The sequence below is a fragment of the Clytia hemisphaerica genome, unplaced genomic scaffold (assembly GCF_902728285.1).
Source record: "Clytia hemisphaerica strain Z4C2 unplaced genomic scaffold, Clytia hemisphaerica genome assembly, whole genome shotgun sequence".
Classification (NCBI taxonomy): domain Eukaryota; kingdom Metazoa; phylum Cnidaria; class Hydrozoa; order Leptothecata; family Clytiidae; genus Clytia; species Clytia hemisphaerica.
Window position 1 is genome coordinate 9014 of NW_027104571.1, and position 109994 is coordinate 119007.

A 109994-nucleotide genomic window follows, 5' to 3' on the forward strand; every position below is an offset into this window, starting at 1 on the left:
GGCTTTTCATTTGTCCACTAACAAAAAAGGATGTGAATCGAAAATTTCGATTGTCGAACCGATCGAATATAATCGAAACCAATCGAAGTGATTGACCGAATCAATCGAATACAATCGAACCAAATCAATCTTAAAATGATGTAAATCTTCGATTGACTTCGATCGTTTTGATCGATCACTTCGATTGGCTTCGATCGATTCGATCAATCACTTCGATTGGTTTCGATTATATTCGATCGGTTCGACAATCGAAATTTTCGATTGACATCCCCTGGTAGTGTGACTAACTGTTATGCTGATGATTGTTACAAAGAAACATGGAAAGGGATCTGACATGAAGGATAATAGACCTTTTTTCAAAGAGGCCACCCTGTTGAATAATTATGTAGTCCAGCAGAAAACAATGCATAATTATTACAATATGCATGATACAGTAATTATGCATGGCTCTATCATTGTTTTCATGGCTGGACTACATAATTATTCAACAGGACGTCCTCTTTGAAAAAATGTCTACTCTAAGTTTATTGTTTCGTTTACAAGTTTCTTTTACAAGTCCATCCAAGACACCAGTCACCACTCAGTTAGGGAAACCATCCAGGATCCTGCCATTCTATAAGCCAGCAAAAACTAAATGACACTTGTAAACTTAAGTTTCTTACCATTTTCCATCGAAAACAACCAAAAACATTCCTACTTCCCAAAGCCGGAGACCGAAACAAATTATCATCCAAGATTATGGCGCCCTTTTGGATCTATTGTTAAGGCCATCTAAAATGGTGGAAAGAGTTGCGGAAAGACAAAGGCGCTCGCTGCGTCGAGGGTGGTAACGCCAAAACGCCCAATATGATCTTCCAACAGAAGGCGAGTTAGTTGCCGCGCGAGTTACGTCATGCACTACACCGCAGCGCATAACGAAGCGTGTTTAAATGAATATCATTAATTATAAGAATATCTTATGTGCTTACTTTCAGTAAACTTTGAGTGCTTCATTAAAGATGAAGAAGGTAAGAAGATAAAAAACGCGCTGGATAATTTTCATTGTAACAGTTTGGTCAATCATTGCTGAAAGTTTGAAAAAGTTTTTCCGACGCAAAAGAAAATGTCAGCCAATTAAAAGCACAGTGTGCTTATACTTACTATGTTGGCTACATCTTCTAGGCTAAAAAAGTGCGAAAAGACACAAACGCCATTTTTTAATGAGTGACGTTATGATTTTTTTGATTGCGGCCACGTACAGGAACTTGCCAAATGTTCCTAACTGCCACTGCGCACTGGCACTGCAAAATCAAAGAATTAAAGAAACAAACATTCTTTGAACATTTCTTCTAATAGACCTTTTTTTAAAGAAGCAGCCATGTTGAATAATTATGTAGTCCAGCATAAAAACAATGATATAGCCATGCATAATTTTTAAAATATACATGATACAGTAATTATGTATGGCTGTATCATTGTTTCTATGCTGGACATAATCAGTCAGGCACATCCTGGCAAATGAACGGGGTATTTTTCACTTGCGACCATTGGCAAATGAACGGGGTCGAAAACAAAAGTGACGAAATAGCGCCGAATACCCAGTTTAATTGAACCGGGTTGGAAATATTTTGCTTCATTTCAAAGAACTGCATAGATGAAATTTTTTTCCATGGGTCAATTTTGTCTTCGAAGATTGAAGAAACTTTTAATGAAAAAATAAAGTTCCCAATTTTCTTCCTTTTTTCCTTTTTTCAGTTTGAAGTTCATTTTTATTCATTTTCACGCTTTTAGCCTGAGACGTCCTATCTCATTTACACTGGGTGACGAATACCCCATGCAAATGCTCGCTCACCCCGTTCATTTGCCAGGATGTGCCTGACTGATAATTATTCAACATGGCTGCCTCTTTAAAAGAAGGTCTATCTGGTAGAGTTTTACATGATTGTACCTGTTTGTCACCATGCAGCAACACGGTTTTTGGTTCAAGAGCAAACAGCAAAGCATTGTCAAGTTGGACATGGTAAATAAAGATGGAAAAAAGAAGTGCTGCACGCACTGCAAAAAAAAGTAGACTAGAAAATGACAACCTCATAGGGAATTGGAAGAAATCAAACATAGAATTGTTATATACTGTCCATTGGTTAAGAAATCAACTAAAATATGAGACATAAAGCAAATTCTTACAAAAAGTAGAGCAACATGAAGATCATGAGTCGATTGGTCTGGGTCTTTGCACTTTTTGACGAAGATTTTGGAACTTGCGCTCGATGCTCTAAAATTTCAGATTTGCCGAGGTAATTTTACGGACCTTGTGGAAGCAGCCACTTTAAAACAAATTCAGGACCTGAAACTTTTTGGAGTTATTACTTATGAAAATAAAATCTATTGTGTAAAATATTGAATAAAACATTCTAAACAAGTTGGAAATAATTTATATCGACTTTTCACACCATTTCACTCCCTTAAACATCAAAGTTCCTTTTTTCGATTCGTCCTGGAAATAAATTTCGGAATCGTGATTCTTCAAAATGCACTAAACATGTCTTTTAGTGTTGACAAGAACTTATAGATTTTTCCAAACTAAAGTCATTAAATATTCAATAAATTTAAGGTTAAACTTAAAGATGGTTCAAGAAAAAACATTTTTTCTGTTGTCTGTTTTGCTTGCTTGAGGCGAAGATCCTGAAGATCGAACTCTCGCAACTTTTGTCTCGGAACTTTTAAACTATTTTTTGCTGACCTGGCATTATTTTTTCCTCATTTGCTAGAAACTTCGGATTGTAGAACTCAAAATTTTAATAGACACGTACTTAGATCGAATCACGGTAGTTGACTTCAAGGCTAGGACAAACGAACCGTCGCTTAACTTAGAAGCGTTTTGTTAAATAAAGGTACGTACTGGATTTATTACACACTCAAATCGCTCAACGCGTCTTTCTTCTCTCTCACTATCACTCTCATAAAAGTTTGTTTCACTTTCCAGACAGAGACTTAAAGAATTCACCCTGTGTTAACAGAAGATGCCAGTCGATACTAAGTTATACGATATTTTGGGTGTTTCACCAACTGCAAGTTCCAATGAAATTAAAAAGGTAATGATTATATATTGAGTCTTCATGTTTCCAGATTATTTTTTTGCACAGCAGAGTAGACAGTCTGGGAAATCCTCTCAACTGCACGCTTATGTTCCAAGGGCGTAAGCGCGCAATTGCATGGTTATAATTTACGCCCGCTCCCGCCCCGGTTGAAATTGCTTAGGGCAGTCAGGCACATCCTGGCAAATGAACGGGGTGAGCATTTGCAGTGAGGCTGGAACTTCGATTTTGAGGATTACGATTTTACCAGTTTTTTAGCGATTTTTGCCTCGCTAGCCCAAATCTCGCAACCTCTTTACCTTAAGGAAGATCGAAATTAGAGTTTTTCAGCGTTCCGAAAAAAACGCATAGCAGAAATTTTTTCATCTTCACAGAATCGATTCTCAACAACAAAATACATCTTTTGGTCTTTGGGTTTGTTTCTGACGTTTTTTCTTCAAAGAATATCGATCACTTTCCTTTTCCCCTTGAGCGTGCGAGAAAAAAATGATTAGCTCGTTTTCGTGCGGGCGAATATAGATGAGGCGGCAATCTTGCACTGAGGGTGCTACTTAGTTTCCGCCCTATTTTGCGCCCACGATAGAATGGTCCAAACACGGGGTAGTCCAAATGATAAACTATGTCGTTTTGTAAGTATTTATTTTCTGAGAGATACAAATAGTATATTTGAATATTATTAACTTATTTATTAAAGTATTTTTGAGCGCAAATTTAAATATACGGTTGAATAAAAAACGAATGATAACAGTTCTGTTTATTCCTCAAACCCCCGGGAAAATTTTTTTTGCTGACTTAGCTATTTTACAAATCTCGGAAAAGAACTCCCATAGGAATTCCGATACCTAATCCGATTGGTTAATTTCGGAACGGCTTCAAGAAAGTCATAATGGCAGATAATTTTAAAAGTTTCTGAGGGAATGTGTGTAATTTATCGATGTTGATGGCTTGTTGATTCTTTAAAGAAAAAAGATAACAGGTATAGCTTTTTCTAATCCTGGAATATCGAGGTTCCAGCTACACTGATTTGCATGGGGTATTCGTCACCCAGTGTAAATGAGATAGGACGTCTCAGGCTAAAAGCGTGAAAATGAATAAAAATGAACTTCAAACTGAAAAAGGGAAAAAAGGAAGAAAACTGGGAACTTTATTTTTTCATTAAAAGTTTCTTCAATCTTCGAAGACCAAATTGACCCATGGAAAAAAAATTTCATCTATCCAGACAATCTCAATCGAACGGAATCGACGATCGAACCAATCGAATCAAACGCAATCGACCGATTGAAATTCGATTGTCGAACGCAATCGAATCTCAATCGAACGTCAAAATTCTGGGTAATATTCGATTGGTTCGATTGTTGTTCGACTGGTTCGATCGTCGATTCCGTTCGATTGAGATCGTCTGGCTTTATTCTTGCAGCTTCCCAACATCCAAGCTCTCAAACATCACAAGCCGAATGAAATTACTTTCGATTTCCCGTAGAAATTATGCGATGAACAATCCGGGGGTCAATGAATCGACGATCGAAAGCAATCGAACGCAATCAAACATCAATCGAACGCAATCGAACATCAATCGAACGCAATCGAACATCAATCGAACGCAATCGAATATCAATCGAATCTGAAAATTATGGTAATATTCGATTGAGATTCGATTGCGTTCGACAATCGAATTTCAATCGGTCGATTGCGTTCGATTTGGTTCGACTGGTTCGATCGTCGATTCCGAAGGCATGGTTTAACTGGCAATCCATTTTTACGGAATCTTCTTCTACGATAAATTTTGAGTAAAACTGCCCTAGGCTTTTGAAATTCAACAGAGCTTTCGGAAGGAATTGCGTGTCAGAATAATAAAGGGTGCAAATGCACGCTTACCGCTTACCGCCTGTTTCGGAACAATTTTGATAAGCGTGTAATTACACGCTAAAAAATTCTGCCATTTTGATAACCGGGCGATTTGCACTAAATCTGTACCGTGTCCCGTCGGAAATCATGAAAAATAAAGTTCATTTTTTAAACACAACTCTACTTTTCTATGACAGTCTATAGCCTATATTTCATGGAAATGTACCTTGACACCACCTTTTAAGGCCTAATAATAAAGATATCCCCTAGATATCCCCTCATGGAGCTGTTAGAGCGTATGAAAATGGTAAATTTGTGGTAAAAAAAATCAAAACTAACTTGCACTGAAGAGAGTATCACATATTATAAGGGTTGTAACAGGTGATATTTAACAGGTGATATTTAAATATCACTAAACTTAGGTGAAATCCTTTTTTTGTTGCATTCTTTTGATTGGCATGTAGATATCGAAAATGATTTCGGACGGACAAAATTTGCAAAACTAAAGGCTAGAATACATCAGAAAAATGTATTGAGGAAGTAAGGAAGCTGTAGAACAGCCTGAAATTGTTCGTATAAAGGCCTTCCTCAAATTAGAATAGATCTTAAAAATCTGTATCACCTTTTTCATCTTTTTTCAGGGTGATTTGCACTAAATTTTTCCTGTCCCGTCCGAAATCATTTTCAATAAAAATCTGTTTTATTTCAAGTTTTGCTAAACTTTTTCTTTCTACATATTATCAGTTAGTATACAAGTAAATATACTACTATTCCAAATAGAAAATACTTGAGAATCTTCCACTCTTTTTGTTCCAGTAGTGGTTTTAATACAATTACTATTTTTACAGGAAAATTGTCACGTCCGAAATCAATTCCTATTTTCAAGGTTAAAATAAAGGTATAAAAACTTACTTCAATTGGCCTGTTTGAACATTTTTCTTACCACTAGGTCTTGCTAATAACTTCCTGAATGTTAAACATTCATTTTATTACAAATTGAAACATATTTGAAAAGTTATGATTTCGGACGGGACAAATGATTTCGGATGGGACATTTTTTCTAGTACCCCTCAGTGTAGCTGGAACCTCGATATTCCAGGATTAGAAAAAGCTATACCTGTTATCTTTTTTCTTTAAAGAATCAACAAGCCATCAACATCGATAAATTACACACATTTTCCTCAGAAACTTTTAAAATTATCTGCCATTATGACTTTCTTGAAGCCGTTCCGAAATTAACCAATCGGGTTAGGTATCGGAATTCCTATGGGAGTTCTTTCCGAGATTTGTAAAATAGCTAAGTCGGCAAAAAAACTTTTCCCGGGGGATTGAGGAATAAACAGAACTGTTATCTTTTGATTTTTATTTAAACATATATTTAAATTTGCGCTAAAAAATACTTCAATAAATAAGTTAATAATATTTAATATACTATTTGTATCTCTCAGGAAATAAACACTACAGAACAACATAGTTTATCATTTGAAATGCAATTGCGCGCTTACGGCCTCGGAACATAAGCGTGCAATTGAGAGGATTTCCCAGACTGAATGTCTTTAAGAACAAATTTCTAAAAGGCTTTTGTTGTTCTGTAAATATTTCTTTTTGGCTTAAGAAGTTCCATCTTTTATTGTTCTAATGATTATAATATTTCTTTATAAGATGTTTTGTTGTCTATTTAATCTTTGTGTAAACTTGCATATGTTTTGCATATTTTCCAACTAAATCCAACCACGGCTTTTTCGTTCTTCTATTTTTGCATATAATTCAAGATGGCGGATGGAAAGGTGAAAAGGTCTATTAGAAAAATGGAACTCTAAGACATTTTTAAAAATTGTGAGTGTTTGATTAAGTTTGATCAATTGCTGCTGATTGATCAGTTCGATAACCCAATTTTGTTCGACAAGTTTGTGCTGCTTCACCAGCGTCACACTCGTTTGCTCGGTATTAATGGAAAATGCAAAATCGACTTTAACAGATTCTTTTTTAAATGACCTTAAAAGATTTGACTACGTATCTTTTTATTCCATGAAGCAATTACTTTCGAATAAAAAATATATTGACAATGAATGGGTAAGCTTTCTTGAAATCTAAACATGAATAGCATAGCTTTTACAAAAAAATACCATTAACTGCTCTAAGTTGGGACGATCGGTTGAAACATGGGACTGTTGATATCTGGCCTGTATTTTCACTTACTGTTAAATCTCTTTGACAACAAATTTGTTTTGATAACTCCACCAAGTTTATCAATCATACTTTCTGTCATAACATGTCATGATAACTTTCACTGATAGTGTGCCCTTTTTAACTTTTTTGCTTTCATTCAAAATGACCGGAAGCCAATTGGAGAATTAGAGAACGCCCGCCGCTTAACCGCCTATCGCTCGATAGGAATAACAAATAATGAGTGTGTAACCGCGCGAGTGACATCAAACGCTCCATCATATTGCCACTAATTTGGTCTTCTTCGTTCCAGACATTCGCGTGTGTTCCACTACGGATTTTTTTCATATTTCGATTTAAAAGCCTACTCGGTGCGAAAAGTTGAAAAGATACGTCTATCTTTTGTAGACTTCCAAATGTCTGTAATCTCTTTGATTTCAGCATCTCTTAAAGGTTCTTTCCTATAAGAGATGCGCATCAACATGTCGAGGCTGCTATCATCGAGTGTACATCTCTTTTTAGTCATAATCTGGCCCATTTTAGAGAAACCACGCTCAACAACAGCTTCCGTGTGTGGAATTAGTATGTAAATGGCTAACAGACGTCTAACGTTTGGAAAGCCAATACATACTGCATCATCACCCAAACATCCTCCACCGAAATTGGATCTGCTATCTTCTTTTGGATGTTTTCTATTTCTGCCTGGATTTTCTTTTGAGATTTTTTTGTTGCATATCGGTTGGTCTGAATGATTAGAAGTCTACTGTTCAAGGACCTCTCTTTGGCTTTGGCCTGAATTCTAACTTCCTTTTTCTGGGTGTCGATGTAAGCTTTGTATGAGTTGAACTCAACCATTAAAGCTTCAAACGGGCAAAATAATAGCCTCTCGCATCGAACCGTTCTGCCGTTGTACTCATCTGTGGCATCATTTCCATAAAAATCGTGCAATACTTTTAGCTCCTTTTCCCCATAGCTACTGAATGATTCATCTTCAATCTCCGGTAAACTGGTAAGATCGAGCTTTAGAAAAGCTTTTAGAATTGGAAGATCAGAAAGATCAAAAGCACTCGATATCTCAGCAACCAAAGCTTCAATGAATGGTTTGATCACCTTCTCATGAAACTCATTCATACAAATCGTCTGGTCGATCTTTGCTTGTTTCCTTGTTCCACCTGACACAGTGCTCCTCATTTCCATTGACTGGAGCTTTCCAATGATGGTGCCAGACTCGTGGAAACTTTTGAAGTGTTTTGAATGGTAGTTGGATTTCATCAAATTTAGAACATCAACAGTTGATTTAACCGATCTTGAAATTGCTCCAAAGTCCTTCTTGTCACTTTGAAGTAGCAGGCAGAGGGAGTTGGTTACCGACAAAACATCCTCAAGAAAGGTAATCTCAAGGACTGTCCTTTCTTTGAGCAGTGATGCTCGGTAACCAATCCACTCGGCGTTTTTGTTAGTAGACACAATGTCATCTAAAGCCTCCACTATTTGCGTGTACCTTTCCCTACATCTTTTGCAGGCTGCTCCGTGAGAAAGCTATCTTGTTGTAGCAGCTTTAACCAGCATTAAAGCTTTCACGCCATAAGCCTTTTGAATTTCGGCAAGCTTTGCCCTATTCAACGAGCTATAATGGAAGGTCTTCCAGAATCCCAATAGCAATGTATCTATCTCTGTCAACCACGGGAATTTCGCCACAAGATGCTTGAAACAAAGTGCCAGTCTGAACGATAAAAAATAGTTATTGCCGACCCAAAAAAATATCAGCGTTTTGATTGGTCGAGGGCATCGAGATATTTGCGATATTTCATATTTCTTTAGTCTGGAAATATGACCGCGTTGACTTTTGGGGGACTGGGTAAGCGGCGGGAGAAAAATCAAAACAAAACAGCCGAAAAGAACTGACTTTCGGAGAAACTGACTTGGGAATCAAAAGGGGGAAACGCAACAAAAATATGTTCAGATTAATTTTTACTATGGAGTTCTTCCATAAAAGACACTAAAATCAAATCTGATGAACTAAGAATTTATTATAAAACTACTTGACACCACCCAAATATTTTCAACTTTTGGCAAACTTGGTCCGTGTGATAACCAAACAATTTTTTATCAATGCATACAAAAAAACTTGAGATTCTTGAATGTTTGCCAATAAAATTTCTCATAACATAACAAGGAAAGTGTAATGTCTTGTATTTAACCAAATGACGAGTGATTTTTATAAAAGTTCTCTCCTAATTCTCGTTCTCGACAACAACGTAGTCTACGTCCTTGACTTTTCAACTCAACAATCATTATACATCTTCCTTCTAAAATTCGAAACATTTAGAGCTTGACGATAATCAAGAAAGTATCCAAATTGTTTTGCTGTTGAAAAAATGTTGTTCTTTAACCATTTTTACAAGCATACATTTCCATCATGGGACTCCTTTCCTCTGCTATTCTTTCCCATGGCCATGTCACCGAAACAAAAACATAAAAAAAGACTGAATGTTATCAATCTGATTAATCCATTGATGGAGGGTTTCTTCTCTATCGAAACCATACTGTACATCATCTGCATTTTGAATTATCAATCTAGAAACTTTCAAATACATCTCTAAAAAATCTGCAACTCTTCAAAACAAAACTTCTGTATCGAAAATGATCGAAAAATGTTTCTCTATTTTGTTTTTGTGTGAATATTTTTAGCGGGAAGTTATCGAATGCTATTTTGTTCGAATCTAACGTTCGAATTAGATTTTCGAATGAAAACATTCGAAAGTAACATTCCGAAATTCTTACTTTCGAATACGTACTAGTTATCGCATGACTTCTCGTGCAATACTCGATATTTTACTCGTTCCGAGATTTTACCGAGATTTTTCCTCGCCTAAAGGCTCGGAAAAATATTACGGAAAAATCTCGGAACTCGTAAAATATTTCTCGTATTGCACTCGAAGTCATGCGATAACTAGTACGTATTCGAAAGTAAGAATTTCGGAAATTTGTTCATCCCTCATTTCAATGCTCTTGATAAAAAGTATTTAAAGCAGGGACCCCTGTCTCAATTTCTAATAGAAGTGCTAAAAGTAGAGACCCCTGTCTCAATTTCTAATAGAAGTATTAAAAAGAGAGACCCCTGTCTCAATTAGAGAACCCTGTCTCAATTTCTAATTTCTAATAGAAGTATTAAAAGTAGAGACCCCTGTCTCAATTTCTAATGGAAGTGTTAAGGTAGAGACCCCTGTCTCAATTAGAGACCCCTATCTCAATTTTTCTAATGCGTAATGGAAGTGCTAAGGTAGAGACCCCTGTCTCAATTTCTAATAGAAGAATTAAAAAAAAGACCCCTGTCTCAATTTCTAACAGAAGTGTTAAAGGTAGAGACCCCTGTCTCAATTTTTTTTCTCTTTTTTTCGTAGCTCGGTATAACATATTGGTCAAAGATAATTCATTGAAAAATTTATTTTAAAAAAGGAAATGTATAAGGAAAACCCTTACCGATGACATCTGCAGTTTACATAGATTGAAAAGGGCGCGTCGTTACGGTATCTTCGTTGAACACCTGATTTTTCTCCACTCATCGAATTAGTTCCATCAAAGCAGACAAAACGGGTTTTCTTGATATCTACATCATTCTCCTCAAGGATCACTTTCATTTTGTTTATCAAGACTTCTGATTTTGTGGATGGAACAGATACCAGGGACATAAAATCAAGGTTGAACTTTTTGGAGTTCTCGTCAAAGTACGATAAGAAGACTCCTATCATTTCTTTCCGTGTGACGGACGTTGCTTCATCGGCAAACAGAACAATGTCGGCTGCAGCAACCACACGTTTTAAAGTAGTCTTTTTTAAATAAGCGTCCAAAGATACTAAGAGAGAGTCACAGCTGTCTGACGAATCATAGGTGGCATTTTGAGCAGCAGACGCAAGATACTGTTTTGTCACTGCCTCTTCGATCTCTTCAGCCATAAATTTGACCATTTTGGGATAAAGTTCTTTTACTGGCAAATTGTTCCTCGCCAAAAAATGAATTATTTTAATGAGATTGGTGATGTAAAGCTCATTTGTATTTTCTTTTTCTTTGAGCGTTTGCTTATCTGCTTTTCCAATAGCTTCCTCGATTCTAGTACTGCTTTTCATGACTACAGCGTCAATGTGTGGCTTGGATTTCTCGTGGCGTTGAAACCTTCGTTTAGGGTTGTCTTTCAACATGACGGCATTGTGTGACCATGCGCCCCGACCTCTTCCTAATGAGCAAGGTTGATCTCCGTAAAAAACTTCGCATACTTTACAAAGGTAGCCATATTTCTCAAGGTTGTAATATACCCATGGGTATTGTCGGACATATTTACCCTCGTCGTATAATCTGTTGTCTTGTTTGACCATCTCAGGTGTGGTAATCGGACCTGTATTTGTTTTATCTGCTTGGAAGTCAATCACAAGTTCATCCTCGTCCTCTGAGTCCATTTCATCGTCAAAGGTTGCTGATAATGTTGGGATTTCCTCTGATGCTAAAGGTACATGCGGCGTTACAAATTTGTGCATTGTTACAGATTCGTTTGTTGCGGGTTCATTTGTTGTCTCAGGTGTAGATGAATCGTTGTCTGTTGTTATCTGTTGGGGAGTCCTAAAAAAGTAAAGATCAAACCCCGAGTTAACGAAATTCCATTTGAGAAATCCAGTCTACAGTACAACATTTCTGTTTTTCGTTTGGTTTTGGAAGTTAAAAAGACCTATCCTATGAAAAACATCCTCAAGAAATAATTTAATTTGGCCAGAGGGGGGCCAGAGTCTAGTTTTAGCTTTTTGGAACAATAATGTAATAATGTTCACTTCCTTCACAATGGTAAAACTCTAAGATTAGGGAAAACAATATACAGTATCTGACTTAAAATTACCTTGTCTTGGTGAAAAATGTTTGGATTGAATTACATCCTTTCGCTGCTTCTTGTGTTTTCTTATCTCTGTTAATTTTGCCTCGTTCTTCTGTAGGCATTTTGAAGTCGTTGATAACTGTTGATAACTGTTGTGAACAGTTCAACGTTCTTCTTTTTATGACTCTCGTGGACACCCATGAACATTTCAAAAAGGAGCAAAAAACATTACGCTCTCCCTCGCAGAAATAAGAAAACTTGCAAAATAAACAAAGCGAATTTTAACATTGTCGAATTAACAGGTGTTAGTATTGACTTGAAGCTTATTTGCGTCATGTTTTTCTCTCATTTCATTTAAGCTGGCGTCAATTGTCTTTATTTACTCTCTTTGTTTACTGCTCTGTTCGATCAAAAAATGAAGTCTTTTGTGAAGAGAAGAGAAAAGAATAAAAAGATCACGCTTTTTGCTTTGGGGGAATAACCTTTTTGGGCCTACCCCGGTGGGGTGGAGGTCCTATAAATTCACCTCTGTCCGTCCGTCCGTCCGTTCGTTCGTTACCAGCTTTTCTCGAGATTGAATCATAGGAATCATTTGATTTTTGGTACAAAGGTGCAAAACGGTGGTGGCCAAAATGTGACGAAGCCCGATTTTCGAAAAAAAAAATTTGGGGGCAAATTTGGGCCAAAAAACGGCTAAAAAATGGGTTTTTTGGACTTTGTGAAAAATTGGATCATTAAATTTTTTTGATTTTTTGCATGAAAGTAGGGTACCATCATAGGTAAAAGATGGCTCAAGCACATTTTTGCAAAAAAATTTATTTGGCTTAAAAAACGCATGTTTATCTATAAGAATCACTATTAATAAGCATACATCAATGTTCTTAGTCAAATTACTCAATTTCTTTATGAGATAGAAGTTTTTTTTGCTCACGAGGGCTTACTTTTGAAGATTATGAGTGTTTAGACATGAAATTTTGGTTGCTTGGCGTGTTTTTATAGAAAAACTGGCCAAGTTCAATATTTTTTTATAAGCACATTATCAATTACTTAGGTATTAGCTTTTCTCGAGATTGGCTCTTTCATTCTTTAAGACTTTTTGCAAAAAGATGCATAACTATAAACCCTCGAATGTGACGGAGCCCAATTTTCGAAAAAAAATGTTTTTGGGCAAATTTGGGCCAAAAAACGGCTAAAAAAAGGGTTTTTTGGACTTTGTGAAATATTGGATCGTTGTTTTTTTCTGATTTTTTGTATGAAAGTAGGTAAAAGATTGGTCAAGCAGATTTTTGTAAAAACATTTTCAGCTCAAAAAACGCATCTTTATTCATAAGAATCACTATTAATAAGCATACTTCGATGTTCTTAGCCAAATTACTCAATTTTCTAATGAGATAGATGTCTTTTTATGCTCACGAAGTCTTGATTATGAAAGAATATTTCAAGAGCATGAAATTTTGGTTTCTAAACGTTTTTTTTTATAAGAAACAAACGACTAATTTTAATAAATCGTCACTATTTGTGTTCTGAATGATTGTTTAACGTTCATGCTCACGTAGATATCAATTATATATGTGTTAAATGCATAACCAGGTAGGTCCATAAAGTATCACTTGTTTTTCTTTAGTTGATCGTAGGTTGTTCTCTTTTAAAAAAGCAAGTGAACAGGGAAGTCCCCTTCCATTAGATGAATTATTAGATAAAAGACCATTGAAAGGGGAGTTTAGAAAGTGTATTTTGTGTCTCACTCGCAAAGATGTTCAACAAGGGCAGAACAAGAAGGCCATAAGGGCATGAGATTGAAAAGGGCACTATGATTGTTAAAAAGGGCATTTTTTCTTTTGACCCCCCAATCTTTTGCATAAATTGACTTTTCTAACTTTTTTAAGAATAACATTTTTTCTGAAGGGCACTTTTCGAAGGAAGCGTCCTGATATCCGGACGCTTTTTTTCTCTAAAAAATGGCCTNGTCATGGAGTTTAGTTTCTCAGACGCAAAATTTCACAAAAAAGTTTGCTGGAAAGTGTTGTAAATATTTAGCAATACTGTAGAACTAAATGTGACCAATTTCAAGGTTGACAATTTGGTATATTATCACATGAATACTAATGTAACAGCTGTTGTGCACTGGAATCTAAATCTGTAAAGAGGAGATCCATTTTTAAGTAACTTTTTATTTTGTGAATGGTATAATATGGTGCTTTAAAATATGATGACAAGGAAGTTTTTCATATGAAACAATGTGTACAACATCTTTCGATATCTCCCAAATTCATATTGCCATATTTCCATATTCGTCCCTAGTAGACAGTCTCAAGATATTTTGGCACTTCTTACTCAGATGAGTCTTAGAAGAATATCAACTTGTAAATCTAAGATTTTATTTCCTAAATGAAGGTAAAAACCAATATTAGTTGAATAAAATACATTTATTTTTGTGTTAAAATGCGGTTATCATTTGTATGCAATTTTTTAACAAGTTTTTAGACTTATATCATCTCTGAACATGTCTATGAAATAATGACAATTTTTAGCAGGAATATGGTTATATTTTGTTTTGCATCGGATATTGCTTAATATAAAGGCTTTAATAAATCTAAGTTACTAAGTTGGGGCTTTAGGATAATCTGTGGGGTTCGACTGCGACTACAATCTATGCTCTGAGCTATTGGAGGAAATATTTAACCACATCTTTGTGGCTCTTGTTTTATATTATGTTGGATTTCTTTATATGTATGATGTGGTTTTTGTGCTTTTTAATTTTTTCCTTGAGTGTTTTTTTTTTCATTCCACTTTTTGATGATTTTAGATATAAAGAAAAATGCAAAAATCATTTGAATCGTTCTTTACGTCTAAATCAAAGTCTTCTTCGGAATGTTCTGGGTCTTCTCCTAAGAAGCGACGTGTAGATAATCCAAATAATGAGAATCAACGTGTATATAGTGAAAACCCTGTAAATATTGTAAATAAATCGAATAATAAAGAAAATGTAGACACTCGTGTTGTCAAGCCTGTCGTCCAGCAATACCAGCCTGATGAAAGTTATCCTCTCCCAAAAACTACCTTTAATACCCAGGAGTGTAGTTGTCAACCAACCTGGTTTAAAACCTATTCTTGGCTGCATTATGACATTGAAAAGGATTGTCTTTTGTTTCTACTGTCTCAGTCATGAATCTAAGTTGACCGCTGAAAATAATCGGGATCCTGCGTACATATCTAGAGGGTTCAGAAATTGGAAGAAGGCCCCTGTATGCTTCAAAATACACGAGCAAAGTAAATGTCATACAGCTGCTTTAACTTATGAAACCACAGTACCTAAATGTGGCGATGCATATGAAATGCATGATAATGAAATTGCTAAGAGAAGGGAAAGAGAAAGACTATATCTAAAAATTGTAATGGAATCCATTCAGTATTTGACTCGATAGGGATTAGCACTTAGAGGAAATGATGACGGAAACGATAATTTAACACAGCTGTTGTACTTGAGAAGTATAGATCACCCATGGATCAGAGCGCGCTTAGCTGCAGAAAACAAACCAAACCCCGGTGTTAAGGAATATACACACCACGACTACCAGGAGGAGATCACAGGTATTATGGGAAACCAACTACTGAGGCGAAAATTATATGATATTAATAACAGTAAAATGTTTTCTCTTATGGCTGATGAATATACCGATGTTGCAAATAAGCAGCAGCTTTCAATTTGTACCAGATGGGTTGATGACAATCTGAATGCATGCGAAGACTTCCTGGGATTTTACGAAGTTCCAAATATTAAAAGTAATACGTTGGTTTCATGCATTAAAGATGCTTTAATTAGGTTCAACCTACCCATCGATTATCTTCGCGGGCAAACATACGATGGTGCAAGCAACATGATGGGAAAAAGAAGTGGTGTTGCGCAGCAAATTAAATCCTTGCAACCGAAAGCTATCGAAACACATTGCCATGGACATTCACTTAGTTTGTCAGTAAAGGACACTACAAGAGAGTCGCGACTCCTGAGCGATGTAATGACATATGCGGGTGAAATTGTTACCCTGGTAAAATATTCCCCAAAGCGAGAAAACATGCTGGGAGAGATAAAAGAGAGCATTGAATTTGAGAACGACTACGAAGATCACGATCTTGTCGAATCGTTGACAAAGCTTTGCGTCACACGATGAAACAGAAGAGGAACTGCATTCAAACGAATCTTGCGAACTATCAGCCGCTAGCTGATCTTTGGGAAGAAAGTTTAGAGGGGAGCTTGGATAGTGACACCCGCAAAAGGATAATTGGATGCCGAGGTCAGATGACAAAGTTCCGGTTTTATTATGGTCTGAATCTGGGACAAACCATTTACTCGATAACAGACAACTTATCAAAAACTTTGCAAAAAGAAGGAATGTCGGCTACAGAGAGTAAGAAGAATGCCAATCTTACTGTTGAGACCTTCGAAAAAATGCGAAGTGAGTCAGCCGCATATCTTTTTTTTGAGAGTGTAAAAAAGAAGGCATCAAAATTCAATTTCATTAATGATCCTGTCCTTCCTCGGCATAGAAATAATCCAAATTATAAACGTTTAACTGACTTTTTTTGTTGTTGAGCGAACATCAAGCGGTGCGGCTCCATTTTATGCATCTTCACCTATCGAGCATTATCGAAGGTTGTACTTCGGAATCCTTGATACAATGATAAATGCTATCAAGGATCGGTTTAATCAGCCAAGCTTCCTTATATTTGAAAGTCTCGAAAGTATGCTTTTGGAAGCGATAAAAGCGAGTGAAAGCAGTGTAAATTCACATATCAAGATGTACGAAGATGAATTTGATTTCGACATGATTGGCATTGAAGCAAATGTGTTTAGAGCGATTTTAGGGCATGAAGAGGTTAATTGTTTTAAAGATTTGTATAAAGTCCTCAAAAGTTGTTCTTCTGCAAACCGAGAACTCATGCCAAATATCGTCTATGTCGTCAAGCTTCTTCTTGTAAATCCTGCTACTTCGTGCACACCTGAAAGATCTTTTTCTAAAGCACGCAGGATGAAGACTTGGCTACGTTCAACAATGAAGCCAAAACGGTTTAACAATCTTTCTTTGCTCCACATCCATAAAAATCTAACGGATAAACTTGATTTAAATGAAGTTGGTAGAGAGTTTGTGTCGACTCGAGTGAATCGCTTTAATTACTTTGGACAATTTTAATCTTTGATTACTGTATGCTTACTGCCTGCCTGTTAAAAGCACACTTTAAATCTAATTTTACTTAAGAATTTTGAACATGTAAAAGTCCGCTTTATTTACTTATAGGTTTCATTTTGTTATTATATAGTAATATATTCTTTGGCGATTATCAGTATAAAAAGACACCTAACTTCTTTGATTTTTCATTCCAATAACTTCATAAAAATTAAATTTAGGCCAATTCTAAGCCAATGTAGAGTACCATAATTTCAAAAATTTTCCGGCCCGTCGGCCCCATCCGGTGGGGCCTCCTTAGTCACTATATCATTTAGCCCCCTCACTTTTAAAACCGATTCGCCGGCCCTGACATGATAAACGAAGGCAGAGTTTCCTGGGGTAGTTGGTTGTGTCGTTCTTTCTTGTTCGTTTGATTCACTTCTTGCAAAAAAAAAACATAAAACATACCATCCATTTCATCTTTATTAACCTTCGTATTCATTTCATTTTTCATTGACTTGGCTAAATCTAGAGGAAAACAAATGGTGTTATTGAATGACCACAAATTCAGTGTCAAGAGGTAAAAAAGTTAACAAGATTCAGCTCCTACATTACAAAGAATTCAAAAGAGGCAGGAAATAAATATGTTATCTCATCTTCGTCGTCATTTTTATCAGCTTTTGCAGAAGATAATTGTTCACATTCTCCAAAATATAAAACAAGTAAACGAAATAAAACATACCATCCATTTCAACTCTATCAGCTTTCATATTCATTGACTTGGCTAAATCTAGAGTAAAACAAATAGTGATATTTATCGGAAAATGTCTATTCAGACAGAAAGATAGTGAAAATATATTACAAAAAGCTTCTTATATATTACAGAGGATGTGGAAAACTATAATATATATAATCAATATTTTTCAAAAGGATCAATTTCATTTAGAACGTCAACTTGGCGATGCCTCCTACTTTTTATTAGACAATCATCAGGTAGATACCATTTTCTCCGAAATATAAAACAAGTAAAGAAACAAACATACCATCCATTTCATCTTTATCAGCTTTCGTATTCAGTCCACTATTCATTGACTTGGCTAAATCTAGAGTAAAACAAATGGTGTTATTCAAGGACCACAAAATTCAGTGTCAAGAGGTTAAAAAGGTTAACAAGATTCAGCTCCTAAAATGTCAAAAATTCAAAACAGTTAAGAAAGTAAATGTGATTTCGACAAAGTTAAAGCCAATGCAACTCACCTTCGACGTCAGTTTTCTCAGCTTTTGCCGAAGATAATTGTTTCAAATAAGTTTTGATCCATTGATTATGTTGTTCGATATTTTTGATAGCATTCGAATTATCGCTCGCTTCATTTCGCAACAAATCTACTTCTTGATCCAAATTGGTGACCATTCGAGAAATAACCAACACATGTTTATCCAATGGACAACTTTCCAAATCATAAAACATTTGCATATTCTTATATTTCAATCCCAGTAAAATGTTCTCCATTCGAGATCTCAGTTGTTTAAAAGCTTGTAAATTTGGTACTGCATTGACTGAACCATGTATTAATTCATTTCTTAAATTTCTGATCAAAAACAAGAAAGCTCCAATGGATTGATCGTTGGGTTGAAGAGATTTGATTTTCCATCCTCCAGCAGGTTGCAATCCAACCACTGACCTCAATACAGCAATCAGTAAGGTGATATCCCAATCTTCTGGGTTGGTTAATCCATTTTGTGGACACAATATTTCCCATTGTTCTTTCTTCAACACTTTGTTCAACTCGTGTTTCTTGTTTTGTTTGCATTGCACGAAAATTTGATGAAGTTGTTTTGGACAAGTTGGAAGTCCAGTATAAGAAGTGTCATTATGCACGTTGCGAAGTACATCAATGAGCGCTTCTTTGATACAATACTCCAAAGCGAGGTTGATGCGAACCCAATACTCGCTTTGGAGGATGTACAATGGTGTACTCATCTCATTCTCTTCATTTATTTCTTTTTATTTTCTTAATCTTTTTTTTTTGCTGAAAAGTATAAAAAGCATAACAAATGAAAACGTGTAAACATTCTAACATAAGTTGTCCCAAATGTTTGATTGGAAAACTACACTGATATGAAAGAAACAATAATCATAAGAAGTGTAAACCGTAATCCGTACCATAATAGCCCTGCAATACAATTAGCGATATTTTTAATCGTGATGAGATTTAGAAATGAAATCATTCAAATCTCAAAGGTAGCTTAGTTGTGGAAAGAAGAATGAATAAGACTTTGTAGTCGTTGGGAAAACTTTTGACTAAATATACTAATGACTATGCATAGCTTTCAATTTTAAAAACTATTTAAAGTAATCAAAAACCTTTATTTTCCTTATTATGAAAATATTATTTCAAAAACAGTTAAAATCTAAAGCTAGTTCGGGAAATATATCTAACTAGCGGTTCTAGGCCGTCGTCACAAACGACTTGTCACTTATTCATTACATCAAAGAAATTACATAAAACAATATATTAAAAACATTTAAGTTAAAAACATGACCCTGTTATGCTAGTTTCCATCACAAAAGATTTAAATCAAAAAAGCTTCAAAAATCTTTGAAAATCGTTTGAAATATTCGTCGTAGAAATCCAAAATAAAGTCTTACTGTAGTCTAATTTCAAAAGATGGCCTTCCATAGCGCTTCTGAAATTTATTAAGATACTGCAAATTTAGAAAGATGATGGATTACTCAAATTTCAATCTGGAGGAATCAGTTGTTAGTCAGTTGTTAAAATCTATAAAAGTCATGGACACGAATCAGGGGGCAACAATTACCAATAGAATCTGTTTAGGTTAGAAATGTTGATGCAAATCAACATCATCCCCGGAAAAAATATACGGCAGGTTAAAATCGCTAGCGAAAATCAAAACGCTGCAGAAGAAGGCTTCAGACACGAAAGGCTGTTATTATACTATCTAACATAGGAGAAGAAAAAGTAGTTAAACCAAACCCAGAAACTAACAGTTAACTAGATGGCCATTATCAGTAAAGCCATAGGTTAATGAACTAGTATTCAATCTTACAATATTCATTATTCGAGAATTTTGGGGAACATACGTATAAATCCCTATACCTATTGATCAAAATAACCTTTGACTTAAGCTAGTCCAATTAATTTTAAACGTTCTTCAAAGAGATGATTTAGATTTTTTTTAATTTGCACACACTTAACAACGAATCAACCACTTATCAACCAGTTCTTTCGATTTATTTTTCTCCAGTTCTCGGCGGAGCTTACCATATTCTTTCACCAAAAACAAAAGAATTTGGACGTGCTCCGCGCCGTTATCTTTTAGCAGTGATTCTACCGCCTCAAAATCATAATTTGGAAATTTAAAGTATATAACTGTTCTTGAAATGTTCTTATTTTTGATCGCCTCATTGTTCTAAAAAGATTATTCTTATTAAAAAAATAAAATCAGGGTGATGCTGGGCCACTTCAGCTAGGAAACAAAGAAAATCGTAAATCTTAAAATAATATGCTAAATTTTTATTCCCAATCTAAAATAAATCAATAATAAAATCCCAATCAACCGATTTTGTTCAAAATACCCATAATTCTATTTCATAACAATCCTCTAATTTAACACAGAAATTCAACACGTAAAGAAATTTGGACGGATGTGCAGAGAATTTAGGTCAACTGTCAGAAAATTGGGATGTTTTGGTCCGGAAAAATGGAATTAGGGGAAAATTCGTTTGGAATTTCCACCAAAAAGTCAAAATTCAGGAATTTTTGAGAAAAGAACTAATTTCAAAGGAAATTTTCAGTGGCAGAATTTCGGTCTTGATCTTGACGGTTTGACGGAAATTGGACACAAATTTGACCGAATGGTGGAATCAGGTCCCCACTGAAACCATCCCTTAGAATATTTTCATAATTAAAAAGAAATTTTGATTTTACAGGCCTAGTCAATGCAACAATTACATTGCTGGCATTTGAAAAACTAATCAGTTTAGCCAAAAGTTGGAGTAATACCCAAAGATGCAATTCTAATCATAATTCCATATAATAAGATTTCAAAGATAAATCATATCCAATTGTACTTGAAATAATTCATTTACAATTTTTTTCATTTGCAAACATCGTTCAACCATTTCTCTCGATTTATTATTTTCGAGTTGTCGATGCAGTTTCGCATATTCCTTTACCAAAAACAAAATATTTAACAAATCCTCATCTTCCACAATAGTGAGGAGATTTTCTACTGCCTCAAAGTCGTGCTTTCGAAATTTCAGGTATGAACTGATTCTAATGATGGATCCATTATTATTGCGTTTATTAAGGTTATCAAGTAACACTTCTGCGTCGTTGAACTTTCCTAATTTGATCAAAATCAAGGCTTCCGAAATGTAAACATCTGCATTAGTAAAGACAATGTCTCGTTTAAGTTCATCGCATACAAGTAATGCTTCGTTGTAATTTCCTTTCTTGTAAAGTAAAAAGCAATTCTTTTTTGTGAAGTTAAACTGAGACGATCGAGAAAATTGTTTTCTGTGTAAATGTTCTTTCCAATTCTTCATGGTTTGTTCAGCCAAATGAAAGCAACCGTTCTCGATGTATAAAGAACATTTTGCATAATAATACATCAGAAAGTTAACGTCACTGAGATTATTTGTGTCAACTGAATTCAACAAAACTTCAACATCCCTTACGGTGAGAAAACTCGCCAATCTTAATTTAACATCATCAAATCCTTTCTTCTTGACTAGTTCATTAAATAAATTTTGAACTATATCTTCGCCTAACGACACTCTTCCATGTATATTATATGCCTCAGCTTGCTCTAGCTTCCAACGGTAAACGAATACAGAATGTTCTTCAAGCTCTGAGGAAAACTCTTCTTCAAAAGCAAAAATCTCATTCAAATTAAGTAAACCTAATTGACTTGACGCGTATATGAAACGACGATGAACAACCAACAGCATATCAAAAGTTTTCACATCTTGACATAACCTATATTGTTTTAAAACAACTTTTAAAAATAGTTCAGAAATTCGGTATAAGTTTTCCATCTCCATTCTGCCTGCGGCGATAGTTAACACCCGGGAAACATTAAAGTTGATAGTTTTGAATCCACCACTCATGATCAAACGAAAAACATGAATGTACCATAAATCCTCATAGTCATCATTTGCAAACAAATCTTTAATAGAAACCTCGATTTTCAAAAGAACATCTTCAAGCAGTGTCAACGGACATTCATCCTCAACAAATTGTTTTTGTTCGATACGATATCGGATAACTTTTTGCACAAGACTGTGAATTTCTAAACATTCGTTTCGCTCGTTGACCAATGAATATTGACAAAGCAGATTGATGATTTCATTTAATTCAAACTCGTCAACTTTATCAAAATAACTGAAAGTCTTTTTATTGATTTTTCGATTGTCAATTAAAGCCATCATTCCCAAGATCAAAAGAGCATTATTTGATTCGACCCGAATCTTCGCAAAAGCCATATCCCAAACTGTCAACAATGTTTTGTCATATTCAGTAAAGGAATTGATTTTCATTCCCAAAACACTTTTTCTGCATGCTTCAAATTGTTCGATGTATTTGTGTAGAGGAACTTTGTGTTTTTTGATGTAACAAATGGCTTGCTGAAGGGCTAAAGGTAATGATTGTAAACGATTCGCTAAAATGGAGATTTCTTGATGGTTGGCTGTAGTAAGTTCATTCTGTAAGAAACCAATGGATTCTTGATCTTGGAAACATGGAACAGCAATTTGAATCAAACCATAATCTTCCCAATCCCTCAATTGAGATGTCAACAATAAGCTGATTTTTTCTTTCACATTTCGAATCAATGAAGTGACGTCTTTTGTGACCTCAGTGACGTCATCCAAAACAACCAGCGATCCTTTGGAGCCTTCACAAAACTTAGAGAGGAAAATGAAAGTCAGAGTTTCCATCGAAGGTTCATCAGGTATTAGTTGTTTACAACCAAATGCACACAAAATCTCGTTCAAAGATCTCTTGAGGATGACAGCAGAAATCCAAAATATCTTCTGATATTCATCTTTGTGCATTTGAAGAAACTTTGCAGCAGTTTGTGTTTTCCCCACACCTCCCATTTCACTCAAAGCAATTGCTTGATTTTTTTGAAGTTTCAAATGAATGGATTCAATCAAACTTTCTCGTCCAAAGAAGATGGAAACAGGCTCTGGCAAATTCCAATGTGTCTTTGTTGTAACTAGAAGGAATACAAAAGAAGGTAAACAAATTAAAGATAAAGTTTCTTTGAATAAATTCAGGCAGAGATGGGTAGTTAAAATAAAAATCATAGCTAAAGCTTTACCCTTTACGGATTTTGATTCCATTGATAGCTGGTCAACTTTGTTGCTCAATTCTGTTTAAAAAAATGATACTCGTCAAAAAAGGCCTTTTTATTCAGCAATATTCCTTTAAAAGAATAAAAAAAATAATAAAGCATGGATAGAAAAAATAAAAATCATAGCTAAAGCTTTACCCTTTACAGATTTTGATTCCATTGATAGCTGGTCAACTTTGTTGCTCAATTCTGTTAAAAAAATGATACTGGTCAGAAAAGGCCTTTTTATTCAGCAACATTCCTTTAAAAGAATAAAAATAACTTTCGTACGTGTAGATTGCAGAGGAAATTTTTAAAGGTCTCGGAACACTTGAAACATTTTTCATCGACTAGATACATTTGAAATCTGATAACACCAAAGTTTTATTTTGATGAAAAAGGTTGCTAGCGGACCACCTCAAAAAAGGAGAAACAAGCTACATGCTGAATGGACCTACCTGTTGTTTGATGTAATGAGACAATTGAAAAATGACGACAAAAGTATGAAAATGCAGAATAATACAAGAACAACTTGAGAAATTCAAGAAATCCGGCGATTCTCGGCTGTTCTGACGATTTTTAAAAGTTCCTGTACCAATATCAGTTTCATTGAAAAATCGTGGACATTCTTAAAAATAATGTGTGAAAAAACAAAGACATAAGACAAAAATTGTTCTCAAGAAATCGAACGCAGTCATGTTTTGAGCATTGCAAATACGCATCTTTTTGCAAAAAATCAGAAAAAAAACAAGGATGAAAATTCGAGAAAATGTCAAAAAACCCCTTTTTCCGGCATATTTCCGGCATTTTCGGCCGGAAAAAAATGGTTTTTGAAAATCACGCTCCGGTCACATTTTAGGTATTGTCATTTTGCATCAGTGTGCAAAATTTCATAAAAAATATAAAGTACAACTCGAGAAATTCATTCGAGAAATACTGTCTTTCCGGCGAAAATAGGTTGTTCCAGCGATTTTTAAATAGTTCCGGCTTCCAAAATCAAATTCATTAAAAATTGAAACATGCTTGATAATGGGCATTGCTAATAATTATGTTTTTGAATGAAAAAACAACCAATTATAAGGAAAAAGTCCAATGAAAATCCTGAAAAACAGCGATTTCTGGCATATTTCCGAAAAAAATTTAACAAAAAAATCGGACTCGGCCCAGTTTTTCTGGCATATTTCCGGCATTTTCGGCCGGAAAAAATTTGATTTCGAAAATCGGGCTCACTTTTGGGCATTGCCACTTTGCATCATTGTGCCAAAAATCAGAAAAAACTAATGAGCCAATCCTGAGAACGACCGAACGAACACACGACCGAACGAACGAATGGACATTTAATTTATAGGACCTCCGAGGTAGGTCCAAAAAACATTTGACAAACACAACAAATTTTTCTGGTATAACTTTACCATCAATTTGGCATTTGTCAGCCTTCAACGTCAATTTCGAATCCATCACTGGGGACAATTCTAGATAAAAAATGATGAAAATCAACGTGTCAGTTTTTTTTGAGCGACTTCAAAGTTTTTATAAAGATCACTTTCATTTCGCCGGGGCCCCTGTACAAAAGATTTCTTATAAATTACAGAGGAAGTCGAAAAACTATAAGATAGATAACAAGAATAAATCAATACTTATCATATCATAAGGGTCAAATTCATTTAGTACGTCAACTTGGCAATGCCTCCTAATCTTAGAAAATCATCAGATAGGTTTTAAAAGAGTGTATACCAATTTCTCCTAAAAATAAAACACGTGAAGAAGGAAAACATACCATCAATTTTCATATTCATTGACTTGGCTAGATCTAAAGTAAAATAAATAGTGATATTTATCAGAAAATGCCTATTCAGACGGAAAAATTCCTTAGTAAAAATAGTGAAAATATATTACAAAAAACTTCTTATATATTACAGAGGAAGTCGAAAAACTATGAGGTAGATAACAAGAAGAAATCAATATTTTTCAGAAGGATCAATTTTGTTTCTCTGCACAATTAAGAGTGCTCAATACATAAGTAGAGCTTGATACATATGTATTACAAGGATAAATATTTATTACAAGGATCAATATTTATTACAAGGGTCAATTTCATTTAGTGCGTCAACTTGGCGATCCCTCCTACTTTTTATTAGATATTAATCATCAGATAGGCTTTTGAAGGTAGTTACCATTTCCTCCAAAATATAAAACAAGTGTAGAAAGAAAACATACCTTCAATTTCATCTTTATCGGCTTTCGTATTCAGTCTACTATTCATTGACTTGGCTAAATCTAAAGTAAAACAAATGGTGTTATTCAAGGACCACAAAATTCAGTATCAAGAGGTTAAAAAGGTTAACAAGATTCAGCTCCTAAAATGTCAAAAATTCAAAAGAGGTAAGAAAGTAAATGTGATTTCGACAAAGTTAAAGCCAATGCAACTCACCTTCGACGTCAGTTTTGTCAGCTTTTGCCGAAGATAATTGCTTCAAATAAGTTTTGGTCCATTGATTAGTTTGTTCGATATTTTTGATAGCATTCGAATTATCGCTGGCTTCATTTCGCAACAAATCCACTTCTTGATCCAAATTGGTGACCATTCGAGAAATAACCAACACATGTTTATCCAATGGACAACTTTCCAAATCATAAAACTTTTGCATATTCTTATCTTATTTCTATTTCAATCCCAGTAAAATGTTCTCCCATTCGAGATCTCAGTTGTTTAAAAACTTGTAAATCTTGGTACTGCAACTGATTGAACCATGCATTAATTCATTTCTTAAATTTCTGATCAAAAACAAGAAAGCTCCAATAGATTGATCGTTGGGTTGAAGAGATTTGATTTTCCATCCTCCAGCAGGTTGCAATCCAACCACGGACCTCAATACAGCAATCAGTAAGGTGATATCCCAATCTTCTGGGTTGGTTAATCCATTTTGTGGACACAACATTTCCCATTGTTCTTTCTTCAACACTTTGTTCAACTCGTGTTTCTTGTTTTGTTTGCATTGCACGAATTTTTGATAAAGTTGTTTTGGACAAGTTGGAAGTCCAGTATAAGAAGTGTCATTGTGCACGTTGTGAAGTACATCAATAAGCGCTTCTTTGATACAATACTCCAAAGCGAGGTTGATGCGAACCCAATACTCGCTTTGGAGGATGTACAATGGTGTACTCATCTCATTCTTTCATTTATTTAGTTCTATTTTCTTAATCTTTTGTTTTTACTGAAAAATATAAAAAGCATAACAAATGTAAGTCTAAAAAAACAGAGATCGTCATTAGGTTCAAAAACATTTCAAAAGGCTAACTCAGGGGGCTATAAACTTCAAAGATTCTAAAGGAAAATTTCAAAACTATGGTCATCTTGGGAAACATTTAATAAAATAGGTTTAGTAAAATGGTTATCATAGACAGTGGAATAAAATACTACTAATGTATATACTACATTATTCGGAATAAGGAAATTTATTAAAGTTTCAAAAACACTTTGTCTTAACACTATGTTAACTTTTATGACGGTTCTTAACAGGTACAAAACATTATCAATCGATATGCTTTCCCCGGGACGGAGGGTGGAGTACTAGGTCTACAGGATGACGGAGGTGCCACCAGGCTTTCGATTCTTGGACCCTCCTAAAAGAGAGAAAATTAGAAAATGTTCTGAATTTTACAACCTTATTGGGACTAATTTGACCAAATTTTGATGTTTTAGGGGTAAAATTTTTCGACCCTTAATGGGACTGAGATTTAATTTTCTGATTTTTCAAACCATAACGGGGACTGCCAGGTTCCAAAAAGGCACCCTTAAGGGCGGTAAATACCACATCACATACCGTACCTCCACTTGCCCCCCCCCCACCGAGATGCTTTTCGTTTTGATCTTTTTTATCATAATTTAGAAATTTAAGGCATATGATTGTTCTTGAAATGTTCTTATTTTCGATCTCCTCATCGGGACCTCATTGTTCTTACACAACTATTCTTATTAAAAGAAGAAAATCATAGCGATGCTGGGCCACCTCAGCTAAGAAACAAAGAAAATCGTGAATTTAAATCTTATCTCAAAATAATATGCAAAATTTTTATTTCCAATCTAAAATAAATCAATGATAAAATTACTCCCGAACAACCGACTTTGTTCAAAATATCCTTGGAATGTTGCCATCCAAAAATTTTGCCTACCCATAATTCTATTTCAAAACATTTAATCCTCTAATTCAACACTAAAATTCAAGACGTTTAGAATTATAGAAGGATGTCCAGAATCTAGGTCCACGGTCTAAGACGGAAAATTGGGTTGTTTTGGTCCCAAAAATGAAATTAACCTTTTGAACCCGAATGTCGTACATGTAGGTCCTTGAGATGTTCCGAATGCCGTACATATACGCAATTTGATAGGCATGTCTTTCTCGCGCAATATCTTTAATTGGCTTGCTTTCTGATCGTTGAAAAAGAAAGAAAAAGAAAGTAGAGAGTCTAAGCTTTCCGTGAAGGTATAATGATGTAATGTTATGATCACGGTGTGAGTCAGCACCTTTCAAATAAAAACACTGATTCAAGATGGCAGACGGAAAAACACTGATTTTGGATAAAAGTGAACAATGTTTGAAAAGCCCTTGTGACCAGTAGAATTGTTTTTGGATGCTAATTTTTGGTATATGGCTTCATGAGTAAGTATATATTGATAAAATAGTAAAGAAAGATGTAATAATTAACTTTCCCCCACTTTTTTTGCATAGAAAGTGAAAAATCCCAAAAAAGTGACATTGTCGAAAAATGAGGAAGAAAGCATTGGTGTATGTAAAGCTACCATTTAAGTTAGGATACTTTAATTGAACTTGTACCCAACCTAAAAGCTGCAAAACTTAATTAGCTTTTCAGGGATAGTTTACTTTTTGCCAAAAGATTTCTAGTTCTTGAGTTATGGCACTTTTCCCAAACCCCGCGTTTTCTCAAAAATAGTTGCGCACAGACAGCGTGAAAATATAAAAAACAGCGTGCTGGAAAGGTTAAACAAAAATCGCTTGGAATTTCGGAATTTGCACCAAAAAGTCAAAATTCTAGAATTTTAAAGAAAAAAATCAATTTCATATTTGTCAGCTTTCAGCGTCAATTTCGAATCCATCACTGTGGACAATTCTAGATAAAAAATGCGATCAACGTGTCAGCTTTTTTGAATGAGGTCAAAGTTTTTATAAAGATCACTTTCACTTCAAAAGGGTGTTGTAGAGTGATGAAGCCTCATAACTTCCCGTACATAATAAACGAAGGCAGAGCTTCCTGGGTTAGTTGCCGGTGTCATTATGAAATATATATGATTATCACGTCATAAGTGGGGATGCCATGGTGCTGAAAAATTCAAGACCTTTAGAAATTTAGACGGATGTGCAGAATTGAGGTCATTTGTCGGAAAATTGCGATGTTTTGGTCCGAAAAAATGGAATTTGGTGAAAATTCGTTCGGAAGTTGGAACCAAAAGAAAAAGTCAAAATTCAGGAATTTTCGAAAAATAATTAAGTTCAAAGGGAATTTTCAGTGGCGGAATTTCGGTCTGGATCTTGACGGTGTGACAGAAATTGGACAAAAATTTGACTGAATGGCGGAAGTACCCCGGGGGGGTACTACCCTTGTCGACCGACGGGGGTGCTCCGCTCCGAAAAATGGACCCTACGTGGGACTCGAAATTTGCGAAAAAAGTGACCCTGAATGGGACTGAAATTCCAAAATTTTCTACTTTTTCCCCAAATTTTCCAAAAATAGGCACCCTACGAGGGACTGATTTTTTATATTTTGGTGTTTTTGCGACCCTACCTGGGACTCGTGGAGGTTGAAAAAGATACCCTGACCAGCGGAGCATCCCCGTAACCCATTTTGCCCTAGTACCCCCCCCCCCCCGGGGGAAGTACCCACTGAAATCAACCCCTCAATTATTTTCATAATTTAAAAAAAATAGACTACTTCTGATTTTACAGGCCAAGTCAATGCAAAAATTACATTGCTGGCACTTGAAAAACTTATCAGTATAGCCTGCACTTAAAAGTCGGAGTAATTCCCAAAGATCCAATTATAATCATAATTCCATATAATAGGATTTCAAAGATCAATCGAATCCAATTGTACTTGAAATAATTCATTTACAATTTTTTTCATTTGCAAACATTGTTCAACCAATCCTCTCGATTTATTATTTTCTAGTTGTCGATGCAGTTTCGAATATTCCTTTACCAAAAACAAAAGATTCGACAAACGCTCATCTTCCACATTTGCGAGGAGCTTTACTACTGCTTCAAAGTCGTGCTTTCGAAATTTCAGGTATGAGCTGATTCTAATGATAAATGCATTATTGCGTTGATTCAAGTCATCAAGTAACACCTCTGCCTCGTTGAACTTTCCTAATTTGATCAAAATCAAGGCTTCCCAAACGAGAACATCTGCATCAGTAAAAACAATGCCTCGTTTAAGTTCATCGCAAACTAGTAGTGCTTCGTTGTAATCTCCTTTCTTGTAAAGAAAAAAGCAATTCATTTGTGTGAAGTTAAAGTGAAACATTCGAGGAAATTGTTTTCTGTGTATGTGTTCTTTCCAATTCTTAATGACTTGTTCAGCCAAATCAAAGCAACCGTTCATGATGTATAAAGAACATTTTGCATTATAATAAACCAAAAGGTCCGTGTCACTGAGATTATTTGTGTCAACGGAATTCAACAATACTTCAACATCCTTTACGGTGAGAAAACTCGCCAATCTTAATTTAATATAATCAAATCCTTTCTTCTTGACTAGTTCATTGAATAAATTTTGAACGATATCTTTGCATAACGACACTCTTCCATGTATATTATATGCCTCAGCTTGCTGTAGCTGCCACCAGTAAACTTCTACATGATTTTCATCAAGCTCTGAGGAAAACTCTTCTTCAAAAGCAAAAATCTCATTCAAATTAAGTAAACCTAATTGACTTGAGGCGTATATGAAACAACGATGAACACACAACAGGTTGTGAAAAGTTTCCACATCTCGAAACAACCGATATTGTTTTAACAAAACTTTTGAAAGAAGTTCAGCAAGTAGGTATAAGTTTTCCATCTCCATTCTGCCTACGGCGATATCTAATACAAGGGAAACATCAAAGTTGATAGTTTTGAGTGCACCACTCATGATCAAACGAAAAACATGAATGTACCATAAATCCTCGTAGTCACCATTTGCAAACAAATCTTTAATAAAAACCTCGATTTTCAAAAGAAGACTTTCAAGCAGTATCAACGGACATTCATCCTCAACAAATTGTTTTTGTTCAATACGATATCGGATAACTTTTTGCACAAGACTGTGAATTTCTAAACATTCGTTCCGCTCACCGACCAATGAATATTGACAAAGCAGATTGATTATTTCATTTAATTCAAATTCGTCAACTTTATCAAAATAGCTGAATGTCTTTTTATTGATTTTTCGATTGTCCATGAAAGCCATCATTCCCAAGATCAAAAGAGCATTCTTTGATTCGACCCGAATTTTCTCAAAAGCCATATCCCAAACTGTCAACAATGTTTTGTCATATTCAGTAAAATAATTGATTTTCATTCCCAAAACACTTTTTCTGCATGCTTCAAATTGTTCGATGTATTTGTGTAGAGGAACTTTATGTTTTTTGATGTAACAAATGGCTTGGTGAAGGGCTAAAGGTAATGACTGTAAACGATTCGCTAAAATGGAGATTTCTTGATGGTTGGCTGTAGTAAGTTCATTCTGTAAGAAGCCAATGGATTCTTGTTCATGGAAACATGGAACAGCAATTTGAATTAAACCATAATCTTCCCAATCCTTCAATTGAGATGTCAACAATAAGCTGATTTTTTCTTTTTTTATATTTCGAATGAATAAAGTGACATCTTTTGTAACATCAGTGACGTCATCCAATACAACCAGCGATCTTTTGGAGCCTTCACAAATCTTAGAGAGGAAAATGAAAGTCAGAGTTTCCATCGAAGGTTCATCAGGTATTAGTTGTTTCCAGCCAAATGCACATAAAATCTCGTTCAAAGATTTCTTGAGGCTGACAGCAGAAATCCAAAATATCTTCTGATATTCATCTTTATGCATTTGAAGGAACTTTGCAGCAGTTTGTGTTTTCCCAACACCTCCCATTTCACTCAAAGCAATTGCTTGATTTTGTTGAAGTTTCAAGTGAATAGATTCAATCAAATATTCTCGTCCAAAGAATATGGAAACAGGCTCTGGCAAATTCCAATGTGTCTTTGTTGTATCTAGAAGGAATACAAAACAAGGATAACAAATAACAAAAAAGTACAGACCTACCTGGTTATGCATTTAACACATTTATAATTGATATCTACATGACATGACCATTAAACAATCATTCAGAACACAAATAGTGACGATCTATTAAAATTAGTCGTTTGTTTCTTATAAAAAAACGTTTAAAAACCAAAATTTCATGCTGTTGAAATACTTTTTGATATTCAAGACTTCCTGAGCAAAAAAACATCTCATCAAAAAATATTGAGTAATTTGACTAAGAACATTGATGTATGCTTATTAAGTGTGATTCTTAAAGATAAACATGCGTTTTTTGACCCAACAAATTTTTTTTGCAAAAATCTGCTAGAGCCATCTTTTACCTATGATGGTACCCTAATTCATGCAAAAAATCTGAAAAAATTAATGATCAAATTTTTCACAAAGTCCAGAAAACCCGTTTTTTAGCAGCTTTTTGGCCCAAATTTGCCCATTAAATTTTTTTTTCGAAAATCGCGCTTTGTCACATTTAGCCACTACCAGGAACACAGGTTAATTTATAGGACCTCCACCCCACCGGGGTAGGTCCAATAAAGTTTCTTTGAATAAATTCAGGCTTGAGCATGGGTAGAGAAAATAAAAATCATAACTAACGCTTTACCCTTTACAGATTTCGATTCCATTGATAGCTGGTCAACTTTGTTGCTCAATTCTGTTAAAAAAATGATACTCGTCAGAAAAGGCCTTTTTATTCAGCAACATTTCTTTAAAAGAATAAAAAACAAACTTTGTATAGACAAAACAGACGCAAATTTCTCGGAACACATAAAAAGATAATTACTGTGTTATAAAAATCTACTCTCCTACACAAAATTTGCGCCCTGAAACATTTTTCATCGAATGGGCCCCATCTGAAAAATACAACAATATATAATACCATCAATTCGGAATTTGTCAGCTTTCAACGTCAATTTCGAATCCATCGCTGTGGACAATTCTAGATAAAAAAAGAAGAATGAAAATCAACATGTCAGCTTTTTTGAGCGGCGTCAAAGTTTTTATAAAGATCATTTTCACTTTAAAACACGGATGTTAACGCAGGCGCTCAAAACGAAAATCAATTTGCGCATGCGTCAAAAATCGAATGTTGTTTTTGACATTTTTTGAGCCGGCCAGAGGTCAAGAATTTGTTTACATGGTGTGGCTTGACGCTCTTTAACTTTAGATATGCTCTGTTTAGAGTATTCACTCCGGGCAAATTTTAAAGACAAATGACCAAGGATTCATTTCATATACAACTATCTGGATCTTCGAAGAATTGAGGAAGAGACAACAGCCAGCAAACCTTGGAAGTTTTGTTTTGAAAAATCAGCTGTTTTTGGAGCTCAAGTACCTAAAATCTAGAATTTTCTAAATATTTTGATGGACTATACATTAAAGAATATTCTTTTGGCTTTCCAACCATATATAATTTGTAACACTAACATTTTTTTTCAGGCGATGAATCAAGCATACTTTCCGGGTCAAAGGAACCATTTTTGCTAGACAAACAAAGTGAAGACATGACTATCCTTGCATGATTAAGGTATGATTTTACAGTCTAACTTATTCTTTTATCAATTACAATTACTAAAGTTGATGATAAATAGGGTTTTGATAAAAAATACTGTGCATAAATATTAAATTATTGGGGCCACCGCCCAGGCCAGAGAGACAAAACAAAGCCGTGCAGTGCTTTCTCCTCAACAAAACTGTTACATCACTGACACAGGCATGACAGTTGCCCTATAAAATTCATGTATAAGGTAAAGAATGTATAAATGAGATTTCTTTTTAATTTCTCTCAAATTTGAAAAATTGCTGCTATGCTGGATGGTGGGTAATAGTTCAGAGAGGTCTGGTGGGCTGGGATTTTTACACGGGGAGCTCAAATGTCGTACATATTTCGCTGGTCTGGTGTTTATGATAAAATGGTCCAAACTCACTACATGGTCGACGACCTTAAGAGCTGTTCATATGGAGTTGGGCTGGCTGGCTGGCCCAGCTAGGTGAGATGGGAATGGGATGGTTTTCCTGACACCACGTGATCTACTTTTAGCCATTTGATTCATCAAAAACTTTGACGTGACGTTCCAAGATCAATCCCACCTCACCTGCTGGCGGCCGACCCAGCCAGCCTCCATATAAACAGCCCCTTGTGTGGGAAGATGTGTTTTTCTGGTCTAAGAAGGTCTTAGAAGGTTTACAGAACAGCTGTAATTTTTCCAAAATAAATTCAGTCAGGACCTCCTTTCACTTTATCGATATTAGGCGAACAACAGTGTGCGCTAAATTATTTTAGTTTCACTTTCGATTTCAAGGAAAGGTCTTAGCAACAGGGCGCGCGTACATAGCAACGGGGCTGGGTAGAAAAATCTAAACATAGAATTCAAAAAAATATCGATCATCGTATAGAGCACTAAAAAATACCCCCTTTCTATGCAGTTCTATGTTTATTTTGTTCTACCTTGGATTATATCTGAAAATATCTTCAAATAACCTTTGTCCGCTATCAGCCCGTGCGGTAATCTTTGCCCGTTCCAATTCTTAGATAATGAATAAGAGAGGGGCGCTTAGCTAAGCCGTGCTCGCGGGCGATAAATTTATGCTTACTTCTCTTGCATATTTTAGTGGTATTTATCCAATGAAAGGGATGTTGACAAAATATGCTTGGCATTGATTATAACATCATTAAATATGTCAATGTCAATTCAACGCCCGTTAAAGAAAATAGGATAACAAAGAAAGTTTCTTTGAATAAAGTAAAGCTTTACCCTTTACAGTTTTTGATTCCATTGATAGCTGGTCAACTTTGTTGCTCAATTCTGTTAAAAAAATTATATACATCAGGTTTTCAAGCATGGATAGTAAAAACAAGAATCAGAGCTAAAGCTTTACCCTTTACAGATTTTGATTCCATTGATAGCTGGTCAACTTTGTTGCTCAACTCTGTTAAAAAAATCATATTTATCTGAAAAGGCCTTTTTATTCAGCCACATTTCTTTAAAAGAATAAACATAGAAACTTTGTGAAGACTACTCATAGGTAAAGGTCTCGGAACATATAAAAAGATAATTACTGTGTTATAAAAATCTACTCTCCTACACAAATTTTTCCACATCTCAAAATATGAGAAATAAAAAAGATTGAAAAATACAACAAGATATATTACCATCAATTTGGAATTTGTCAGCTTTCAACGTCAATTTCGAATCCATCACTGTGGACAATTCTAGATGAAAAAAGAAGAATGAAAATCAACATGTCAGCTTTTTTGAGAGGCGTCAAACTTTTTATAAAGGTCACTTTCACTTCGAAAGGGTGTTGTTGAGTGATGAAGCCTCATAACTTCTCGTACATAATAAACGAAGGTAGAGTTTCCTGGGGGTAGTTGGTTGTGTCGACTTTTCTTGTTCGTTTGATTCAATTTTTGCAAAAAACACAAAGAAAACATACCATCCACTTCATCTTTATCAGCTTTCGTATTCATTCTGTTTTCCATTGACTTGGCTAAATCTAGAGTAAAACAAATGGTGAAATTCAATAACCACAAAATTCAGTGTCAAGAAGTAAAAAAGGTTAACAAGATTCAGCTCCAACATTACAACGAATTCAAAAGAAGCGAGAGAGTACTCTTAGGTTCCAAATAAACGGGCCCTCCCCCACTTGTTAATTTTTCGAAAATTTTCCAACCCCCCCGGACCTTATTAGGAACCCCCGTTTATTAATCTCTAAGAATATTTTCGGCTGTCAAAGAGAAGGCCCTTTATTTTGCTCTAAATAGCCTAATTATAGCCTATTTTTACCTTATTTTTGGGTTTCAGAAGTACAATTTCCAACCCCCCCCCGGCAATTAGGTCCCCCTGTTTATTAAAATCTAGAAAATTTTCCGACCCCCCCCCCCGTTTATTTGGAACCTAAGAGTAAATGTGTTTTCGACGACATTAAAACCATTGCAACTCACCTTCGACGTCAGCTTTGTCAGCTTTTGCCGAAGATAATTGTTTCAAATAAGTTTTGATCCATTGATTAGTTTGTTCGATATTTTTGATAGCATTCGAATTATCGCTCGCTTCATTTCGCAACAAATCCACTTCTTGATCCAATTTGGTGACCATTCGAGAAATAACCAACACATGTTTATCCAATGGACAACTTTCCAAATCATAAAACTTTTGCATCTTCTTCTTATATTTCAATCCCAGTAAAATGTTCTCCATTCGAGATCTCAGTTGTTTAAAAACTTGTAAATTTGGTACTGCACTGATTGAACCATGCATTAATTCATTTCTTAAATTTCTGATCAAAAACAAGAAAGCTCCAATAGATTGATCGTTGGGTTGAAGAGATTTGATTTTCCATCCTCCAGCAGGTTGCAATCCAACCACTGACCTCAATACAGCAATCAGTAAAGTGATATCCCAATCTTCTGGGTTGGTCAATCCATTTTGTGGACATAATATCTCCCATTGTTCTTTCTTCAACACTTTGTTCAACTCGTGTTTCTTGTTTTGTTTGCATTGCACGAATTTTTGATGAAGTTGTTTTGGACAAGTTGGAAGTCCAGTATAAGAAGTGTCATTGTGCACGTTGTGAAGTACATCAATGAGCGCTTCTTTGATACAATACTCCAAAGCAAGGTTGATGCGAACCCAATACTCGCTTTTGAGGATGTACAATGGTGTACTCATCTCATTCTCTTCTTTTATTTCTTTTTATTTTCTTAATCTTTTGTTTTTGCTGAAAAATATAAAAAGCATAACAAATGTAAGTCTGAAAAAACAGAGGTCGTCTTTCAGTTCAAAAAACATTTTACAAGGCTAACTCAGGGGCTAACTTCAAAGGTTCTAAAGGAAAATTATGACATTTCAGTTTCAAAACTATGGTCATTTTGGAAAACATTTAATAAAATAGGTTTAGTAAAAAGGTTATCATAGACAGTGGAATAAAATTTCTAATGTATATACTGCATTATTCAGAATTAAGAGATTTCATTAAAGTTTCAAAAACACTTTGTCTTAACACTACGTTCACTTTTATGACGGTTCTTAACAGGTACAAAACATTATCAATCGATATGCTTTCCCCGGGACGGAGGGAGGGGTACTAGGTCTACAGGATGAGGGGGGGATGCCGCCAGGCTTTCGATCCTAAAACCCTCCTGTGAATTTTAAGACCCTTATTTGGACTAATTTGACCAATTTCGATGTTTTAGGGGTAAATTTTTCGACCCTTGATGGGACTGAGATTTAATTTTCTGATTTTTCAAACCATTACAGGGACTGCCAGGTTACAAAAAGGCATCCACAAGGGCGGTAAATACCACATCACATACCGTACCTCCACTTGCCCTCCCCACGAGATGCTTTTCGTTTTGATCTTTTTTATCATAATTTTGAAATTTAAGGCATATAACTGTTCTTAAAATGTTCTTATTTTCGATCGCCTCATTGGGACCGCATTGTTCTTACAAAACTATTCTTATTAAAAGAAGAAAATCAGAGCGATGCTGGGCCACCACAGCTAAGAAACAAAGAAAATCCTGAATTTTAAATCTTATTTAAAAAAAATATGCAAAATTTTTATTTCCAATCTAAATAAATTAATGATAAAATTGCTCTCAAACAACCGACTTTCTTCAAAATATCCTTAGAATGTTGCCATCCAAAAATTTTGCCTACCTTTAATTCTATTCATAACATTTAATCCTTTAGTTTGTTCAAGACGTTTAGAAATTCAGACAGATGTGCAGAAGTTAGGTCCACTGTCGGAGACGAGAAATTGGGCTGTTTTGGTCCGAAAAAATGGAGATTGGGGAAAAATCGTTCCAAAATTCGTAATTTGCTCCAAAAAGTCTAAAATCCTGAATTTTTGAGAAAAGAATCAATTTCAAAGGAAATTTACGGTGGCAGAATTTCGGTCTTGATCTTGACGAAGTGACGGAAATTGAACAAAAAATTGACCGAATGGCGGAATCAGGTGCCCCCTGAAACCAACCCCTCAAATATTTTCATAATCAAAAAGAAATACACTATCTCTGATTTTACAGGCCAAGTCAATGCAAAAATTACAATGTAGTCACTTAAAAAACTTGTCAGTTTAACCAAAGCATTTGGAGTAGTTTCCAAAGATTTTAATCATAATTCGATGAAATTGTATTTCAAATACCAATCGAATCCAATTGTACTTGAAAGAAATTATTTACAATTTTTTTCATTTGCAAACATCGTTCAATTAATTCTCTCGATTTATTATTTTCTAGTTGTCGATGCAGTTTCGCATATTCCTTTACCAAAAACAAAAGATTTGACAAATCCTCATCTTCCACATTTGTGAGGAGATTTTCTACTGCCTCAAAGTCGTGCTTTTGAAATTTCAGGTATGAACTGATTCTAATGATGGATCCATTATTATTACATTTATTAAGGTCATCAAGTAACACTTCTGCGTCGTTGAACTTTCCTAATTTGATCAAAATCAAGGCTTCCGAAATGAAAACATCTGCATCAGTAAAAAGAATCTCTCGTTTAAGTCCATCGCATGTAAGTAATGCTTCTTTGTAACTTCCTTTCTTGTAAAGTAAAAAGCAATTCTTTTGTGCGAAATTAAAGTGCCATAATCGAGAAAAAGGTTCTCTGTGTAAGTGTTCTTTCCAATTCTTCATGACTTGTTCAGCCAAATCAAAGCAACCCTTCTTGATGTATAAAGAACATTTTGCATTATAATACATCAGAAAGTCCGTGTCACTGAGATTATTTGTGTCAACGGAATTCAACAAAGCTTCAACATCACTTACAGTGAAAAATCTCGCCAATCTTAATTTAAGATCATCAAATCCTTTCTTCTTGACCAGCTCATTGAATAAATTTTGAACGACATCACTGAATAACGACACTCTACCATGTATATTATATAACTCAGCTTGCTTTAGCTTCCACTGGTAAACTTCTACAGAATGTTCTTCAAGCTCTGACGAAAACTCTTTTTCAAAAGAAAAAATCTCATTCACATTAAGTAAACCTAATTGACTTGACGCATATATGAAATGACGATGACAACACAACAGCATATCAAAAGTTTTCACATCTCGAGACAACCTATATTGTTTTAACACAACTTTAACAAAAAGTTCAGCAAGTAGGTATAAGTTTTCCATCTTCATTCTGCCTGTGGCTATATCTAACACCAGGTAAGCGTCAAAGTTGATAGCATTGAGTGCACCACTCATGATCAAACGAAAAACATGAATGTACCATAAATCCTCATAGTCGCAATTTATAACCAAATCTTTAATAGAAACATCGATTTTCAAAAGAACACCTTCAAGCAGTGTCAACGGACATTCGTCCTCAACAAATTGTTTCTGTTCAATACGATATCGGATAACTTTTTGCACAAGACTGTGAATTTCTAAACAATCATTTCGCTCGTTGACCAATGAATATTGACCAAGCAGTGAGATGATTTCATTTAATTCAAATTCGTCAACTTTATCAAAATAGCTGAATGTCTTTTTATTGATTTTTCGATTGTCCATGAAAGCCATCATTCCCAAGATCAAAAGAGCATTATTTGATTCGACCCGAATCTTCGCAAAAGCCATATCCCAAACTGTCAACAATGTTTTGTCATATTCAGTAAAGGAATTAATTTTCATTCCTAAAACACTTTCTCTGCATGCTTCAAATTGTTCGATGTATTTGTGTAGAGGAACTTTATGTTTTTTGATGTAACAAATGGCTTGGTGAAGGGCTAAAGGTAATGATTGTAAACGATTCGCTAAAATGGAGATTTCTTGATGGCTGGCTGTAGTAAGTTCATTCTGTAAGAAGCCAATGGATTCTTGTTCATGGAAACATGGAACAGCAATTTGAATCAAACCATAATCTTCCCAATCCCTCAATTGAGATGTCAACAATAAGCTGATTTTTTCTTTCACATTTCGAATGAATAAAGTGACATCTTTTGTAACATCAGTGACGTCATCCAATACAACCAGCGATCCTTTGGAGCCTTCACAAATCTTAGAGAGGAAAATGAAAGTCAGAGTTTCCATCGAAGGTTCATCAGCTATTAGTTGTTTACAACGAAATGCACACAAAATCTCTTTCAAAGATCTCTTGAGGCTGACAGCAGAAATCCAAAATATCTTCTGATATTCATCTTTGTGTATTTGAACGAACTTTGCAGCAGTTTGTGTTTTCCCCACACCTCCCATTTCACTTAAAGCAATTGCTTGATTTTGTTGAAGTTTTAAGTGAATGGATTCAATCAAACTTTCTCGTCCAAAGAAGATGGAAACAGGCTCTGGCAAATTCCAATGCGTCTTTGTTGTGTCTAGAAGGAATACAAAAGAAGGTAACAAATATCAAATAAAGTTTCTTTGAATAAACTCAGGTTTAACCCTATTCATACTAGGCTTTTAGGGGCAGTCCAAAACTAGGGGGGGGGGCTTTTCCTGTACCACCCCTAACGTTTGATCTAGTGGGTCTTTTTAGATGAAATTTGGCACACGAGATTCTTGTCACATAAGGCAACTTTTGACAAAAATCTTTATGATGACGTCACTCATCATGCAAAAAGTGAGCAAAAACCGAAAGTTTACTTTGTTCTTATATATATAACGATTGTATTCTAACAAAGGCAAAAATAAATTTATATTGGAACAGTGTCAATTTTTGTGTGTAAATCTTTAGGTGTCGAAATTTTGAAGCTAAATAAAAGTTTAACGAAAATTTCATGGCAATAGGTCTATTATTTCAGGAGCTATTACCATTAATTTGATCTCCGAACAGAAGCAAGCATCCCACGTGGTACGAATAGGGTTAAGCATGGATAAAGAAAATATCACAACTAAAGCTTTACCATTTACAGATTTTGATTCCATTGAAAGCTGGTCAACTTTGTTGCTCAATTCTGTTAAAAAAATGATATTTATCAGAAAAGGCCTTTTTATTCAGCAACATTCCTTTAAAAAAATAAAAAACAAGCTTTGTGAAGACTAATCAAAGGTAAAGGTCTCGGAACACATGAAACATTTTTCATCAAATGGGTCCCATCTCAAAAGATGAGAAATAGAACAGAGTGAAAAATACAGCAAGGTTCCTGGGGTAGTTGCCGGTGTCGACCTTACTTGTTCGTTTGACTCGCTCTATTGAAATAATTTAAACAAAATAAAACAAGACATACTATCAATTTCATCTTTATTAGCCTTCGTATTCAGTCTACTATCCATTGAATTGGCTAAATCTAGAGTAAAACAAATAGTGTTATTCAATAACCACAAAATTCAGTGTCAAGAGGTAAAAAGTTAACAAGATTCAGCTCCTAAATTATCAAAAATTCAAAAGAGGTAAGAAAGTAAACGTGCTTTCGACAAAATCGAAAACCAATGCAACTCACCTTCGACGTCAGTTTTGTCAGCTTTTGCCGAAGATAATTGTTTCAAATAACTTTTGATCCATTGATTAGTCTGTTTTCGATATTTTTTTTGATAGCATTCGAATTATCGCTCGCTTCATTTCGCAACAAATCCACTTCTTGATCCAAATTGGTGACCATTCGAGAAATAACCAACACATGTTTATCCAATGAACAACTTTCCAAATCATAAAACACTTGCATATTCTTATATTTTAATCCCAGTAAAATGTTCTCCATTCGAGATCTCAGTTGTTTGAAAGCTTGTAAATTTGGTACTGCATTGATTGAACCATGCATTAATTCATTTCTTAGATTTCTGATCAAAAACAAGAAAGCTCCAATGGATTTATCGTTGGGTTGAAGAGATTTGATTTTCCATCCTCCAGCAGGTTGCAATCCAACCACGGACCTCAATACAGCAATCAGTAAGGTAATATCCCAATCTTCTGGGTTGGATGATCCATTTTGTGGACACAATATTTCCCATTGTTCTTTCTTCAACACTTTGTTCAACTCGTGTTTCTTGTTTTGTTTGTATTGCACGAATATTTGATGAAGTTGTTTTCGACAAGTTGGAAGTCCAGTATAAGAAGTGTCATTGTGCACGTTGTGAAGTACATCAATGAGCACTTCTTTGATACAATACTCCAAAGCGAGGTTGATGCGAACCCAATACTCGCTTTGGAGGATGTACAATGGTGTACTCGTCTCATTCTCTTCATTTATTTCTTTTTATTTTCTTAATCTTTTGTTTTTGCTGAAAAATATAAAAAGCATAACAAATGTAAGTCTGAAAAAACAGAGATCGTCTTTCGGTTCATAAAACATTTTAAAAGGCTAACTCAGGGGCTAACTTCAAAGGTTCCAAAGGAAAATTATGACATTTCAGTTTCGAAACTATGGTCATTTTGGGAAAAATTTGATAACATAGGTTTAGTAAAAAGGTTATCATAGACAGTGGAATAAAATGCTATTAATGTATATACTGCATTATTCAGAATAAAGAGATTTCATTATAAAGTTTAAAAGACGCTTTGTCTTAACACTATGTTCACTTTCATGACGTTTCGAATCGATATGCTTACCCCAGGACGGGGTNGCAGACGGAAAAACACTGATTTGGATAAAAGTGAACAATGTTTGAAAACCCTTGTGACCAGTAGAATTGTTTTTGGATGCTAATTTTTGTATATGGCTTCATGAGTAAGTAATATATTGATAAAATAGTAAAGAACGATGTAATAATTAACTTTCCCCCACTTTTTTTGCATAGAAAGTGAAAAAATCCCAAAAAAGTGACATTGTCGAAAAATGAGGAAGAACGCTGGTGTATGTAAAGCTACCATTTAAGTTAGGATACTTTAATTGAACTTGTACCCAACCTAAAAGCTGCAAAACTTAATTAGCTTTTCAGGGATAGTTTACTTTTTGCCAAAAGATTTCTAGTTCTTGAGTTATGGCACTTTTCCAAACCCCGCGTTTTTCTCCAAAAATAGTTGCGCACAGACAGCGTGAAAATATAAAAAACAGCGTGCTGGAAAGGTTAAACACAAAAATCGCTTGGAATTTCGGAATTTGCACCAAAAGTCAAATTCTAGAATTTTAAAGAAAAAAATCAATTTCATATTTGTCAGCTTTCAGCGTCAATTTCGAATCCATCACTGTGGACAATTCTAGATAAAAAATGCGATCAACGTGTCAGCTTTTTTGAATGAGGTCAAAGTTTTTATAAAGATCACTTTCACTTCAAAAGGGTGTTGTAGAGTGATGAAGCCTCATAACTTCCCGTACATAATAAACGAAGGCAGAGCTTCCTGGGTTAGTTGCCGGTGTCATTATGAAATATATATGATTATCACGTCATAAGTGGGGATGCCATGGTGCTGAAAAATTCAAGACCTTTAGAAATTTAGACGGATGTGCAGAATTGAGGTCATTTGTCGGAAAATTGCGATGTTTTGGTCCGAAAAAATGGAATTTGGTGAAAATTCGTTCGGAAGTTGGAACCAAAAGGAAAAAGTCAAAATTCAGGAATTTTCGAAAAATAATTAAGTTCAAAGGGAATTTTCAGTGGCGGAATTTCGGTCTGGATCTTGACGGTGTGACAGAAATTGGACAAAAATTTGACTGAATGGCGGAAGTACCCCCGGGGGGGTACTACCCTTGTCGAACCGACGGGGGTGCTCCGCTCCGAAAAATGGACCCTACGTGGGGACTCGAAATTTGCGAAAAAAGTGGACCCTGAATGGGACTGAAATTCCAAAATTTTCTACTTTTTCCCCCAAATTTTCCAAAAATAGGGCACCCTAGAGAGGACTGATTTTTTTATTTTTGGTGTTTTTTTGCGACCCTACCTGGGACTCGTGGAGGTTGAAAAAGATACCCTGACCAGCGGAGCATCCCCGTAAACCCATTTTGCCCTAGTACCCCCCCCCCCCCGGGGGAAGTACCCACTGAAATCAACCCCTCAATTATTTTCATAATTTAAAAAAAATAGACTACTTCTGATTTTACAGGCCAAGTCAATGCAAAAATTACATTGCTGGCACTTGAAAAACTTATCAGTATAGCCTGCACTTAAAAGTCGGAGTAATTCCCAAAGATCCAATTATAATCATAATTCCATATAATAGGATTTCAAAGATCAATCGAATCCAATTGTACTTGAATAAATAATTCATTTACAATTTTTTTCATTTGCAACATTGTTCAACCAATCCTCTCGATTTATTATTTTCTAGTTGTCGATGCAGTTTTCGAATATTCCTTTACCAAAACAAAAGATTCGACAAACGCTCATCTTCCACATTTGCGAGGAGCTTTACTACTGCTTCAAAGTCGTGCTTTCGAAAATTTCAGGTATGAGCTGATTCTAATGATAAATGCATTATTGCGTTGATTCAAGTCATCAAGTAACACCTCTGCCTCGTTGAACTTTCCTAATTTGATCAAAATCAAGGCTTCCCAAACGAGAACATCTGCATCAGTAAAACAATGCCTCGTTTAAGTTCATCGCAAACTAGTAGTGCTTCGTTGTAATCTCCTTTCTTGTAAAGAAAAAAAGCAATTCATTTGTGTGAAGTTAAAGTGAAACATTCGAGGAAATTGTTTTCTGTGTATGTGTTCTTTCCAATTCTTAATGACTTGTTCAGCCAATCAAAGCAACCGTTCATGATGTATAAAGAACATTTTGCATTATAATAAACCAAAAGGTCCGTGTCACTGAGATTATTTGTGTCAACGGAATTCAACAATACTTCAACATCCTTTACGGTGAGAAAACTCGCCAATCTTAATTTAATATAATCAAATCCTTTCTTCTTGACTAGTTCATTGAATAAATTTTGAACGATATCTTTGCATAACGACACTCTTCCATGTATATTATATGCCTCAGCTTGCTGTAGCTGCCACCAGTAAACTTCTACATGATTTTCATCAAGCTCTGAGGAAAACTCTTCTTCAAAAGCAAAAATCTCATTCAAATTAAGTAAACCTAATTGACTTGAGGCGTATATGAAACAACGATGAACACACACACAGGTTGTGAAAAGTTTCCACATCTCGAAACAACCGATATTGTTTTAACAAAACTTTTGAAAGAAGTTCAGCAAGTAGGTATAAGTTTTCCATCTCCATTCTGCCTACGGCGATATCTAATACAAGGGAAACATCAAAGTTGATAGTTTTGAGTGCACCACTCATGATCAAACGAAAAACATGAATGTACCATAAATCCTCGTAGTCACCATTTGCAAACAAATCTTTAATAGAAACCTCGATTTTCAAAAGAAGACTTTCAAGCAGTATCAACGGACATTCATCCTCAACAAATTGTTTTTGTTCAATACGATATCGGATAACTTTTTGCACAAGACTGTGAATTTCTAAACATTCGTTCCGCTCACCGACCAATGAATATTGACAAAGCAGATTGATTATTTCATTTAATTCAAATTCGTCAACTTTATCAAAATAGCTGAATGTCTTTTTATTGATTTTTCGATTGTCCATGAAAGCCATCATTCCCAAGATCAAAAGAGCATTCTTTGATTCGACCCGAATTTTCTCAAAAGCCATATCCCAAACTGTCAACAATGTTTTGTCATATTCAGTAAAATAATTGATTTTCATTCCCAAAACACTTTTTCTGCATGCTTCAAATTGTTCGATGTATTTGTGTAGAGGAACTTTATGTTTTTTGATGTAACAAATGGCTTGGTGAAGGGCTAAAGGTAATGACTGTAAACAATTCGCTAAAATGGAGATTTCTTGATGGTTGGCTGTAGTAAGTTCATTCTGTAAGAAGCCAATGGATTCTTGTTCATGGAAACATGGAACAGCAATTTGAATTAAACCATAATCTTCCCAATCCTTCAATTGAGATGTCAACAATAAGCTGATTTTTTCTTTTATATTTCGAATGAATAAAGTGACATCTTTTGTAACATCAGTGACGTCATCCAATACAACCAGCGATCTTTTGGAGCCTTCACAAATCTTAGAGAGGAAAATGAAAGTCAGAGTTTCCATCGAAGGTTCATCAGGTATTAGTTGTTTCCAGCCAAATGCACATAAAATCTCGTTCAAAGATTTCTTGAGGCTGACAGCAGAAATCCAAAATATCTTCTGATATTCATCTTTATGCATTTGAAGGAACTTTGCAGCAGTTTGTGTTTTCCCAACACCTCCCATTTCACTCAAAGCAATTGCTTGATTTTGTTGAAGTTTCAAGTGAATAGATTCAATCAAATATTCTCGTCCAAAGAATATGGAAACAGGCTCTGGCAAATTCCAATGTGTCTTTGTTGTATCTAGAAGGAATACAAAACAAGGATAACAAATAACAAAAAAGTACAGACCTACCTGGTTATGCATTTAACACATTTATAATTGATATCTACATGACATGACCATTAAACAATCATTCAGAACACAAATAGTGACGATCTATTAAAATTAGTCGTTTGTTTCTTATAAAAAAACGTTTAAAAACCAAAATTTCATGCTGTTGAAATACTTTTTGATATTCAAGACTTCCTGAGCAAAAAAACATCTCATCAAAAAATATTGAGTAATTTGACTAAGAACATTGATGTATGCTTATTAAGTGTGATTCTTAAAGATAAACATGCGTTTTTTGACCCAACAAATTTTTTTTGCAAAAATCTGCTAGAGCCATCTTTTACCTATGATGGTACCCTAATTCATGCAAAAAATCTGAAAAAATTAATGATCAAATTTTTCACAAAGTCCAGAAAACCCGTTTTTTAGCAGCTTTTTGGCCCAAATTTGCCCATTAAATTTTTTTTTCGAAAATCGCGCTTTGTCACATTTAGCCACTACCAGGAACACAGGTTAATTTATAGGACCTCCACCCCACCGGGGTAGGTCCAATAAAGTTTCTTTGAATAAATTCAGGCTTGAGCATGGGTAGAGAAAATAAAAATCATAACTAACGCTTTACCCTTTACAGATTTCGATTCCATTGATAGCTGGTCAACTTTGTTGCTCAATTCTGTTAAAAAAATGATACTCGTCAGAAAAGGCCTTTTTATTCAGCAACATTTCTTAAAAGAATAAAAAACAAACTTTGTATAGACAAAACAGACGCAAATTTCTCGGAACACATAAAAAGATAATTACTGTGTTATAAAAATCTACTCTCCTACACAAAATTTGCGCCCTGAAACATTTTTCATCGAATGGGCCCCATCTGAAAAATACAACAATATATAATACCATCAATTCGGAATTTGTCAGCTTTCAACGTCAATTTCGAATCCATCGCTGTGGACAATTCTAGATAAAAAAAGAAGAATGAAAATCAACATGTCAGCTTTTTTGAGCGGCGTCAAAGTTTTTATAAAGATCATTTTCACTTTAAAACACGGATGTTAACGCAGGCGCTCAAAACGAAAATCAATTTGCGCATGCGTCAAAAATCGAATGTTGTTTTTGACATTTTTTGAGCCGGCCAGAGGTCAAGAATTTGTTTACATGGTGTGGCTTGACGCTCTTTAACTTTAGATATGCTCTGTTTAGAGTATTCACTCCGGGCAAATTTTAAAGACAAATGACCAAGGATTCATTTCATATACAACTATCTGGATCTTCGAAGAATTGAGGAAGAGGAAGAGACACAGCCAGCAAACCTTGGAAGTTTTGTTTTGAAAAATCAGCTGTTTTTGGAGCTCAAGTACCTAAAATCTAGAATTTTCTAAATATTTTGATGGACTATACATTAAAGAATATTCTTTTGGCTTTCCAACCATATATAATTTGTAACACTAACATTTTTTTTCAGGCGATGAATCAAGCATACTTTCCGGGTCAAAGGAACCATTTTTGCTAGACAAACAAAGTGAAGACATGACTATCCTTGCATGATTAAGGTATGATTTTACAGTCTAACTTATTCTTTTATCAATTACAATTACTAAAGTTGATGATAAATAGGTTTTGATAAAAAATACTGTGCATAAATATTAAATTATTGGGGCCACCGCCCAGGCCAGAGAGACAAAACAAAGCCGTGCAGTGCTTTCTCCTCAACAAAACTGTTACATCACTGACACAGGCATGACAGTTGCCCTATAAAATTCATGTATAAGGTAAAGAATGTATAAATGAGATTTCTTTTTAATTTCTCTCAAATTTGAAAAATTGCTGCTATGCTGGATGGTGGGTAATAGTTCAGAGAGGTCTGGTGGGCTGGGATTTTTACACGGGGAGCTCAAATGTCGTACATATTTCGCTGGTCTGGTGTTTATGATAAAATGGTCCAAACTCACTACATGGTCGACGACCTTAAGAGCTGTTCATATGGAGTTGGGCTGGCTGGCTGGACCAGCTAGGTGAGATGGGAATGGGATGGTTTTTCTGACATCACGTGATCTACTTTTAGCCATTTGATTCATCAAAAACTTTGACGTGACGTTCCAAGATCAATCCCACCTCACCTGCTGGCGGCTGACCCAGCCAGCCTCCATATAAACAGCCCCTTGTGTGGGAAGATGTGTTTTTCTGGTCTAAGAAGGTCTAAGAAGGTCTTAGAAGGTTTACAGAACAGCTGTAATTTTTCCAAAATAAATTCAGTCAGGACCTCCTTTCACTTTATCGATATTACGCGCACCGCAGTGTGCGCTAAATTATTTTAGTTTCACTTTCGATTTCAAGCAAAGGTCTTAGCAACAGGGCGCGCGTACATAGCAACGGGGCTGGGTAGAAAAATCTAAGCATAGAATTCGAAAAAAAATACCAATCATCGTATAGAGCACTAAAAAATACCCCCGTTCTATGTTTAGTTTGTTCTACCTTGGATTATAACTGAAAATATCTTCAAATAACCTTTGTCCACTATCAGCCCGTGCGGTAATCTTTGCCCGTTCCAATTCTTAGATAATGAATAAGAGAGGTGCGCTTAGCTAAGCCGTGCTCGCGGGCGATAAATTTATGCTTACTTCTCTTGCATATTTTAGTGGTATTTATCCAATGAAAGGGATGTTGACAAAATATGCACGGCATTGATTATGACATCATTAAATATGTAAAAATATGTTCAATCGGGCAAGAAACTTAATGATAAAAATTAACAGAAGCATTTTTTATTTTTGTTAAAAATTTATTACAAGACGTTTCGATGCTCTCCGAGCATCATCCTCAGTTAAAATGAAATTCGTTTCAAAAAATTTGATTAAAAGGTTAAAAAATCTGGTCAATTAAAAAGTCATTAAAATAAATACAAAGGTGCTAAATGATCGATAAAATATTAATTGTTTCTATTTAAAAAGTAACAAAGGAACTGATTTCTCTTGAACATTGAGTTTGGGATGTTTTTGTTTAATAAATAATGCCTCAGAGAGTTTTCTTTTAAAATTGTTTCTATAGCCCGAGCCAATAATTTTCATATTTTGCATGCTTATGCGTGAATGACCGGTTTGTTTGGAGTGACGTAACAAATGTGAGTTGCAGTCCTTTTCAGCATGCTCGTTTGTTCTAATAAGATCTTCTTTCGGTTTCTCCAATGTAATTGGCGTCACAATCGGGACATTGGCCCTCATATACAATGTTATGTTTGTGTTGATTTTGAATTCTATCTTTGATAGAAAAATTAGAACTGAGTCGTGTACCTTTGAAAGTTACGCGAGTTTCTGTGTTAGGTAAACAGTTCTTTAAATAGTTTTTCATTTTCTTGGTAACGAGTTCACCCTTTTCTCCTTGGTAAGGTAAACAAATCTGCAATTTCTTTGTCGAATTTTCGTCAATATCTAAATCCGGCTGTTGGTCGTCATTTACTGTAATGTGTGTTTTCTTTCTTTCTGTTTCGATTGTTTGGTACAGAAGCCATTTTGGATATCCATTAATATCGATGAAAACTTTACGTAAGTGGTCAAGTTCCATCTCTAAAAGGTAGTCTTTACTAGATATTGTAAAGGCACGTTTAACTAGTCCCGTAAGTGTGCCTTTCTTCCAGACAGTTGGGGCAAATGATTCCCAATGTAGGTAGATATCTGTGTTCGTTTCCTTTCTGTAAACGGCCGTATCAAATCCTTTTGAAGTGCGAATGATTAAGACATCTAGGAAAGCTAACATAAAATTTCTTTCCTCTTCATAAGTGAATTCAATGTTTTTATGGAATTTATTCAGCTTTTTCAAAATTTGCTCAAGTTTACCTTCTTTTACGAGACATACGGTATCGTCGACATAGCGGTACCAGAATTTCATTATCTTTCGCATTTTGGGTACAGACGAACGTTCTAGCTCAACCATGAAGATGTTGGCAAGTACTGGACCCAGTGGTGATCCCATTGCAACTCCGTCAGTTTGTGAGAAGAACATATTATCAAAGGTGAATTGGACTGATTTGGTACATAAATACAGCAGTTCTTTCATTTCTTTTCTTGGAATGGTAGTTTTGATCTCTTTTTTGTTGTAAATACGATTCAATATGATGTTTATGGTGGTTTCGAGAGGTACATTTGTAAATAAGCTTTTAACGTCAAACGATATAAGTTTATAGCCTTTTGGAACTTTCTCATTCTTTATTAATTCGATAAAATGTTTCGTGCTTTCGATAGTGTACTCAGATTTAGTAAGTGGTAGTAATAACTTTGACAAGTATTTGGCTGTTTCGTATGTAGCGGTGCCTAAGTTAGAAACAATTGGTCCAAACAAACCGGTCATTCACGCATAAGCATGCAAAATATGAAAATTATTGGCTCGGGCTATAGAAACAATTTTAAAAGAAAACTCTCTGAGGCATTATTTATTAAACAAAAACATCCCAAACTCAATGTTCAAGAGAAATCAGTTCCTTTGTTACTTTTTAAATAGAAACAATTAATATTTTATCGATCATTTAGCACCTTTGTATTTATTTTAATGACTTTTTAATTGACCAGATTTTTTAACCTTTTAATCAAATTTTTTGAAACGAATTTCATTTTAACTGAGGATGATGCTCGGAGAGCATCGAAACGTCTTGTAATAAATTTTTAACAAAAATAAAAAATGCTTCTGTTAATTTTTATCATCATTAAATATGTTAATGTCGATTCAACGCCCGTTTAAAGAAAATAGGATAACAAAGAAAGTTTCTTTGAATAAATTCAGGTTTAAGCATGGGTAAAGAAAATAAAAATCATAGCTAAAGCTTTACCCTTTATAGATTTTGATTCCTTTGATAGTTGGTCAACTTTGTTGCTCAAGTCTGTTAAAAAAATTATACTCGTCAGAAGAAGCCTTTTTATTCAGCAACATTCCTTTAAAAGAATAAAACAAACTTTGTGCAGACTAATTATAGGTAAAGGTAAAGATCTTGGAACACTTGAAACACTTTTCATCGAATGGACTCCATCTCAAAAGATGAGAAATGGAAAAGATTGAAAAATACAACAAGATAATCACCATCAATTTGGCACATATCAGCTTTCAACGTCAATTTCGAATCCATCACTTTGGACAATTCTAAAAAAATAATGAAAATCAACGTGTCAGCTTTTTTGAGCGACGTCAAAGTTGTTATAAAGATCATTTTCACTTCAAAAGGGTGTAGAGTGATGAAGCCTCCTAACTTCCAGTACATGCAGGGCCGGCGAAACCGGGGGGCTAGTTTACTTTTTTGCAAAAAAAAAAAAAAAAGAGAGAGAAAGAAAAAGAGAGGGTGAGAGAAAAAAAAGAAAAAAAGAAAAAGAAGAAACGTGGTAACTTTATTATTTACAAAGACTCTTATCCTATTCTATGAAAAGAAGACAGATAGTGCGCATGATATTCGAGAAAAAAATAAGGAATAATTTCATTTTGTTGACCTTTTTGTGTTTGTCTTTCATATTTTTCTATTTTCTACTTTTTGCTATGTTGAGTGCAAAATTGTTTTTGGTGAATGAAAATGTGTCAGTTATTGTCGTTATAGTTGTGTTAGTATGATTGAAATCAGTGGATGTTTAGTGGTGTTTTTTTATATCTTGTTGGATTTCTTTATATGTATGATGTGGTTTTTGTGCTTTTAATTTTTTCCTTGAGTGTTTTTTTTTTCATTCCATTTTTTGATGATTTTAGATATAAAGAAAAATGCAAAAATCAATTGAATCGTTCTTTACGTCTAAATCAAAGTCTTCTTCGGAAAGTTCTGGGTCTTCTTCTAAGAAGCGACGTGTAGATAATCCAAATAATGAGAATCAACGTGTATATAGTGAAAACCCTGTAAATATTGTAAATAAATCGAATAATAAAGAAAATGTAGACACTCGTGTTGTCAAGCCTGTCAACTACCTTTAATACCCAGGAGCGTAGTTGTCAACCAACCTGGTTTAAAACCTATTCTTGGCTGCATTATGACATTGAAAGGATTGTGTCTTTTGTTTCTACTGTCTCAGTCATGAATCTAAGTTGACCGCTGAAAATAATCTGGATCCTGCGTACATATCTAGAGGGTTCAGAAATTGGAAGAAGGCCCCGGAATGCTTCAAAATACACGAGCAAAGTAAATGTCATACAGCTGCTTTAACTTATGAAACCACAGTACCTAAATGTGGCGATGCAAGAGAAATGCATGATAATGAAATTGCTAAGAGAAGGGAAAGAGAAAGACTATATCTAAAAATTGTAATGGAATCCATTCAGTATTTGACTCGACAGAGATTAGCACTTAGAGGAAATGATGATGGAAACGATAATTTAACCCAGCTGTTGTACTTGAGAAGTATAGATCACCCATGGATCAAAGAGCGATTAGCTGCAGAAAAGAAACCAAACCCCGGTGTTAAGGAATATACACACCACGACTATCAGGAGGAGATCACAGGTATTATGGGAAACCAACTACTGAGGCGAAAATTATATGATATTAATAACAGTAAAATGTTTTCTCTTATGGCTGATGAATATACCGATGTTGCAAATAAGCAGCAGCTTTCAATTTGTACCAGATGGGTTGATGACAATCTGAATGCATGCGAAGACTTCCTGGGATTTTACGAAGTTCCAAATATTAAAAGTAATACGTTGGTTTCGTGCATTAAAGATGCTTTAATTAGGTTCAACCTACCCATCGATTATCTTCGCGGGCAAACATACGATGGTGCAAGCAACATGATGGGAAAAAGAAGTGGTGTTGCGCAGCAAATTAAATCCTTGCAACCGAAAGCTATCGAAACACATTGCCATGGACATTTACTTAGTTTGTCAGTAAAGGACACTACAAGAGAGTCGCGACTCCTGAGCGATGTAATGACATATGCGGGTGAAATTGTTACCCTGGTAAAATATTCCCCAAAGCGAGAAAACATGCTGGGAGAGATAAAAGAGAGCATTGAATTTGAGAACGACTACGAAGATCACGATCTTGTCGAATCGTTGACAAAGCTTTGCGTCACACGATGAACAGTAAGAGGAACTGCATTCAAACGAATCTTGCGAAACTATCAGCCGCTAGCTGATCTTTGGGAAGAAAGTTTAGAGGGGAGCTTGGATAGTGACACCCGCAAAAGGATAATTGGATGCCGAGGTCAGATGACAAAGTTCCGGTTTTATTATGGTCTGAATCTGGGACAAACCATTTACTCGATAACAGACAACTTATCAAAAACTTTGCAAAAAGAAGGAATGTCGGCTACAGAGAGTAAGAAGAATGCCAATCTTACTGTTGAGACCTTCGAAAAAATGCGAAGTGAGTCAGCCGCATATCTTTTTTTTTGAGAGTGTAAAAAAGAAGGTTGTTGTTGAGCGCACATCAAGCGGTGCGGCTCCATTTTATGCATCTTCACCTATCGAGCATTATCGAAGGTTGTACTTCGAAATCCTTGATACAATGATAAATGCTATCAAGGAACGGTTTAATCAGCCAAGCTTCCTTATATTTGAGAGTCTCGAAAGTATGCTTTTGGAAGCGATAAAAGCGAGGGAAAGCAGTGTAAATTCACATATCAAGATGTACGAAGATGAAGTTGATTTCGACATGATTGGCATTGAAGCAAATGTGTTTAGAGCGATTTTAGGGCATGAAGAGGTTAATTGTTTTAAAGATTTGTATAAAGTCCTCAAAAGTTGTTCTTCTGCAAACCGAGAACTCATGCCAAATATCGTCTATGTCGTCAAGCTTCTTCTTGTAAATCCTGCTACTTCGTGCACACCTGAAGTGTGATTTCCGATATATTTTGAAAAAATAATCCGGAAATCGAATATCTTATACGGTTCCGGACGAAAGTACCGGCATGCGAATTCTTGAGCATGCGCTATAAAAGGGAGAGATTAGTAGACGTGTCATCTCATTGCAACGCAAAGGTCGTGTACTTAAACCGTAGTTAATTATTTGACGTATTTCTTTTTTCATTTACGCGTTCTTACCACGTAAAATGACGGACAACAGCTGACCGACTGAGAAGACACAGAAGCAGAACCGAGAAAATCGATACGGGTACGAGGAGGAGATTCACCGGCAGATTTATTTATTTATTTAACGACCCAAGGTTTTTGTCCTGCCAAAAGATCGGTCAGATTGGCGAACGAAGGCCGACCCCTATAGCTCGAGGGAGGTAGGTTTTCGTCCAAGGGAGGAGCTCGTTAGTTCAGGGAGTTCCTTAGGTTTATTTATAATTATACAAAGATAAGGAAGATCAAGACACATAGACAACGGTCACCATAAAACGAAGAAAATTGAGATATATTGAGAAATGATTTAAGACGGACTTAATTTAGAGACATACATACACATACTTGATCGGAGAGATGAGACAAATGTTTGTTCGTCATATAATTGATCTTGTTTATAGATAATATATAATAAATTTCTTGTGATTATGTAATTCGTTTAACTTTATTCATATTATCTATTTATATTACGTATAATTATCTATTACAGGCCTTGCGTTACAAAGATAATCCAATTGTCTCCGATAAAATTGTATTTGTTTATTGTTTTGGATATTGTGTACTGATAAGGAGGAAAAGTTAAGATAGATCTTTTTCTACAGCACGCAGGATGAAGACTTGGCTACGTTCAACAATGAAGCCAAAACGGTTTAACAATCTTTCTTTGCTCCACATCCATAAAAATCTAACGGATAAACTTGATTTAAATGAAGTTGGTAGAGAGTTTGTGTCAACTCGAGAGCATCGCTTTAATTACTTTGGACAATTTTAATCTTTGATTACTGTATGCTTACTGCTGCCTGTTAAAAGCACACTTTAAATCTAACTTTACTTAAGAATTTTGAACATGTAAAAGTCCGCTTTTTTTACTTATAGGTTTCATTTTGTTATTATATAATAACCATATATTCTTTGGCGATTATCAGTATAAAAAGACACCTAACTTCTTTGATTTTTCATTCCAATAACTTCATAAAAATTAAATTTAGGCCAATTCTAAGCCAATGTAGAGTACCATAATTTCAAAAATTTTCCGGCCCGTCGGCCCCAACCATGGTGGGGCCTCCTTAGTCACTATATCATTTAGCCCCCTCACTTTTAAAACCGATTCGCCGGCCCTGACATGATAAACGACGGCAGCGTTTCCTGGGGTAGTTGGTTGTGTCGTTCTTTCTTGTTAAGGATGGATTGGCTGTAGGGCTACCAAAGACACTGGACGATTATTGTCTGTGTTGTTGGGAACCCTAGAGCAATCTCACACCCTCTCATTTAATGATCTATTACAAAATACATCAATTGAAACATCTTTATCAGAAACAACTTGGTCTAACAGTGTCTTGGAAGGTCGACCACGTTTACGATTTGTGTCATCGTTAAACATTAATTGTTTCAACGACCGTTCGTTAGGCATTCTTATTACATGTGCCACATAGCTCGCTTGTTGACTTTTGATAAAGTCAGTGACGTCACGAGTTCCACAAAGTGCATGCAAATTCTCATTCGTGATGACTAGTCGATAGTCATTGTTTTCTCTGTCAATTTGTTTAAACCCATTGCATATCATTCTTCTCAAGAATGTTCTGTATGTGATGTCTAGTCTGTTTAGTTGATTCGTAGTTAGACACCAATTTTGACAGGCGTAGGTAAGACGGCTACGCACAAAACAGTTCAGAAATGAAATGCGTGTTCTCAAGTTGATATGGAAATTTTGCAAAAGGTTTGATAGTTCTGCAAATTTTTGACAAGCGAGTTGGATTCGTTGATTTATTTCACTGTCTCCTGTACTAGGCTCGCAGCAATTAATGTAAGCTCCAAGGTATCGAAATATGGAGACATTTTTGAGGTCGACACCTCTCAGGGTTGCAATCGATGTTGGAATTTCGTCAACATTCAGTATCATTGTTTCTGTTTTGGAGTTATTTATTGCAAGTCCAAAACAGGTGAAGATTTCGTCTAAGAGTTGGATGCTTTTTTGAAGACCTTCAAGTGATAGAAGGTACAGCACTAAATCATCGGCATATCCTGACCATGGAATTTCTGACGTCCCCCAAGATCGTTGGTTCCTGTCTCTCATTTCAGCCCTTTGTTTTCGAGAAATGGCTCTCGTGTTCAAACGATATTTATGGTTGAAGAATTTAATTTCTTCAATCTGTCGACTATTTTCAAGAAAAACCCTCATTACGAAATCAATGTACAAGTTGAAAAGGTTAGGGCTTTCTGGTCCTCCTTGACGAACACCGCTTGTTGTTTCAAACGTTGCTTCCTCAAAATTTAAAGAAGTGTTTTCATACAGTTTCTCAAGGATGTCAATCAGGAGTGAGCTTTGATCATCTTTGAAACGAAGTTTAATTGAATCAAACATCCATTTGCGCGGGATGTGATCGAAAGCTGCCGAGAGGTCGACAAACACAAGGTAGAGTGGCTGTAGTTTTCGATTGGAGATCTGTTGTATACGTTTGATGTTGTAAATCCCATCTGTTGTTCCCCGGTTCTGTCTGAATCCGTTTTGCTCGTCTGTCAATTGTGCCTCGTACCAAGGCTGGAGTCTACTCAAAATAATGTTCACGATCAATTTACATATAGTTGAACCTATGCTCAAGCCTCTATACTTTGAGGGGTCTTTCTTTGACCCTTTTCCTTTCCACAATGTTTTCAATCGGGAATTTCCCCAGGCAGTAGGAATGTCGAAGTTTTCCCATACGTTTGTAGTCATTTGATGAATAGCATCGAGAAGGATTGGACATTCACATTTCTTTAATAATTCTGAATCAATGTCATTGTTTGCTTTCTTGTTTCTAAGTTTATGTAAGTGTTCAGTAATTTCATCAATAGTGGGAGGTTCATTGTTAATAGTGATCGTCGATGAAATTTTACGAAGTGATTCAACAAAATCTGGTACGTTATCAAGTTCATTGGGTCTCATGTTATCATTATTTGGATTGAAATGGAGTTTGAAATGTTTTAACAGTTTTTCAGGAGGACATGAAGAGTTGCTACTCGAGGTATTTAAAGTCGTAGTTTGTCTTTTAGCAGTGGTGAATAATTTGTCAAGTTCTCTTGTTGCAGCAAGTACGTCAAGTTTCTCAGCTTCGGCTTTGAAGTGTTCATTTCTGAGTTGCCTGGATCGTTTTCGAATTTGTTTACGAAGTTTTTGCAAATCTTTTGGATTAGCATTCTTTTTGAAGAGTTCATCTTTTTTACAATAAAGTTCTCTTAATTTTTCATCATTTTGCCATGGTTGGTGAAGTTTTTGTTCAACAGTTTCAGGTAATGTCTCTGCTGCAGCAGTTTCGATATTTTTAATAATCAAATCGTTAATATCATTGTTTTCAAGATTGTTTATCTGAATGTTATCCCAGGAATTAGAGAATTTCGAAATCAGGTTTTCACACATATCGTCGTTTTCTAGTAGTTTATAGTTGAGCTTTTTGCGAATAGTCTTTGGTTTCCTTTTTCTCGCACGAGATGATTTGTTTCCTGGGGTGTTCATATTCGAAATAACCAATCGATGATCGCTGTCGAAATCAAACGAATTATACACTCTACAGTTTGTAGTGTACTGGCGTAACCAAGAGCAACTAAGTATAAAATCGTAAACTTTCTTTGTTGTACCATCTGGGGAATGCCATGTGATTCGCCGGCAGCGTTTATGGTTGAACCATGTGTTTAATGCTGATAAATTCTGAGTTCTTATCAAATTGTGAAACCGTTCACCATTATCATTCACAGTCAAGTTATCAATGACACTATTTTCCCTGAGGGAAGAATTATACCATGAAGCTGAGGTTGTAGCATTAAAGTCGCCAAGACAAATAACTTTGAATTTTGGTGGTGTATTCAAGAATTGTTTATGAAGAGTTCTGTAAAATAAGTCTTTTGAACTGTCACTACTTTCCTCCGTAGGTGCATAGCAAGTTATAACTTTGAGTAGACATCCGTAAACCTTGGCTTGAAACACAATGATCCGAGCGTTAACATATTCAACTTGAACGAGTTCAACATTAGGGTCTATTTTGATGATAAATCCAACTCCATGTTGTCTTTTGAGAGAGTGACCAGACCAATGAATTTCGTATTTGGTATTGTCGCATTTGATAGTTGCAGATCCTTGATTTAAACGTCTAACCTCTTGAAGCGCACATATTTCGAGATTCGCTTTGTGGACCTCCTTCACGACACGTTCGAGTTTTTGGTCGTCTTTGCAAGTTCGTACATTGATTGTTCCAATCTTCCATTTGTAAAATGTCTGTTTCATGAGAAGGGTGTTTGATGTTCAACCGTATATTTAAGGGCGTGACCGGTCAGTTCCTCGTCCCGAGACAAATAAAAGTAATCACATCATCATCGCCTCAGTGTTGTTGTTCTTCTTGGGCGTGGTGGACCTCTCTTAGTTGTGTAGGATTACCACCACACCCTTTTTGTTAGTTAGTGAATCTTGTTCACTAATTCTTATTCACTAATTCTTAAATGGAGTGAATTTTTTTATCTGTTTTATCATTGACTTGGCTAAATCTAGAGGAAAACAAATGGTGTTATTCAATGACCAAAAAATCTGTGTCAAGAAGTAAAAAAGTTAACAAGATTCAGCTCCTACATTACAAAGAATTCAAAAGAGGCAGGAAATAAATATGTTATCTCATCTTCGTCGTCATTTTTATCAGCTTTTGCAGAAGATAATTGTTCACATTCTCCAAAATATAAAACAAGTAAACGAAATAAAACATACCATCCATTTCAACTCTATCAGCTTTCATATTCATTGACGTGGATAAATCTAGAGTAAAACAAATAGTGATATTTATCAGAAAATGTCTATTCAGACAGAAAGATAGTGAAAATATATTACAAAAAGCTTCTTATATATTACAGAGGATGTCGAAAAACTATAACATAGATAACAAGAAGAAATCAATATTTTTCAAAAGGAGCAATTTTGTTTAGAACGTCAACTTGTCGATGCCTCCTACTTTTTATTAGACAATCATCAGGTAGATACCATTTTCTCCGAAATATAAAACAAGTAAAGAAACAAACATACCATCCATTTCATCTTTATCAGCTTTCGTATTCAGTCCACTATTCATTGACTTGGCTAAATCTAGAGTAAAACAAATGGTGTTATTCAAGGACCGCAAAATTCAGTGTCAAGAGGTTAAAAAGGTTAACAAGATTCAGCTCCTAAAATGTCAAAAATTCAAAACAGTTAAGAAAGTAAATGTGATTTCGACAAAGTTAAAGCCAATGCAACTCACCTTCGACGTCAGTTTTCTCAGCTTTTGCCGAAGATAATTGTTTCAAATAAGTTTTGATCCATTGATTATGTTGGTCGATATTTTTGATAGCATTCGAATTATCGCTTGCTTCATTTCGCAACAAATCTACTTCTTGATCCAAATTGGTGACCATTCGAGAAATAACCAACACATGTTTATCCAATGGACAACTTTCCAAATCATAAAACATTTGCATATTCTTATATTTCAATCCCAGTAAAATGTTCTCCATTCGAGATCTCAGTTGTTTGAAAGCTTGTAAATTTGGTACTGCATTGACTGAACCATGCATTAATTCATTTCTTAAATTTCTGATCAAAAACAAGAAAGCTCCAATAGATTGATCGTTGGGTTGAAGAAATTTGATTTTCCATCCTCCAGCAGGTTGCAATCCAACCACTGACCTCAATACAGCAATCAGTAAGGTGATATCCCAATCTTCTGGGTTGGATGATCCATTTTGTGGACACAATATTTCCCATTGTTCTTTCTTCAACACTTTGTTCAACTCGTGTTTCTTGTTTTGTTTGCATTTCACGAATATTTGATGAAGTTGTTTTGGACAAGTTGGAAGTCCAGTATAAGAAGTGTCATTGTGCACGTTGTGAAGTACATCAATGAGCACTTCTTTGATGCAATACTCCAAAGCGAGGTTGATGCGAACCCAATACTCGCTTTGGAGGATGTACAATGGTGTACTCATCTCATTCTCTTCATTTATTTCTTCTTATTTTCTTAATCTTTTGTTTTTGCTGAAAAATATAATAAGTATAACAAATGTATGTTTGAAAAAAACAGGGGGGAGCTAACTCAGGGGTCTAACTTCAAAGGTTCTAAAGAAAAATTATGACATTTCAGTTTCAAAACTATGGTCATTTTGGGAAACATTTAATAAAATAGGTTTAGTAAAATGATTATAGAAAGTGGAATAAAATAGTACTAATGTATATACTGCATTATTCGGAATAAAGAGATTTCATTAAAGTTTCAAAAACGCTTTATCTTAACACTATGTTCACTTTTATGACGTTTCGAAGATTCCTTTAACAGGAGCAAAACATCATCAATCGATATATGCTTTCCCCCAGGACGAGGGGTACTAGCACAGGAAAAAATTTTCGATTTCCAAGGTTGGAAATTTCAAGTTTTCTTAGTTGGAAAAAAGATAAAATCAAATGGAAAATCCAACCTGAAAATGTGGGACATTCTCCAAGGTTGGAAATTTTGCATTTTCCATGGTTTGGAATTTTCGTAAATCCAGGTTGAAAAAAGCCAAAATCCAAATTTAACAAGGTTGGAATTTTCGTAAATCCAGGTTGAAAAAAGCCAAAATCCAAATTTAATAAGGTTGGAATTTTTTAAAATTCAGTTGGAAAAAAGCCAAAATCCAAGCTAAACAAGGTTGGAAATTTCGAAAATTCAGGTTGAAAAAAGCCAAAATCCAAAAAAGTGATGGTAGAGATGTGGAAAAGAGATCTTAAACAAGGTTTTTGTTTTTGTGAACAGTCACTCGCTAGCCTAGGCTCGATGGCTCCCGGTCAATCTCTCATTATTGTTCGCACAGATACGTGGTTGATCTTAGATCACTCACATAGCTCAGCAGGGCACTATTTGAAACTATGACACAAGTACCCTATGTGCTTCACTGTGCGAACTCACTGCGATTGACCGCTCCGAAGAGACGCCTCACCTGACGGAAACTTACAGCTTGACTGCTCACATTATAGCCTAATATCTAGGTTAGCTATACATCAAAACAGTTTTGAGCGAAAAATCGCTTGTGGTTTTCCCAAGGACATGCGCAGAAAATGGTTAGAAAAACGTAATTTCCACATGGATTTTTAACGTTTTCCAAACTGTTTGGAAAAACACAAATTTCCAACCCAAAAAGTCTAGTTTTTCAACCTGAGGTATCAAATTTACAAAAATATGTATTTTCACATCGATTTTTGACCTTTTTTTTCAATTCCCAAACTGTTTGGAAAATAAAAATTTCCCACCCAAAAAGTCATGTTTTCCAACCAGCCTTGGAAAAATGTCATTTCTACATGGGTTTTTTTCACTTGATTTTTCAAGGGCATTGGCTTATTCTACAAAACCTATGGGTAATTTACGTTTTCCAAATCAGCTTAAGGTAATCGCTCAAATTTCCAACCTTCAATTATAAAACCAAAATTTCCAACCCAAAAATATTGAATTTCCAACCTTGGAAATCGACAATTTTTTCCTGTGTAGGTCTACAGGATGAAGGGGGGTACCGCCAGGCTTTCGATCCTCGGACACTCCTAAAAGGGAGAAAATGAATTTTACAACCCTTATTTAGACTAATTTGACCAAATTTCGATGTTTTAGGGGTAAAATATTTCGACACTTAATGGGACAGAGATCCAATTTTCTGACTTTTCAAACCATTACAGGGACTGCCAGGTTCCAAAAAGCCACCCTTAAGGGCGGTACATACCATATCACATACCGTACCTTCACTTGTCTAAGTATCCCCCCGAGATGCTTTTCGTTATCTTTTTTATCATAATTTTGAGATTTAAGGTATATAACTGAAATATTCTTATTTTTGATCGCCTCACCTTATTGTTCTAAAAAAATCACTTTTATTAAAAGAAGAAAATCAGGGTGATGCTGGACCGTTTTAGCTAGCAAACAAAGGAAATCGTGAATTTTAAATCTTATTTTAAAAAAATATGCAAAATTTTTATTTCTAATCTAAAAGAAATCAATAATAAAATTGCTCCCAAACAACCAACTTTCTTCAAAATATCCTTAGAATGTTGCAATCTAAAAATTTCGCCTACCTATAATTTTATTTCATAACATAGTAGGGGGAAATTTGTTCGTTTTTTTTGAGGTCGCTCGAATTTTTTAGTCAAAGCACTTGTTATACATTTTTGGAAAGCCAAGGGGTAGGGGAATCAAAATAACTTGGGTGCCAATTTTTTTTCGGACACTTTGGTGTGATTTTCGGACAAATACGACGGTTCCAGGCAAAAATCATAGAGTGAAATATTAATAAAAATTTTAGCTTGAGAAAACGGAGACCTGTTGTATATTTTTGGAAAGCTCTCAAAAAATTAAGATTAGTGATATATTGCGAGTATAGGCGATTTCAGTACCTAACTCGAGATATTGAGCTTCCGAAAGCGCAAAAACTGGACAAAACAGCTGTTTTGGCTGAAAAACAGTGAAAAACACTGTTTTTAAGGATTAATATCTCGAATTATGTAAAGAAATCACCTATACTCGCAATATATCACTAATCTTAATTTTCTGAGAGCTTTCCAAAAATATACAACAGGTCTCCGTTTTCTCAAGCTAAAATTTTCATTAATTTTTCACCCTATGATTTTTGCCTGAGACCGTCGTATTTGTCCGAAAATCACACCAAAGTGTCCGAAAAAAAATTGGCACCCAAGTTATTTTGATTCCCCTACCCCTTAGCTTTCCAAAAATGTATAACAAGTGCTTTGACTAAAAAAATCGAGCGATTTTACAAATTTCCCCCTACTAACATGTAATCCTCTAATTTAACAATAAAATTCAAGACGATTAGAAATCTAGACGGATGTGCAGAATTTAGGTCCACTTTCGGAGACGAGAAATTGAGCTGTTTTGGTCCGAAAAAATGGACCTTGGCGAAAAATCGTCCCGAAATGACCGAATGGCGGAATCAGGTGCCCCCTGAAACCACCCCCTCAAATATTTTCATAATTAAAAAGAAATACACTACTTCTGATTTTACAGACCAAGTCAATGCAAAAATTACATTACAGTCACTTAAAAAAACTTATCAGTTTAGCCAAAGCACAAAGATTGGAGTAGTTCCCAAAGATCCGATTCTAATCATAATTCGATGAAATTGCATTTCAAAGATGAATCGAATCCAAATGTACTTGAAATAAATCAGTTACAAATTTTTTCATTTGCAAACATCGTTCAACCAATTCATTTGATTTATTATTTTCGAATTGTCCATGCAGTTTCTCATATCCCTTTACCCAAAACAAAAGTTTTGACTGGCGCTCACCTTCCTTTTCGGCGAGAAGATTTTCTACTGCTTCAAAGTCATGCTTTCGAAATTTCAGGTATGAGCTGATTTCAATGATAATCTTGTTGTGTTGGTCAAAGGCATCAAGTAAAATTTCTGCGTCGTTGAACTTTCTTAATTTGATCAAAATCAATGCTTCGAATGCTAAAATATCTGCATCAGTAAAAAAATCACGTTTAAGTTCATCGCAAGCTAGCAATGCTTCGTTGTAATTTCCTTTCTTGTAAAGTAAATAGCAATTCTTTTTTGTGAAGTTAAAGTGCAACATTCGAGAAAATTGTTTTCTGTGTAAATGTTCTTTCCAATTCTTCATAACTTGTTCAGCCAAGTCAAAGCAACCGTTCTTGATGTATAAAGAACATTTTGTATCATAATACACCAGAAAGTTCATGTCACTGACATTATTTGTGTCAACGGAGTTCAACAAAACTTCAACATCCCTTACATTGAGATGCCTTGCCAATATTAATTTAATATTATCAAATCCTTTCTTTATGACCAGTTCATTGAATAAATTTCGAACGATATCTTCGTATAACGACATTTGTCCATGTATATTATATGCCTGAGCTTGCTGTAGCTTCCACTGGTAAACTTCTTCACAATGTTCTTCAAGCTCTGAGGAAAACTCTTTTTCAAAAGCAATAATCTCATTCATATTAAATAAACCTATTAGAATTGACGCGTCCATGAAACGACGATAAACAAGCAATAAACCGTGAAAAGTTTCCACATCTCGAGACAACCTATATTGTTCTAACAAATCTTTTGAAAGAAGTTCAGCAAGTAGGTATAAGTTTTCCAACTCCATTCTGCCTGTCGCGATATTTAACACCTGGTTAACATCAAAGTTGATAGTTTTTAGTGCACCACTCATGATCAAACGAAAAACATGAATGTACCATAAATCCTCGTAGTCACCATTTGCAACCAAATCTTCAAGAGAAGACTCGATTTTCAAAAGAACAACTTCAAGCAGTGTCAACGGACATTCACCCTCAACAAATTGTTTTTGTTCAATACGATATCGGATAACTTTTTGCACAAGACTGTGAATCTCTAAACATTCGTTCCGTTCGTTGACCAATGAGTATTGACAAAGCAGATTGATGATTTCATTTAATTCAAATTCGTCAACTTTATCAAAATAACTGAAAGTCTTTTTGTTGATTTTTCGATTGTCCATGAAAGCCATCATTCCCAAGATCAAAAGAGCATTCTTTGATTCGACCCGAATCTTCGCAAAAGCCAAATCCCAAACTGTCAACAATGTTTTGTCATATTCAGTAAAGGAATTGATTTTCATTCCCAAAACGCTTACTCTGCATGCTTCAAATTGTTCGATGTATTTGTGTAGAGGAACTTTATGTTTTTTGATGTAACAAATGGCTTGGTGAAGGGCTAAAGGTAATGATTGTAAACGATTCGCTAAAATGGAGATTTCATGTTGGCTGGCTGAAGAAAGTTCATTCTGTAAGAAGCCAATGGATTCTTGTTCTTGGAAACATGGAACAGCAATTTGAATCAAACCATAATCTTCCCAATCTTTCAATTGGGATGTCAACAATAAGCTGATTTTTTCTTTCACATTTCGAATGAATGAGGTGACGTCTTTTGTGACCTCAGTGACGTCATCCAATACAACCAGCGATCCTTTGGAACCTTCACAAATCTTAGAGAGGAAAATGAAAATCAGAGTTTCCATCGAAGGTTCATCAAGAATTAGTTGTTTACAACCAAATGCACACAAAATCTCGCTCAAAGATTTCTTGAGGCTGACAGCAGAAATCCAAAATATCTTCCAATATTCATCTTTGTGCATTTGAACGAACTATGCAGCAGTTTGTGTTTTCCCCACACCTCCCATTTCACTCAAAGCAACCGCTTGATTTTGCTGAAGTTTCAAGTGAAAAGATTCAATCAAACTTTCTCGTCCAAAGAAGATGGAAACAGGCTCTGGCAAATTCCAATGTGTCTTTGTTGTATCTAGAAGGAATACAAAACAAGGATAACAAATAACAAAAACGGACCTACCTGGTTATGCATTTAACACATTTATAATTGATATCTACATAATGTGACCATTAAACAATCATTCAGAACACAAACAGTGGCAATCTATTAAAATTAGTCGTTTGTTTCTTATAAAAAAAAACGATTAGAAACCAAAATTGGGCTTTTCCAGAAAAAAACCGTACACCCCCTGTTGAGGAGCTCCAACCTTTTGTGAATTACCGCCTTGGAATTTCAGGCAATTTTAGGGTCATATCCCACTGGAATAGCAAATTTTTAAAGATTTTCATTCATTACCCCCATGGAATTCCACTTATTTATGACGGAATTTTGTCTACTGCTATGGAATTTCAAACCATACCACCTTGGAATGGAAATGGACTCCTCAACAGGGGGTGCACGGTTTTTTTCTGGAAAAGCCCATTTCGTGCTGTTGAAATATTCTTTCATATTCAAGACTTCGTGAGCAAAAAAACATCTATCTCATAAAAAAATTGAGTAATTTGACTAAGAACATTGATGTATGCTTATTAATAGTGATTCTTAAAGATAAACATGCGTTTTTTTGAGCCAAAAAATTTTTTTTGCGAAAATCTGCTAGAGCCATCTTTTACCTATGATGGTACCCTACTTTCATGCGAAAAATCAGAAAAAATTAATGTTCAAATTTTTCACAAAGTCCAAAAAACCCGTTTTTTAGCCGTTTTTTGGCCCAAATTTGCCTACAAAATTTTTTTTCGAAAATCGCGCTTTGTCACATTTTAGCCACCACCATTTTGCACCTTTGAACCAAAACTCAATAGATTCCTATGATTCAATCCTGAGAAAAGTTGGTAACAGACGAACGGACGAACACAGGTTAATTTATAGGACCTCCACTCCACCGGGGTAGGTCCAATAAAGTTTCTTTGAATAAATTCAGGCTTGAGCATGGGTAGAGAAAATAAAAATCATAACTAACGCTTTACCCTTTACAGATTTTGATTCCATTGATAGCTGGTCAACTTTGTTGCTCAATTCTGTTAAAATAATTGATATTTATCAGAAAAAGCCTTTTTATTCAGCAACATTCGATTAAAAGAATAAAAATAATAATAAGGCATGGATAGCAAAAAAAAAATCATAGCTCAAGTTTTACCCTTTACAGATTTTGATTCAATTGATAGCTGGTCAACTTTGTTGCTCAATTCTGTTAAAAAAAATGATACTCGTCAGAAAAGGCCTTTTTATTCTGGAACTTCCTTTAAAAGAATAAAAACCAAAATTCGTGTAGATTACAGAGGAAATTAAAGATCTCGGAACATTTGAAACATTTTTCATCGACTAGATACATTTGAAATCTGAATTATGCCAAAGTTGTATTTTGATGAAAAAAGTTGCTAGCGGACCACCTCAAAAAAGGAGAAAAAAACATTCGACAAAACACAACAAACTTTTCTGGTATAACTTTACCATCAAATTGGCATTTGTCAGCCTTTAACGTCAATTTCGAATCCATCACTGTGGACAATTCTAGATAAAAAATAATGAAAATCAACATGTCAGCTTTTTTGATTGACGTCAAAGTTTTTATAAAGATCAGTTCTACTTCAGAAGGGTGTGGAGTGATGAAGCCTCCTAATTTCTCTTACACAACCATCCAAGGCAAAGCTTCTTGGGATTTGATCACTTTTTATTCTTTTTTGAAAAAGTATTAACCAAAAAAAAAAACATACCATCCATTTTATCTTTGTCAGCTTTCATATTCATTGACTTGGCTAAATCTAGAGTAAAACAAATAGTGATATTCAATGACAACAGATTCAGTGTCAACAGGTAAAAAGTTAACAAGATTCATCTCTTAGGATGTCATAAATTCAAAAGAGGTAAGAAAGTAAATGTGCTTTCGATGACATTGAAAACCAATGTATCTCACCTTCGACGTCAGTTTTGTCAGCTTTTGCCGAAGATAATTGTTTCAAATAAGTTTTGATCCATTGATTAGTTTGTTCGATATTTTTGATAGCATTCGAATTATCGCTCGCTTCATTTCGCAACAAATCCACTTCTTGGTCCAAATTGGTGACCATTCGAGAAATAACCAACACATGTTTATCCAATGGACAACTTTCCAAATCATAAAACATTTGCATATCCTTATATTTCAATCCCAGTAAAATGTTCTCCATTCGAGCTCTCAGTTGTTTGAAAGCTTGTAAATCTGGTACTGCATTGATTGAACCATGCATTAATTCATTTCTTAAATTTCTGATCAAAAACAAGAAAGCTCCAATAGATTGATCGTTGGGTTGAAGAGATTTGATTTTCCATCCTCCAGCAGGTTGCAATCCAACCACTGACCTCAATACAGCAATCAATAAGGTGATATCCCAATCTTCTGGGTTGGATGATCCATTTTGTGGACACAATATTTCCCATTATTCTTTCTTCAACACTTTGTCCAACTCGTGTTTCTTGTTTTGTTTGCATTGCACGAATATTTGATGAAGTTGTTTTGGACAAGTTGGAAGTCCAGTATAAGAAGTGTCATTGTGCGCGTTGTGAAGTACATCAATGAGCGCTCCTTTGATGCAATACTCCAAAGCAAGGTTGATGCGAACCCAATACTCGCTTTGGAGGATGTACAATGGTGTACTCATCTCATTCTCTTCATTTATTTAGTTCTATTTTCTTAATCTTTTATTTTTGCTGAAAAATATAAAAAGCATAACAAATGTAAGTCTGAAAAAACAGAGATCGTCTTTCGGTTCAAAAAACATTTTAAAAGGCTAACTCAGGGGGCTATAAACTTCAAAGATTCTAAAGGAAAATTATGACATTTAAGCTTCAAAACTATGGTCATTTTGGGAAACATTTAATAAAATAGGTTTAGTAAAATGGTTATCATAGACAGTGGAATAAAATACTACTAATGTATATACTACATTATTCGGAATAAAAAAATTATTAGAGTTTCAAAAACACTTTGTCTTAACACTATGTTCAGGTACCTTAACAGGTACAAAATATTATCAATCGATATGCTTTCCCCGGGACGGAGGTTGGAGTACTAAGTCTACAGGATGACGGGGGTGCCACCAGGCTTTCGATTCTCGGACCCTCCTAAAAGAGAGAAAATTAGAAAATGTTGTGCATTTTACGACCCTTATTGGGACTAATTTGACCAAATTTTGATGTTTTAGGGGTATAATTTTTCGACCCTTAATGGGACTGAGATTTAATTTTTCTGATTTTTCAAACCATTACAGGGACTGCCAGGTTCCAAAAAGGCATCCTTAAGGGCGGTAAATACCACATCACATACTGTACCTCGACTACCGTACCCCCCCCCCCCGAGATGGTTTTCGTTCTGATTTTTTATCATAATTTTGAAATTTAAGGCATATAACTGTTCTTGAAATGTTCTTATTTTCGATCGCCTCATTGGGGACCTCATTGTTCTTACAAAATTATTCTTATTAAAAGAAGAAAATCCGGGTGATGCTGGGCCACCAGATAAAAACTAAGAAAATCGTGAATTTAAACCTTGTTTTAAAAAATATACAAAATTTTTATTTGCAATCTAAAATATATTAATGATAAAATTGCTCCCAAACAACCGACTTTGTTCAAAATATCCTTGGAATGTTGCCATCCAAAAATTTCGCCTACCCATAATTTTATTCATAACATTTAATTCTCAAGTTTAACACTAAAATTCAAGACGATTAGAAATTTAGACGGATGTGCAAAATTTAGGTCCACTGTCGGAGACGAGAAATTGAGCTGTTTTGGTCCGAAAAAATGGAATTTGGCAAATAATCGTTCGAAATTTCGGAATTTACACCAAAAAGTCAAAATTCTGGAATTTTGGAGAAAAGAATCAATTTCATTGGAAATTTTCGGTGGTGGAATTTCAGACTTGAACTTGACGGTGTGACAGAAATTGGACAAAATTTAGACCGAATGGCGGAATCGGGTACCCCCTGAAAACACCCCTTAGAATATTTTCATAATTAAAATAAAAACACTTCCATTTCTGCTTTTCCAGGCCAAGTCAATACAACAATTACATTGCAGTCAGTTAAAAATTTTAGCCAAAAGTTGGAGTAATTCCCAAACATGCGATTCTAATCACAATTTGATAAAATTGCATTTCAAAAACGAATCGAATTTAAATCTTCTTCAAAGAACTTAGTTATACTTTTCTTCATTTGCAGACATTGTTCAACCAATTCTTTCGATTTATTATTTTTGAGTTGTCGATGCAGTTTCGCATATTCCTTTACCGAAAACAAAAGATTTGACTGACGCTCATCTTCCCCATCGATTAGGAAATTTTCTACTGCTTCAAAGTCATGCTTTCGAAATTTCAGGTATGAACTGATTTCAATGGTAATCTTATTGTGTTGGTCAAGGTCATCAAGTAACACTTCTGCATCGTTGAACTTTCCTAATTTGATCAAAATCAATGCTTCCCAAATGAAAACATTTGCACCAGTAAAAACAATGTCTGGTTTAAGAACATCGCATGCAAGAAGCGCTTCGTTGTAATTTCCTTTCTTGTAAAGTAAAAAGCAATTCCTTTTTGTCAAGTTAAAGTGCCATATTCGAGAAAATGTTTGTCTTTGTATATGTTCTTTCCAATCGTTCATGGTTTGTTCAGCTAAATCAAAGCAACCATTCTGGATGTATAAAGAACATTTTGCATCATAATACATCAAAAATTCCTCGTCACTGAGATTATTTGTGTCAACGGAAATCAACAAAACTTCAACATCCCTTGCAGTGAGATGTCTCGCCAATTTTAATTTAATATTATCAAATCCTTTCTTCTTGACAAGTTCATTAAATAAATTTCGAACGATATCATTGAATAACGACACTCGTCCATGTACATTATATACCTCAGCTTGCTGTAGCTTCCACTGGTAAACTTCTTCAAAATGTTCTTCAAGCTCTGAGGAAAACTCTTCTTCAAAAGCAAAAATCTCATTCAAATTAAGCAAACCTAAATTAATTGACGCGTTTATGAAACGATGATGAACAAGCAACAACGTGTGAAAAGTTTCCACATCTCGAAACAACCTATATTGTTTAAACAAAACTTTTAAAAGAAGTTCAGAAATTTGGTAAAAGTTTTCCATCTCCATTCTGCCTATGGCGATATTTAACACAAGGGAAACATCAAAGTTGATAGTTTTGAGTGCACCACTCATGATCAAACGAAAAACATGGATGTACCATAAATCTTCACAGTCAGCATTTAATCCCAAAACCGCAACAGAAGACTTGATTTTCAAAAGAACACCTTCAAGAAGTGTCAACGGACATTCGTCCTTAACAAATTGTTTTTGTTCAATACGATATCGGATAACTTTTTGCACAAGACTGTGAATTTCTAAATATTCGTTCCGCTCGTTGACCAATGAATATTGACAAAGCAGATTGATGATTTCACTTAATTCAAATTCGTCAACTTTATCAAAATAGCTGAATGTCTTTTTATTGATTTTTCGATTGTCCATGAAAGCCATCATTCCCAAGATCAAAAGAGCATTCTTTGATTCGACCCGAATTTTCTCAAAAGCCAAATCCCAAACTGTCAACAATGTTTTGTCATATTCAGTAAAAGAATTGATTTTCATTCCCAAAACAATTTCTCTGCAAACTTCGAATTGTTCGATGTATTTGTGTAGAGGAACTTTATGTTTCTTGATGTAACAAATGGCTTGGTGAAGGGCTAAAGGTAATGATTGTAAACGACTCGCTAAAAAGGAGATGTCATGTTGGCTGGCTGAAGAAAGTTCATTCTGTAAGAAGCCCATGGATTCTTGTTCTTGGAAACATGGAACAGCAATTTGAATCAAATCATAATCTTCCCAATCCCTCAATTGAGATGTCAACAATAAGCTGATTTTTTCTTTCACATTTCGAATGAATGAAGTGACGTCTTTTGTGACCTCAGTGACGTCATCCAATACAACTAGCGATCCTTGGGAGCCTTCACAAATCTTAGAGAGGAAAATGAAAGCAAGAGTTTCCATCGAAGGTTCATCAGGTATTAGTTGTTTACAACCAAATGCACACAAAATCTCGTTCAGAGATCTCTTGAGGCTGACAGCAGAAATCCAAAATATCTTCTGATATTCATCCTTGTGTATTTGAACGAACTTTGCAGCGGTTTGTGTTTTCCCCACACCTCCCATTTCACTCAAAGCAACTGCTTGATTTTGTTGAAGTTTCAAGTGAATGGATTTAATCAAACTTTCTCGTCCAAAGAAGATGGAAACAGGCTCTGGCAAGTTCCAATGTGTCTTTGTTAGGTCTGGAAGGAATACAAATAAATATTTTTTAAGGTTCAAAAGTGCAACAAGTGACACTTTATATACCTGATATTCTCGAAATAGTGAAGGAAACCCGCTTTACGCCGGTTTTTGGCTGTTCCAGCAATTTTTAAGGAGTTCCTTCCGGGATTAAAGATGATTTCTTAGGAAACCAAACGATGCTAAGCTTTGGGCATCTCGACGATAAAGAAATTATCAAGTAAGTAAGACACATTGATAGCAGTATTAATACGCATCTATGTACAAAAAATAGAAAAAACTAATAATAAATTCTCCAGAAAATTCTGAAAAACTTTTTTCCGTGACACTTCAGGATCTGGCAACTGGGAGAATTTTCTTTTTCGAAAGTCGGGCTCCACCACATTTTGGGAATTACCATTTCAAATCATTGTGCGAAAAATCACAAAAATCTAATGAGCTAATCCCGAGAAAAGCTTATAACAGACGGACGGACTAACATAACAAGGTTAATTTATAGGACCTCCCTAAAGTTATGTCCAACAAAGAAAAGAAGGTCATTTTTTTGAATAGATTGATTGAATTTGTAAAGTTTTACCGGTATTGTTCATCGGTGCGAGTTTTAAGTTTAAGAATGGATATTAAAAATGAGAATCATAACTAAAACTTTACCCTTTACAGATTTTGATTCCACTGATAGCTGGTCAACTTTGTTGCTCAATTCTATTAAAAAGATGATACTCGTCAGAAAAGGCCTTTTTATTCAGCAACATTCCTTTTACATAATAAAAATAATAATAAGCGTGGATAGAGAAAATAAAAATCATAGCTAAAGCTTTACCCTTTACAGATTTTGATTCCATTGATAGCTGGTCAACTTTGTTGCTCAATTCTATTAAAAAGAACAAGATACTTATTTCAATAATAGACAAGACGATTTGGTATAGTGTTTGATTATTCATCGATGAAATAATCAAATTAAACAACCAAGAAGTACTAGGGTTGAAGAATGTCAAAAGTATGTAAAACCGGAGGTGCGAAAACCGGCCCTAACAGAGAATAAAGTTACCATTAGAGAGACAAGGCGAAAAAGTGACTCTTAAAACCCTAATTTTTCGCATTGTTTCGATTTTTTTGAAAAGTAATTTTTTAGCATTTAGACCATAACTTTTTATCTAGTTGACTAAATTTAACAAATGACCCCTCAAAATTTAAGTTTATCGTTCCTTTTTCCAATGCAAAAGAATTGATGCTTTCAAAGTTCATACAACTCGAGAAAATTCACTTCAAAGAGGGGGACTTTTTTCCGGGACACCCGGTAGAAATATCATTGAAACGTGGAGTTACACATTTTGAGAATTTCGAGCAGGTTGATCAATATTTATTGACTTCCATTTCTTATAAACCAGACTCGCACAATCGATACATTTTCCAATCGATAATTTAACGGTGATTGAGCCTATTCTAAAATCTTGAATATTAATATTGATCGAAATATGAATTGAACTTGCAACCGTTTAACAATCGATCTGTAGATCATCTTAGAGCCAATCGTTGAATAATCGATCAATTGAATGTAATAGACGTTTTGCTAGTTAGGATACCATTTAAACCTAGTTATGATTGGCGACAAAAACATTACGTAATGACTCCTCACAATAGCCTTTTAGTAAACTGTTAGATCAACTTTGATTTTTATATATTGATTTTTCTATACCAGTGCCAGAAAGTATATACACAATCTCTAGGCTATTTGATATTTTTAGACTTTGTAACCTATTGTTTGCATGTGTACTTTCAGGCTTATCGCGCGGACACTTAGTTTCAAGAAACACTGTAAGATAAAAATTAAACACATGGAAATTGAACTACTATCAGGCTATCGTGTGGAGTCATTACCTAATGTTTTCACCACTGATTAGAATTGGAGCTAAAATGGTATCCTATCTAGGCTTCCTAAATCTCATAATCAAATTATCAATTACCAATAAATTATTTGAAGCAATGGATATCCTGTCCATTGATGTGTCATTGAAAAAATGAATCGATTGTTGAGTGTTTTTATAGTTAATTGTTATATAGTCGAACGTGAGCAACGCACTGGGCTCAACTTTAGTGCCTTCAAACTATTCATAGGTCCAGTTGCAGAACCCCAGATATTCACCCAAGGAACAAGTGTGCAAAATTTCAGCCAAATCGAAAAATTTTTGAAGTCTCCAGGCTGCCCCCAAAGTCTTCGCCTCGTTTTGGTGAAAAACTCGCCCCCAGGCCCGAAAAATCAAAATTTTTGAAAAATGAAAGAAATACCCTCAGATATTCACCCAAGGAACAAGTGTGTAATATTTCAGCCAAATCGAACAATTTTTGAAGTCTCCAGGCTGCCCCAAAGTTTTAGCCTCGTTCTGGCGAAAAACTTGTCCCCAGGCCCCAAAAATCAAAGTTTTTGAAAAAAATAAAAGAAATACCCTCAGATATTCACCCAAGGAACAAATGTGCAAAATTTCAGCTTAATCGAACATTTTTGAAGTCTCCAGGCTGCCCCAAAGTTTTGGGGCAGACGGACAGACAGACACACAGACAGACATTCTCAGATTCTAGCTCAACTGAAGTTAAGAATAGGTAGATACCACACAGCGACAATCCAACATGCCACGTCACGCCTAACAAAAGGTCCATAGAACTTCTATCTATCTATATTGACGGCCACTAGTGACACCCCACCCCAGCACTTGCAGACTGGAATCATTAAACAAAACGCTACATTTAATCTTAGCGAGCTAGTCCATATTTCAGAATCTTTTGAAACAAAACAAAACATACCATCCATTTCATCTTTGTCAGCTTTCATATTCATTGACGTGGCTAAATCTAGAGTAAAACAAATAGTGATATTTATCGGAAAATGCCTATTCAGACAGAAAGATAGTGAAAATATATCACACAAAGCTTCTTATAATACAAAAATATCGAAAAACTATAACATAAATAACAAGAAGAAATCAATATTTTTCAAAAGGAGCAATTTTGTTTAGAACGTCAACTTGGCGATGCCTCCTACTTTTTATTAGACAATCATCAGGTAGATACCATTTTCTCCGAAATATAAAACAAGTGAAGAAACAAACATACCATCCATTTCATCTTTATCAGCTTTCGTATTCAGTCCACTATTCATTGACTTGGCTAAATCTAGAGTAAAACAAATGGTGTTACTCAATGACCACAAAAATTCAGTGTCAAGAGGTTAAAAAGGTTAACAAGATTCAGCTCTTACAATACAAAGACTTCAAAAGAGGTAAGAAAGTAAATGTGCTTTCGACAAAATTGAAAACCAATGTATCTCACCTTCGACGTCAGTTTTGTCAGCTTTTGCCGAAGATAATTGTTTCAAATAAGTTTTCATCCATTGATTATGTTGTTCGATATTTTTGATAGCATTCGAATTATCGCTCGCTTCATTTCGCAACAAATCCACTTCTTGATCCAAATTGGTGACCATTTGAGAAATAACCAACACATGTTTATCCAATGAACAACTTTCCAAATCATAAAACATTTGCATATTGTTATATTTCAATCCCAGTAAAATGTTCTCCATTCGAGATCTCAGTTGTTTGAAAGCTTGTAAATTTGGTACTGCACTGATTGAACCATGCATTAATTCATTTCTTAAATTTCTGATCAAAAACAAGAAGGCTCCAATAGATTGATCGTTGGGTTGAAGAGATTTGATTTTCCATCCTCCAGCAGGTTGCAATCCAACCACTGATCTCAATACAGCAATCAGTAAGGTGATATCCCAATCTTCTGGGTTGGTTAATCCATTTTGTGGACACAATATCTCCCATTGTTCTTTCTTCAACACTTTGTTCAACTCGTGTTTCTTGTTTTGTTTGCATTGCACGAATATTTGATGTAGTTGTTTTGGACAAGTTGGAAGTCCAGTATAAGAAGTGTCATTGTGCACGTTGTGAAGTACACCAATGAGCACTTCTTTGATGCAATACTCCAAAGCGAGGTTGATTCGAATCCAATACTCGCTTTGGAGGATGTACAATGGTGTACTCATCTCATTCTCTTCATTTATTTATTTTTATTTTCTTAATCTTTTGTTTTTGCTGGAAAATATAAAAAGTATAACAAATGTAAACGTGTAAACATTATAACATTATAAGTTGTCCCAAACAGTAAAGAACACCTTCAAATTAGCCTATCAAAGGCTGATTAGCCTATCATAGGCTATTTAGACTATTTTGTATAGGCTAATTAGCCGAAAATCGATAAAAACCACGATTTCTGACGAAATATAAATAGTCGCGTCTATTTTTCACCATTACTTCATTGTCCAAAGCCATTCCCTAAGGAATACATGGTTTGTCATTGTCAGAGAAATGCTCATAACAAATTTTGACTTTGGGTCAATTTTGGTTTAGGAAATATTCCACTTTTATAGACCTACCTGGTTATGCATTTAACACATTTATAATTGATATCTACGTGACGTGACCAATAAACAATCATTCAGAACACAAATAGTGACGATCTATTAAAATTAGTCGTTTGTTTCTTATAAAATGAAACGTTTAGAAACCAAAATTTCATGCTATTGAAATATTCTTTCATATTCAAGACTTCGTGAGCAAAAAAAACATCTATCTCATAAAAAAATTGAGTAATTTGATTAAGAACATTGATGTATGCTTATTATATTAATAGTGATTCTTAAAGATAAACATGCGTTTTTTGAGCCAACAAAACCTTTTTTCAAAAATATGCTAGAGCCATTATTTACCTATGATGGTACCCTACTTTCATGCAAAAAACCTATGATGGTACCCTACTTTCATGCAAAAAATCAGAAGAAATTAATGATCCAATTTTTCACAAAGTCCAAAAAACACGTTTTTAAGCAGTTTTTTGGCCCAAAATCGGGCCCCGTCACATTTTGGCCACTACCATTTTGCACCTTTGTACCAAAACTCAAAAGATTCCTATGATTCAATCCTGAGAAAATTTGGTAACAGACGAACGGATGAACACACGTTAATTTATAGAAAAATAACATAAGTTGTCCCAAACAGTAAAGAACACCTTCAAATTAGCCTATCAAAGGCTGATTAGCCTATCATAGGCTATTTAGACTATTTTGTATAGGCTAATTAGCCGAAAATCGATAAAAACCTCGATTTCTGACGAAATATAAATAGTCGCGTCTATTTTTCACCATTCCCTAAGGAATACATGGTTTGTCATTGTCAGAGAAATGCTCATAACAAATTTTGACTTTGGGTCAATTTTGGTTTAGGAAATATTCCACTTTTTGGCGCAGGGTAAAAAAATAGGGCTTTTTGTCAATTCAGCAGAACTTCATTATCAGAAAATTAGCCTATAATCGGTTAGTTAGCCGATGGATAATAAATTTATTCATATTACTGTTTCCAAAATTGAATGTTATATCAGTTTAAGTGAAAAAGATTCTTTTGGCTTTGGGCAATGAAGTAATGGTGAGAAATAGACGCGACTATTTATATTTCGTCAGAAATTGAGATAACTGCTTATGCTTAAATATACCGTTTTAGGGGCAAAATAAGGGTTAAAAACGAAAAATTTTCTTCGTCGCCCAACCATGGTGGACGACATTTTTAATTTTTTTTGGCCCCCTCACTTTTTTTACACGCCGGGGGCCATGGTTTTACGGGCCAAGTCAATGCAAAAATTACATTGCAACCAATTGAAAAACTCATCAGTTTAGCGAAAAGTTTGAGTAATTCCCAAAGATCCGATTCTAATCATAAATCGATAAAATTGTATTTTAAATACCAATCGAATCCAATTCTACTTGAAAGATATTATTTACAAATGTTTTCATTTGCAAACATTGTTCAACCAATTCTCTCGATTTATTATTTTCGAGTTGTCGATGCAGTTTCGCATATTCCTTTACCAAAAACAAAAGATTTGACCGGCGCTCATCTTCCTTTTCGGCGAGGAGATTCTTTACTGCCTCAAAGTCATGCTTTCGAAATTTCAGGTATGAGCTGATTTCAATAATAATCTTATTGTGATGGTCAAAGGTGTCAAGTAAAATTTCTGCGTCGTTGAACTTTCTTAATTTGATCAAAATCAATGCTTCGAATACTAAAATATCTGCATCAGTAAAAAAATCACATTTAAGTTCATCGCAAGCTAGCAATGCTTCGTTGTAATGTCCTTTCTTGTAAAGTAAATAGCAATTCTTTTTTGTGAAATTAAAGTGCAACATTCGAGAAAATTGTTTTCTGTGTAAATGTTCTTTCCAATTCTTCATGACTTGTTCAGCCAAATCAAAGCAACCGTTCTTGATGTATAAATCACATTTTGCATTATAATGAACCAAAAAGTCCAAGTCACAGAGATTATTTGTGTCAACGGTATTCAACAAAACTTCAACATCCCTTACGGTGAGAAAACTCGCCAATCCTAATTTAATATCATCAAATCCTTTCTTCTTGACCAGTTCATTGAATAATTTTTGAACGATATCATTGCATTGCACTCGTCCATGTATATTATATGCCTCAGCTTGCTGTAACTTCCACCAGTAAACTTCTTCAGAATGCTCTTCAAGCTCTGAGGAAAACTCTTCTTCAAAAGCAATAATTTCATTCACATTAAGTAAACCTAATCTAATTGACGCGTCTATGAAACGATAATGAACACGCAATAACATGTGAAAAGTTTCCACATCTCGAGACCACCTATATTGTTTTAACAAATCTTTTGATAGAAATTCAGAAATTTGGTACAACTTTTCCATCTCTATTTTGCCTACGGCGATAGTAAACACCTGGGTAACATCAAAGTTGATAGTTTTGAGTGCACCACTCATGATCAAATGAAAAACATGAATGTACCATAAATCCTCCTGGTCAGCATTTATAACCAAATCTTCAACGGAGCCCTCAATTTTCAAAAGCACACCTTCAAGCAGTGTCAACGGACTTTCATCTTCAACAAACTGTTTTTTTTCAATGCGATATCGGATAACTTTTTGCACAAGACTGTGAATTTCTAAACAATCTTTCCACTCGTTGACCAATGAATATTGACCAAGCAGTGAGATTATTTCATTTAATTCAAATTCGTCAACTTTATCAAAATAGCTGAATGTCTTTTTATTGATTTTTCGATTGTCCATGAAAGCCATCATTCCCAAGATCAGAAGAGCATTCTTTGATTCGACCCGAATCTTCGCAAAAGCCAAATCCCAAACTGTCAACAATGTTTTGTCATATTCAGTAAAAGAATTAAATTTCATTCCCTTCATTCCCAAAACACTTTCACTGCATTTTTCAAATTCTTTAATGTATTTGTGTAGAGGAACTTTATGTTTTCTGATGTAACAAATGGCTTGGTGAAGGGCTAAAGGTAATGATTGTAAACGATTCGCTAAAATGGAGATTTCTTGATGGCTGGCTGTAGTAAGCTCATTCTGTAAGAAACCAATGGATTCTTGTTCTTGGAAACATGGAACAGCAATTTGAATCAAACCATAACCTTCCCAATCTTTCAATTGAGATGTCAACAATAAGCTGATTTTTTCTTTCACATTTCGAATGAATGAAGTGACGTCTTTTGTGACCTCAGTGACGTCATCCAATACAACCAGCGATCCTTTGGAGCCTTCGCAAATCTTAGAGAGGAAAATGAAAGCAAGACTTTCCATCGAAGGTTCATCAGGAATTAGTTGTTTCCAACCAAATGCACACAAAATCTCGCTCAAAGATCTCTTGAGGCTGACAGCAGAAATCCAAAATATCTTCTGATATTCATCCTTATTTTTGTGTATTTGAACGAACTTTGCAGCGATTTGTGTTTTCCCCACACCTCCCATTTCACTCAATGCAACTGCTTGATTTTGTTTCAAGTGAATGGATTTAATCAAACTTTCTCGTCCAAAGAAGATGGAAACAGGCTCTGGCAAGTTCCAATGTGTCTTTGTTAGGTCTGGAAGGAATACAAATAAATATTTCTTAAGGTTCAAAAGAGCAACAAGTGACACTTTATATAACTGATATTCTCGAAATAGTGAAGGTAACCCGCTTTAAGCCGGTTTTTGGCTGTTCCAGCAATTCTTAAGGAGTTCCTTCCGGAATTAAATATGACTTCTTAGGAAACCAAACGATGCTAAGCTTTGGGCATCTCGATGATAAAGAAATTATCAAGTAAGTAAGACACATTGATAGCAGTATTAATACGCATCTATGTACAAAAAATAGAAAAAACTAATAATAAATTCTCCAGAAAATTCTGAAAAACTTTTTTCCGTGACACTTCAGGATCTGGCAACTGGGAGAATTTTCTTTTTCGAAATTCGGGCTCCGTCACATTTTGGGAATTACCATTTCAAATCATTGTGCGAAAAAATAATCAGAAAAATCTAATGAGCAAGTCCCGAGAAAAGCTTATAACAGACGGACGGACTAACATAACAAGGTTAATTTATAGGATCTCCCTAAAGTTATATCCAACAAAGAAGGTCATTTCTTTTTGAATGGATTGATTGAATTTGTAAAGGTTTACCGGTATTGTTCATCGGTGCGAGTTTTAAGTTAAAGAATGGATAGTAAAAATGAGAATCATAGCTAAAGCTTTACCCTTTACAGATTTTGATTCCACTGATAGCTGGTGAACTTTGTTGCTCAATTCTATTAAAAAGAATGATACTCGTCAGAAAAGGCCTTTTTATTCAGCAACATTCCTTTTACATAATAAAAATAATAATAAGCGTGGATAGAGAAAATAAAAATCATAGCTAAAGCTTTACCCTTTACAGATTTTGATTCCATTGATAGCTGGTCAACTTTGTTGCTCAATTCTATTAAAAAGAACAAGATACTTATTTCAATAATAAACAAGACGATTTGGTATAGTGTTTGATTATTCATCGATGAAATAATCAAATTAAACAACCAGGAAGTACTAGGGTTGAAGAATGTCAAAAGTATGTAAAACCGGAGCTGCGAAAACCGGCCCCAACAGAGAATAAAGTTGCCCTTAGAGAGACAAGGCGAAAAAGTGACTCTTAAAACCCTAATTTTTCGCATTTTTTCGATTTTTTTGAAAAGTAATTTTTCATTTAGACCATAACTTTTTATCTAGTTGACTAAATTTAACAAATGACCCCTCAAAATTTAAGTTTATCGTTCCTTTTTCCAATGCAAAAGGATTGATGCTTTCAAAGCTCATAGAACTCGAGAAAATTCACTTCAAAGAGGGGGACTTTTTTCTGGGACACCCGGTAGAAATATCATTGAAACGTGGAGTTACACATTTTGAGAATTTTGAGCAGGTTGATCAATATTTATTGATTTCCATTTCTTATAAACCAGACTCGCACAATCGATACATTTTCCAATCGATAATTTAACGGTGATTGAGCATATTCCAAATTCTTGAATATTGATCATTGATCATTGATCGAAATATGAATTGAACTTGCAACCGTTTAACAATCGATCTGTAGATCATGTTAGAGCCAATCGTTGAATAATCGATCAATTGAATGTAATAGACGTTTTGCTAGTTAGGATACCATTTAAACCTAGTTATGATTGGCGACAAAAACATTACGTAATGACTCCACACAATAGCCTTTTAGTAAACTGTTAGATCAACTTTGATTTTTATATATTGATTTTTCTATACCAGTGCCAGAAAGTATATACACAATCTCTAGGCTATTTGATATTTTTAGACTTTGTAACCTAGTGTTTGCATGTGTACTTTCAGGCTTATCGCGCGGATGTTTAGTTTCAAGAAACACTGTAAGATAAAAATTAAACACATGGAAATTGAACTACTATCAGGCTATCGTGTGGAGTCATTACCTAATGTTTTCACCACTCATTAGAATTGGAGCTAAAATGGTATCCTATCTAGGCTTCCTAAATCTCATAATCAAATTATCAATTACCAATAAATTATTTGAAGCAATGGATATCCCGTCCATTGATGAAGTCTCCAGGCTGCCCCAAAGTTTTGGGACATAGACACAGACGGACAGACAGACACACAGACACACATTCTCAGATTCTAGCTCAACTGAAGTTGAGAATAGGTAGATACTACACAGCGCCAATCCAACATGCCACGTCACGCCTAACAAAAGGTCCATAGAACTTCTATCTATCTAGATTGACGGCCACTAGGGACACCCCACCTAGCACTTGCAGACTGGAACCATTAAACAAAACGCTACATTTAATCTTAGCGAGCTAGTCCATATTTCAGAATCTTTTGAAACAAAACAAAACATACCATCCATTTCATCTTTGTCAGCTTTCATATTCATTGACTTGGCTAAACCTGGAGTAAGACAAATAGTGATTTTTATCGGAAAATGCCTATTCAGACAGAAAGATAGTGAAAATATATCACAAAAAGCTTCTTATATACAAAAATATCGAAAAACTTTAACATAGATAACAAGAAGAAATCAATATTTTTCAAAAGGAGCAATTTTATTTAGAACGTCAACTTGGCGATGCCTCCTACTTTTTATTAGACAATCATCAGGTAGATACCATTTTCTCCGAAATATAAAACAAGTAAAGAAACAAACATACCATCCATTTCATCTTTATCAGCTTTCGTATTCAGTCCACTATTCATTGACTTGGCTAAATCTAGAGTAAAACAAATGGTGTTACTCAATGACCACAAAAATTGGGGGCAACAGGTAATAAGTTTAACAAGATTCAGCTCTTACAATACAAAGACTTCAAAAGAGGTAAGAAAGTAAATGTGCTTTCGACAAAATTGAAAACCAATGTATCTCACCTTCGACGTCAGTTTTGTCAGCTTTTGCCGAAGATAATTGTTTCAAATAAGTTTTCATCCATTGATTATGTTGTTCGATATTTTTGATAGCATTCGAATTATCGCTCGCTTCATTTCGCAACAAATCCACTTCTTGATCCAAATTGGTGACTATTCGAGAAATAACCAACACATGTTTATCCAATGGACAACTTTCCAAATCATAAAACATTTGCATATTCTTGTATTTCAATCCCAGTAAAATGTTCTCCATTCGAGATCTCAGTTGTTTGAAAGCTTGTAAATTTGGTACTGCATTGACTGAACCATGTATTAAGTCATTTCTTAAATTTCTGATCAAAAACAAGAAAGCTCCAATAGATTGATCGTTGGATTGAAGAGATTTGATTTTCCATCCTCCAGCAGGTTGCAATCCAACCACTGACCTCAATACAGCAATCAGTAAGGTGATATCCCAATCCTCTGGGTTGGATGATCCATTTTGTGGACACAATATTTGCCATTGTTCTTTCTTCAACACTTTGTTCAACTCGTGTTTATTGTCTTGTTTGCATTGCACGAATATTTGATAAAGTTGTTTTGGACAAGTTGGAAGTCCAGTATAAGAAGCGTCTTTGTGCACGTTGTGAAGTACATCAATGAGGGCTTCTTTGATGCAATTCTCCAAAGCGAGGTTGATGCGAACCCAATACTCGCTTTGGAGGATGTACAATGGTGTACTCATCTCATTCTCTTCATTTATTTATTTTTATTTTCTTAATCTTTTGTTTTTACTGAAAAATATAAAAAGCATAACAAATGTAAGTCTGAAAAAATACAGATCGTCTTTCGATTCATAAAACATTTTAGAAGGATAACTCAGGGGGGCTATAAACTTCAAAGGTTCTAAAGGAAAATTATGACATTTCAGTTTCGAAACTATCTTCATTTTGGGAAACATTTAATAGAATAGGTTTAGTAAAAAGGTCATCATAGGCAGTGAAATAAAATACTATTAATGTATATACTGCATTATTCAGAATAAAGAGATTTCATTAAAGTTTAAAAAACTCTTTGTCTTAACACTATGCTCACTTTTATGACGTTTCGAAGATTCTTTTAACAGGAGCAAAACATCATCACTCGATATATGCTTTCCCCAGGACGAGGGGTACTAGGTCTACAGGATGAAGGGGGGGGGTGCCGCTAGCCTTTCGATCCTCGAAATTTACGACCTTTATTTGGACTAATTTGACCAAATTTCGATGTTTTAGGGGTAAAATATTTCGACACTTAATGGGACAGAGATTTTATTTTCTGACTCTTCAAACCATTACAGGGACTGCCAGGTTCCAAAAAGCCACCCTTAAGGGCGGTACATACCATACCACATCACATACCGTACCTTTACTTGCCTAAGTACTCCCCCCCCCTGAGATGCTTTTAAACCATTTTTATATTCAAAATGATTATTTGAAAGAAAATACAGATAGTTGAGATCAGTGAATCCAAGTTCAAAAGAAACAACAAAATTCCATCCCAAACATCCCAACAAAGATTGACGTGTTGAAGACGTGTTGAAAACTGAACACAAACCTTATTTTATGTCGTCATAAAAAAAATGCAATGAAATTTTTGCAATAATAAATCCATAAAACGAATGTTATAAAACTAGAACCATAAATATAAAATAATAATCAAAATTTTAATGATAAACAAATCACTTGCGAATTATGACTATGCAACTATGGGACATTGAACCTACTGACCTATAATGAAACCCTGGACTGTGTTATATACGCCATCTTTGATCAGAGGTTTTAGAAAAGTGGTGCCCTGTGAGTACGGTCATTGAATTTTCCGTCACATTCAGGAAAAACCGTCGTCTTCAGGGTACCCCTTTTTAAAAACTTCAATCAAAGTTATTCGGACGCCAGAACACGCTTTTATTATTAGAATAGTGTACTTTGGCCAATTTGAGGGTGAAATATTCTTAACGTATTCTTACTTTTTAAGACTTGACTTTTTTCTACAAAGATAAAAAACGATCAATTTGAGAGTTTTGGACTTTTGAGTGAACATTTGGTTTAAAATTACATTTCTTCCTCAAAGCTTCAATTCATCTCAAACAAAGGAAGCAATTTTTTCTGTTAACCAAATACAAAATGACTGCATTCTTATCAAATTCTGGGAAATTCACCCTAAAGGGTATTCTTAGGGTATTCTTACGATTTGGCCAATTTTCACCCTGATATTCTTATAGAGGAAATTCTTTATTAAAAAAAGCGTGTATAGAACAACCCTCAGCTCAGCAAAAATCTAGCCAAAATTTCGTCCCCAGTGGGGAGAATAGCCTACAACTTCAGCCCCCCCCCCCCCTCTGGAAATTGACAATAAAAAAACTAATTGGACCATCCTTTGGACCAAATTTTTAGAGCTTAGAACATTCCCCACTGTGGGAAAAAGTTCCTCTGGGCTGTGAAACAAGGTTGTTATAGAGTTTGGTGGGTCAACCCTAACATCTGTTACATACTAAAATGACAAAGGAGAGACAAATCATAAAGGTCGTACACACAAAGTAGGCGATCTGTCAAAACTTTTATCAAAATAAATTTCCAGTAAGTTTGTTTATACAGCTAGGCTGAATACGGTAACTAAGAGGAAGAATACGTGCTTCATTAAAATTATTATAAGGCCTTCCTTTATAAAAGGCTTGGGGACCCGAGAAGTTTTTTTCATGTTGGTGCAATGCAACTCACTTTTGTCCCTGGGACAATGGAGTAAAATTGATTTGAATAATATTTTGCTCCATTGTCCCAGGGACAAAATCAATGTCTTTTGGGTATTTCCCTCACTTTTTGTCCCATGAAACAATAAAAGAAACTATGGGACACGCACTTTTTTTCTTGTGGTGTTGGGATGGAACATATTGCATTGCACCAACGCGAAAAAAACTTCTCGTGTCCCCAAGCCTTTACATTAAATATTACATTGCTATAAAAAATTAAAAATCTCTTAATATAATTATATATACTATAGTTCGTTTGATATTAGATTTTAGATTTCGAACCTCGTGTTTGTATCAAATATTTCAAGAGAAATAAAAATTTTGCCTTTCTACCACAGCTCTTGACAGACTCGACTACATTTCTGCTGACTTAGCAGAATATTCTTTTATTCCGCACAGTTATCTTGGTTACATACTGATTTGGACGTTTAAAGCAAGTCATCCAGAAACTTTAGAGGTGTCTGTCTTCTGCGTCTCGCACGCCTCCTCATCTCAAACACAGGTACCTCCACAAACTGCCTGTCATTTTGAATCCTCCCAATTCCTCAGTAATGACTTCTTTTAAACGCTTTACAAAGCTTTCGAAATAACGACCTCTAGCTCCCCATCAATTCATCGATGATTTCGATAACATCCCTCCTTAAAATTCGCTGACATTTCTCCTTTAAATCCTGCAAACTCAAATCAGGCATTTTCGCCAACAACAATCTCAACAAACAATCAGCCGGTCGTTGACCAGCATGGCCCGCCGTTTCAATGACACGGAATTCAGCGGGTGTTAGTTGATAGAAATGACCAATTTGTTTCCAGTTGGCACCGTACCCAACATCCAGTAAGGTCGTTATTCTGTCTCGTTGATCCAGTGATAAATCCCTCAATCGAGTTGTCTCTTTTGGTACTTTCGCTTTGGGGAATGCAGCCGCTCCTCTTAAATACTGGTTGGCAGATTGGTTCTTCTTTTTCTTTCGTTTCTTGCTTGAGGACGAAGGAACAGATGTTATGCTTGTCGGTGGTGAGCCCTCTGCTGTGTCCTTTGATTTGATGGATAATGATTTCAACGCTAAATCGGTGAAGTTCAATGCGTCTTGGTCTTGTACTGAATAATTTCGATACTTTGCTTCTCTATCTGTATTGTCTTGAAAAAATGATGAATTATCAAATTATGATTGAAAAAGGGACACATAGTATTTCTGGAGACAAAATTTTCGGGGACATTTACTTAAAATAATTATAGGAAAATGAAGTAAAGATCATATAGAAAATTCAATACTTAAGGAGATGAAACGAATGGAGAAATTCGCGAAATTTCTGCAATTCGCGGTGACTAACTTTCACGAATTATCGGATTGGAATAGATGGATTAAGCTCTCTTATTGCTCCCAAGAGAGATCCATTGTCTTCTTATTGTCACGAAAATATCTCTAAATGAATTTATGCAGATTTATGCACTACTCGTGTAGTTTTCAGCAGTTAGTTTTATAAGATCGTTTTTTAATTTCGCCTTAACGAAAGTATTACAATCAGCATTCTGCGGCGGCGGCGGTGAGGAAAAAAAATTAGAAAACGAAAGTACTCGATGCGGTGGACGAACTCACTAAAATTGATTTACAAATTACACGCTCGTATAACCACGGACGATTTTCGCGGGTTTTCTTTAGATTACGTCATATATCTTTGTGTCTTTAGTCTTTTTCTTTATTTTCTTATAAGCGTATACTTTATAAGAATCAAATCAATAACTCTCGATAGACGATGATATACCCTTCGGGAATTAGTTTTTACAAAGTAAACAAGGGATGGCGCACAATATAAGCATATTTATTTTTCTTATAAGCGTATACTTTATAAGAATCAAATCAATAATTCTTGATAGACGGTGATATACCTTTCGGTAATTAGTTCTTACGAAGTAAACAAGGGATGGCGCACAATATGAGCATATTCATTTTTCTCATAAGCATATACTTTATAAGAATCAAATCAATAACTCTTGATAGACGGTGATATACACTTCGGTTATTAGTTCTTATAAAGTAAACAAGGGATGGCACACAATATGAGCATATTTATTTTTCTTATAAGCATATACTTTATAAGAATCAAATTAATAACTCTTGATAGACGATATCACCGTCTATAACCGCCTTCGGTTATTAGTTCTTAAAAGAATTAAACAACCATTGTTCTTAAATTGGTTAACTTTTTTATCGATTTTGAGCCTCGTTGTTCTTATAAAATTGTTTCATCAAGGCTCAATGTAAAGTAGATTTCAGATTAGCTTCCATCTCTACTTCTTGTTTTTCCCATGCAGTATAAACTTTAGGTGAAATTTTCGACTTCAAAGTAATGATTTTCACAACATTTCTCAAAACTTACCGAACTTAATTGCCAGAAAAAATGGTGATTACCTGACAAAAGAGGATTGCTTTGTACGAGTTTTTTTAATCAACCTATTCAAATCCATTGTAAGAATAGTCCTTTTCAAAATTTTTTCCTAGAAAAAACTCCCATACGATTTCAGTTGCTTTTAAGAAAATTTCATGGCCTAGGTAAGATTCTAAGAGAAGGAGTTTTTCACAAACACGAAAACTTTAACTATTCTCGAATCAGTCTGTCAAAAGAATCTCTCGCGTAATAAACTTTTGCAATTTCGTGAAAGCAGCGAATGTTTCTTCCTGCGGAAATTTCTTGTTTTTAGGAATCTCCATGAGTTATAATAAAAGTTTGATTTTGCCTTTGTCCAAGCCTGAAATATTCCACTTAGAAAAATGATGAAGTCCTCTTAAAAAAAAAATTGAATACCTCTAATCAAAGCAATGATCTGTTCTTTTAGTTCTTTATCAGTAGTATATTGCAAGTCTTGGTACTTGACTCTTCTGAAGGAAGAATCGTTTCTGAGAAGGCCGGTACTCCACTTCCTGACCTCAGTACTGTCTAAGTCATCCATCCAGATATGTAAACAAAAATGACTTGAATATCCAAGCAACATTTGTTGAATTCCAATCTTCAATTGATCTGTCCAGATCTTGTGGAAAAAGTCTTTAGTAAGAATCACTAGTAAGGGTAGTCTAGATTCTTTGAAAGTTGCCAGAGTCATGCTGACTAACAACGGGACATTGTTGCTGGTATGAAAATCTTTGCTGGTAAACGTTGTCTCGTTGAGATAATCTTTTTGTGCGATATTCTTCATCAAACGATCCACCAGTTGTTTGGACTTCTTATCACCACAGTGTACAATACCAACTATTAACAGGAATGAAAATATTGAAGAGCTCCGAGAAAAACGTATGAGAAAGATTTATGAGGAACTTGATATCACAAGTAAAATGGCTCAGAGGTTTATAGAAGGTTTATAGAATTCAAGGATGAGCAAAGGTTTAATAAAATCAAAATGTAAAACTAAGAGAGTACGTTAAGCTAAATTTGGATTTCTTGGTTTTAATCTGTGAATAAACTATAAGGCCTATAAATATTGTTTCGATATCGAGTACAAGCCAGGCAGTTTAGAATAATCAAATTAAAAGAAATGCAAAAGAGAAAATTTTATCAACTTGAAAGAGATTCAATACCTTTATCGAAGTATTTTTGATGATATTTTGAATTCATTTTTAAAATAACTGAAATAAATATTTCTATAATAGAGAGGTATGATCATCATTCAAGGTCTATAAAAACAATTTTGATCAGCAGCCTACTTTAACATCCATCATCAGAACACTTAGAATTGCATTAAGGCTTGAAGCCTTAATAATGTCGAATTAAAAAGGGGCTGATAAAACATTGCATCAACGGTATAAAAAGGTTAAAGAGCAATCCTTTAGTACTAAATTAGTCATAGTATAGTAAGCCTCATACTGATGTAGTTGAACGGAATCTTTTAAGAAGAGAAATAATAGAGAAATAATAAGCTGTTTATTTCTAAACAAAACACACAATAGACTCAATAAATAATCACATGGTCACTGGGTATTGAAATATGAATAGCATATGATTGATATGATATATGATATAATATGAATGTACGGATTGGAAAAGCTTGCGGCGCAGTAAACGCCCTGACTAAAGTATGGAAGTCTCCAGTTAAAAAGAAAACAAAAATAAAGGTTTTCAGACAAACAGCCGAATCAATATTGCTCTATGGATCTGATTCTTGGACCATGACAAAGACCCTTGCAAAATCCCTTGACGGAAAATACACAAAAATGCTGAGAGTTGTCTGCAACGTACCTCAAACGACACGTATGTCTAGCAAAGTCCTTTATGGAAACATTCCTCCAATCTCTGCAACAATACGAAAACGTCGACTTGCTCTCGCCGGTCACGTAGCACGTCGAGAAAAGCCCGCCTCGCAGCTATTGATGTGGTCACCCGACTCGAAGAGAAAGACTGGAAGACCTTTCACTACCTTGAAAAGTATCATACTTGAGGATACTGGATTAACAAAGAAAGAAGCGATCAACATCATGAAAGACAGAGAAGCTTGGAGAAAATTTGTCGTAGCTTCACCCTCTCGCTGAGAGGGATGAAGTTATGTATGTATGTATGATATAATAAGTCGCTTTTCACTATTATAATCATTCAAGGTCTATAAAAACATTTTTTATCAGCAGCCTACTTTAAACATTTATCATCAGAACACCTAGGGTTGTATTTATAGACTAATTAAAAAGGGCTATTATGTAAAAAGCAAAAGGTAAAAAAGGCAAAATTTGGTATTAAATTAGTAAGCAAGTGTTAGAAGCTGCTTATTTCTGAACAAAAGTTAAACAATAGATTCAGTATACAATCACAACATTGTCACTGGGAAAAAGTCATTCACTGGGAATTGAAATATGGAAAGGGTATTTATGATAAAGTCTGTGTCGATGAATGATGAAGTAATTCATGAAAGTGCGATGAAAATACACAGATATGATGTTGAAGCAAAAGGAAATGGACATCAGATTGCTTATAAGGGTAAAGTTTCTGTATTACAAATCTGAAGGTATTAGGAGAATGATCAATCTTTAAACCCTAAAATAATTGAGGTATATGATTTAAAACAACATGAAAAATAAATCAAAAAGTCAGTTCAGTGAGTTTGTTAATTAAATGATTTTAATGTTATGAATTCATAGTATAGTACATATCAGAAAAGCCCAAAATTACAAAGAAAATTGAAACACTTCTTTGTGCAAAATAGACAAACTTAGGCCTAAAATTGGAGCTTTTTTATTGAGTTTAATCTCGCCATTCAAGTATTTTGGCATGTGAAGAGTGCGAAAAAATTTTAAACAGCAAAATAGATAGAGAGGGGGCACTTTTGACAATAGTTCTTCTCAGGAAAAAAGAGGGGAGGATGTAATACAGAGGATAATTTCTTACTAAGGGTTTTCTAAACTAATAAGACATATATCATTCCATAATTATGCATTGTAATCCTTGGTAATCTTTAATTTGACAGGCTGGAAGCATCCTCCTTAAACTTTTCTTTGCCTGTTATTTGTAAGGGTGAAAACTGTGATCCTAAGAGTTAAGTGCTTCGGCTTCCCATCATCTCATTATTCTCAAGGTAATCTAGAAAATTCAAGTACAGTACCTAGGAAAGTTCCAAGTGTTTGTTGAGTTCAGGGTAGCTGTCAATTTTCCCCAATTATTAGAGATCATATCTCTACACTTTCTCCTGTGTGAAAAATTTCTTCTTAAATCTTAAATTGTTTTTTTTTGGATTTTATCCTATAGCATTTACTGTATGCAGATTTTTTGAAAATTTTCAGTTGCCTTTAAACAAAAAAATTTCTTTGATTTCCCAGCTTTCCCAGAAAACAAATAAATAGACCTTTTGCTACTCATGATGTCATGTTGAATAATTAAAAAACTCCAGCATTAAAACAATGATGCATTGATGCATCATTATTATTTCATATAACTTCGCATAAATGACCCGAGGGCGTTCATTAAATTTTATGGTTTTTAGGAGGGCTGTTTATTTCAATAACATTATTTGAGGGGGCACTTATTGAAAATTTTCCCTCAAAGGAAGGATGTTTATTTGAGGGGACGTTTAAAAGAAGGGGGCATTGATTTGGAGTAATACAGTAAATGCACCAATTATTTTATTATCTTTGTTTTTATGCTGGAGTTTTTAAAATTATTAACAGCTTGACATCCTGATAAGCAAAAGGTCTATAGAAAAATAATATTTTTGGGCTAATGACAAGTAAACATCAATGGAGTATATAAACATCAATTAAAATGATCGTGTGATCCCCTAAATGGCCTAAAGGACTATTGTTGAAAATAGCCAACCTTGCCAATAGGAAATATGGTGTCAATAGGAAATTCAGACAAGACTGGATGGTCTCTGAATGATCTGTGAGCGAGGCAAGCAAAGCATTATTTTTATATTTACTGTCAACTGCTCTAACTTGGGACTATCTGACAAATCATGGGATGGCGATTCGCCACCATTTCACCGAACCTCCAAAGTCATTAATTTGAGTCAATGCGAACGGCAAATTATAAAATACACAAATTCGATTTTGCACCAAGTAGGCTTTTTAATCGAAATATGAAAGAAATCTGTAGTGGAACACACGTGAGTGTCTGACAAAGAGGAACAAAGAAGAAAAATTAATGGCAAAACAATGGAGCGTTTGACGTCACTCGTTATTTGTTAATCCCATCGGGCGATAGGCGGTTAAAGCACCGCCTTTCTAAAATCTTGTCATTTCAGTTCATTTATCAGTGACCACACAAATTTATTTCAAGCTGCTCTCTTCACTGACAAATATTAACAATACAACATTAACAAAGAAACCAATGCTCCTTATTTCCCCACGTAAAAACATCTCAGAAACAAAGTCTTAATTAATGATTCCTCCCAAATCCTACACATAGACCAACTAGAAAAATTTGAATAAATCAATTATAATGTTATTCTAGCTCTACATTTCCAGGTCATGTTCAGGCCAAAACAGCAAAACATTCTTTCATTGATGATTGAGCCATCCATGTTTTGGCCACAAAACGTTGGATTTTCCCCTCTGAAAACCTGGCCTTAAAATGCAGACCAGTTTTGGGTCATTTTTGGGATTTATTTCAAGTTCAAAATCGCCAAGTGGCCGCTCAAGCCAAAGAAAGTTTGGGCATACCTAGAGTAGTCGTAAAAGAACTTGAACAGCCAGTCTGAAAATGGTGCATACTGACCTAAACACTGAACATATATTTTGAGAGAGATTTCCTTTAGGTTTTTCAAGACTGGTTAAACAGTTAAAGAAGAAGACCCAAATTGGTAAAGTCGAGCTGACAATAATGAGCCGACAGCCGAGAAAAAACTGTTTTAATTTTGCAGCTTAAAATTTATTACTTCTAAACTGAAATAAAATATTAACAAGACATAAATTCATAAATATACTTACTTAATAATACACTTACTACCAGTTTTTAACCTTGTATCTACTTTCTCTTTTGAGATTGACTTTTACATTTTATCACCATATCTTTATCGCCAATTTCTGAATTTTTGTTCAGTCAAGCAAATTTCTGCCCGGTTGAAATAAAATGGAATACTCGATAAAAAACAAGTGAAATAACAGATATCTAAATGTCATTCGTCAAAACGTTGATATGAATATGAGCGAAGGCTAAATTACTAGGTGGAAAGATTTGGAGCCGACATTGTTCTCCGCTTAACAGATTGGACGAACAATTCGTTCGAGTACAATCTAGTCGAAATTTGAGATGGTGAAAGTAAACATTACTCAGTTGTGGAAATACCCGATGAACCTAACAAGCAAAGGGAAATTCCCTTTCAAGTCTAAAGGGGAAACCCCGAAGTCGGCAACTTTGTACACCCATCTGATTTACTCCGCCCGAGTGGTAAATTACTCGAAAAAATGTGTGCGAGATTTTTTGATTTTATGATTCTCTTTGTCATTTTTTGATTTTTCTTGTGATTTTGTGATTTTTTTTGTCATTTTGTGATTTTTTTATGCGATTTTGTGATTTTTTTGTGATCTTTTTGTGATTTCGTGATTTTTTTGTGACTTTTCTGCATTTTTTTAAAATATTTTGAGATATTATCTGTGATCTTTGTTGTTAATAAAAACTTTTCATGAAGCTCGTTTTGAAAATATTGTTATCGAGATGGTTTGGTTCCTAGGAATCAAACCAAACAACCAAACCATCTTTCATAAGAAGATCACAGCATCATACCAAAAAAGACTACCATTCAATACGAGTGTCACAGCTCCCCGCTCCAGCTTGGATAAATATTTTCTGAGAACTCGACCTCTGGTGCCCGATCCCACCTTTACAGTCAGAATCGGAATTTGTATATTATTACTCCAGAATTTTGGTGTAATGATAGGAGTTAGTTTTTGCTGAAGTATTTTGGAATTCATACTCGAAGAATCATTTTTCTGGTGAAACTTAGGCCAATTTGACGAAAAATGATAGAAAAATTCGGCGTTTCGAAATTGAGAACAAATTTTTGCCGAATTTTGGAAATCATGGCAACGACATTTGAATCAGTTTGTAAAGCGTATAATGTAATGATTTATTCAAACTTCCTCTAGTAGTTAAAAGATGGCGTTTGGACATATTGGGCATGGTTCATCGGAAGATATTACAGCATGATCACTATATGTGGTCTAACTCTCATGAGAATTTAAGTCATCTTCAAACCTAACAACTGGTGCAAAATATTGTATCAATGCAAAAGTTCAACATGTCGGTCGTGAAAGAATATCTGAGAGTGCTGTTTATAATTTGGTTGTCAACGGAATATAGGAAACTTTGACAATGATATATTTGTCTCTAAAGAATTGTCAGTAGGAGTGAGTTGGTGTTTTGGTGTGTGGTGGTTTGTTAGATTTGTAACCCAGGAGGGGAGGGTATGCATGCTCTCTTGCAAACTTGAGACCGTATTTGGAAGCGATCCGAAGGCATCTCATTAATGCAATTCTGAGTGTCCATACACTGTGATGACAGATCACGATTCTATTCAGCGCGAATTCATGTAGTAAAGATGCAATGAAAAAGTGCAATCTTAAAACATAACACATATACAGATCTTACTCAATCAAATTCAAGTCGAATTTAATTCTAAATCGCTAAAACCTTCAAAAAAATTCCTGACGACCGCATCGTTTTCATTGCACTACTTACGATGAACTGAAAAATTGGAATATTTTCTAATTTTCATCTGAAAATAGTCTAAAATAACCAGAAGTCAACTCTGTCAGAATTTTGAAAATTAGTAAAATTTGGGACCCTGTCGGATATCTTTAGAAAGTGACCCTGACCCGTGGCACGTCCCCGTACCCAATTTTGCCTAGGTGCTTACCCCCGGATCACTATTTAAGAATACGAAGGCTCAACTCAAAGACAAGTAGGATTAGTAAGTTACAAGATGACGAACAATAGCCAAGAAAATGATTAAGAATTTATATCTTTGCATTTTATTTTTTGAGTAATTTTTAATTTAAAAGGAGGAGCAATTTGTATAGATCGAAGTCGAATTCAGATCAATTTAGATTTAAAAAAAAAGTCGGGAAAACGTACAATGATTAATGGTTTTCACCTACCCTGGATATAGATATCGGTTGGATGTCAGCATCAGTTTGTTGACTAGCTCTAGAGGAAAGAACCTCATTTGATAAAGATTTGACAAAGTAAAATAGGCTTTTTTCAAGAAAAACCAAAGACATAAAGCCTTCATCCTGCAAGGTCCTGGAGGATGGCCATGGTTACTTTTGTTCTTGTTGAGTGTGCAATGAATAGATTTGGGCTTTGTCATCACAGTGTGATATTCAACCTTTAGTAATCACGGAAGGAACAGAACGCCGTGTTGGTAGAATGGACGATCTGTTGCAGATAAAATTCGAATACCTCATTAACTCGAACAAGTTTTATGGTCACTTCAGTTAACAATACCTTATAAGCCTTACTCCATAACTCGATATTTCCTTAACTCGAACAAATTTGTTTTCCTTATGAGCGTTCGAAATATGAAATATAAGGTACACACCGGATTATTGAGACAGGGGTGTCTCTGACTTGTAAAAAAGATACGAGAGGTGCAGTAATTCAGCATAAGTAAATCAGGGGGAGTTTCAAGGTGACACGGTATCGGCCTTTTTTCTGTCCGGTATCTCGGTATTTCGAGAAAAATGTACGGTATTCTAAATGCTGCCGGTGACGGTAAATTGCCAAAAAATGCTTTGGTATTTCGGTATTTACCCATAAAACTTTGGTATTTCGGTAAGCTTTAAATCTTTTGTTTTTTTCGTAAAGAAACTTCCAAGAATCTCCTGCGGCGCTGAACTTTCTTAGAATTTAGAAAACTACACCTCTGTTTTCTGATACCATCAGTTTTGTCACATTTTACCAACAGAAGCGTGGTGGCAGGGGTTCAGAGGGCCAATAACTCCCTCCAGTGGCGACGTCTTTGCGGGGCTCTAAAGAGAAAAAAGGCAAGGGCGCCGAGGGCAACTTTGATTATAGTCTATCCACTATAGATAATTTTAGATAATTTCTTAAAGGAATTAAGTTAGGAGTTAGTTTTTGCTGAAGTATTTTGGAATTCATACTCGAAGAATCATTTTGTTGGTGAAACTTAGGTCAATTTGACGAAAAATGATAGAAAAATTCGGCTTCGAAATTGAGAACAATTTTTTGCGGAATTTTGGAATTCATGGCAACGACGATCAGACGATTGAATCACTTTCGATCTAATCACGATCGAACGTATAATCAAGGACACTTGTAAAGCGTATAATCATGAAGATATAAACGACTGGACATCCATCTCCTTTGTCGTTTTGTAGAAAAGACTGCTAGCTTCGTTGCCGCCTCGTTAAAAGCATAAAATGAAACAATACATTTTGATGATATACCACTTGGGAATACCTTGCTAACAACATCAAAACTTAGACAAAAGTCTCTGTTGTTCTACTCTTCTCAAGTCGTTTATCTATATCATAACAAAGATAACAGAGGCAAAATCATCGTCAGCTTGTCAAAACTCCGACTAATATCTCAAAATTTTGACTTAAAAGTGTCTAATAATTTTAGAGAGTGTCACGTTCTAATTTCGATTTTCTTATGAAACAGGCTCTCAACTTTGCCAAGCTATTTTTTCCAAGTCATAAAAAAAATTATTTGAGTGACAAAAGGGATTCAAAAGTATACACGCAGTTGAAATTCTGCATTTTAGAGTTGAAAATGTTGATAAAATATATTGCAAACTTGTGAAAAAAATCGAAAAATTTTTTTTTGCACATCTTCAGGAGTAATGTTCAAGCTCTATCAATCCTTTTACCTAAATAATTCAAAGAAATAAAATTGTGACGGAATATTGTCTGATTTTTCATACCAATTTTGAAATACAGGCGGCAACGAAGCTCGCTTCAAAGAGACAATAAAAGATAGACGTCCAGTCGTTTATATGTTCATGGTATAATGTAATGATTTATTCAAACTTTCTCTAGTACTAAAAGATGGCGTTTGGACATATTGGGTATAGTTCATCGGAAGATTACACCATGATCACTATATGTGGTTTAACTCATGAGAATTTCAGTCATCTTCAAACCTAACAACTGGTGCAAAATATTGTATCAAAAGTTCAACATGTCGGTCGTGAAAGAATATCTGAGAGTGCTTTATAATTTGGTTGTCAACGGAATATAGGAAACTTTGACAATGATATATTTGTCTCTGAAGAATTGTCAGTAGGAGCATGAACATATAAACGACTGGACATCCATCTCCTTTGTATTTTTGAAGTCAACACTGCTAGCTTCGTTGCCGCCTCGTTAAAATCATCAAATGAAACAATAAATTCTGATGGTATACCTCTTGGGAATACCTTGCTACCAACGTCAAAATTTCGACAAAAGTCTCTGTTGTTCTACTTTATTTCTCAAGTCTTTTATCATATCATAACAAAGATAACAGAGGCAAAATCATCGTCAGCTTGTCAAAACTCCGACTAATATTTCAAAATTTTGACTTAAAAGTGTCGAATAATTTTAGAGAGTGTCGCATTCTAATTTCGATATTCTTATGACACAGGCTCTCAACTTTGACAAGCTATTTTTTTCAAGTCATAAGAAAAATTATTGGAGTGACAAAAGGGATTCAAAAGTATACACGCCGTTGAAATTCTGCATTTCAGAGTTGAAAATGTTGATAAAATATATTGCAAACTCGTGAAAAAATTTGAAAATAATTTTTTTGTGCATTAGGAGTAATGTTCAAGCTCTATCAATCATTTTACCTAAACAATTCAAAGAAATAAAATTACGACGGATTATTGTCGGATTTTTTATAGCAATTTTGAAATACAGGCGGCAACGAAGCTCGCTTCAAAGAGATAATAAAAGATGGATGTCCAGTCGTTTATATGTTCATGGTAGGAGTGAGTTGGTGTTTTGGTGTGTGGTGGTTTGTTAGATTTGTAACCCAGGAGGGAAGGGTATGCATGCTCTCTTGCAAACTTGAGACCACATTTGGAAGCGATCTGAAGGCATCTCATTAATGCAATTCTGAGTGTCCATACACTGTGATGACAGATCACGATTCTATTCAGCGCGAATTCATGTAATAAAGATGCAATGAAAGAGTGCAATCTTAAAACATAACACATATACAGATCTTACTCAATCAAATTCAAGTCGAATTTAATTCTAAATCGCTAAAACCTTCAAAAAAATTCCTGACGCCCACATCGTTTTCATTGCACTACTTACGATGAACTGAAAAATTGGAATCATCTATCATTTATCTGAAAATAGTCTAAAATAACCAGAAGTCAACTCTGTCAGAAAATTAGTAAAGTCTGGGACCCTGTCGGATATCTTTAGAGCCTTAAAAAAGTGGCCCTGACCAGTGGCACTTCCCCGTACCCAATGTTGCCTAGGTGCTTACCCCCTGATCACTATTTAAGAATACGAAGGCTCAACTCAAAGATAACTAGCAGGATTAGTAAGTTGCAAGATGACAAACAATAGCCAAGAAAATGATTGAGAATTCATATCTTTGCATTTTCCTTTGTGAGTAATTTTTAATTTAAAAGGAGGAGCATTTTGTATAGATCGAAGTCGAATTCAGATCAATGTTAGATTTTAAAAAAAGTAGGGAAAACGTACAATGGTTAATGGTTTTCACCTACCCTGGATATAGATATCGTTTGGATGTCGTTATCAGTTTGTTGACTAGCTCTAGAGGTAAGAATCTCATTCGATAAGAATTGCCAAAGTAAAATAGGCTTTTTTCAAGAAAAACCAAAGACATAAAGCCTTCATCCTGCAAGGTCCTGGAGGATGGCCATGGTTACTTTTGTTCTTGTTGAGTGTGCAATGAATAGATTTGGGATTTGTTATCACAGTGTGATATTCAACCTTTAGTAATCAGGGCGGAAGGAACAGAACACCATGTTGGTAGAATGGACGATCTGTTACAGATAAGAATTCTCATTGAGTCTCTTTAAGTCTAATCTCTAAAATTTGAATACCTCCTTAACTCGAACAAGTTTTATGGTCATTTCAGTTAACAATGCCTTATAAACCTTACTCCATAACTCAAAATTTCCTGAACTCGAACAAATTTGTTTTTCTTATGAGAGTTCGAGTTATGAAATATAAGGTACACACCGGATTATTGAGACAGGGGTGTCTCAAACTTGTAAAAAGATACGAGAGGTGCAGTAATTCAGCATAAGTAAATCAGGGGGAGTTTCAAGGTTTACGGTGACACGGTATCGGCCTTTTTTCTGTCCGGTATCTCGGTATTTCGAGAAAAATGTACGGTATTCTGGTATTTTAAATGCTGCTGGTGACGGTAAATTGCCAAAAAATGCTTCGGTATTTCGGTATTTTGGTAAGCTTTAAATCCTTTGTTTTCTTCGTAAAGAAACTTCCAAGAATCGCCTGCGGCGCTGAACTTTCTTAGAATTTAGAAAACTACACCTCTGTTTTCTGATACCATCAGTTTTGTCACATTTTACCAACAGAAGCGTGGTGGCAGGGGTTCAGAGGGCCAATAACTCCCTCCAGTGGCGACGTCTTTGCGGGGCTCTAAAGAGAAAAAAGGCAAAGGCGCCGAAGGCAGCTTTGATTTATAGTCTATCCACTATCTTTTAGATAATTTCTTAAAGCACTTAAATTTATATCACTGCCTTTTGTATTACTAGTAGAATTTGATAAAAATCACAACCTCATTTTTTCCATTTGCCTCCCCAGTCAATTTGGATCAATCAACCACGCTATTCTCCTCTCCCCAAAGGAAGGTGATGGGATAGGTACTGCACTGTTTTATTCCTTCTCGGTCACTAAACTTCGCTTCTTCTATGTTAATTGCACGTCGAAATTTGATCATTCTCTTCTGATATACTGAGATAATAAAAGTTGTGACTCCACAGTGCAATCCGCAAAATGTGTAACCGTACATCCTGTGTCCAAGTTCAGGAGTTGCCATAAAGCCATTATGGTAATAACCGGGAGGGCACATTGCTATACATTGTATATTGGTTCACTGCTTTTGTAGTCGGAGCACTCTTGGATTGGGTGGAGAGTCTTCATTTAAGACGCTCACTATTTGCATTATGCATTGCTCGCTGCTCGCAGTTTGAGCACTCTTGTGACTCCACAATGCAATCCACAAATTGTGTAACCGTACATCCTGTTCCCAAGTTCAGGAGTTGCCATAAAGCCATTATGGTAATAACTGGGAGGGCACATTGTTATACATTGTATATTGGTTCACTGCTTTTGTAGTTGGAGCACTCTTGGATTGGGTGGAGAGTCTTCATTTAAGACGCTCACTATTTGCATTATGCATTGCTCGCTGCTCGCAGTTTGAGCACTCTTGTGACTCCACAATGCAATCCACAAAATGTGTAACCGTACATCTTGTGTCCAAGTTCAGGAGTTGCCATAAAGCCATTATGGTAATAACCGGTATTTTGGTATTGAGTACCCCTTGAAACCCCCCCCCCCACCCCATAAATCGTGCTGGATCGAAGGAAAATGCTTTTTTCAGAAGAATCAGTAGAACTCTGTGCAAAATCTCTCGATTTCAGGGTAGACCTGTTTTTTCTTCAGTTACGCAGGTTTGTCGGTTTTCTGTTTTCTTTGCAAATAAAGTTAAAATCAAATATTCTTTTAGAGATTTTGTGGTTGTGAGGTTATATCGATCGTTCGGTCACCTCTTCTTCTCGCTCAAGCCCCTTTCTCATTTCTTCTCTCTCTCTTTCCCTCTTTCTTCTTCTGCAATTTAGTTTGTAAAATAAAACAGAAAAGTGTCTTTATTTCTCTACTGTAACTTTCTCTCGCCGTTTGGACAAATAAATTGCAAAGGCCTAGGTGAGTTGACAACCGTTTTTCAAATGCTTCATATTTCTAGCCTTACTCGAGTTCTTATCCCTCTTTAAAGGGTTATTTTGAAACGACAAATTGAGAAAAGTTCTTCGATGTTATTGTACTTTCGAGTGTGAGTTATGAAAAGCTTTTTTGAAAGGTGCCAGTGTTGACAAAATGGACTGTTTGAATGTCAAGACCAAGGTATATTGTGCATTTTAGTGTTGAGTTTGTCAATCCAGATGTAACCTTGGTAACAAAAGAGTAATGGCGGAGGATAAAAACAACAACAATAACAATGAGGTGAAAATGACGGCAACCGAACATTCTTACCTGCTTGAAGAGTACGTCGAAGAAGAGCGAGAGCAGACGGTCACCACCAAAATCAAAACAAAAAAGAAGCAAAAAAGAGTAACTTTCAGTCCTTCTGTTTTCGAGAATGAATTAGATAGTGATGACGTCATCGAAAAGACCGAAAAAATAATGAATCTTGAGCAAGATCGTTCAAGGTTTTGTGTTCTGTTTTGAAAATAAAAGGAAACGAGGATCGTTTTTGCTGATTGTCGTTCGACTTGCAAAAGGAGAGATTTCAAGACATTTAAGATATGTATAGATAGGCGTTTCGCTAAAGACTCTTGCAGTCTTTTCAACAGATATTGATTGACTGGGTGTGAATAATGTTTTGCTGCAAAAAAGAATGACTCTAAAACATTGAATCATCCAAAAAAAATTTCATATCTTAAGTAATAAAATTTTTATAAAATCTTAGAATTTTATTGTATGATATATTTTTGTTGTTTTAAACAAAGGCTGAGAATGACAATAACAATTTCCTTCAAAATGAGCATCTTAATTCGAAGCCATTGATTGGTCGATCCACTCGCGAAAATTACTGACACGTGCAAAAACTGTATAAGCCTGCGCAGTAGAGCACGACGAGTCTCCCCAGCTGACAGCTCCGTGTAATTCCCAACGACCATTCGGGCCAGTCTCACATACAAGTGGGCCACCTGAATCACCATGGCAACCTCCTGTTGGATTGGACGGTCCTTGTCCTGCGCAAAGCATGTTTGATGTGATCTAAAAGAAATCAGAACAAAAATAAGTAACCTCAAAACCGTCGTAGCGTTCAGAATATTTTCTCAAAATGCATCGATTTGAAATGTGTTATTCTAATCTCTGGTTAAAGCTATCAGGTCGTTATCGTCATTATAAGACTTCAACGATACGAAAGCGCCTGATAAATGTTCAAGGAAGAATTTATATCTCAAATATCTTATTACCGGAATTCCAGTGGTGTTTTGGTTGAGGTTGGCGCATTTGTTATTTTCGACGATTGGTAGCATGGCTTGTTGAAGTTTGTGATACATGTTGTCCCATGCATGGATCTTTCCCCAACCTACAGAATGACGTTCAACATCTTATAGCGGGGAGAAGACAAATATATTTGACGATCTCTTATTCGATTTTCAAGGTGGAATTAGATTTTTATCGAATAATGGAGTGTATTGAATAGTAGAATGTTGAATTAGAGAGCGTCAACTGTATCTACAAATCGTTTGGCATTGTAAGGCGTTTGTAATGGTGGTTCTTCTAGTTGTAGGATTTGGGAAAGTATAGAAATATGTGTACGTTTGAAAAAGAGACTGTCTTGCGAGGTATCTAAAGTTCAAAGTTGATTTAGAAAACCTTTCCAATTTCAAAAAGAAGAGCTTAAAACTATCAAGACAAATTATTTGGATAACAAAACTATCGAGACAAATTATTGAACAAAACTATCGAGACATACCACTGATGAAACATTTGGTTCCAACAGGCACCGGCCGATTTTTCTCCGGTAAACAGACAGTTCCGACCAAATTATCGAAGGGAATGGGCCGAGTCAACTTGAGAAGAGCGATATCTTTATCGAATCGTGTCGGTGTGCTGTATCGTGGATGTTTGATGATCTTGCTGACTCCGATGGAAGTTTCGGTTCCTTCGGGCTTGTCGAAATCGTGCTCACCAACACTGAAAGTGATGACGGTTAAAAAACGTTGGATTGTGCACTGTTGTTGGTGCAACAACAATAAATATTACAAGAAACTTTAACTTTTGTCAAAATGATATTTTACCTCAATAAGTGGAATCATGGATTGATTGCAATAAGTTTTATGAGATTCAAATATTCCTCCAAATTCTTTGGTCTAGTTAATCCTTAAGATAAGTCATTAGCAAGACCGAAAGATTACACATTGCTGGAAGATACACCAAAAATCAATGAATCCAAGTAAAAACTTTATATTTTCTTTAATTTTTTGAATCTTGATTAGTCGTCTTTAAGAAAACATCTTTGAAAATATTATCTGCCCTCCCCCCCCCAGGAGAAATACAAACCTTGATAGGGTAAGAATTCAACGAGCAATTGAAACTACAGTTGAAGCTCTCTAATTTGACTTTTACGAGGAACTCGTTTTCTATCGAATAAGGAGGCGTATCGAATAGAAAGGGATCGTTTATAACAGTTTATGGTTGGCGATGGCTTTAAATATTATCGAATGATGGAGCTTATCGAATATATGAACGTCGAATTAGAGAGCGTCACTTACACGACTTGGAATTCATCTATGAGAGCTTCTCTTTTGTCCACGCAATGAGCAGCTGTCACTACCCAGAAAGGTGAAATGATGGAACCACCACAGTGCGTGTCACCAAGGAAACGGATCAACACTTGCCAGGGCCATTCACCTCTCTTCGCATCTACTCCGTTGATGACTCGACTTCCTGCTCGCTTCACACCACATTCACCTAAACAATGGAAAAGTTGTTAAAATATTCATCAGTAAAATTCTACGTTACGGTGTAACTATCTAAGGAGGTACTCTAAGGCCCCGAATAAACGTCCTCACTCGGTTATTAAAATTCCTTTTTTTCAGCTATCACAAGCTGAATTACTTTACATAGTTTTTTTCAGCTTGTAATTACCTTTTTTGCGGTTTTTGGAAGTACAATTTTGGACCCCTCCTTTCAATTTTGACCCCCTTTTATTAGATTTTGAGAAAATCTCGGACACCCCCCTTTTATTCGGACCCCCTACTATTCGGGACCTTAACACAAACTCTTTTTAGCTAAAAGAGGAGAGTGGAGAACTTTACCTGCAGGTTTGACTTTCCATGTGGGCGTGGGTGGTGGGGGCGGCATTGTGGTTGGTACTGAAAATGAAAAAGTAGAAAATGAAGGAAGCAAAAAAGGAAATGATTACTGAAAAGCACTGAATAAATGTTAATATTAAATACTAATGTTAAAGTAGAGTTCTTACTTGAACTTTTTATTCGAACGTATACTTGAACAATTTCAAATAAAATTACTCGAATGTATGAACGTTAAAGTAATTTTGCAACCGCAGTCGGAGATGTCCAGAAGGCTCATTTTTCTTTATCTGTCTACATCAAGGTAAGGGAGGGCGCCACTCCTTTCCCTGGATTTCTCCACTAGCCCTATATCATATCTTTAATTACTGGGAATCAAGTAGAGAGGCTATCGAAAATCCTTTATATCCATCAAGGGCAGGGAGTTCGAACCCACAATGCTACGGCAGTGCTGAAGAAAGCGAGTAAGTTCTGATTCTTTAATTGCTCGGAAAGAAAGTCCGGGCAGAAATGAAAACTTTGAAACAATTACAAGTGCTAGTGTAAATTGTTGATTTGACCGCTTAAAAGAAGAAGTTTGTATGGTATGGTTTCTTGCAGGAACAAAAAGACACATCCTCCAATAGCAGGACATATTAAATTGTGTTGCTTTCTACCTACCAGAACAGAACAAGCAGGTCTTTGCACAATTAAGCCGGCTATAATCAAAATCTTCCAAACATTTGCTGGCATCGCAAACTGGTACTTTGTCTTCACATTCTGTAAAACAGAAAGAATTTCAAAATGACTTTAAATTGAAAACGTTTATCTAATTTGAGGGTTTCTTTCATTTCATGTTTTAAACATTGAATTGTTTTATACAGAAACACCCGAAATAATTCGGGCATTTGCCACTAGCTTTATTGTTTGATGAATTAGAAATTAGTGGCAGCCATCCGGTATTTCTCAGGTGCTTCCGTAAAAACATTACGTCATGAATATCACGAATCCGTAAATCTACAAATCTCGTGCACCCGTGCGTTTCCAAATGAGTTGAGCACAGTAATAGAAAGCTTCATATTAAACATCATGTAATGACCGGGAGGGTACTTAGGCAAATGGAGGGTACGGTATGTGCTGCTCTTAAGGGTACCTTTTTTGGATTTACAAAGTCCCGCTAAGGGTCGGAAAAATCAGAAAATCAAATTTCAATCCCACAAAGGGTTTTTACCCCCGGAAAGATTGGAATTTGGGTCAAAATTGGTCAAATTTGTCCCAAAAATTCACAAGACATTTCCCTTTATTTTCTCTTTTTTAGTTCCGGTAAGGGTCCAGGAGTCGAAAGTCGGGTGGCACCCCCTCCCGTCAGCTAGCCCCTTCCGGGTGTAATGATTTCCAACTAGCCGTCATTTTTGACTGAGTTTAAAAGTGCTCATTTCAGATGGGCTAAGGTCATATAGCTTTGTCGTTTGAAAAGGGATATAGCATCAATGATCAAGGATTCGAATGATTTAGTCTTTTCGCAGGGTGTAAATAATCGAACCAGGGCAATAAAACAGATGTTCTTTGCTTACTTGGGCACAAATCGCAAGTTTTTCGGCAATTCAACTCCATGTAGTATTTGTACATGGGCAATTTGCATTTGTCCTTCCATAAAACACATCTTTTGGTGGAATCATCACAAACTATGGATAGAAGAGGTGAATGATGAACTGAAATTGATGACGCAAGAAAAGTTGGTCACCATCAGTAGCCTGGCATCGGCGGCCGATATTTTTAAGGGGTGCTGGAATACAAGAGAGAAAAAATACCCTAACATTTTTGTGCTCGCTTCGATCACGTAATTTTAAAAAGATATATTCTTTCTTATATTCTGTTTGCCCGAATTTTAGTCGACCAACCACGCTACTGACCTACATTGTCATCTAAATATGGGCGTGAACAACAAGCCCTTGTTTTTAGCCATTTTAGCCAATAAGCAATCATCTTTCACTTGTGCTGAACCTGAACATTGTGTGTACTTATAGTAAAGGGAATTCATGGCAACTCAACAATGTTTTCAGAAGTAGTTTCCCTTTGCCTTTCTTAATCAAAACATTGAAGGGCTTTAGTTCTTTTCCCATCGTGAGATTTATGGTCCAGTATGTAAAACTTACCATCAAACCCACAGGTTACTGCAATCAAAGCAAAACTCAAAACCACAACCTTCATTGCTACGATGCTGTTTAAAAAGTAGTAGCACCCTGACTCATCGAATTTTCGAAATGAAAATTTCTTTAAAATTATGAAATTTTCTTCAAGATTTGGAACGTAAATAAAGTCAACTGGTCAAACAAGTGAATGGCATGATCGAATAAAGAAAAATGTTTTTCATTGTGGTAACGCAACAGTTGTATGAATATTGACTTCACACCTCTCAAAGAAGTCGAATTTTAATCTACCAAAATGAAATTTCACCCAATGTGGCTTCTTTTGAAGAAAAATTTAACGCAGACTTGCTAGGGAAATATAAAACATGTCCCTTATTCAATGTCATTCCCAGAACCACTTCACCACTTTTTGATTGTACATGTTTTTTATAAGCAAACAAAAATTTGAAAACAGGCTCGGAAATGCTCAGGTCGAGGGCTTGACAAGCTGAAAATAAGGATGCGTATATCCTAAAAAATGCCAAAAACAGGCAAAATCAGGAAAATTCATTTTTCTTAGGCTCAAGTTAATGCTTAGCATATGCTTAAATTTTTGCTCATAGGAAGTGCAATATGCGCTTATAAAAAACATGTACCTACTGCAATGAAGGGGGAGTTGCTATGAGTTTTTATATCGACCTCTAATTGAGCCCCCCCTAGCGGTAACTCTGATCCATGGCCCCCGGCATGTGAATCAAATTGAGGGGGCCAAAAAATATGTCGCCCACCATGGTTGGGCGACGAAGAAAATTTTCGACTTTTTACCCTTATTTCACCCCTCTAAACGGTATATATAAGATTTTTTAAAGTAAAAAAAAATTACTTTGCAAAATATTGAGGGGGCCATGGCCCCCTGGCCCCCCCGGTGACGGGGGCCATGTGATCACGATATGCAATTTTTTGTTTTCAATGACGATCACGAAAATCAGCAAAAAAATGGCTAATCACGCATTTGAAAAAGTCCAAATCATAGCTCAAAAAGTTTTCAAATCACGTTTATACCTCTCATCACGCAATCACGTAAAAAAATGTCCAAATCACATAATCACGCTACAAAAAAGTCCCTATCAGCGTATCACGTCATCACGCAAACCATCCTAATAAGAGATGGTTCAGTCCATTTTGTCAGATCTGAGAAAACTTTAGTCTGGCTTGAGGATATCAATTTTTTCTGTCCATTTTTTTCTAAGCCATTAAATCCCGTCCGCTTCTTTGTTAGCAAAGCAAAGAATGAACTTAAATCAATCAAAAGCAAATTTTTAACACCAAATGCCCAATTTTTGACCAATCGCATATCACCTATCCTAACTACTTGACCAATCAGAAATGGCCAAAGGTATCCAACCATATTGAACATAATTGAAACGTTTACTAAATTTTGATCTTTTTCAGTTGAGATTATTCGTGAAATTTTAAGGTTTCGAAAGGATTTGCGTGTGTGTGTGTGGGTGATATCAAATTGGGAGAATTTTGATCATTTTGTGGCCGTTTAGTTATTGCACGGTTAAGAATTTTTTTATGGGGACTTAACCGTTTAATATTTTGAAAAGGTAGTAGTACGATTTTTATGAGTTCATATCAATTTATCGTATATCGACTTTAAATCTGCATCTAATTTTAAAATAGTAATCGTGAGATACCTTGTGAAAAGTTTCACATTCTTTGAAAGATCTTATCAAAAGCATTGTCTGAGAAAGAAAGTGGATGACTGTTGCTCAGGTTTTGTGGATTGGGAACGTGTTAGGATGAAAATATTGTCGTATTTTGGATTTCGTGACCATATGTGTAGATTTATTCATTAGTTACACCAAGGCGGAATATTTCTTCACGACCGATTAAAGTCAATCCAATCTGAGGGCTGAATAAGGTTCAACTTTCAATGGGATTTCTCGGAAAAAGTCATTTGTAAAAAAATGTCAAATAGCCTTTATTTCAAACGTCAGTTTCATTGACATGAGGTTAATACACTTCGCCACGCATACTTTAGATTGTGGTATTACAAAAGAAGGACATTTCTCAGAATTTCATTTTTTTTAATAGGACACTCAATGATTGTGTCAATCCATTAGCAAAAGTTTTTTACGAAAGTTCCGAGGGTTAACTGCAGTATTCAAAAATGAAATCGCTAACAAGGTCCTTTTTCTGATCTAGAAATAAATTCACCCTTTCTTTATGACAGCGATATATTTTGGTCTTAACTTTAGTTACCCAAAAGGGCTGAAAATATGCGAAACGGATTAAGCAAGGCCCACTGAATCCGCATAATAAATATAACCTTCAAATCAACCTTCCTAAAATTTCCAAATTCGAGATCACGATCTGATCTCAGGTTTAAAAACATCTTACTTTAATCTTCTCAATATCGGAAAAAATCTTTTTTAAAGACTTAAACTAATCCACTCAAAGTATCTTCCCAACAAAATAGATTTGTCCCTCAAGTGTGTAATGTTTCAAAGCATTTGAGGCAAAAGATAAAAGTGAAGCAAGGATAGTATGTTTATCGGAGGTGTACTCAATATAGCTAGCATTTTCGCGCACATGGCCTGCTTATGCGCACGCGCTAAAGTTTGAATAAAGAAATGACGTAATCTTGAAATGTGAGAGGTCTAGTATAATAATGAGGCGTTTCTGTCAGTTCCAAACCTCTACAGATTGAGGAAAAAAAGCTTAGAAAGTTCGACGAGGTGAAAGATAGTAAGGTTAGAAGAGTTGCGGAGAAGAGCATAGTGCAAAAGTTTTTTTGATGAAGTCATCGCTTTAAAATGTTGTCATAATAAGACGTGAAATGTCAACTTTTTTTCCTCTCCACTCCATCACATGACGAAGCGATGAAAAGAAAGAAATTTTTATGATCAAAAGAAAGCGGGCAGATTTTTATTCTGTTTTTTAAACGAATTAATCATTGAGTAACTTTAATAATATATCGCTTGGTATTTTAAAACCCTTTTACACGAAGTTGTAATTAAGTTATGAAAGAAAAAAGGATAAGGGTCTCTTCACATTGACGTCTGCTGTGCACACCTAACAATAAGAGAAAAGGTCGTTATCTTCTCCACTTAAAACCTGGCACACATCAGCTTCTTGAAGTTTGTTTCAAATGGGGGCAAGAAATGTAAACAACGTAATTTCAGTGAATTTTCAATCAAATATTTTTTAAAATAGAAAAATATTACTTGCCCAATGTGGGCAAAAATGATACTGATCTTGTTCTATGAGAGAAAGCAAATATGAAGTCAAACATATGTGAAACAGAACAAAATCTTGTGAAGCGAAAGCTGGAACTCTAACAATTTTATTCGTTTTAAATTTTCATAGTACACATTTTTAAAGTTTTAGAGTTGACCTAGAATGCTTTTTTTATCGTAAGAATATTTGAGTAAGTGTTCTTATAAAAAAATGTGTACAAGAGTAACAGCAACAACACAAAATGGTCCAAAAAACAGACCGAAAACCTGAAGAATGCATATGGAAAATAGGAACACGAGGCGGGGAAAGTTGCTGCTATTAATGAAAACCAAGTGAAAGGCAAAATATATGCTTTCTAGCAAGGACAAATTGATCAAATACTTTTAGTAAACTAATTTCACAAAAGCGACCAACTTTCTTTCAAAATACAAAAGAAAGAAATGATTTGGTCCCGTCTTACTGCTATAATAAAAGATATTTTGGGTTGACTTATAATACAGAAAAAAACCCTAGAGATATCACTGCTGCTTTCTTTGAAGTTATCAAGCTAAAACGCTTCATAACGCCATAGGCTTTCCATGTTGTCTCATCAGACAAAAAAATATTACCCCAAAAAAATAATACATAGTATAGTAAGGCAAAAAAAACTACCTTTAACAGGTTGGCAAACTTTATGCAAAAATAACTAAAATTTAACAAATGTAAAAAATTAATAAGCGTGAAAACTTTTTCAGGGCAAAGGTTCAAAGGGCAAACTGAAAGGAATCTGTGGAATGTTGGATAAGAAAAAAATTCTTGCTGATCCAAGTGCTTTCCATTATAAATTGAGTTACGGTTTGAGGGATTGGATCGTTAGAAAGTTTGATGATCTTATCAATCTTTAGTTGTCACGGG

The 109994-nt window shown here is 35.2% G+C and overlaps 10 protein-coding genes across 14 annotated transcripts; 1 reads left to right on the forward strand and 9 right to left on the reverse strand.

The window, feature by feature from the left end:
- Positions 1-13524: 13524 nt before the first annotated feature.
- On the forward strand, positions 13525-16115 carry LOC136823426 (zinc finger MYM-type protein 1-like). Its single transcript, XM_067079606.1, has 2 exons — positions 13525-13536; positions 15372-16115. The coding sequence occupies exons 1-2, from the start codon at positions 13525-13527 to the stop codon at positions 16113-16115; spliced, it is 756 nt and encodes a 251-aa protein (XP_066935707.1).
- Positions 16116-17235: 1120 nt separating this feature from the next.
- LOC136823437 (uncharacterized) lies at positions 17236-19137 on the reverse strand. The gene is made up of 4 exons (XM_067079620.1): positions 18369-19137; positions 18155-18214; positions 17854-17901; positions 17236-17639 (listed from the first exon to the last, which is right to left on the reverse strand). Exons 1-4 carry the CDS (start codon positions 19090-19092, stop codon positions 17458-17460), a joined length of 1014 nt encoding a protein of 337 aa, XP_066935721.1. The 5' UTR covers positions 19093-19137; the 3' UTR covers positions 17236-17457.
- Positions 19138-20790: 1653 nt separating this feature from the next.
- Positions 20791-60083, reverse strand: LOC136823434 (uncharacterized). Of its 2 annotated transcripts, XM_067079614.1 has the most exons (9): positions 59309-60083; positions 59095-59154; positions 58783-58830; positions 25689-25748; positions 25249-25281; positions 24884-24943; positions 23631-23681; positions 23460-23510; positions 20791-23354 (listed from the first exon to the last, which is right to left on the reverse strand). In XM_067079614.1, the coding sequence occupies exons 1-9, from the start codon at positions 60030-60032 to the stop codon at positions 21178-21180; spliced, it is 3264 nt and encodes a 1087-aa protein (XP_066935715.1). In that variant the 5' UTR covers positions 60033-60083; the 3' UTR covers positions 20791-21177. The 2 variants fall into 2 exon arrangements, with proteins under 2 accessions (XP_066935715.1, XP_066935716.1); XM_067079615.1 differs by lacking the exons at positions 20791-23354; positions 23460-23510; positions 23631-23681; ... (1 more) ...; positions 25249-25281; positions 25689-25748 and adding exons at positions 43623-46000; positions 46654-46704; positions 46929-46988; positions 50848-50898; positions 51096-51155.
- Positions 37924-42177, reverse strand: LOC136823425 (uncharacterized). The gene is made up of 6 exons (XM_067079605.1): positions 42173-42177; positions 41337-41865; positions 41166-41235; positions 40953-41012; positions 40629-40679; positions 37924-40100 (listed from the first exon to the last, which is right to left on the reverse strand). Exons 1-6 carry the CDS (start codon positions 42175-42177, stop codon positions 37924-37926), a joined length of 2892 nt encoding a protein of 963 aa, XP_066935706.1.
- Positions 60084-62574: 2491 nt separating the features above from the next.
- LOC136823436 (uncharacterized) lies at positions 62575-66430 on the reverse strand. Its single transcript, XM_067079619.1, has 2 exons — positions 66371-66430; positions 62575-65375 (listed from the first exon to the last, which is right to left on the reverse strand). The coding sequence occupies exon 2, from the start codon at positions 65209-65211 to the stop codon at positions 63208-63210; it is 2004 nt and encodes a 667-aa protein (XP_066935720.1). The 5' UTR covers positions 65212-65375; positions 66371-66430; the 3' UTR covers positions 62575-63207.
- Positions 66431-66529: 99 nt separating this feature from the next.
- Positions 66530-68086, reverse strand: LOC136823427 (uncharacterized). Its single transcript, XM_067079608.1, has 4 exons — positions 67318-68086; positions 67118-67165; positions 66855-66914; positions 66530-66591 (listed from the first exon to the last, which is right to left on the reverse strand). Exons 1-4 carry the CDS (start codon positions 67628-67630, stop codon positions 66530-66532), a joined length of 483 nt encoding a protein of 160 aa, XP_066935709.1. The 5' UTR covers positions 67631-68086.
- Positions 68087-69204: 1118 nt separating this feature from the next.
- Positions 69205-75800, reverse strand: LOC136823435 (uncharacterized). Of its 2 annotated transcripts, XM_067079617.1 has the most exons (6): positions 75032-75800; positions 74816-74875; positions 74507-74554; positions 72528-72578; positions 72359-72409; positions 69205-71709 (listed from the first exon to the last, which is right to left on the reverse strand). In XM_067079617.1, the coding sequence occupies exons 1-6, from the start codon at positions 75753-75755 to the stop codon at positions 69539-69541; spliced, it is 3105 nt and encodes a 1034-aa protein (XP_066935718.1). In that variant the 5' UTR covers positions 75756-75800; the 3' UTR covers positions 69205-69538. The 2 variants fall into 2 exon arrangements, with proteins under 2 accessions (XP_066935718.1, XP_066935719.1); XM_067079618.1 differs by lacking the exon at positions 72359-72409.
- A 600-nt stretch (positions 75801-76400) lies between these two features.
- Positions 76401-83276, reverse strand: LOC136823438 (uncharacterized). 3 transcript variants are annotated; one of them, XM_067079621.1, is made up of 6 exons: positions 82508-83276; positions 82294-82353; positions 81986-82033; positions 80493-80543; positions 80323-80373; positions 76403-79672 (listed from the first exon to the last, which is right to left on the reverse strand). In XM_067079621.1, the coding sequence occupies exons 1-6, from the start codon at positions 83229-83231 to the stop codon at positions 77499-77501; spliced, it is 3108 nt and encodes a 1035-aa protein (XP_066935722.1). In that variant the 5' UTR covers positions 83232-83276; the 3' UTR covers positions 76403-77498. The 3 variants fall into 3 exon arrangements, with proteins under 3 accessions (XP_066935724.1, XP_066935722.1, XP_066935723.1); XM_067079623.1 differs by lacking the exon at positions 82294-82353 and having other exon boundaries at positions 76401-79672; XM_067079622.1 differs by lacking the exon at positions 80323-80373.
- Positions 83277-85768: 2492 nt separating this feature from the next.
- Positions 85769-88939, reverse strand: LOC136823433 (uncharacterized). Its single transcript, XM_067079613.1, has 3 exons — positions 88844-88939; positions 88077-88517; positions 85769-86409 (listed from the first exon to the last, which is right to left on the reverse strand). The coding sequence occupies exons 1-3, from the start codon at positions 88878-88880 to the stop codon at positions 85871-85873; spliced, it is 1017 nt and encodes a 338-aa protein (XP_066935714.1). The 5' UTR covers positions 88881-88939; the 3' UTR covers positions 85769-85870.
- A 12444-nt stretch (positions 88940-101383) lies between these two features.
- LOC136823439 (chymotrypsinogen B-like) lies at positions 101384-106020 on the reverse strand. Its single transcript, XM_067079624.1, has 8 exons — positions 105882-106020; positions 105300-105410; positions 104407-104505; positions 103753-103809; positions 103207-103405; positions 102408-102628; positions 101902-102017; positions 101384-101698 (listed from the first exon to the last, which is right to left on the reverse strand). Exons 1-8 carry the CDS (start codon positions 105934-105936, stop codon positions 101468-101470), a joined length of 1089 nt encoding a protein of 362 aa, XP_066935725.1. The 5' UTR covers positions 105937-106020; the 3' UTR covers positions 101384-101467.
- Positions 106021-109994: the final 3974 nt, after the last annotated feature.

Excerpts from the sequence above, each read along its gene's own strand:
- LOC136823437 (XM_067079620.1), bottom strand. The coding sequence starts at position 19,092 with ATGAGTACACCATTGTACATCCTCCAAAGCGAGTATTGGGTTCGCATC. Across the intron at positions 17,902-18,154 it reads TGATAAAGATGAAATGGATG|ATTTAGCCAAGTCAATGAAT; the intron begins GTATGTTTGTTT and ends GTTTTACTCTAG. Across the intron at positions 17,640-17,853 it reads TGATAGAGTTGAAATGGATG|ATTTAGCCAAGTCAATGAAA; the intron begins GTATGTTTTATT and ends GTTTTCCTCTAG.
- LOC136823425 (XM_067079605.1), bottom strand. Across the intron at positions 41,236-41,336 it reads CATTGGATAAACATGTGTTG|ACTAATCAATGGATCAAAAG; the intron begins GTTATTTCTCGA and ends TATCGAAAACAG. Across the intron at positions 40,680-40,952 it reads TAATAAAGATGAAATTGATA|AATTGAGCAACAAAGTTGAC; the intron begins GTATGTCTTGTT and ends TTTTTTTAACAG.
- LOC136823434 (XM_067079614.1), bottom strand. The coding sequence starts at position 60,032 with ATGAGTACACCATTGTACATCCTCCAAAGCGAGTATTGGGTTCGCATC. Across the intron at positions 59,155-59,308 it reads TGAGAAAACTGACGTCGAAG|ATTTAGCCAAGTCAATGAAT; the intron begins GTGAGTTGCATT and ends GTTTTACTCTAG. Across the intron at positions 24,944-25,248 it reads AATGAATATGAAAATTGATG|AATTGTCCCCAGTGATGGAT; the intron begins GTATGTTTTCCT and ends TTTTTTATCTAG.
- LOC136823436 (XM_067079619.1), bottom strand. The coding sequence starts at position 65,211 with ATGCACAAAGATGAATATTGGAAGATATTTTGGATTTCTGCTGTCAGC.
- LOC136823427 (XM_067079608.1), bottom strand. The coding sequence starts at position 67,630 with ATGCATGGTTCAATCAATGCAGTACCAGATTTACAAGCTTTCAAACAA. Across the intron at positions 67,166-67,317 it reads TGACAAAACTGACGTCGAAG|ATTTAGCCAAGTCAATGAAT; the intron begins GTGAGATACATT and ends GTTTTACTCTAG. Across the intron at positions 66,915-67,117 it reads TGACAAAGATAAAATGGATG|AATTGTCCACAGTGATGGAT; the intron begins GTATGTTTTTTT and ends TTTTTTATCTAG.
- LOC136823435 (XM_067079617.1), bottom strand. The coding sequence starts at position 75,755 with ATGAGTACACCATTGTACATCCTCCAAAGCGAGTATTGGATTCGAATC. Across the intron at positions 74,876-75,031 it reads TGACAAAACTGACGTCGAAG|ATTTAGCCAAGTCAATGAAT; the intron begins GTGAGATACATT and ends GTTTTACTCTAG. Across the intron at positions 72,579-74,506 it reads TGACAAAGATGAAATGGATG|AATTGAGCAACAAAGTTGAC; the intron begins GTATGTTTTGTT and ends TCTTTTTAATAG.
- LOC136823438 (XM_067079621.1), bottom strand. The coding sequence starts at position 83,231 with ATGAGTACACCATTGTACATCCTCCAAAGCGAGTATTGGGTTCGCATC. Across the intron at positions 80,544-81,985 it reads TGACAAAGATGAAATGGATG|AATTGAGCAACAAAGTTGAC; the intron begins GTATGTTTTGTT and ends TCTTTTTAATAG. Across the intron at positions 79,673-80,322 it reads GGAATCAAAATCTGTAAAGG|ACCTAACAAAGACACATTGG; the intron begins GTAAAGCTTTAG and ends TATTCCTTCCAG.
- LOC136823433 (XM_067079613.1), bottom strand. The coding sequence starts at position 88,880 with ATGAATTCAAAATATCATCAAAAATACTTCGATAAAG. Across the intron at positions 88,518-88,843 it reads TCAAAAATACTTCGATAAAG|TTGGTATTGTACACTGTGGT; the intron begins GTATTGAATCTC and ends TCCTGTTAATAG. Across the intron at positions 86,410-88,076 it reads GATCATTGCTTTGATTAGAG|ACAATACAGATAGAGAAGCA; the intron begins GTATTCAATTTT and ends CATTTTTTCAAG.
- LOC136823439 (XM_067079624.1), bottom strand. The coding sequence starts at position 105,936 with ATGAAGGTTGTGGTTTTGAGTTTTGCTTTGATTGCAGTAACCTGTGGG. Across the intron at positions 105,411-105,881 it reads AGTAACCTGTGGGTTTGATG|TTTGTGATGATTCCACCAAA; the intron begins GTAAGTTTTACA and ends TTCTATCCATAG. Across the intron at positions 103,810-104,406 it reads GACCTGCTTGTTCTGTTCTG|TACCAACCACAATGCCGCCC; the intron begins GTAGGTAGAAAG and ends TTTCATTTTCAG.